At 41.4% G+C, this 144179-nt stretch overlaps 1 protein-coding gene across 4 annotated transcripts; it reads right to left on the bottom strand.

The window, feature by feature from the left end:
- Positions 1–24438: 24438 nt before the first annotated feature.
- On the bottom strand, positions 24439–140315 carry HYCC1 (hyccin PI4KA lipid kinase complex subunit 1). 4 transcript variants are annotated; one of them, XM_075558311.1, is made up of 12 exons: positions 140153–140315; positions 71662–71739; positions 56677–56778; positions 56028–56207; positions 53219–53299; positions 52621–52736; positions 51973–52068; positions 48914–49030; positions 44828–44915; positions 44158–44317; positions 29756–30051; positions 28833–28973 (listed from the first exon to the last, which is right to left on the bottom strand). In XM_075558311.1, the coding sequence occupies exons 2-11, from the start codon at positions 71710–71712 to the stop codon at positions 29783–29785; spliced, it is 1260 nt and encodes a 419-aa protein (XP_075414426.1). In that variant the 5' UTR covers positions 71713–71739; positions 140153–140315; the 3' UTR covers positions 28833–28973; positions 29756–29782. The 4 variants fall into 4 exon arrangements, with proteins under 4 accessions (XP_075414428.1, XP_075414426.1, XP_075414425.1 ...); XM_075558310.1 differs by lacking the exon at positions 140153–140315 and adding an exon at positions 126389–126591; XM_075558312.1 differs by lacking the exon at positions 140153–140315 and adding an exon at positions 125515–125536.
- Between the last annotated feature and the right edge of the window lie 3864 nt (positions 140316–144179).

The following is a 144179-nucleotide window of genomic DNA, read 5'->3' as shown; positions in this document are numbered from 1 at the left end:
GGAGACAAATAGCTCACTGGAAACCAGACCCACACTCTCTGCTTTGTCTTCCTGCTGACAAGACACATGGAGCCATGCTGATGGAACCAGAGCCCTGGAGCTGGAGGAGCCATGTGGAGACCCACACCAGCACCGAGATGCTTCCACCGCCAATGGACCCACAAGACTTTCCACCCGCTGGCCTGTGATTTTCCATTGCATGCATTGCGTGAGTCTAAAGAGGAATTTCTAGACTGGTATCAGACATATGGGCTAATCTAAGACTTATGGACTTGATTTGGACTGGCTGGTTTGTTTTCTTAATATATCATTGCTCTTCTATAGAAAGCTCTCTTACATACATAGGAGGCTCCCATGATTGTTTCTCTAGTCTACCCAGACTAATACACTTGCTTACACTGCCATTTTCCCAAACAAGGCCACAGGAGGGATAATAGTGCAGGGAAAGGAGAGTGCCAAACTCCAACAAGGCAGAGAAGCTGGTTTTATTATTACTATTTCCTTAGGGTGCACACACAGACCGAGATATCCAGCTAGACAAGCCCCGTGGCTAATATTATATCTGAAATGAAAAGTTCCCACGTTCTTCAAAATTTCCATCTTCAAAGGCCATCTTCTTGAATTTCTATATTTTAGAAATGATCTTCGGGCAATTCATATCAAATCGGCTCTGTAAATTCCAGCAAGATATTGAGTCATCACCTGAGGTTCTATTCTGTCGACTTCCCTTGCTTCCCCCTAGCCAAAGAGATAAGCCACATTTTAAAAGCATACAATCAGCCCACCTCACTCCAACTTAAAGCTATCCGGTAGCTAGTGAGGTAGGGCCCTGGGAGTTACGAACAAGAACAGGACAGGCGAAAGGAGAAATGGCCACAAACTTAAAAGAGGAAAGCCCCTACATTGACTATGATTCAAAAGCAGTAGAACAAAGCACAGTGTAATGGGCAGCCCTACAATTCTGGTTCCTCGGGAAGCTTTATTATTTCTGAACTAACCCCGAAGTGACTTGTTCAAAATGACCCAACAGGCCCATCTGCAGAGAACAGCAGCAGCAGAGGGCCGGCCAGCAAACCACAGAGCCCGGGGACAGAACTGCTCTCTGTCTTCCTTCCACGGAAGGAAGGGTGTGCTCTGAAAGGGTGTGCTTTTAGTGCTTTTAGTGTTGTCTTTTATACAATTTCCTTAGGTTCTTGATGGATCTAAAATAAAAGTTAAGTCCACTGGGCACTTCTTGGCAGGAAGGAGAGGACAGACCTTGTTCCTATTCCCTGCCACCACCTTATGCCTCTGCCACCTGGATTTTGAAAAATCATATAGGTCATACACCGCTCAGTTCCAGAGTGGAGGGCCTGAGGGTGCTGGGATCAGGTCCCGGTCTCAACTCCGAAAGGTACACGTTATGTGAGCCTAGACGGCCCCTCTTAGCTTTGGAGTCTCAGCTTCCTTATCCATAAAATGGAGGCATCAGATCGGCCTACCTCCCCAGAAAGTGAAATAAATTTAATAAGATCGTGCCAGCATAAGCATTATTAAATTGTAACTCATTGTAAGGCTTAATGACCTGTTCTCTGCATACACAGCTGCTAATAAGATAGAAGACATAGTTCCAGCCCCAGAGAATTCATGATTCAATCATTGCTAATGAAGAGCTGGAGGCTCCCTTTAGCCAACACATAGAAAACGTGCTTTCATAATCATAGGTTTGATTTTAACAAGCCCAACATTTTAGATTAATCAAACTCTGTGCATATCAATTTGGTTTCCCCCTTGGTGAAACATTTCCCCCCAAGTATACTCATTTTGTAGTAAAATATAGCATGTCAAAGGCATAATACTTCTTAGGCTTTCAAAAATAAAATGACAAGCATCATTGCTTACAACATTCATCTTTTTAAAGAATGGGAAAGAAGACTACTCAGCAGCAGTAAGGACTTGTTTTCAGTTTTACCTTGTTTTGTTTTTCAAACCATTATGAAGATCACTTTTATGGCAATTATTTTAGGGAAAATTCTGATAAAATCGAACCTTTACTAAATTTCATTCTTGCAGTCAGAAAATAACTCTATATACCTGATGAACTGACTCATTTATAGATAACATTTATTATTGAGTAATCTATAGTAGATAGTTTTGTACACATCTTTCTAAAAGAAGCCCAAATAAACAACAAAATGGGAGTAAGAGCAGGAGGAGCAGCAATAACTACTAAAGGCTGCAAGTCCTCAAACGTTTTTGAAAGACCAAGCGGTCCGTGATTAATAAATAAATTGGTAGGTAGCACAGGAAAGAAAGAAAGGAGCAGGAGGGAAGAGAAGGGAGAAGAGAAAGGGGACAAGGAGGGACAGGGGAGAGGAAGGCAGAGGGAAACGGGAAGGAAGGGGAGAGGAAAGGTGGGAGGAGGGAGGATTGAAGGGAAAGAAAGAAAGGGTAAATTTTAAAATTTGGTAAATAAGATTATTACTGCAGCAGGCACTCATTGCTTTCCACCCTATCAAATTTGTTCAGCAGAGGCAACGACTTCTTTATTTCAGCAAAGGAATCCCTACTACAGCTCTATAAGAGCAACGTTCATTTTTCTAACCTATTCATTACCTTTGGACAATGATTAGGCTAGAAGCAATGATGAAACCCAATATGAAATATAAGTAGGCCTTGGCTGACTAGGCGCCTAGGAGAGCTTTGGATGCCCTGTATTACAGAGGGAAGCACTGGTTACAGGTGCCAAGGCAAGTCAACGGGAAAAGGAAACTCTTGCAAACAAATCATGCTGAACAACAATATCTGTATGGTGAAAAAAATGAACACTGACCCTACCAATCTCAAATTATACACAAAAAAATAAGTCCAACTGTATCACAGTTCTAAATGTAAAATTATAAAACTTCTGGAAGAAGATATAAAAGAAAATCTTTGTGGCTTTAGGGTGAACAAAGTTTCTTAGCTAGGAGCACTAAGCATGGGTCATAAAAGTGAAAATGGTAAATTAGACTTCATCAGCCATGGAGTACATACAAACAATCCGCAAATGGAAAGATGCTCAACATTATTAGTCGCTGAATAAAACCTCATAGTGACTCTGGATTGGATTTTGGAGATGACATTTAATGGGACCAGATGGCCACATCCTTCTCCCTTGGAGTTGCTGCTGGGTTTGAACTAACAACTGTGTGGTCAACAGTCCAAGGCTTACCCGACAGTGTCATCAGGGCTAATGGACTAGTCGTTTTTATTAGAAGTCCTTAAGTCAGTTCCGACTTATAGGGGCCTTGTGTACAACACAAAACACTGCCCAGTACAGGACTGGACTCCCAACTGTAATGTTCGAGCCCATTGTTGCAGCTACTGTGTCGATTCATCCTATCGAGGGCCCTCCTCTTATTCCCTGGCCCTCTACCTTACCAAACGTGATGTCCTTCTCCAGGGACTGGTCTCTACGGACATCATGTCCAAGGTATGTAAGACAAGTCTCGCCATCTTACATGTCTCTAAAGAGCATCTGGCGGTATTTCTTCCCAGACAGACTTGTTGATTCTTTGGACAGTTCATGGTACTTTCAACATTCTTCACCAGTCCCATGACTCAAATGTTCACATGCAGGTGAGGTAGTTGAAAATACCATGGTGTGGGTCAGGCTCATCTGAATCCTCAAAATGACATCTTTGCTCGGAGAAGCCAACGACTAGAGAGAGACATGCCTGCGGGATTGCAGACAAAAGAGCTGCATCCTTCCCATTTTGTAACCTGCTAGCTTCCTAAGAAACCTCATCATTGTGAGTATTGCCTGTGGGTTCACTGTGGCCAGTGCAGTGAATTAGCCAACTCAGCAAAGAAGTAGCATGTGTGGGAGCGAGATCGTTGGTCTCAGAGTAAAGAAGGATGGAGAGTGGAGGCGTGTCTGCCCCGTGCCTGGTAGCAGTGAGTCTCAGGCTCATGTGGAATTGAGTAGCCCCTCATTTGTGTAGTTTCAGGTCAAATGGGGTGCCCAGGTTATTTCTTCACTCATGGTTCTTTTTTCCAATATTCCCCCTAACACAATTCTATTTTTACATGGTATTATGTATTATTGCTTTTTCACATAGGATATCAAATGTTTAATTTACACATATGTTGTTTAGTAAAAATTGAATATATTAATTATTTATGATTTTTAACATGATTAGTGATTTTAAAATCTAACAGAAGGGATTTATTTAGAGAGAAGTACAAAACTCTAGTAGAAAGATACATTTATGAAGACATATGTCTCATTCCTATGCGAGAAGACTAAATTAAATATTAACAGATTCATTAATTATAATCTCCATCCCATTTTATTTATTTTTTATTTTTTCCAGCCCATTTTCTTGACAGATTAATAATTAAATTTATATTGAAAAATAAGTTATTAGATTATAATACAGTACTGCTACCATCATCTTTTTCTTCTTAATTTTCCCATCTCCACTGACTTGTTAAACAAGAAGAGAAAATATATGTTTGCTGATGCAAACAAGGCAAAGGTGAGAGAAGGAATAACTTAAGAGGAGGGATGGGAAAATTTTAATACATAAACTCTGAATTTTATAGCCTAGTTCTTCATTTTAAAAAATTATTTGTTAAATTTTTTAAGAACCAAGTACTCTGTTGATAAAACAAAAAGACTAAGAGGACAACCTCTTAGAATATTAGAAGCATTCAAAATAATGATCAAAAGTTGTACATTTAATTTTTTAATAAAGCAAACGGATTCAGTCTGATAGAACTGTGAACTTTCAAATAGGTTCAAACCTTTAAAATTAAGAAGACTGGAGTTAAAATAATAGCAGGCGAGTAAGTCATTATTCAATAAACTTGAATTAACTGGATTCCAATGTGTCCAAAACCTCAAACTCAGTGCCATCGAGGCAATGCCAACTCACAGAGTCTCTACAGGACAGGGTAAACCTGCCCTTGTGGATTTCTGAGACTACCTGTTTGCAGGACTAGAAAGCCCTGCCTTTCTCCTGAGTTGCTCCTGGTGGTTTCAAACTGTCGACCTTTCAGATAGCAATCCAAAACGTAGCCACTTTGCCACATGTAAATAAACCTTAAAAGGTTTTAAAAACTATTTTTAAAGGTAAAAAAAGTGGAATGTTGTGTTCATCCCAAGTTGTGTTGGTCTGGTTGACTGGAGAAACAAATCCGGAGACACTCATATATGTGCAAGAGAGAGCTTTACATCAAAGAGCAATTGCACATTGAGACAACATCCTGGCCCAGTCCAGATCAAGTCCATAAATCCGATACTGGCCCATATGTCCAATACCAGTCTACAAATTCCTCTTCAGACTCAATGCAGCACATGCAATGATGCTGAATGCAGGAAGATCACAGGTCAGTGGGTGGAAAGTCTTGTGGATTCAGTGACAGTAGAAGCATCTTAGCACTGGCGGGTCTCCACGTGGCTCCTCCAGCTCTCTGAATATGGCTCCTCAACAGGAAGGTGAAGAAGAGGGGGAGTGTGGCCTGCCTCCAGGGAGAAAGAGAGGAAGTTCCCAGAATCCTCATGAGTAGGCCATGCCACCCAGGAGGCATCATCAGGCTGTGACCTGATTGACAGGCTACACTCCACCCCTTCACTCTTAATACCTCAAGTTGGCATGAGATGATGTAACTATCATAAAAGCTACAGCCAAGGAAACTCTGCAGCAGGTCTACTCTGTGAAATAAGTTTGGAACTGATTTGACAGCAGTGCATTTAAGTTTGTGTTTAAAGGAGCTTTCATTTTTAAAGAAACTTTAATATTTTTCTTGTCTCCAAATTTCCTAGTCTATCATTTTATTTCAATGAAACTTTGAAATAAGATCCCAAACCATTATACTGACAACTATACTCTGATTCCCAGTCACTCAAATAATGAAAAACAAGGAAATGGATAAGCTAGCTATGGCATATTAATATACAATGGATTGGTGCATATACATACATACTGCTATCTAGTGGAATCAGACTCATATGGATCCTATATAGACTTTCCAAGGCTGCGACTCTTACCCAGATCAGACAGCCTCATCGTACTCCCTGGAAGCAGGTGCTGGGCTTGAGCCTCGGATCTCGAGGTTAGCAGCTCAACAGTGTACCACATGGAGTGGCAGAATGATCCACTTCATGAATTTCTTTTGGAGGCTTTAGTTGTCCACATTTTATTGGAAGACAAGAAGCTCAGAGTCTGCAGTTTGCTTCCTGCTCTGACTTCCAGGGTATGCTCGAGTTAAGTAGCTTTCCTTGGTTAGTCTTTCTGTTTTGAAAGACCCGCTTGACCATTGCAGCACACAGACATGTCTTGGCTCTTCTTTTGCCTAAGCTTTTGGCATGTTACAGCTCTGTCCTGGCCCTCCCGGAGCTATGTGGAGGGCAGTGATGACAATGATCGCTTGCCAAGTCTGCCTGTCCATTCCACGCATGTTTCTGCATGTCGTCTATGATGGCATTCATTCCTCCTTCACATGTTGCTCCACCAATGATCCTCCCTCTGACTGTTTACCACATGTCCAGCCTCTGGTACACTTTGTTCTCCAGACTGGACTCTTAAGTCTTGTGTATGACAGAATTAACCTTGCCCCCCAAAATGGTCAAGACATAGGTTGTCCACCTACCAGGTGAGAGACGTGGGTTCAATTCCTGGCCAATGTCTCCCATGTGCAGTCGCCACCTAGTTCTAGAGGAGGCTCGTGTGTTATGATGCTCAGTAAATCCAGCAAAGCGGGCGGACTAGGAGTAAAGGCCTAAGCCTGAGCTTCTGGAAATCAGCTAATGACACCTGTTCAGTGTTGTAGTCTGCTGCGAATGGTGCTGCCGTAAGTCAGGGCCTGGTAGCTAACAACGACACCAGAGATCTGGCCTTTGCCCTTAATCCTTGGGAAGCAAAGTTCTAAGTCTTTGGAATGTGCTGGCTGATATGAGTAACTTTGTTCACTTGATGGCCTTCGGCTATGCCAGATAGTCTCGTGTGACTTATGGTAAGGGTTTCATCCTTGTGATATCAACTCAACTGCCATAAGCACTAAAGGATAAGGGCAGCTATACGGGCAGGCTGCCACATCCATAGAATCACGACCCAATCAAAAGTCTAGGCCCCCAAGACTTGGGTGACCGTTCCTGGTTGGCCATATTCCATGCATATTCGCACATTGCTCTGTTGCACATGTCTCTTCCATTGGCTGGTTTTAAATCTGTCCTTTTAGTGTAACAGACCCTAACTGTGGTGGTGTCATGGGTTACACCGCTAATACCACAAGATCAGCAGATTGAAACCGTAAGCCTCGCCCAAAGGAGAAAGATCTGGCTTTCTACTCCTGTAAAGAGTGACAGTCTCTGAAACCCGCAGGGTGGGGGTCGGGGGGTGGTCCAATCCTGTCCTATAGGGTCGCTGTGAGAAGGCATCCACTCGACGGCAGGGAGTTTGTTTGGGGTTTGGTGAGTTTTGCAGGTATCAGTGAGTTCTGTGAGTCTATCTAGCAAATTATCAAAACGGAAGCTGGTCTTAGAAATTCTCAAACTTGCAGTTAGTGTCGGAAATGAGGACTCTTAACTTTACAAGGCTGCAATGCTCTGAATATGTCAGGCTAGTTCGCTCTTCCAGGCCTGTCCTCCTGCAGTTCCCTCTGCCTAGTCACCTCTCTCCATAAGCCTGCTCTCACCTGCTCACCTCGCAAACTCCTGCTCTGATTTTCAGGACAATCAGACCCCATCCCATCCTCCTCCAAACAAAAGAGTTATCGTCCTGTTGCACTTTCCTAGCAGACACCTGGTGTGGAAGCTCATGTCCTTCTCCCTTTTCAAGTCTAGTGTCCAGCGGAGTACCTAGTATAGGTCTTTAGGACATGTGCTATGAATGAAATGAACTACATATGGATACAAACATTTGAAATAAAAAAAAGATTTGAAATATATATAATGAATTATATATATACACAAATAAATTATAGCCCAGCAACAAATAAACAAATATGTAAAGCTATTAATAGGTCATCTGCAAGTAATGTGAAGTATTGCCTATTTAAAATGTAATGTTGATTCATCTTCGTTAACCTGAAAGATGGATTTTCTTCCTTTGTATGGATTGATCTTAAGACACAAACAAAAGCATTTTTATTGTGGTTTAGGTATGAGTTTATGAAGCAAACTATTTTTTCATTCAACAATTAATCACACAGATTTTGTGCTAGGTTCTATGTCAACTTCACTGGGCCAGCATTCTCTGTTGATGCTACCTAACACAGTGTGATTCACTCTGTGACGGACTCATCTGTGGAGCAGCAAGCGGTTACGGAAGAAGAGGGCAGACCACCTCCTTAGTTTGGCCACAGCTTCGATACAATGGAGGGAGATTTCCCTCGAGGTGTGGCCTACTCTTCATAGAGAAGGTCAGTGTGTGGAAGCGAGCCCACTGCTTCTGCTGGGTCTGGATCCTGCACCTGGCTCTTTGGCCTCCACTTATATTGTCTGTCCTTCCAGGACCCTTCAGCAGACTACCAATTTTGGAGGCTGCATCCACCAGCCTGTGGTCTTCCTGCTTCAAGATTCAGGGGCCCCTGCAACTGTGTAGGTCAGCAGAGGCCTCTGGTTTACCATCTGACCCACAGATTAAACTGAACTAGATTTACCTGCTTCTCCAACTGTGTGTGGCAGAGTGGTTATGTGTTGGTCTGCTAACCTGAAGGTCAGCAGTTCGAAGCCACTGGCCACTCCACAGGAGAAAGACCTGGTTTTCTAGCTCTTCCTATAGACATAAGGGCCACTGGTTTTGCTCTTCTAAAGAACCCAGCCTAACACTGATTATTTCATGACGGGTTACAACCCCTCCATGCGTGAGCATTCTCCCCACTTCCACTCTGGTTCTTATACCCCAAGGTTTCCTGTCTCTTCCTGCCTTCTAAATTTTGCTTTTAGAAAATGCTGCCTTTGATCTCCCATTGACTGTTCTGAGAAGCAAATGGTCCATGGATATTGTTGTTCAATATATTGACCTTGCTGTTACTTGGCTGTCGGGTGGTCTCGGGGAGTGAGTTCAGTTCTGAGTCGGGAGGCACCTAAGGGCCATCGTTCTAGAATTGCATCAGTCTCTATCACACCAATAGGTCTGGTCTTGGTAGGAATGTGAGTTTTGTTCTTTTTTCCCTCCCACTCTATCCAGGACTTCCCATTATGATCTGGTCAGAGCTGCCAATAGTTACAGTCAGGCACCATCTGGTTCTTGTCCCAAGATAATGGAGGCTGTAGTGCATGTGGCCCAGTCGTTCTTGGGACTACTGGTTTCCTGAGTCTGTGGTTTTCTTCCTTCTTTGCTCCGGATGGCCGTTGGTGTGCTTTGAAGACCTTATAGCTTTCAAGGTCACCAGACTAGAATGTAGAACATTCTCTGTATGGACAAAGTTATGCCAACTGACTACGTGTCCCCTTGAGGTTCCTAGCCCGGTATCTCTGTCCCAGGAAGTGTTTGGTTATGGTTTAAGACATCTTCCTGATTGTATCCTATGTGTGTTGTGTTACATAAGGGTGAGCTGTGCAGCATTGCCACCAGGATTCCAGTTCATGCATGCACTGGTTCATTCCAAACCGACGGTATTTAAACATGGCTGCAGATAAGTGCTCAGTGATACAGTGTCTTCGTCTCCTTAAGGTGTCTTTTTTGAAAACTAAACTAAAAAAAAAAAAAAGCCAAACTCACTGCCATGGAGTCAATGCCGACTCAAAGCAACCCTGTGGGACAAGGCAGACCTGCCCTGTGAGTTTCAGAGGCTGCAGTTCTTTGTGGGAGTAGAAAGTCCCTTTCTCCCTTCAATCAGTGACTCCTGAGAGGGTCAGCTGGCCATGTAAAATTCAGAGTAGAGGGGTCAGCTCAGAACGTTATGGTGTATTTGATGGGAAATTCCAAAGTGTAAAATCATGACAGGTTTTGTTATGGACACAGGATCATCACAAGGGTTACCAGGAAGACTCTTTCAGATACTTGGAAAGTACATTGGTGGGAAAAAGCCCAAGAAGTTGTGCCAAGGAATTTTCTTCCATCCCGACAATGCACTCGCTCATTCTTCCAGAGTCTCAAGGGCTGTTGGTTCCACCAGCATTTCATTGGGAAGGCTGATTCAACTCACCCTCCAGCCATGATCTTGCCCCTTGAGACTTTTCTTTTGTTTCCCAAATGTAAACATTGAGAAGGAACACCATTTGAGTCCCTCAAAGATGCTAACACTGCCTATTGGAGGTGTGTAACTTGAGGAGCACAGATTTCTGCAGGGACGTTAGAGAGACAGACACCGCCTTCTGTATACACTTAAACAAAAGGTATGCTGAGAAACAATACCTTCATATTTTTATATTTTCCTAATAAAGTACTCTCTGGTTTTTTATAGCTATTTTTTTTTTTACTTAACCTTGAACAAGGACATATTTGTAGCATTATGTCTGTAGAAACATCCATTGACCAGTTTTCTTGCAATATGACAAAGGCGGGATTTCTCTAAGCAAAATTACTTACTCAAGCAGCACGTGCATAACTTGACGATTTGGAGCTCTAAAATAGGATTGTAAAATGTTACTAAAATGGGTAAATGTTCATATTTTAAATTCATAAGCAGATTTATTTTAGCAACCAAATACTTTTGGAAATAAAAAATGGTTATACTTTCCAGCTAATTTTCTAGTCAACTAATTTTAGTTAACTTCTAGTGAGGTACTATAAGCACCTATTTTGAGAATCTGCTTATTGTTTCAGAAGTATGTTTCATTAAAAAACTTTTTTCAATGTCCACAAAAATGATATTGACCTCATTATTTCATGTTAATCTTTATGTCTCACCATGCTACTCAATTAAGACTTATCTTGTTGGATTTCTAGATGTTGAGTACTCATAAGTTAGTTCCAAAGAAACCTACAGCTATAAATTTCACAGCAGGGCTGAAGTAAAAACTATACAAATAGCTAATTTCCATAAGCTTTGGCTTGAGGGGCAGGAGAAAGATGACATATTGTACTCGGGTAACGATTTACAGTCTTGGAAACCCACAGCGGCAGCACTACGCTGTCATTTAGGATCATCATAAGATTCAACTTGATGAGTTTTAGCTTGGGACACTGGAAAAGCTTGTTTTATATAATAGCTCTTATGGACAATTAGAATTGGACCATTTCTTAACTGTCATTAATTGGGTGGCTACCGAGGGGCCCTAACCCGAGAAAGCATGAAGAAAACAGCGACTTTGTGAGGGCAGCAGGACCTTTTCTTTCCATCATAACCGATCGCAGCCCGTTGTCCTGGGAACTGTTAGCCACCAGGGCAGGTCTACCCCGTCCTTTAGGGTTGATATGAGTTTAAACTGATGCCAGGGCAGTGTGTTTGGGGCTTTGGGGGAGTTTCTTTAGATACCAGGCACCGTTTGATATCACTTTTGATGTTTTAAAAGGAAACATCAACAGCCTCAGGAGCCCTGGTGGCACAGTGGACTAAGTGCTGGACTCTTTAACTCAAGGTCAGCAGTTCGAAAACACCAGGCTGTCTGCTCCTGAAAAGACTTACAGCCTCAGAAAGTCAAAGGGGGCACTTCCACTCTATCCTATCAGGCTTATCGGAATTGACTCGATAGCCATGAGTTTGAGTTTGGTCTTCTTGTTTTGTTTCAAACACTGTCTTTGGCTGCGATATAGTTTACCTATACATAGGTCCTCATGAGCACTTTTTAAAAATTATTATTCTCATATATAAAACTGAAGACCAACTTCTTTGAAATGTTTCTAATCCCAGTATATTGTTCTATCTTTTAATACTTTAAAAATATATTCTGGTTAAAGGTTTCAGGTCATGTAGCTCAACTTTACAAAGCAAGATCTTCATTTTCCCTTCTTTGCCCGAAAAACCACTGAGACGACCAGTGACAATGTATTTAAAGACAGGCCCACAATTTCATCCTGAAACTGTAGTGGCTGGCCTCACCGGAGGCGACTAGAGGGCGTTTGCAAGGCCCATCCTGGTGGAGGCTCGTTTTCTGAACTTCAAATGCAGTTTCCATTTTTGAGGATGGCAGGATGAGGCTCTCTGCGGATCCACTTCTTCGCACACAAGGACAGATGGCAAACACTATTTTTAAAAAAACAAGCACTTGAAGTTTCTGGAATCTATCCTAAGTTCATGCAGCAAATGAATTAGCTATTCAAGAATAGCTTACTAGAAGTGAAAACGTGATAGTATGTGAGGTTTGAGCCGCACCTTTCCGTTCCCTTCTGTCCCTCAGCTCGGCTTGACACGGACTCCCCTTCAAGTGGGTGTGGACAAGATGGGCGTTTCCTTTCCTCAGCTCTCGGTCAATGATTAGGATCTCTCACCAGCAGGGCGGGCTGCCAGCCTCTCTCATTCCCTCAAACACACAAAAACCAAACCCACTGCCACGGAGTCGATGCTCACTCAGTCTCTGCGGCTGTAAGTCTTTAGCAAAGCGGACAGCCTCGTATCTGCCTCCTGAGTGGCTGGTGGCTTTGACACCATCCTTGAGAAGCAGCCCAACACTGACCCCAGAGCCACGAAAGCGCTCCTGAACTCCAGGTCACGGGTTTCTGGAGGGTGTCATCCAGCAGTCCTCTTTCCTGTGCCCAGCCCCACCCACAGGATGGAGATTCCAGCCCAGGGGGCCAGTCAGGGCCAGACAGCCTGTGTTCCAAGGACAGAGGTTCAATGCAGGAGTGATCCAGAAAGAGGAAAGGCTCCTGCCCCATCGTCGTGGCTGCCAGTCTGCCCCGAGGTGGCGGCGGTCCATAAGAGAGCTGGCAACTCCCCCCAAAGGAACTGGCTTTATCTGAAATAGTTACTGATTGACATTTGAGTTTTTTTCCCACCACGGTGGGCCCACGTGTGCAGAGCGGAACTGTGCCACAGGGTTCTCAAGGCTGTGACCTTCAGCTGTAGGTCATCTAGGTGCGCTCAAACGACCAGGCTTTCCTCTAGTAGTCCAGGGCTTGATGCTTTCTGCTAGCCAGCACTCCTTGCTTTGAAATGGACCGTGGCAAGTTCAAGGCAGGAGTGTGCGCAAAGTAACAATGCCTCTCCAAGTAAAGCTAAGCCATGGTTTTGTCCGGTGTCATCTTGTTGATTTCCAATCCACATGGACCTTATTTACAACAGAGTCTGCAATATTGCCCGGTCCTGCTGCACCTCAGAATTATTGTCATGTTTGAGTCTCTGCTTCAGCTCCTATGTCAGTCTGTGCCCTTGAGGGGCTCTCTTCACGAACCCTCACTTTACCAATCACAGGCATCTGTTCCGGGACTCGTTTCTCCCAATAACATGTCCAAAGAGTCTGATACAACGTCTTGCCATCCTGACATTTAAGGAACATGCTGGCTGTACTTCTTCCAAGAGAGAAGTGTTTGTTCTTCTGGAAGTCCATTGTATTTTCAATATTCTTCACCAACAGTGTAATTTAGAAGCCTACATTCTTCTTCTGTAATTTTTATTCATTGTCCAGCTCTCACATGCATAGGAGGCTGGTGAAAACCCCACGTCTTAAGTCAAATGTACCTGAGTCCTCGAAGTGACATCTTTTCTCCTTAACATTTTAAATAGATCTTGTGCAGCAGAGCAGTCCAATGCAGTATGGCCTTTGATTTCTTGACTGCTGTTTCCATGAGTGCTGGTTGATGCAACAGAACTTCCATGCATCACATAGAACCAGGGAAAGAAACCATGAAAAAGCATTTGTCTTCTTCAAATATCAAAGACTATTCCACCTAAAGTAATGGGCTAACACTTCACCCAAGATCAAGACTATTGCCATTGCTCAATCCAAGTGGAGCCCCTCTACCCCTCATTTGGGCTGACATTCATTCCATCACTGGCCACCACTCAAACCTGAACGCCCTCCTCACCCCATGTGGACACATTGCTCACTCTTCGCTGCCTTGTCCTCACGTGGATGTACTTCAATCAGCTCGAACTAAAATCCTTGTGATTGAATTATTCCTAGGCAAAAGGGAAGCTGTGTTGAACATTTAGGATTTTAAAAAATGTTTTCTTTTTATTTTACCACATATATTGAAAGGATGATAAAAAGCCACACAAAAAAGGCAAAAAACACTGTATATACTTTCAATATTAATATTCATTGGTTACTCTCACTGCCTGGATTTACGGACTTGGAAGGTAGTTTTTCCTGTTTTCTAAAATTACTTCAATTTCCACATTCTCATAGAATCACGAGGTTGTAAGAAACTTGAGATGTCTTCTTTTTTCTTGACCCCAAAGGAGGGACTGACGTGTCATCCCTTAAGGGGTGTTACCTGTTTCCCTCCTTAAGGCAGCATATTAAATGCCAACATACTAGGAGCACACAGCATGTTGCCCGACTCGTGTACGTTGGACACATGGTCACCTGGAGGGTGGCATCGTGCTTGTGCAGCAGAGAGCCCGTGATGGTGGGGGAGGCCCTGGCGCGATGAACTCCACAAGACCACAGTGATGGACTCAAACATGCGGACAATTAATTGTGAGACTGACACAGGGGCTTTGTGTTCTGTTGTTCGTAAGTCACACGAGTTGGAGTCTACTCAATAGCAACGAACATCAGGTTTTTAAAAAATGCTTGTTATAGGTGGAAACTGGCATTTTTCCTATTAGCTAAATATTTCATTATTGATTATGCCACCATGCTGTACTTTTCCTGGGATGTAGGAGATCTAGATTTTCCATCATTGAGGTGTTGTTTTTCTAAACTCCTTTAAGATAACATTTACATGCAATTTACCTGTTTACAGTATATAATGCAATGTCTTCCTGTATGTTGAGTTGTGCGACCATCACCACGATCCCTATGAGGAGCGTTCTCATTAAATATGAACTTGGCCCTTTACCTATGGTATGCCACCTCACCTTAGTCTATCACAGTCTGCCTCTATGGGTTTGCCTGTTCTGGATATTTCCTATAAATAAAATCATCGTATGTGATCCTTTGTCACAGGTTCTTTCATTTAGCATAAGATTTTCAAGGTCCATCCATATTGCAGCCCGTATCCATACTTAATTTCTTTCAATGCAAAAAATTAAATAATCTTTTGTACGAATATATTACATTTACCATTCATCAGCCAATGAACATTTGTACTGCTCCCAAATTTTTAGCTATTATGAATTATTTGGTTGTGAACAACTGTGTGCAAGTTTTTGTATGAGTTTGTTTTTATTTCTCTTGGGAATTGAATGAGATTGTTAGGCCATGGGGTAGCTCTAGATTTAATGATCTGAGAAACTAACAAGCTGTTTTCCAAGGTGGCTGTATAATTTTATATGATCATAAGTATTGCATGAGTCCTTCAACTTTTATTCATCTTCACCTATGCTTATTAGTGTCTGTTTGTCTTAGTCTAGCAATCTTAGTTTTGATCTGGACTGCTTGACGACGAATGATGTTGAGCATCTTCTACACTCTTATTGGTCATTTCTACGTCGTTAGGTAATGACCTACAGAACAGGTAAGACTAAAATCAAAACAGGCGAGGATGCACTAATTGGTGGGGGAGGATGTGGGCAGCTGGCCAAAAACATAGAAGGCACACATTACGTGTAAAAATGTGTGTTCATATCCTTTACAATATTTTAGTTGGGTTTGGGGCTTTCATTATTGAGTTGTAGTACTTCATTTTATATTCTAGATACAAGTCCCTTGTAAAACATGATTTGCAAAATGCTTCAGTTCTATGAGTTTAACTTTCTTAATATCCTTTGGTATGAGATATCATACAGTGAAGTTTGTGCATCAGCCTGACTAGGCCAAGATTCTCAGTGGTTTGAGAGTTAACACTGGACCTAGCACCAGGTAGCCAAAGGTCATCAGTTAAAATGGGATAAGATTAGGGTGGAATGAAACAGCCTTACGGTCACCCCCTGATATGATTAAAAGGAAGTTCCTTCAAGGGGGCGGCCTCTTTCCAATGTGTGTCCTATATCTGGTTCACAAATCTCTGGCTTTTTGAACTTGAGCCAACAAATGGCCATATTGCCTGACAATCCTAGGAATTGCTAGCTCCCTGTCATCTGACTTGCTGACCATGGATTCATCTCCCGCTGCAGCCACCAGCTTGTGGTTTGCCTGTCAGTCACCAGCCCTCAGAGCTACACAAGCCAGGAGAAACCTCCAGCCTAACATCTGACCCACAGACTTGGAACCTGCCTAGATTTGGACTTGCCCACTTTTACAACTCTGAGCCTTTTTCTTTATATAAATTTCTCTTTAGAGAGAGATATATAAAAGAGCCACTGGCTTTGTTTTTCAAGAGAACATAGCCTAAGACAATGGATAACATGTAGAAATGTTGTTGAAGTCAAGTTCATGTATTCTTTTGTTGATTGTGGTGGCATACCTAAAACACCTTTGCTTAATCAAAGGTTGTGAAGGTTTATGGTAACATTTTCCTCTGAGCCATATGATTTTATTTGCTCTTACAGTTATATCTTTAATCTATTTTGAGTTAATTTGGGTATGCGGTGTTGACCTAAAGCTCTACTTCTTTATTTTGCTGGTGGCAATCCAGTTTTCCAGCATCAATTGCTGAAACGGGGATTCTTTCACTACTGAATCATGTTGGCACTTGTGTTGAGAATCACTTGGTCTTGGATGTGTCCGTTTATTTCTGGACCCTCAGTTCTATTCCATTTGTCTTTATGCTTGTCCTAAAGCCAGTGAGTACTAATTGTATCACCACACTCTTCTAATTACTGCAGATTTCCAGTAACTCTTAAATTTGACTTGGTTACCCTTTTCCAAGATTCTTCTGGGTGCTCTGAGTCACTCACAATCTAAATGAATTTCAGAGCTAGTGAATTTCTGCACAGGTCAGATAGTATTTTATTAAGGATTGTTTTGAATCTGTTCATAAAGTTTGAAGGTACTGCCTCTCAATAATAGTCTTCTAATCCATAAAGATGAGATGTTATTCCACATATTCTTAATTTCTTTCAGCAATGCTTTGTAATTTTCATTATATAGATTTTGAATTTATTTTCTTAGAATGATTCCTACATATTCTTTTTAGTGCTATTATAAAATGGGATTGGATTAATTTCATTTTTTGATTCTTTATTGCAAGTATACAGAAATACAGCTTTTTAATATATATTGATTCTTTTATCTAGCAACCTTGTACTCATTTATTCTACTAGGTTGTTGGGTTTTTTGTTTGTATTTTTGATTTACAAGATCATACCATTAACAACTAGAAACGTTTACTTCTCACCAATTTTAATGCCTTTTATTTTTGTACCCAATCATTGTGGGTAGACCCTAGCACGAAGTTTAATTGAAGTGATGGATTGAAAATTCTTGTCTTGTTCCTAAAGTCCAAAATTTGCCTCCTCAGTATGATACAATCTTTAAAAGCTTTGACTCTGACTTTCACCCAGTGTCTGCCTTTGAGCTTTGTGTAGACCAGGAGCTCAGCAAACACTCAACGGGGAACCATCAGGCTTCAGGCCTACTTCCCTAAGTCTCCGAGCTCCTTAGGTCTCTCAAGTGCTGTTTGGCCGGCTAGTGCTCAATTCATCTTTCACCCTGTGTAGTTGCTGCCATTTGTTTGCTTGCTTCTCTGATCCTTCGCATTGGCCCTCTGCCAGGGCTCTCTACCAGATTCGTTTTTTAAAAAAAGGGAGGAAGTGTTAGTCCTAAAAGAAGTGGCTGCAGAAAGTTTGCTCATTCCTCTGATTCTCTTCTGCTTCATGGTTCCGAAGAGCACCACCAATTTTGATGATTCAATAGAACAGTCATATTAATGGCTATGGTTGATTACAGCAAGAGGATACAAAGCAAAATCATCTAAGGAAAAAGGTAGACAGGGGTAAATGTGAAGGTAATCAGGAACAAGTTTCTGAGAGTACTTACTTTCCCCATGGAATCACAAGATGCACTTAATTTTCTTAGCCTGAAACGGTGACACGTGTGTGAAATGTCTGCGAGGGAAGCTCATCAGAGACTCAGCGTCAAAGATTTTTATTGAGTTTTTTATATAGGCAACCTCTGTATAACACATACCAAAGATCTAGACTCCTAAGAAGCCAAGCAGATGTTTGCCCAACAGTTTAGACGCAGTAAACCATCATGAGAAGACTCCTACAATCCACGGTCCCGATGCCAGCCAAGCGTCAACGTCGCAAGCAGGACTCAGGAGAGAATCTCAGATGTGCTGTGCTAACTCTTTTCCAGGCCTTTTCTCTGGGCTTGGTGTGCTTGAAGTCTTGTTTGCCTCACAGTTCTTCTATACCTTGAAACAGAAATGTCAAACAATTGTATCCAGTATTGCTTGTCCTCAGTCTGTTTTCGAAGGGTCTGGCCATTTTTCCCTTCTCTGCTGGACATTACGTTTGAAATAAAGTTGAGGCCTAAATGATGTGCATTTGCTTGCTTTTTCCACTCACCATGGAGCAGCCTTTGTTTGCTTGCTTATTACCATTACCAGCCACCTAAGGGGATGCTTTAATCTGATTTCAGGAATTATGATTATTTGAGACTGCTGAATTCTGCATGTGTTGCAGAGAAAGGGAGAGAGGAAGAGTTTACAATTTACTCTTACTCTTTTGGTTGAACTTTTGAGGGTACTAGCCCAATGCATGAGAGTCTTGTAAGCCCTTTCCCAGGTCTTGGCAAACATTTATATCCAATTTCTTGAACTAGCAGTATCCTTCAGCAGTGAAAAACATTGCTCATTCCATGAAATGCTTCTTCTAGAATCAGCAAATGCCTCCAGGCAAAAAGTAGGCCTAGTGCAGGATTTACCTCTCTAGGTTTTCCTATTATTAAAACAATTATTTTGTCCAGAATATCGGGCTGTCAATGGAAAATTCCAACTTTATCTAGGTTGCCATTAATGGAAATTGAAGTAAATTTCTCAATTCTTACACTAAAAATAGGTTCCTTTGAAGCAAATTGAAGTAAAATCCCCATGTATTTATTAACATTGTATTAATTTTTTATTATTATCTCACGCAGTATTACTGCATGAGCATTAATATTGCATGCAGACCATTGAGAACAGGAAAGGCAACTCTAAACCCGGTTTCAAATTCAGTCTCATCCCTGAGAACAAACAGTTGCTTATCCATGGCAGACGAGAGCTGGCATAACCCATCTGCTGCAAAGTCACTACCTAGTCCCCTCCTAGGGCATGCTATCTTAAGGCCAGCCACTGCTTCTGACACGTTGAGATCCTAGCAATAGCGTTATTAATGTTGCCTTGGTGACAGGAGAGCCATGTTGTTGAAATCCATGCATAATCATGAACCTCCCAGGATATATAGCCACTTTGTTCATGAGTCAAGTGACATAGGATTATGGTATCTAAAGAAACAGATCTACTGAAACAATCACCTTGACTACCTGATTATTTAGAATTCCCTTCCCTTGGGGCATTTGTTAAGCATTATGGGAAACAACCATTCTTATCATTGGAGTCCATTTTAAGAAATCCATTCACATTTTCAGTTCCTAAAACTTACCATTATTCCTCTAGTCTTATTACTGCTGTCCTCGACCTTCTGGCCATCCACACATCATGAGATGATAGATGTGAATCACAAGGGCGTTCCTCTCCCAAGTAAAGCAGACAAGAAATACTGCTGGATGTGCAGACACTCTGAAGATTTCCTCTTGTCACTGTCCTCCGGCGCTGTCCTTGATGGTGGCTGTACTGCCACAGTACAGGCTCGCTGTTGTGGTTGGGTGCCATGGAGTTGGGTGCAATCCACAGTGACCGTCTGCCCAACAGAACGAACACTGGCCGGACCTGCACTATCCTCCTAACTGTTCCTATGCTGGAGCTCAGTCCTTTTTTCACTGCCCCTCCACCAAGTGCGGTGCTCCTCTCCAGGGACTAGTCTCTCCCGACAGCATGGCTGTCTCACTGCCCTTCCCTCTCCAGAGCCCCTGGATGTACTTCCAAGACCAATTTGTTTGACCTTTCAGCAGTCCATGGTGCTTTAACTATTCTTTGCCAGTATCATAATTTAAACACACGAATTCTTTGGTTTTCCCGATTCAATGCCCAACTTTCGCATGCAGATGAGGTCCTTGAAAATCCCACTGTTTGGGGCAGGAGCGCCTTAATGTGCAGTTCCATTTGCATAAGCAAGCTCAACTTTCTCCTTCTCAGGGAACTCAGAGACATAGCATTCTTTCTGGTATCAAGTATGGTTGTGGGTTTGTTTGTTGGCTTGCCTGTTAGCTTCCTCTTTCAAACATATCCTATTCCGTTAAGTGAAACTTAGTAGAAGGAAATGAATGAAGGGACCTAAGAAAGGAATGAGTCTTGAAACAGGAATCGAAACTACACTGGAATTAAAATAGGAAAGACAATGTGGGATGCCATTTCAAAAGATGCCCGTTCAAAAGATATAAATAAAAATATAGTTTAAAAAATTAGATAGCACAGGAGGCAAGACAGAAGTATGGCATATGCTTTGACAAGAAGAAAAAACAGAGTAAAACTCTAAGATAAATGTAAAACAGGCCTTTTTTGAAGGTCGTAGTGAACCTAGAAGACCGTAGTCGCATATGCTCCTAAGTGCTACTGAAGGAAATAGTAAGTGAAGCAAGAAGTTAGAATTTGTCATGTATGAAGTTAGGATATTTCCTACTTTATTTTCTGGTTAGATATTGCTCATATGCACCACAGATGTACTGAAAAGAATAGTTGAGTAAAGACCAAGAACAATGTGTCAAATGCTAGCCTGAAAAATCGTCATAGCATCATCCTAAGAACAAAGAAGTCTGATGTGTAATTTACTTCTCCAACTTTTATGTAAATACACTTCAAAGAATCAAAGTAGTCACATTTTCCAGCGTGGATCTTTGTCTCCCTGCAGACGTACGTCAGAGAATCACAGAAGTCTTCTAGACTTTCCTTGAAGGTCGAGGAGCAGCGCAATGTCTTCTATGCTACCACCAATTCCTTGGCTTGGGCTCAGTCTCGCTAAACAAATATGTCTTCACTATCACGCGTCAGACTCTGTATTCAACTCCCACGAGCCACGATGCAACGAGAGAAGCAAACATATGGGAAGGTATCTCACGGTGTAATGCGGTGATGAGCACATTAGAGTACTGACAAGCGCTGAACAAGGTGCTGTGAAGGTCAGGGACCTTGGGAAGAGGTCTTTCAGACGTTCAGCAGAACCTTAGGAACTCACTGAAGGGTTCTCAATAAGCTGGATTGATAAGATGAGTCATCCTCTTAGCTAGTGCAGATTGAGAACTGAAACCACGAGTCCGTATGGCTTTCATACAACTGAACCCACTATGTCAACAGGACTCCGTTCTTAACCCAAGAAACCTTTGCCTAGGAACAGTATGGCTACAACCAAAACAATGGGGAAAAACCCAAACACTTAAAAATACTGTGTCAGGGAATTCTAAAAGACTGGAGACATTTATTAGCTAAGCTGGGAAAGTAGGCTATTTATCAGACACGATTCTTGCTTGATGTGCCTCCCATTCCTAACCTACGGCATTCATCTTGCCAGTGCCGCTCAGTCCTTTGCTCGGACAGACCTAGACCCATATTAAGCCTGAGCACCGATGCCGAAGCCCTACAAATATACCACGGAGACACATCTAAGACCATCAAGGAGAGCTCCCTCTTAGCCGAGGTACATTCCAATCCTTAGTTTTGCTTTGCTCATGTCTGTCATCTGCTAATATTGTGAGTCCAACCAGAGTGACCATTTTTATTTTTAGGACTGCTTATTTGAATGGCATGTTGTCTTCCTATATAACACAGAGAATCATTTTTCTGTCGCAAGCCAATGCACCTTTCACTAGACTACATAAAGGCCCCATTTAAAATTCAAGAACTCTTTTTTAAAAAAACTTTTTATTAGGGGCTCATACAACTCTTATCACAATCCACTCAAGAAGTCTTCTACAAGTTTGCCTTTTGAACCACAAATCACGAGACACACAAAGATAATCAATTCATTGCTGTCAGCTAGTTGGGCACATTTTTAAGCACATATAAGAATCAACTAAGGAATTTGTCAGCAATGTAGATTGCAGATGACCACATTCCATTTACAGAGATTCTGATTCAGGAGGATTGGCACAAGGCGTTTGAATTTTAAAAAGTAGTACATTTCCCCCCCTAATGTAAACTGTCTTTAGACCATGCTTTGAGAAACAATGTGTACGTGTGTATGTGTATATACATATGTATATTCTGTGTATCGTTATGAAAATGGGATCATCCTATATATATTGTTCTGCATTTATACATACTCTTCTCAAGAAACATCATATAAATCATCACATATAGACCTCTTTTCTTTTTAATGGCTACATCATATTTCACGAAATGATATATTATAATTTATCCAATCCTTTATTAATAAATTGCTGGTTTTTTCTTTTGCTATTATAATGTAATGCTGCAATGAATACCTTGCACATTTCTAATTTACATTTGTGCTAGCATTTCTGTAGAGCACAGACTTAAAATTAAAAAATTTAAAAACCACTGCTGACAAGTGGATTATAACTTCCACCAGCCCAATGGGACAGAGAAGCACCGGTTGGATCTCCGGGGCTGTCCCTCTTTCAGGAAGCAGATGCCACATGTTCTCCTGCCAAGAGGTCTTTGTACCCCAACCACGGGCTTTACTGGTGGGCAGCTGAGTGCTTAAACCAGTGTGCTACTGGAGATCCTTCACACAGAGATAGTGGGATAAGATGGAAACAGTAGGATTTGTTGTAGAGTATATGCACTGATGTAAGTTCCATAGGTTCCATTGGCCTGCCCACCAATCATTTGTATCCATTTCTAGTCTCACTAATGATATAAAGGACTAAAGGTTTGCCCTGCCCACCCCTGTGTTAGTACCGATTGTGGGAATCTTGATCACCCTGACCAACTTTTTTTTAAATCTTAAATTCTTATTTTACCATGCTTTAAATCTCCCAATAGCCAGCCCTCGGTGTTCCACTGAAACACAAACATCTAAAACTCAGAGACAAACAATCTTGCAGAACGTTACTGTCAGTCTCTTTAGATATGCACAAGTTACAAAATAGACAACATATTCATGCTTTCAGTGAGGGCTGCGCCAATATTAAACACACGGGTGCATAATTTTACTAAACAACAGGATTAGTTTTCGTTTTTCATCTACAGATTGGGAAGATCTTATTACAAGTCAATCTCTATGTATAACACTTAATTTAAGTAACCATCAAAAGATTTTTCTCATTAAACACTTTTTTTTGCAGTTACATTATTTAACATGTATTTCCTTTGTATCAAAATTTATTGTTTGAAAACTAGGTTCCTATTTTGCCTTCAAACTCAACTCAATCTCCTAGGAGACAGAGAACAATGAATTTGCACTCTCTGGCCACTGGACAGGACTTCCATTTACCAATATGAAAGCAGCAGTCACAAATCCAGGTTCAGGGCCAGGCTCTGTCACCTAGCAGCTAGTCTCCTACCAGCTTCAGTTTCCTTGACTCTTGCAGGCCTGTGTTGAGGATTACATGTGATTTCATTTTTAATGAGAAATGTTAGCTACTATTACTATCATGGCACGATGCAAGGAAATTACCAAAGGACTAGAACTGTCTGCAAAGATCTGTCTCAGTGTTTATGCTGGCACTTTCCAGAGTCGATTCTACCAGCGTGGTAGTGACAAGAAGGGAGCATATTTCACAGGGGTACGATGCTGCTTACAAAACCCACCGATCTTGCTCTCTACTACTCTGCCAACAGGAATTCGGAAAATAGTCCCTAAAATGCTTGGGTCCTTCAATGAAATGGCATGATACAAAGACAGAATCAACTATGCATTAGGATGACTCCTTCCCCCGCAACCCGCCCCACCCCCACCCTACCCCAGCACATTTCTGAAACACAGGATAATGAATCCATTCAAGTCACCACACTGAGATCTCCTAGAGCCAAGAACTTCTCTCTCTCTCTCTCTCTCTCTCTCTCTCACACACACACACACACACTGGAGGGCTTATCTTTGATTCCTTTCTATAGTTAATATAAACCTGACTCACTCATTCATTAAATGTCTGGATAGCTACCATACACCAAGCCCCATGTGAGGCACTAGGGAGCATATAATTTCTGTATTCAAGAGAGAAAGGCTCCTATTGGGAGTTCACGGGGTGAAGCACGGTTATCTAGATGTGCCTGTGCCTGGAGTGATAGGTAATTGATTAGCCAAGGATGCGTGGCCCAGAGAGCTCGCCTCTTGGATGCACAGCGAGGGCCCAGGTACACTCCTTCCCCCAGGCCATGACAAGCAGGGCCCAGGAACGGATCACCGTCATGGGGTTCACCCTGCACAGTTGTCAGCGGCTCCACTCACCCAAGACTTCCTTCTGTACTTTCTCCCTCCACATCATGACTTTTGGGAACCAGTTTTTAATGAGCAAAATAATCCGGAAGATATTGTTCAACTTTTATTCCAATAAAACAAGAGGTAACACTCAGCTGTATAAAGTCTTACACGTGGAGAACATTTACACAAATGCACAAAATGCCAAAAACAACAACAAAACTCCAGTTTATTTCCAAAACCTTGAAAAGGTAGGGAACACATGAAAATATCCAAAGTCATAGTTTAGGAATGTAAAATCTAAGAATACAATGATAAACAAGTATATTTCCTATGAAGAGATCAGTATCACTATGTGATCAGAAGTAAAGAGGAATGGTATGTAAAAAACCTGCAGGTAAGAGAAAGCAACCACACGTGCACAAGAACATGAGCTAGGCAGTAAAAACTTCCTACACGACACAGGTGCTCTAGAACTCGGAGACAAACACACACAAACTTCTCGCAGAACATTTACTGTGAGTCTCTTTAGATATGCACAAGTTACAAAATAGAGACGACAACGTATTTATGCTCTCAAGGAAGGCTACGCCAATATTGAACACAAAGGTGAATAATTTTACTAAACAACAAATCTCTTGCAAAGGGTTATTTTCGTTTTTCATCGATAGGTTGGGAAGGTCTTATTACAAATTAATTTCTATGTATAAAGCTTAATTTAAGTACCCAACAAATAATTTTTCTCATTAAGTGCTTCTCAGATCCTTTTTTTTGCAGTTCCATTTAACACGTATTTCCTTTGATGTGCTGGCCTCTAATAAAGTTTAGATTTATTGTGGCTAACGACTCGAATGTTCGACTGTTCCATTTAAAATATTTGTTTAACATGATGCCCCAGACCCCATTTCTTCTGTATCATTTAAATGTTACAGTTTTAACACTCTAATTTTCCATTCTTTTGAAACAGGCAGAATCCCTTCCAACTGGGGTCTATTTTGCTTTAATTCAACTATTTAAAAATAAATGAGGAATGTTTGCTGAGTACTTGTTTCATAAATGATAATGGCCAAAAACCACTGCTTCCCTCAAACACACCTCGCCCCGTATTGATGTAAGACCGGAGGCTCCCTCCTCTCGTCCAGCCCACAGAGCTGCCTTAAAACGGTTGAGGGTGGTGAGCAAGGGCCCCAGGTGCTTCCTTGTGCTCTTGGAGCAAAGGGCAGAGAGAGAAGACAGCTGCCTGGCCACAATCCCACGAAATGTCTGATTTGTTTCTCCCTCTACTTAGATTCCGAAAGGCTAGTGTGTGGATCCACACTGGGCAGCCTGATGTTCCGGTGGGAGATGATGGGTCATCTCCAGAAGCCCGTGACGTTTACAGTGTGGAACGGAGCTGCAGTGTCTGCTCAGGTCCTCTAAGCAACGGGGTTTAAGACCACAGTTCAGTGTGGAATCCTCTCCTGACAAGGGAGGATACATATGAGGTCTGTCACCAAATTGTCATGCCAGCATCTTTAAACTTGGGAAGGTGGGTGAGGAAAGGGCAGTACAAATGATAACAGTTTTGTTACCAGAGTTAATATTAGCCAGTATTTGACATTACTATAACATTTTCAAATGTATCATCCTTATTTGAAATAGACTCAAACTTCTATAACATAATTTCAGTGTTGACATAAGATCACACTCCAGAAAATCAACTGATGCATGTTACTTGAGAGGAAATTCAAAACCACACCACGGAATCAGCCTTCAGAGACTGAAAAATAGATACATACATATGCAAACTGGTTGTGCGTTGTATAAGAGGGTGGTAGCCCTTTCACACTTAAAATTGCAGGCATCTACAGATCTGACTCCATTTATGGAGAACAAGAAAAATATAAAATGTTACATTTTTGTTGCAAAAATAAATGAGACTCATTAAAAATTCAGAGTTAGACAACTTAGGAAGTCATCTGCCCATGTTATTAAGTTAGATGTCAAAAACAACAAAGACTGTCCCTAGTCCCTAATTAACATATTCCTATGAGCTAGGGTTGTGTGACCAAGTACTCTCAAGTGATTTGCTTCTCACACCCTAACGTGCATAAAATCACCAAGGAGCTTGTTACAATGTAGATTCTGATTTTTAACAAGCTGCCAAGTGTTGCCCATCCTACTGAGTGGTCAGCAAAGCTCTATGATACCCAAATGACTCCCACTGCAGTGGTTGGACGTGAAAAGCTGAGCTCTCATTTGTGCCATCTGAGAATAAGTTACTCAAACTTATTCTAATTATTTTCTCAGTAATCCAACTGTTTAAAACGACAATCTTGGAAATTAGTTTTTAATAGTATCAATACTGTTAGTAACTCAGCCTAGAGGGGAAAAAAACACCTTCTTGCTAAACCATTACAAAAAGACAACAGGAAATTCACAGTGACATTTTACAAGTGTTTAAAATTGTACACAGGATTCCTATTAAACTCATCCAATATCAATTTTCATTTGCTGGTTGCTATATATATATTTGCTATAAATATATATATATTTAGCTAAAATGTAGGCCATTCTAATACCGGAATTCGGAATATCAACTCTACTTGTGTCAAAAAACATACTGCACTCAGGAAAATGAGTTCGTGCTTTTTTAAAACTTGTGGTCAAAGCGGTCGTGGTCAAAGCCACATCCATAGTGTAAAGGTTTCCAGACTTCCAAATGTTTCCTAACTCTGAGCCCATCATGAGCAGGCAGAAAAGCAAACACAGCTCCAGGCTGTGGAGAAGCACAACACTTTGTTCTCATCAGAAAAGAGCCCAGAAAGAAGTGGACAGCTCCCTGGGCCGTCCTCACCCGGGCTTTCTCCCATGACTCCCAGTCTTTCTTACAAAGCCTTGGTTGACAGGGACCCTCGACACCGCGGAGATGGCCACCACCAGCACACAGCAGACTTTTAATGACATACTCTCCCCAGCTTCATACAACCATGGCTTGGTTCCACTTTGCGGCTGAGGGGAGGTCATTTAAAGGTATCAATCCTTCCACATCACAGTAAGAACATTTGAAAGAGGCCCACCACAGAACCAGAAACAGGAACACAAACCACCCCAAGTGAGTGAAGATCAAAGTGACCTTTGTCCATATTTCACGGTTCTTGATTTCCCTTCATGACATTTCATAGATGGAAAAAATAATCTAACATCTTTCATTTTCAGGCCAACAGTTCCGTCTTCCATAGTTGCTACTGGTGTCTTAAGAGCTGTGTTGTAAGATTGACAATGGTTTCCAAAGAGTCTTCAAGGGTATGTGCTCTGAATTACAGGAATCGAAAGTAGCTAGGATTCCCAAAGTGGAGGAACAGGGCAAGTCAGTTTTATGGACTTCAGGATTGGGATGGATTGTCAGCTGATAAACCCAGGTGGAACACTTCTAAACAACACACGGACCAGCAAGCTGACTTTTGAGCTCAAACGTCTCAACGATCACAGCAGAAATCACGCATCTGTCTTCTGGCATCAGGTACCCATATGTCATCTCCTCAAGTGATCTAGGTGTCTGCTTGTCAGTGCTCCACGGGGACTGCTCTGCGCTGAAAGGTGGTGACGGAACCTGTGTTTCTCGCAGGCCCGGGCTGCGCTCGGCTCGCCCAGCGGCTGCAGAGATGCTGGAGTCTCTCATCTGCCTCGCCTTTCATTAGGGACCCCTTTGACTCAGAAGGCCAAACAGAGCTACCAAAACAGGAGTCATATTTATAATTAATACAAAAACCTCATCGCCTCAGATTCAGTGTAGCCAACCTGGTTGGACAACCTGCCCAATTTTATTCGCCCACTGGCAATCTCAGGGCACCAGTCAAAAAAAGAAGAAAGAAAAATAGACTCAATCAAGGGGGTGGGGTGGGGGTGGCGACATAACCAAGAGTCAACAAAGCCATGTTTCAATGTACCAAAAAGCCTTCGTACATGTAAGGTAGCCTTCAGAACGCAAGACACGGCTCCTCTCGGGAACAGGGTGAAAGACCCGGTGCTTTCCGACAGAAGCCAGTGCTCCGTCCAGATTGACGGCTTAGCGAGAAGAGCGTGCAGTGCTCAATCTGCTGAGAGAGTAACACTAATACTCGGAGGCCTCTGCTGGCTGGATTGAAGCTTCGTGGGAAGGTCAGTTCTCTCGGCAATGTAAATAAGCTTTTCCTCTTGGAGACTACAGGCGGAGAACCTGTTGGCATCCGACCCGGCCCCACAGCCAGCAGCAGGTGAGGGGTGGTGCGGGGCTGTGGCACCACTGACTTGTTCAAAGGACTTGCTAAACACCGTGGCTGCGGTCTTGGCCAGGCCATGGCTGCTAGGCTTCGGCAGGGACTGGCTGGTCGTTAGAGTCAGTCTCTTCAGGGAGAGGAGCTCAAGGTTCTCGCTCTGGGCTCTCTGAGTCTGTTTTCGAGCAAAGTGATCTTTGCAAGATTCCCCTGTCGTTTCTCTTTCTTTTCCTCCAGTTCTGCTTCCTCCCGACCGTCTCTGGCTCTTGCCTACGCTTGTCTTGTGACTAGAATTGTGACTACCGTTGGATAAACCTGACTGGCTGGTACTAGAGGCAGCCCTGGAACAAAAGCCCTCGTCAACTTCAGATATGTCCATCAGTTCTTCTTGACCGGTTAAATCTGTGTTTCCTAAACAAAGAAATAGCGGAGATGAATTAACATGGAGTACTCGCAACGATTTGTTTTTCTTTCAAATAATTAACATCAGATCGATCGTACTTGAAACAAATTAAACTGTAACATAATTTCATCAGGAGATGGGTTATAGCAGAACAAAATCAAAGGAGAAATAAAAACATTGATTCTATAGCATCATAAGACAGTCTATTATAATTCTATGACAGTCACTGAGAATGTATTAAAGAGCATGCCATAAATCACACCACACTGTGCTTTGAGAAAGAATTCTCCTATTATTCATGCAAAAGATCAGAAAACAGATTAGGAAAAAACAAACAAAAAAGTAAGGTAAACTACAGTCCCTCAGTTGCAAAGCAAACCAAAACCCAAGCTCTGACCAAGGGACTCTTTTTAAAAAATGTGGTAAATTTTTTTCTTTTGTATTTTTAAAAAATATGCTCAGAGTCTACACTCTAGATTATTTTATTAAATTAAAAAAAATCTAGGCTATACATCTCTTGCCTCTAACTTGTTAAAATCCTGCATCCCTAGTATTAGCCTTCAAATCAAAGATGAAAAAAATCATTGTAGATTTCAAAACATAAGCAGAAAAAAATTGGGAATTCATTCAGAGACAAGATAGGCATGACCATTCATTCCAAAGAGCACTAAGAATCAGTGAGAAATTGTGGTGTACAACTCATGCATCTTGATTAGGTGACATGCAAAGTTTTTTGGTGACTGTGCGCCCATGGCTTAAACATGCGCAGTGGCCCTTTGCCAGGAGATACCTTGGAGTGCAGCTAGAAAGTGCTCTGCTAAAACTGCACTCTGCCAGGTGAGTTTATTCCGTCCTCCAGGAGTTTCCTTACAGATTTCTGCCTCCTGATCTCTGGCAAGCCTTTGCTCTCAGTTCTAGGGTCTGTGACCGTTTCCTGCACACCCTGCACATGCTGGGCATCAATCTCTCCTAGGGCTCTGCCTTTTTCCCCATTCCCGGTCCTCTCTCCGGTCACACTTGTGACACTAATCTCAGGAATGACAAGGTTGCCCAATTCAGGAGTATCATTATTGTTGTCAGGTTGCTCTAGAATTGAAGATGATAAGACAAAAGGATGACTGAAAACAAAGCAAAATAAAAATGCAAAACAAGAAAAACAAAAGACTCAAAATAAAATTGGACAACCGAATGTTATGAATTAAGCTAAATGGTTGCACTGTAAAACTTCCCATAACTTACAAGATGCTGACAGCACTGGGGAGAATAACAGGGTTATGTTCTTTCATTGTAAATGACAGAGGAAAAACCTCTCAGAGCATCACTTCATGGTCTACATTTGTTCACACACATATTCGGCATGGAGTCTGAAACAAAGATTTTAATACATCGCAATAGGATTTCTCTTGTTTGTCACATATCCTGGTGAGTACTTGAATTACACCAAGTCTCAGGGGAATGCTCAAAGGTGCTCCTCCAGTCATAAAACCGCTAGCTCTTGTCAGTGGTAGGAATCATTCCATTTAGGAATTCCCCTTGGCCTGCATCAAAGGATACTTTTAAAAAAATTAGATGACAATGAGGCTGATGTAATATCACCATGATATTATGATGCCATGGTCAATAATGGCAAGGTATACTTTTGTCTCTCACACACCAATCAATTCATGTATTAGAAAATATTCATGTGGCTATCACATAACTACTATAATCCCATAGCTATAAATTAGCTTGTAACAGTTTGTTATAACACTGGAGGAAAAAATATTAAGGATTTTAAGAAATATTCATACAAAACAAATTTGAAAAAAAATGGCTGTCAGTCTTTTATTCTGTCTGTTGTAACTGAAACAAAGGAATAAAAATCCTTAGGTCGTTAATACTCTTAGACATGATCTTCTAAGAGTTACAGTCAAAGGCATGATTTTAGCTAAGCATCTGTAGGAAATGGGGAAAAACATGAGTATTTCTAAAATGGGCCAGTAATGAGACTTAACGTTCAAAACAACACAAGACTGTAAACAGTAGTATATACTTTTAAAAGAAAAACACACATCTGCTGAAGGGACATTTCCATAAGAATCACTTGGGGAACTTGTTAAAATATAAGTTTTGATTTCGGGAATCTTGGATAGAAATGCAAATTCTCAGCAGGGATCAAGCTAGCATGAACTAGTCCCAAGCTGGAGAGACCCTACTATCTTCAAATGTGTCCACTGAGAGCATTACCAACTCTCACTCAAAGACCAAACTCCCTGTCATGGACTGTAACTGACTCCAGGCAGCCCCACAGGGCTGGGTAGAACAGCCTGAGGGGGTTTCTGAGATTGTAACTCTGAATGAGTAGAAAACCTCATCTTTCTCCCTTGGAGCGACTGGTAGTTTCAAACTGCTAACCTTGTGGTTAGTAGCCGATCGTGTACCCCACTACGCCAACAAAATATGCCAAATGATGCTAAAACCTGTGGTTTGACCAGGTGGTAAAAGGAAGGAGAACTGAGCGGCACAGGCCACATTCCTGTGAGTCCCAAGACTTGCTGCATATCTGCATCATCCGAGGGTCTTTTAAAACCACGGATGCCTTCCTCCCCCAACTGTGATTCTGATTTTATAGCTGTGAGGCATGACCTGGGAATCAGGGTGTTTCCTGATGACTCCAGGTGACGAATGTGCAGGGTAGTTTGGGAACACTATATGCTGATTCTTTAAATGCCCCGGGTACTCCATACCCACCAAAACGATGCGCTTCTGGAGGGTGCTCTCCTCAGAGCTCCACTGTGTCTGGGGCTGGGGGCCACATGCGGGATTTACAATTTCCCCCCAACTTAGGTGCTCAAAAACTTTTGACTGAAAGCTTTCTAAGTGGAATTTCTATTTCCTAGATACACCAAAGCCTGTTGGTGAGGTGGCAGTACCCTCTTACTTCTGGTTGTTCCCTTCAGAAAGGTTTAAGGAGATTTTTTTTAAAGTTGAAACTACGTCTATTCCCAATTGCTAGCAGCTGTCAGTTGAGGGAGAATAAAATCTTTGGGTTCGGTGCCAAAGGACACTGCAAAGTCACCATGGCGCTGTTGGGCCACAGCCAAGACTTGTCCATTTACACTGCGGAAGCAACGTCACAAAAGAGCTATTAAAGGAACCTTCGGTCAGAAAAGTTATAGATTACACAAAAGGTCCAGACAATATAAAGCCAATGAATATTAATAATGAACAAACCAAAAACAGATAAGCATAAGTCGTCTGATAGGATACATGGAATGGCACTAAACAGCGTTTTTGAGGTAATTTATATATATATATATATATATAAATTGATATATATATATATATCAATTGACTGCATTTTCAAAACATTGTGTTGGTGAGCCTTTGAAAGAGGCAATGTGATTTCCATGTGCAGTTCAGAAAGAGCTACCCTACTATTCAGAGGGGAGGGATTGAGCACCACCGTCTTTTGATTTCAACCATTCTGATGTACTAAAAAGTCTAACTCTTCAATTTATTTAAATATCCTCTGAAACCCCCACACCCAATGGCATCCAATCAATGTGCCAGGTGACCAAGCTGACTTGCTGCCAAGGCTGTTAGTCTCTCTCTAGCAGCGGTTCTCAAACTTCCTAGCGCCGAAATCCTTTAACGGTTTCTCATGTTCCTCATGTCAAGGTGACCCCCAACCATAACACTATTTTCGTTGCTACTTCATAACTGTCATTTTGCTGCTGTGATGAGTCGGGCAACTCCGTTGGTCTTTCTGTAAGCAGGCTGTCACATAGGTCTCCTACAGAGTGCCGAGTGGGCTTGAACTGTTGACCTTTCGATTAGCAGTCAAGTTCTTTAACCTCTGTCACATCCAATTAAACTTACATTTTAAAAATTTAGACTCTTGGTCATTTCATAGAAAACAAAGACTTTGCTTTCTCCAAACAGCAACCAAATCAAATCCAATCTCTAAGAGACCAGCCATTCCTCTTCTAGGTTAGATTACTCAAATAGCCTTTACTTTAAAAAATATGCAAATGACAAATTTTCACGTAAGATGGTACTGCAGTGGTGAAAATTAAGAATTTTGCCAAAAGACATTGCTCAAAAAGCTTCAAATTTTGTTCTCCTTCAGAAACTTACCAAGAAAAAGACAAAAGCAAAAAAATATAATGCAGCACTAGGCAGTGAGGTTTATTAAGGTAGAGTTCTAGAGCTGTAGCCCCCAAAGTAGTGATACTAGGTGGGTTTTTTAAGCATGAAATTAAATGACAAGTAGAAAATTCAGATAATCTGTTTTCCCACAGACTTTCACTAATTAATTACGATGTGACCACCAGGTACCCTGGATCCATGCTGGGCTGCTACCAGTACGATTGGCAGTTTGAAACAACCCGCTGCTCTGTGGGAGAAAGATGAGGCTTTCTACCCCTGTAAAGTTACAGCCTTGGAAGCCAGCAGGGGCAATTCCACCCTGCCCCACAGGGTCACTATGAGTCTTGGAAACTCACAGGAGCAATTGTAAACTGTCCCAAAGGGTTTCTGAGTCAGTATCGATTCAATGGCAGGGAGTTTGGGTTGTTTTTCTTGTTTGCTGGTTTTTTTTAATCGCTCAAAAATTGTGAGGGTAGAAGAAGCCTGGACAGCGCGTCCCTCTGTTGTGTCAGAACTGACTCCGGCACCTAACAGCAGCAGCAATCAATCCCAAGTGGGAACGCGGCAGATTTTAAAGATGTCCAGTAAAGTAAATTCATGAAGAGAGAAGCATGTCCTTGTACGCCGAGTTAGAAAAGCATGTACGTGTCAGGCAAAGTTAGGGGCTAGGGAGAGGGCATCTGATGCGCCACGCAGATTTGCTACCTGAGGTAGCTCCACATTATCTCTAGCTGCGTGGCCTCTCTAACTCTGCCTTCCTTCCTCACTGGCCCTCTTTCACTGTGGTCTCCTTCCAGCTTCCCACGCCCGGAATGCCCTTTCCATAGACAGCTGCTGCCTCACTTCCTCCAGGCCTTTTTGCAAAACTCTCCTTCCCAATGAGCCTTTCCTTATTCATCCAAACAAAAACGCTAGCACCCTCATATCCCTCTTCCCTGCTGTTTGCTAGCACCACCACCCTCTAACTTAAAATTATTTCTCTCTCTATCTTATTTACTAAACATGTAAGTTCCGCGAGAGCATGGGGTTTTCGGTGGTTACTGATATATACATCCTTATACACCCAGGCCCTGGAAAAGGTGGCATACAGTAGACACCCAATTACTGTTTATTTGATAAATGGAATGAATTTCCTTTTATCAGATAAGAACACTATTAGAATAAATAAATGTGAAAAATAGGCACAAGACCTGAAATAAGCTGATAAGAGGGTGTTACTTTAACTGATAAATGGAAAAATACAGTGTAACTTATGCTATAAGAGTTCTGGGGTAACAGAAAAACCAATGTTCTTTGTTTGGGAGAAGTGAAGGAGCCACCTATAAATGTCGGTGGCCACCACGTCGATTGTGGCCACCACGTCGATTCTGTCCCCCAGCGTTTGCTCTGGGATAATCTTTGCGAAAGCCGATGGCTATAAGACCTCACTTTTGCGCTCAACTGAGCGCTCAAACCACTGACTCACCCAGGCTCCTCAGCAAAGACTCAGAAACATACATCAGAAATCTACACTTCATTACACTCTAGAAAGGACAACACAGTTAATGGGAGGAAGTTAATAATTTCTCTGGGAAAATCATATCAAAGATACTTTAAGAGAAATGCAATGTTTTAAAATTCAGAAAGTTAAAGCCTTATGGATAAAGTATTATGATTACTCTATATCTGCAATAAAATAATACTTACATTTGTCTTTAAATAATTGAAAAATAATTTAAGATCCAGAAAGAAACTTCTCAGAAAATATTTCACTTGTGCACCTCTAAAGAGGTAACCTTCTCCCACATTCAGGCATGAGAAGAGGTAAACAATACTTTAAAAAAACATTTCCAAATTGGTTCTCAGTGGCACTCAGATGATTTCTGTCTACAAACTCTCTTCTGGTTTTGAGGGTGGGGTGGGGGGGAAGGTACAGCAAAATTGCAACTATACGTAAAAGTGGTCCTAAATGTGATGGGTCCCTTCAAATGTAAGTTGATACTCCCAAATGGTTATGCCACACGTCACACTTAGAACTCCACCCCAGCATTTGCTTTCATTTGTTTCCAACTGCCCCATTTACCAAAGGGGACCATTTCCATAAAGGAACCAAGGACTTGTTCATAGCATCCAGGCATCTCTCTACTTCTGAGTCTACAGGCTATGGCCCAGAGCACCTACAAACATATTTGCAAAAATAACAAAATAAGATGATATTAATTCTGAAAGGCCCCCAAAGAAAGTCATCTACATTTCCTTACAATTTACAAGTTAAGGATTTTTTATTGTTATAAAACACCTAAACAAATGTATGCATGTTGTTCTAGTCATTTAATGGTTATCATTTACTCTATTCAAAAAGGAGAAAAAGACGATATGCCTTAGACTAGTCATTGTAGTGTTACCTATAATAGCAAAAATTAGAGACAAATTACTTAGCATTAGAAAAATGGTTAAATAAATAATGGTGTATCAACTCAATATGATATTATGTAGCCATTAAAATAACTGAATGTACCAAGGACATTTTAGAAAATCTTCGATCATGTTACTAAACAAAAGTAAAAAGAGAAAACCTAAACCAGGTGCGATTATGGAAGGTGCATACACATCGAAGGGCAGCAACTCTATAAAAGGAGATTAAACAGTGGGATTCCAAGTGAACACCCCACCCCAATCCAATGTATGATCAGGTTGTTACTCAGCTTTTCAATAAAAAGAACAATTTGTTTACTCATTGGATAATTTATTTACCATTTGGTTCATTTATTCAGTATCTCCTGAAGGAGCACCTACTATGTGTCGGGCAATGTTGTACATGCCGGGGAAGCCAAAGCAACCAGACAGACACAGACTGCTCCCACAGAGTTTACAATGCAGCCTGGGAATTTAACAAGAAAAAATAAGTGCATTCGTGGCACTTTAATGAAGAGAATAAAGTAATACTGGGAGAGAACAAGCTGCAAAGGTCTCTTTGAGAAAGGGGTATTTAAGGTGAGAGGTGAATGGTGAAAAAGTACCACAACCAGCTGGAGGAAGGCTTAACCTGGTATATTTTTTATCATTTAAATCTCTCTTCAAATATCCCAATCAGCTAACGGAGAACCCCTAAAGCAACGTTAGAATGGATGGGGCCTAGTGAACAAGGGAGAGAGTGCTCTCAAGAGACGTCCAAGGCGTCCACCGAAGGTCAAATCACGAGAGTCACACATGTCAGCCTGCAGTGTTCTGATTGCACGGGGCAGCCGAAGACAGGCACCCAGCTACGCTGTATCCTTACTGGCAATTTTAACCAACGCTAAGACACTCTGTGCAACACAGAATGTTGAGCATGGCATGTGCTCCGGGTTGGACTATAGCAATCCTTGACCGGTAGACAGCCTGGAATCACAGAAGACCGACCCACGGGGGAAGGGTGCACTCTGAGCAAGGGTGCAAACTGAGACTCGGAAATGGGCATCCTGACCATAAGTGGAACGGACTAGGTAAGAAAATGTGCTCAGAAGAACAACGCATGGGGCCTAAAAAGACTTATGTAGTCACACTGGTTAGGTAACTATTGCCATTTTCCAATGAAAATATGATCATCGGTCTAGCCACAGCTTTTGAAGTATACAAGGATAAGGAAAAAAGTATTGCTACTGGGGGTTCAGGTCACACAGGCTTGTTCCAAACACAACGTGTCTCTGTGTTCGAGGACGGCTGCAGACAAGTTTCCTCATTCGTGCGCCTGTCTCAGCCTTGGGACGGCGCAGTCTTTGAATAAAACGTCCTTTCACAATGTTGGCTTCCGAGGGGCTCTGCCAGGCCAGTTGGAGTCGGTACAGAGCGGTCAGCCCAGACGTAAGAGACTGCTTCTGAGCCCATCTTGATAGGTTTTTCTTGAGGGATGGTCACCAGGACGTATCAGAAAGCAGTTTCCAAAAACTGAAAACTGCACTGGTGGGCAAGAGCAGGTGAGCTGTGCTGAGAAATCCTCTTTTTCCATTACGACAGTGCTACTGCTCTCTTTTCAAGGGTAGCCAAGGGCTGTCTCAGGAGAATTTGCCCCTACAGGCAGATCTTGGCCTTTCAGACTTCTTGTGTTTCCAAAACTCAAAGCCATTGAAAAAGAACATGATTTGTGTTCCTGGGGAATGCAAAACTGCCATTTGGATGTAGTGTAAGGGATTGGTGCAGAATTCCTCAGGGAGGGCTGGAAATACCACCACTGGAAATGTATCGACCTCAATGTGGGATATGTTGAAAAAGTGTCACATCTTTATTTTTTTGTTTAATACAGGATTCCATGATTTTGTAGCAATACTTTTTAGCTTATTCTCACATATTTAGCAAATTATGGAATTCTCCTGGTTGAGGTAGATTTCACCACAGTCAATAATACCTTTTGTCATCTTTCTTACGTCCCAAATTACAAGAATATTTTTGAAAAGGGTAACAAATGGATGCTGCTGAGTCAGGTGAATCATTTAGGATTATATTAAAGAGTCTCATGACCAAACACACCAAAACCAGGTAAGCAGTGCATATTACAAAACTATCCATAAACACTTATTTCTTCTTCAGTGTGTAATATGCAACAAATGATTATTAAAAAGGGAGGGGACTCCAGAATAAATAAAAAATATCTTTATAACTACCTCAAGTAGACTCCGTGTAAAGACCTTCATAAAAATATAAAGCACAGTAGTTTACAAATATTTTGCCTCATAAAACCAATAATCCTGAAATACGTTGCATCTCTGGGTAGAAAATGCTTTTCCTTTCCTTTTATCTAAGAGCAGAAGGGGTCTTTTCCTTCCAAACTGACTAAGCCACCAGGACACCTGCAATATGCACATCTTCCACTTCTTGAACCTAATGTTCTCACATGGGAAACAAAGAATCATATTTTATTTCTTTGATTAATACGCCCTTGGAGTCAACTCATATTTTCTACTACTTTATTTTTCTTCCATGAATATAAAGTTTCCACATTAAGAATGCCAGTTAAAATTCTTCCAAAGGTAACTTTGATCAGAAGTAAATACGTATTTTTGGTATAAATTTCTTATCATCTATACTGGGAAAGGAAAATTTATTCTTCAAATAGCATTTAGAATCTGAAAATAGTGCGGCCTCCCAACTTATACTAAAAACATGTAAGCTTAAAAAAACAGCAGAAATTTTTCTTTCTAACTTTCTTTTTTTCTCCCTGAAAAAAAATTCTTTATATTTCAATTCCATTTTTGCATGCACTTTTTTAAAAATTTAAATCATTTTATTGGGGGCTTGTACAACTCCTATCACAATCCATCCATCCATCCATCCATCCATTGTGTCAAGCACATTTGTACATCTGTTGCCATCATCATTTTCAAAACATTTGCTTTCTACTCGAGCCCTTGATATCAGCTCCTCGTTTTTCCCCCTCCCTCCCCTCTCTCCCCCTCCCTCGTATACTCAGTGCCATCAAGTCAATGCTGACTCACAGCAGCAGCCCCATAGGACGGGGCAGAACTGCCCTTGTGAGCTTCTGAGACTGTAACTGTGTAAAAAGTAAAAGACCCCATCTTTCTCCCTTGTGGTTTTGAACTGCTGACCTTGCAGATCACAGCCCCATGTGGAATCACGACACTGTCAGGGCTCCTCTAATAAATGTATATTACTTTTAAATTTTAACAAAACACTACCTACTCCTCACTTACTGCTTCTCTCATTATCTGACATTTCATATTTATGGAAAAGGTAAACTATCTACTATCCAATTATTTTTGTGCATTAAAAAGAATTCCGGTAGTCAGGAAGTCTGGGGCGAAGGCACAAGTAAGAGGCTGTAATGCTTAAGGTGAGGTGTCAGTTTGCCTGAGCCGTGGTTCTCAGCTGTTTGCTGATTTCCACATGTCGACCTGGTCGTTAGAGCCTGACCATGTCAATAAGTGGGGAGTGGGTGTATAAACTTTTGCTTCCAGATAGACTAATGATACAAATAGCTACTTAATTGAAGATTTGCTTTTTGGTTTAAATTACCATTATGCATTTTAAAAGAATTACTGTGGTAATTACCAACTTTTTTCTCAACTAAATACTTCATTAAACTTTGTATTTTAAAAGTAAACCAAAGTTGTAAAATCCAGATTCACGAATAAATGTTCCATTTCAAGACACTTGATAGTTTACCTCTGTAGCACCTGCAAAGATAAGCTTAAGAGTTTATTTATAAACATAATTATGTTAAGTATATTTAACTGTAAATACCTACCAGAAGTATTCAGATTTATTCAACAGCATTAGAAAGTTAGTACTAACCTGTTTCATTTACGTTATCATATAGTAGAAACTTGTTAATATATTTTAAACCAGTAACTAATTTAAAAGAAATTATTTTCAAACATGAACTACATCTTTTATTCTTCTGTTTCTTTTCTCATGTAGCAAGTCAGTACTTAAACACTATTGTTTTTAAGTCATCACAGGTATCCTTGAATTTTGTTGTAATAATTTGAATTTGTACAAACACCTTTATTTATTAAATAGAAATTTAATTACTTTACACACTGAAAATGCAATAAAACTGCGATAACAATAAGAAATAGTACTTTCTTTCTTCTTTTCTCTTTCTTTTAAAAATCATTTTATTGGGGACTTGTACAGCTCTTATCACAGTCTATACACACATCCATCCATTGGGTCAAGCACATTTGTACAGTTGTTGCTGCCATCATAGAAATAGTACTTTCTTTGTATTCAATTTAAAGAGATTAAGTGAGTTTTCACTTAAATTTTCCATATAATTAGACATTGTACAATCTTCAGGGTACTTATTTTGTATCATCAAGTTAAGAGATTTAAAAATATAGAGATCTTATTTTCATTTCTTTTCTACTACTTAAATCGTTATCCTCTTAGATCTCCAAAATTGAAATAAAATTCATTGCTATCAAATTGGACCATTTAGTATATAAGACCAAAAGTAGTGCAAAACTGAAAGTACCTCATTTATAAATATTGCATTTATTATTATTATCTGCCTGTTACAAAGAGCTGTAACTGTTCATATGTGATAAATACAAATACTAATTTTCATTTTCATATTAATAGGATAAAATGAGCTAATAGGTGTGTATGTGTTTTCATTCTGTGATATAAATACCATAAAATTAAGTTACTAAAAAAAGAAAGAAAGAAATCAAAGTTCACCAATGGTTGCCATGGGCAAAGGAGGAAGAGCTCTTGCTGGGGCACGGAGTTTATTTTTGTGATGGTGGAATAATCTGGAAAAGGACATCACCAATAGTACAACATGAAGAGTGTAATCAGTGGCATTGAATTTTACATGTAAAAGTGGTTGAATTAGAGAATGTCTTGTGTATATTTTTGCCACAATTAAAAAATAATTACACTAATCTGAGTACAAGGAAGAGGAAAATGTTCTAAAGTTGATAGTAGTAATAATGATTGTACAACTCTTTTTGATATGATTTAACTAGTGAATTTTATGATATGTCGAAGAAGTGCCAATAGAGCCATTTAAAAAATTTTTAAGAAACTGAAAAAACCAATTATTGTATTTTAGAACTACAGAAATTACACACACAAAATCCTTAAACTGTTATTATTATGTAAAATATGTTTGCTTTTGTGTTTGATACTACACTCAACATGAGAAAACCCAAACTATGAACTTCAAATTCCCAACTATTAATTTCGAAAATTATCATTTTATGACAGATTAATCATAGCACCATTTAAGTAACAAGGTAGCTAATAAAAATTATCCAGAACATGATTATTATATAGCTAAATAAATTAAGCAGTTCTTAATTAAGAATTAATCTTAATCTACATTAGCTAAATGTAATTAATACCAATCAATTAAAATTAATTAATTAGTAATTAGTGTTTTTTTAAGTGTACTAAATGCTCTAAAACTAGATTCCAAGAATACCCTCTTGCGCTGAGCTATTCACCATATTCAGATTAAAAGAAATATACTTAAAAGCATTAGCAATATAATAAAACTTATTTTTTTAATTACATAAACTTTGAAATCAAAAGCAGTAATTTCACTTTTCAATTTTACTCTCAAACATATATATTGACATAAATTATAAAATCATTAAATGTTCACCGAGAATTAAGTACAAAGATTAAAAAGTTAGAAAAACACACTAAATAAAGTCACATCAGTATAAATATTAAAATAAGTGAAGAGGGGAAAAAACAAGCAAATATGCTGTTAGTCAAACTGATTCCTCTTAATGATTACCAAATTTATATAACCTGCTTCCCCCTTTCAGAAAATTATTACTGAGCACTTTATGGCCCACAGTGCACAATAAAGCGTAGGTATTTGCTTTTACAGCACCTCCCACCCCTGCACTGCCCCCCATCTTTCCAGCATCCCCAGGGGGCGGTATTGTCCACTTTGGGAAATACTTCTCTAACACCTGGGCTAAAACAATCTTACTTAACTTTCAAAACCAGCCAATTTAATTAATAAAACGATGCACTGGGGAAAGGAAAAAAAGAGAAGCTGATACCAAGGGCTCAAGTAGAAAATGTTCTGGAAATGATGATGGCAACATATGCACAAATGTGCTTGATGAAATTGATATCTGGATTGTTATAAGAGCTGTAAGAACCCCCAATAAAATGATTTATTCAAATAATAAAAAGATGCACTGTCTGGTCAAAACTAAAATGACAGGGTCAAGGAGATCACAGGACTGGTCAAAATACAATTCTAGAATTTGGGTTGTTAATCAGCAGCAACAATCAATTCGGACTCATAGCGCCACACAGAGTAGAACTGCCCCTGTAGGTTTCTGAGACTGAGACATTTTACAGGAGTAGAAAGCCTCATCTTTCTCTTGAGGAGCATCTGGTGGGTTTGAACTGCTGACCTTCCACTTAGCAGCCCAACTTGTAACCTACTACACTAGAAGGACACCTCATTTATAATATAAGCATGGGGAATTTGAGGTCTCTATATTTAAGAATAATGCCTCTCTTTCAAACAAGGAGCTGATGAGAACAATAAGTTCTCCAAGTAGGGAGCACACCCATGAAATGGAAAGCAGTGTTTAATACATCAGAACATGACATCTTAAAGAACCAAATGCCACCCTAGGAAGGAAAGCCAAGATTACCTGAAAAGGGGAGAATGTATTCTACTTCTGGAGGCCCATAAGAGGGGCCTCGAATGAGGAGTATTTGGGAGTCATCTGGCTAAAAGGAGTTCACAATGTGTAGAAGAATGGCATACAAGACCAAGCTGACTTCTGTATCTGCTCCGTGTGCCTGGCTTGCTTTTTATAGCTTTTTATATCTCCTCATCTGTTACTTTTGTGTTACAATAGCCAGTTGTGTAGGATGGATAAGTGAATAAGATAAGGGAGGTTACTTTAATGTGCTTGCCGCCCTAAGACAAAGTGCCAATATGTCAAGTAGTGGCCAAAATTGAACCAGAAAATCTGTAAGAATCCAAAAGATACAATATTCTCAAGTATTCTTGCTGGGAAATTTCTTTTCCTGCAAATTGTTTCTGGGAAATGGCGGAAGCCATTTTATTGCAGGATATATACTCTCATTCTGTTAAATGCGTGCACGGGTAGATACATACCCTCTCTCCATCACACACCTCCACATGCACAATTCCAAGGAAATTTCAAGATTCATGTTTTTAGCTGTAGGACCTACATTTATTCCCCTTAATTCCCAACATGTCCACCTAAATAACAGGAGGGGAAAATGGAAATTGAATTAAAATTCATTCTGGAATTTTCTGATAAAATTCCTATAAGGTCTATTTTTGGGGAACTGAGTAGGAATAAATATGGATATAATGATCCATATAAACTGTATTGCCTCTGTGGCTATTTTCACCAATTAGTGCTAGGACAGAAAAACCATTCTCTAACTAAATGCTTTTCTATCTGTAAACCAGCCCCACGGAGTAGCATACATTTTCTTTAAAGAAATTGAAGTGTGCTTTAAATAGTACTACAATTCACCTTAGTGGAAAACATGATAACTTTTTTTCAAGAACTGTTGGGCTTAAAAAAAGAAAAATAAAAAATCTAAATTAGGATTTTCATTTGGGGGGGGGGCACATTAACTTTAAAAAAGAAAACCCCCAAAGTGATCACTGATTTTTTTAACATGCTATCATCTTGAGTGGGAACAATGGCGAGTGTCCTAACCCTTACGCTCCGAGTTCACCAAAATGCCTTCATTCTCACTTCCCATTGTCCTGATATTCCAGAAGGAGCTGCCATTTGCACTCTATAGAAAGCGGAAAACAGAAAGATTTTGCTTTGCCCTAGAAAAGGACGTTTGCTCAGGGCAAAGTGGATTAACACATCTGATCTAGTGGTCACCTCCTAAGGCAGGTGATAGGAACCCTCTTCTTGCAGGGTTTATGCCAGGAATTATAAAAACAACAGGAAACTAAATAAATGCTAATAAAAAAGACAAGGGCAGGAAATATGAAAGTATTGAGAAAACTACGGTGAACAAAATTAATTTTAAATAACAAACTGAAGCAATCAAAAGAAGAATATAAAAATAAAAAATAGTTGGGAAGAAAATTAACCTCAAGAAAACAGAAATGATAAATAAATAACAAAATAGAAATGCCTGTAGTTACATCAGTACTATGATATCTTTCACCAGGAAGTCCAGAACAAAATGCTGAAAGTTCCTATTGGTTTGTTATATCTCAATATGTATGTTTACTTAGCTAAAGAAGCAGCTGAAAAACAAGAAATAGTTCAAACATTTCCAAATAGTTATGACCGGCAATTAAAAATGTATGAATAATCTAAAAGTATATTTTTACTACTCACCTACTCTATTGGAGTAAAACTTCAAAGTCAAGATAATTTAAAAATAAATTTACATTTATATGTGCAACATGAGAAACCCATTTTCCCTTACTGTTTCCTTATTACCTGTGGGTAGTAAATTAAGAGTTAAGGGGAGTTAAACATTTCTCTGCTACAGACCAATACTGTTGACTAGAGCTAGAAATGAAGCCCCCAAATCCAGAGAACAAGCTGAAGGGGTCACTGCTCGTTTGAAGAGCTGTGTATCGCTTACCGTGTCTTTTCCACCTGTGGCCTCTTATGGACATACTCGTGACTGCATTTCTCGATATCCTAGAGGAAGTTGGTGTGATTTCAACTTGAATACACCTTGTACCCTCCTTATTAGATTTCATGGCACCACGGGGCAATGAAGCCTTTATTGCATTTGCAACCTAAACCGAAAAATGAATCATATAAGATTAATATTAATGGCATATTTTTATACCCTTAGATAAACCACAGTAATAAAGTTGAAACACATCTACAAAAAGAATACTCTTTCCAAGATGTTTCTTACGATGATGCATAAATCCTCTAGATAGAATGAGGAGTAAAAACCCACTAACAAACTTGTGGCTAAAAATACTAAATTAGACTTTCAGATGCCTAATGCTAATTAATGAAGAGCTAAATTATGTTACGGAGCGCACTCTTAAAAGTTAAAGGCAAAAAAATAAATAAGATAAATAAATAAAGGCCTATCGGATATCTAGAAAGTTAGTTGAATGAAATGAATTTTATTGTATCTATATCTTCTTAAATGTTACATATTTGTAGTAGTGTGGGAACATGACTCACTGATAACTAATGACATGTTAATATGCTGTGACTAGCTACTTCTCGATTCATAGTTCTCCACTGAGAAGTTTTAAGTTATAGGAGGTCTGTGACTAGATATTTACCAGCAGTGGCTCAGGATACAAGTCCAGCTGGGCTCTGTACGTAATATCATCCAATGCTTTTTGAGCTAGATCCCATTCTCCATTATAACTGTAAAATTAAATAAATAAAGCACAGTTATTTTTAATTAGTTCTACACAATGAACAAAATATAATGAGAACATACCTTCACTAGGGAAAATAACAGAGCATATTAACATTTCTTAGTATTTCAGTAGTCTTACAAATGTCTTTTTAGATCTTTGCATTCCTTTCCATTGTACCTGAAAGCCTATTAATAGCAAAGAAAATTTAATAGATGTACATTTCTTCTCTAAAGAACATCTCTATTTATAGAACAGAAATAAAAAAACTAAGACAATTTCAAAGCATTTTATACTTTCAAAGCAAGTCAAAGCACAGCAAACTATGCATCATAAAATACTGTTCACAACACTTTATAGTCAGGTCACTCTGCAACACCCATGTATATTCATGAGCATCTACAACCACATGGCTTGCAGTGTTCTCAGTGGTTACTCTGTGCATTCTGACAGCACATATTGATTTAAGTTGTAAATATCAGAGAGGTGAAAATGTGCGTGCATGTGTACACAAACATACATATATGTGTGTATGTATATATGAATGAAGGGACTTCAGAAAGTTCATAGAAAAGTGAAATTAAAAAAATAACAAACATTTTCCTTTTTTCCACAAACTTTTTAAAGCCCTTTCTAATAGACACATATACAAAATATACATAATTTTCAAAGAAATGACCAAATTCTTTTTAAAACATTGGCTAAAGGGCAAATGAATAGAAATATAGTGGCTTGACCATCTGTGAATACAATTTTTAAAATCCCAATTACATTGAGTGGAAGTGATATCTACAAAGAGGGAAAAAACATTGCTACCATCCCTAAAAACAAAATAAAGGCAGATCATCAACAGAATCAGAACTTCTTCTGATCTCATCAGAGACCAGTCTTCTGAGCAGCCAAGGAGCCTGCTACGCAGTCTAAGGGTAGAAGAGGGCACCTCCAGGGGGACCGAATGCGATGCAAGTGCAGATCAAGAACTCAGTCAACTGTAGGCTAACATAAGAGTACAGAATATCTGGGTGCAGAAAAATGGGCAGCTCGAACCCACATCTTCTCCCACCTAAACACCCTTTAGGTGCTCTCAAGAAAGGCCTGGGGCAGGGTGGGCAAGCACAGAATGCTTCCTGCACTGGGAGGTGCAGGCCTAATGGAGAAGGGTGGTCACTGATCCGGAAAGACAGGGAGACACAGCCAAACCCTCCTTCCATACCGAACAACATTTTTAAGCCTTTGGGGGAAGAGTCACAAATATTTTCACCCCCAGGGCTCTCAGGTAAGGCAAAGAAATTAAATCTCTACCCCTGGGGGAGAACCAGGAAGTGATCCAGTTATGAGACCATGTGATGGCTCCTAATCACTGAGGGAGGTTCAGGATCACTGAGAAATTCCCACTCCTGATACTCAAGAACATAGGAACCCTGGTGGTGGTGTGGTTACCCATCGGGCCGCTAACCACAAGGTCAGCAGTTCAAACCCACCAGCCACTCCAAGTGAGAAAGATGAGATTTTTCTAGTTCCATAAAGAGTTACAGACTCAGAAACCCACAGGAGAGTTCAACTCTATCCTCCTGGGGCACTATGAGTGGGAGTAGGCTCGGGGCAGTGAGGTGGAGTTTGGCATCTGCAGAGAACAGTCCGGCACCCATCCCTCCCAGCAGGACAGTAACGTAGGCACCAGCCACAGCAGTCCAGTGTTGGAGGAGGGGCAAGAGCATGAAGAGAGACTTTTCTAAGATGCAGACAGGGAAGGATGACTGCTGAAGATAGATCAGGTATTCTTTGGAAAAATGATTCAGCAATCCAGTTCTCACCTTAAGAACAAGGCTACACTAGAGGAATTTGAAGTAGGTAGCATCCGGAAGGTAACCATAGCAACAACAAAACCCAACTATGAGCAACCTTGAAGAAAATGGCATGTACGTTTCCAGGCATAAATATTTGCCCTCAATTTCTATAGTCCTGCTTATGAACAAAATCAGGATCAAATAAAAATTACCCTCACCCACTGCCATCAAGTCAATGCTGACTCATAGTGACCCCCTGTGGGTTTCCAAAACGGTAACTTTTTACGGGAGTAGAAAGCCCAGTTTTTCTCCCACAAGAGCTGCTGGTGGTTTTGAACTGCGGACCACTCGGATCAGAGCCCAGCACATAACCCCTACACCACAAGAAACACACACACAAAAATCAACAAAAAATGCTGTTCGGAGACAATACAAACAAATTAAGAGATAACCTAGATGTTCGCGTTATTAGAAAAATGAGGATAACTATGATTAACATAGTAAAGGTTCCAGTAGAAAAGAGGCTCCCTGGTAGCGTCGTAGTTACATGCAGGGCTGCTAACGGCCAAGCCCAGCAGCTGAGGAGAAAGATGAGGATCTCTACTCCCGTAAGAGCTACGGTCTCGGGAACCCACCGGGCAGTCACGCCCTGTGCTATCGGGCCACTCTGAATCAGAGCTGCACGATGGCAGCGAGTGAGTAGAAAAGGCGGGCAGCATGCACGAACAGAGATTTCAGCAGAGAGAAGGCAATGATGAGAGCGAGGAAAATAAAAAGGCTCGAAATAAAACACATCACAGAGATGAAGTACGCTTTCAAAGAGCTCATTAGGAGATTTGACACAGCCAAGATATGAATCAGTAAACCTGGATACAGACCAAAAAGAAACCCCTCGAACCCAAACACAGACAGAAAAAGGGAGACTACAAAACAGGTCAGGATACCCAGAGCTGTGGGAAAACACAATGGTCTAGCACAAGGATCAGTAAGCTGCTTCTAAAAGGGCTAGTTAATGTATACTTTAGGCTTAGTCATGGCACACAAAAATAATCATAAATAATATGTAAACAAATGGGCATGATTGTGTCCTAGTAAAACTTTATTTAAAAATACGCAGCGCAGCAGAGGAATGGGTCTGCAGACCATAAAACTTTACCTTCAATTAAGAAGCTTATAGACAGTCTATTAGTGACAAACTACAAGTGGACATAATGCAAAGTTTGGAAAGTTAAGTGCAACAACAGAATTACAAAGTGAAAGATAAAGTTCAAAGAAAAATACTATTGCATAAGACATCTGGGATAACAACAATTCAGCTAAAACCTTTCATATGAACTGGGCATCCATATTAGAGATTAATAGTAAATTATTTCTGATCAAAGAGGCTCTGAAATACTTATTGTGTAAAAATTAATGGAAACCATTGTTTGGACTATTCAAAAGATAGTTGTTGGGCAAAAAAGGGTATCAGGAAATTCTAAGAAAAGAGAGTACAATGAAGAAATCATGATGATTAGATTTAGATTTTACACATTTTAAAAATCATTTTATTGGCATATAATTCACTTATCATACAGCTTAATAGTCCAACCATATTAAGAATAGTTGTTCAGGTTTTACAAATTTCCATTGTCTTTGAATTAAATAAAGATGAGGAAATGTTTTACTTAGTTACAAATCCTTCAGAACTTTAGTAGATACCTTTTGGATCTGGAAACAGGGAATCTAGGACAGATGAACCCCTCAGGACCAAGGGTGAGAGTGGCGATACCAGGAGAGAAGTGGGGGTAGAAAGGGGGAACAGATCTCAGGGATCTACATATGGCCTCCTCTCTGAGGGATGGTCAACAGGAAACGGGGTGAAGGGAGACGCCGGGCAGTGTAAGATAAAACAATAATTTATAAATTATTAAGGGTTCGTGAAGAAGGGGGGAATGGAAAGGGGGGAGGGAAATGAGCTGATTCCAGGAACCCAAGCAGAAAGTGAATTTTGAGAATGATGAGTGCAACGAATGTATAAGTGTGCTTTACACAACTGATGGATTGTGATAAGAGTTGTATGAGCCCCAATAAAATGATTTAAAATAATAATAATACAATCATTACACAAAAACTTGATTATGCTATATATTCACACTATAAGGTAATAGCAATAAATCTACAGGTTGCAATTGCCCAAAGAGATAAAAGGTTTACTTTGTACATAAGATAAACTTACAAGGCAAAATAAATCCCCGTTAACATTTGCACCATGAATTCTGATGAAACTGGTATCCTGCTGTTTACGCCTTTGTACTTTCTTACATGTTGTCGAGGATATCCACAAACACAGATTCTAGAAAGACCATAATAAAGATATTTGAAATTTTGGTAACAGTATTGGAGAATTTATTTATTTTTAACATATAAAACCAACAATGTAATTGGTATGTTTTCATAACAGATCTGATACCTATGAGACAGAAAGTACTACGGACAGAGTAGAACTGCCCCTGTGTGTACCCTTGGCTGTAAATCTTTATGGGAGCAGAAAGCATGATCGTCTCTCTCCCAAGGGGAAACTGGTGGGTTCAAACTGCTGACCTTGCAGCTAGCAGCCCGATGCATAACCCACTTTACCACAAGGGTCTTTTATGCAAGTAGAGATAACTCTTGCTTTACTCTTCAGAGGCATGAGAGATGTCTAAGGTTATCTTCCTTGTTTCTACAATGCATTACAATCAGAAGATTAAAAAAGAAATAGGACACATTTGCCATGGAATTTAGTTCAGATATTCTATGATGCTTTTTCCTGGTTGCATTTCTATGGTCTTCTTCCCAGATGATGGAGCTTGTCATTTAGACCACAGGTCTCCCCAACTTGTTTAGTCTACTGTCCCCTTTTCAGGGGGAAAAAACCCCACTCAGTGTGCCCGACAATGAGAAACTTTTGTGCTCTAGCCCACAATCCAGGATACAGCGTCAACCTCTGGTTTTGCAGCACCCCTAGATCCTTCTAGTGCTCCCCAGGGGGTGGTAGTGGCCCATCTGCGGAAACACTCATGTGGTAGGCTTCATAATCAACCCTAATCAACATCTATGACCCAACTGAGCCGCAATCTAAAACAACTGTCACTTCACCAAAGGGACTGAAATTAGTAATAACATACTGTGATTATTTCATATCAGTTCTCCAGAAAAGCCCACTAGCACTACGATAATCTAAGATTATGATTTACAAGTCACTTATTATCACAGTTCTGTAACCAATTTCCTTTCCATAAGGTATGAACGAGGCTTAGCAAGGCTAGGCAAAAGTGTTTTCCAATTATTTTCTATTCAATTGAAAATCCTAATTAAAATTTTGACAAATGATTACAGGAGCCAGGTTTAAAAGAAATGAACAATTGAATGTTAAGCCATTGCAAGTACAGTAAAACAAGGAATCTTAAAAAGAAAAAAAAAATTTAACCCAAGCAACCAAAAAACAAAAACCGGAAAGACAAATTTAGTGGATTTTCTCTTTCAATAGCATGTTCTATAGATACAGAGGATAAACTAAATAATATAGGGTTGTTGTTTTTTTAGTTACTTATGCCTCTTTTCCCTCATTGTCCATGTCAGAAGCAAAAAACAGAATCAATCTGCTTCTGCTAAAACCTTCCTTGGTCCAAATCCTATAACTAGTTTCATAATAATCTGTTATTTCGGTCTTTCAAACCAGCTTTTCCTTGGGATCTTTGTTAGAGGATTATCTAGTCTCCCAGTTAACTAAAATTGGTATATTAGACACCTTCCATCCAGGACATATATCATTATAAGTCATTATATCAGAGGGCAGTCCACTGGAATTACACAGGACAGAAAGTAACAGCACATGCTGGTTTCTGAATTTTTCCATCAGTAGTAGTAGCAGGACAATGTCGACAGTGATTCTTATTAGGAAATTGTACTGGAACATCTGTGGAGCTTACGAGCAGTCCTGGTGGCACAGTGGGATAAGCACTGGCATGCTAGCCACAAGGTCAGCTGCTTGCTGCTCTGTAGGTAAATGACAAAGCTATCTCTTCCCATAAAGATCCACAGTTTTAGAAACTCTATTTACGGTTGCTATGAGTCAGAATTGACTTTTGATAGCCAGTGCAGTTTTGTTTGGTTGGTTGGTTGAGGAGACAGGAGTATTATGAAGCTTTAAAAAATGGATTTATTTCTGAGTTCTAAAATGTTTAAGAGTAGAACTTGGGCTTGGTTGTGTGTTATGCTTTATAGGTGAAAACTGCTGCATGAAGTTACTCTATCACTGGTGTTCCTAAAATGCTAGTCCATAGACTTGTTTTAGTCTATAATAAAGTTTTCCTTGTGAAATGAGGAATGCTACACTCCTCCCATTTTGAATTTACAAAGAGTTGTCCTTCCCTCCCTCTTGCCCTTTCCCTTTTGTTGGTGTTTAAATAACGTCCTTTTGGTGAAATGTTGATGGGAGCTATCTATATAGTATAATGGCCCACGTCTGTGGGGTCCATTATGACCTACAGTAACTCACAAGACAAAGAAGAAGTGCCGGAGCTATAACTCCACGGCAGCTTCTCTGCAGCTTTCTCCCATGGAGCTTCTAGGGGTTCAAACAGTCAACACCACAGTGCGCACAGTGCTGCTCACGCAGAGCCCCCAGGGCTCCTTCACCTCCGGAGGCGGCATTTGTTTAAATCACTTCCTCAAATCCAAATCATGCTACAGTTTCTTTATGAATTTTTCTTATATACCAAAACCATTTTTATCTTTTGTTCCCCAATTGAATCATGGATAACATATCCATCATATAATATAGAATCACAGAAAAAAATTTAAATAAAACAATTCCACAAATTATAGCTAATCATTATTAACATTATGGTCATATTTAACCATGCTCTCATTAAACATTTTTTAGAGTTTCAAAAAAACTTTTTAAACATGATATAACCAACACTATCATAATTTAAGTAATTCTTTGGATCAATTTTTTTAAGATAATTTAAAAGTCAGTATCTCTTATTTCTTTGTACCGAATTAAAGCACAGCTAAAACAAAACACAATGAAACCAAAGGCATTCCAAAAGATCGTAACAGTTCCATCCTCTTGTGTAGTATGACCCTTTTTGTTATGGAATTATTCAATTTCAATGCTATTCCTCATTACTTCCTAGTGAGTTGACTGAGCATTCTATGAACTTATTTGATGTTTTAACAAATGATTAAACAAAACAAATTATCAAGCCCAAATTCAGTTATTTCCATATTAAAGACAATTTTGTTTACCTTGAACACATGTGACACAGTGACTGAAGAGCAACACTGGGCATATAGGTCAAAGCGGTGTTGTAACACAGCAAAAGGAACGTCAACACTTCAACCCTGAAGACAAGCCAGACACAAGAGTCACCAATCGTTACAACTGCACGTTGGCGAAAACTCAACAGTCCCTGAGGGGAAACATACTACAGTTCAGACCTCTGCAACATAATCACAGTAATATAAAGTTAAAAGAAGAACTACAATATAACCAAAACCAAACCCAATGCTGCTGAGTCAATTCTGACTCCTAACAACATTTAGGGCAGAGTAAAATTGCCCCCCTCCCCTCCCCACCCCAGCTTCCAAGGCTGTAAATCTTCACAGACGCAGACTGCCATGTCTTTCTCCCACAGGGCACAGTTGGTGGGTTTGAACAGCTGACCTTTTGGTTTGCAGTCCAACGCTTTAACCACTGTGATGTCAGAGTTCCTTTCTCAAGTAAAAAGCATACAAAAACATCGTGTTTCAGATGACGTCTGAAGCCAAATGATGTTTTTCTCTTGTATAAAATGATGCAATAGACAAATAAATTATTAACAGTTCATTAAGTGCTGTTCATAAGTATACTGGAAAAGATTTTTTTTAATCAGTGTGATTGTGTCCAGAATATACCTATTCTGGGCTGTGAGCATCTCCCTCTGAGGATGAGGGCCACTGTACACAACTCTTGACAAGCCGTGCTGGGATAGGGCGCTCTCCGTCAGAGCCATGGAGCCAATGCTGGAAGGCTACAGAGGGAACATGTGAATAAAGGGAAAATTAGACACGTGAAAATCTGACAGTTAGAACACATACACCACTAAAAATAGCTAACACGAACAGCCCATATCAGGCGTCTACCAAATTTTCTGCTCAAAATTTTTCTTAAAGTAAATAGCAAACCAAAAATGAGAAGTAAAATATAGTTTAATTTCAAAAATTGTGCGACAGCAATATACAACTTAGAAAAATAAAAACAGAAAAGGAGACTGGTTTTATCCAATGTGAGCAGAGAGAAACACTTCCAAGACTATTTTAAATCATGACTTGCCATCAGATTTTAATTTAATGATTTTGAATTCTTATTTAACTTTGAGAACAGTAAATAATTTGTGCGGTACTTTATACTTTTTAAATTACTAATAAAATAATGAACTTTTTTGTCTCACTAGTTAGCCCCTAACTCCAAAACTTAGGATCAATATGTTTACTTTGATAAAACGTCACTTACTTCATGATACACGGATGGTTTGGATAAAGATGGAATTGTAAAACTCAATACTTTGCTATGTCCCTCTTTGTCAACTATTTCCTACAAAAGTAAAAAAAAAATTACTATGCACAAGCTTGAATTGCTAATCTAAAGAAATAAGAAAAAAATATCTGAGTATAAATTGATTTTAAAGTTTACTAAGAACATGGTAACACATGAGTAAATATTCAAGGGCACCAATTTTTAAAAGGTGTAAACTTCCATTTATAAAACATCAGTAACATTTTTTTTCTGGATGGCTAAAATACAGATATAATGCCATTATATTTATTGCTTTAAAATAATAATTTATAAATTATCAAGGGTTCATGAGGGAGGTAGGGGGAAAATGAGAAGCTGATACCAAGGACTCGAGTAGAAAGAAAATGTTTTGGAAATGATGATGGCAACAAATGTGAAAATGTGCTTGACACAATGATGGATATATGGACTTGATAAGAGTTGTACAAGCCCCCAATAAAATTATTTTTAAAAATAAATAAAATAAATCCACAATCTTTAAAAAATAATCATTGCAAAAAATTAAAATAATCATTGCTTTTCTTCAGAGTAATATTTTCTAAGTCAATTAGCATCATTATAAAACATGCCAAGGAAAGAACCTTAAGTTCCATCTCCATTAAAAAACATTAGTTACTTAGGATAGCATCCTACTTACTACATAACCACCATTAACAATGCAAAGTATATGTTAAATCAATGGTATAAAATGGGGCGTACATTGTCCCCCAACATTGGATCTTGCCTCTCAAAATTTTTGTGATGATCAGAAACAGTTACCATATATACTGGAATATAAGCTGACCCAAATATCAGCCGAAGCACCTAATTTTACCACAAAAACGGCATTAAAATGTACTGAAAAACTCGGCTAATACACGAGTATATATGGTAATTCCTAGATAATGGGTTTTACATGACAAAGTTTTAAATTTGACTCTGATACTTTCATATATCTCTATTAAAGAGTCAAAGGTCTCGTTCTCAATCTTCAATCAATCTGAAAAAGGTATATTTACACAATTACATTGTGGTAGTTACATAATTTCGTGTTAACTTGAAGACATAAAAGCTTGTCAATCAGGTCACAGCCTGATGGTGCCTGCTTGTAGGCATGACCTTCTTATAAGGAGGGCCATGGGAACCTCCGCCTCTCTCTCTGCCTCCACCTTCCTGTTGATGAATCACACTGAGACCTGTGGGAGCCCTGGAGATGAGGCCACCACCACTGGATCCACAAGAAATTGCACCCACCAGCCTGTGATCTTCCTGCATTTTGCATCATTGTTTGTGGTTTCAGGAGTCTGAAGAGGGATTTATGGACTAGTATCGGACTTAGGACTTATCTGGATTGGCCTGGGATGTTCTCTTGATATATCATGACTTCTTGATATAAAGTTCTTTCGTACATATATGTGTCCTTGAATTTGTTTCTCTAGTCAACCCAGCCTAACACATATTTGCATGCCTTTATGCCCCCAATCTCAATACATTTATTTTTGAGAGAATGTGCTGACTCATTTGATGTATTGATAACAAATAAAAAGTAGTCTAACTATTGGTCTCTCCATCCAGAGCAAAGAAGAGTGAAGAAGATCAAAGACACATGGAAACAATGAGTACAAAGGTCTACTGTGGACCCCATGGATCCCGCTCAGTAACCCTCAGAGCAGAAGACCGAGGTAGTCCCCAGATACCACTGCTGACTGCTCTGAAAAGGATCACACTCGGAAGTCCTAGATCGTGTGGGAGAAAAATGTGGAATAAAACTCAAAATTTAAAAAAAAAAAAAAGAGAGAGAGAGAGAGACCTGGCTTCCTGGTCTAGTAGAAACTAGTGGAGCCTCCAGGAAGAAGGCCCTAAGTCACCCTTTTAAAAAGCTTGTCACCACTTGGTGGCTCAACTTTCAGTCAAGTGGACTCCAAGTCTGTGAGATGAACAATCACACTCCCTACAACAGCCAGTCACATATGCTCAAAAGCACAGCCTTTGCTCAGGGATAAAGCGCAGAAGGCAGGATGGGATACGACACTAGGTCAGATGGAAACAGGCCACAGGGAGGAAGTGAAAGAGTGCAGTTACATTGTGGGGATGGCAATCAGTGTCACAAATCAAAATGCGCATGAAGTATTAAATGGAAACCCAATTTGCTCTGTAAACATTCAAATCACAATAGGAAGTTTTAGAAAATTAAAAGAAAACAGTTGTAAATATTAACGCAGCTCTAAAGAAAAACAGTTGTAAATATTAAAAGCGTTCTGGCAAATAACGATGTATAAGTTACCAAGGGCACATGAGGGAGGGGGGAAAGGGGAGGGAGGGAAAAAAAAAAGAGGACCTGATGCAAGGGGCTTACGTGGAGAGCAAGTGCCTTGAGAATGATTGGGGCAGGGAATGTATGGATGTGCTTTATACAATTGATGTATGTATATGTATGGATGGTGATAGGAGTTGTATGAGTCCCTAATAAAATGTAAAAAAAGAAAAGAGGAGAAAAAAATGATTAGGGCAAAGACTGTACAGATGTGCTTTATACAATTGATGTATGTATATGTATGAATTGTGATAAGAATTGTATGAGCCCCAATAAATTGCTTAAAAAAATTAAAATAAAAGCGTTCTGGTGAAAAAACCCTTGTACACTCTTGATGCAGGGTGGGGCTGCACAGGGTAGGAGGAAGAACAAAATATTTGGAGAGTGTATTTCTTACCCAAGCGAATGCATCTGCTTTTCACTAAACCCCTTGAAACTACATTGAATACAAACCAAGTTGTAAACCCCTAGCAGGAGCGCTTCAATGCATCCACTGCTGTGCACATTTCTGCTGGCCGAGACTGCCAGGTAGCACCAAATCAGTTCTGGGAGGAACTGCAGGGTAAAGCGAAGCAAGGGCTTCTCTCCGCTGCGGTAGAACTCAAAGAGCTGGTGACAGACAGGCTCTAGCAACTGGGAGAAATACAAAATGTTAATCCAAAGTGTGAACTCTACTTGACTGACATGGTTAGAGAAAATGGAAAAGCTCTTACTTGATTGATAATTACTGAAATACATAAATATGTCACGTTTTTTGGAAGCAAAACCACTCACCGCTGAGCTAGTCAGTAAACCTTTTGAACTGCAGTGTAAGGCCAAACAGTAGAATAATGCTATTCAGAGAAGGCTTTTCAAATACAGTACTAATTCTATGTCTTGGCTTGGGGTGGGGGGGTACACTAGAGCTCATGTATCACTCTTCTTCCAGTGGACAGCTGGTTGGTTACTGTCGATGCTGACGACAGCAACCCCAGGGGTGTGCAGCAGAACGGCTCTACAGGGTTTCCAGGATGTGACCTTCCAGAAATCCATCACGAGGCCTGTCTTCCAAGGTAGCCCGGCTGGGTGGACCCCCCCCACTCTCTTGTAGAGATGAACTTACCTCACTTTGTGGCTCCTGGATAACTTTATAGAGAGATGAAACCAAAGCGTTCTTGTCTTTCAAATTTGTGGCATAATTTGGTAAAGATGTTTCTGGTAGTGTCTAAACAAATGCAAAACAAAACATTCGATTTATATGAGCTATAAATCAGAACAGGCTTGTTAGTTGCTGCCAGGGGCTGGGGGAGGAGAGAGTTGGGAGTGACCAGGACTGGATGGTATTGATGGCTGCACAATATTGAGGAGATACCAAAGCCCACCTAATCAGACACGTTCAGTGGGTTTTTGTTGTCATTGTTGTTAGGTGCCATCAAGTCGGCTAGGACCCATCGTGACCCCATGCATAACAGAAGGAAACACCGTACGATCTTTGTTATGTGAATTATATCTCAATAAAAACAGTGGTAAAATAAAACATACGCATTTCATATTCTTATCTAGAGGAACATAAATTTACATCAACACTTCACCTTTATAACAATTTGGGGTTAGAAATGAGAATACAAAATGCCTAATTAAAACTGGAGAAGAATTGTCTTAGTTTTATATAGGTTACAAATCTCATTAGCTGTATTGATCCAGCATCTTAAAAGCATATTATTACATTGCTGGTGGAACTGTGAAATGGTGCGACCACGGTGGAAAATGATATGGTGCTAGATGTGATCCAGCTATCCCACTACCTGGAATATAACCAAGAGAATATGCGCTTTGAGACAAACAGACCACACGTTCATTGCAGCACTATTCACAATACCAAAAAGATGGAAACAACCCACAAACCACGCATCAATGCAAGAATGGATGAGCAAACTAAGGTACATGCACAATGGAATACTACACAATGACAAAGAATAGCAATGGATTTGCAAAACGCCTCATACCAGGGAAGAACCTGGAGGCTATTATGATGAGTGAAATAACATAGTCACAAAAAGACAAATATTGTCTGAGACTCCTACTGTAAAAAGTCAAGAAAAGGTTATCACTCAGAAAGAAACCGTCCTTAAAGATTACCAGGGGTGAGAATGAAAAAGAGCGTAAAACAGTAGCTAGGGGGTAGACAAGTGTTAATGTAGATGAGGGAGAAGGCAACAGAAAATACGAAGAAGCTCAGCAAAAAACAATAGAGACAGGAGAGCAAGAATTTAAAAAACAATGTTTCAAACCTAAAAACCACTATCATCTGGTCAGAATAACTTCTTTTTTTAAAATCATTTTATTAGGGGCTCATATAACTCTTATCACAATCCATACATACATCAATTGTGTAAAGCACATTTGTACATTCAGTGCCCTCACCATTCTCAAAACATTTGCTCTCCACTTAAGCTCCCCACATCAACTCCTTATTTTCCCCCTCCCTCCCCGCTCCCCCCTGCCTCATGAACCCTTGATAATTTATGTTATTATTTTGTCATATCTTGCATTGTCTGACGTCTCCTTTCACCAACTCTTCTGTTGTCTGTCCCCCAGGGAGGAGGTTATATGTAGATCCTTGTAATCTGTTCCCCCTTTCTACCCCACCCTCCCTCCACCCTCCTGGTATCACCACTCTCACCACTAGTCCTGAAGGGATCATCTTCCCTGGATTCCCTGTGTTTCCAGTTTCTATCTGTACCAATGTACATCCTCTGGTCTAGCCAGATTTGTAAGGTAGAATTGGGATCATGATAGTGGGTGGGGAGGAAGTATTTAAGAACTAGAGGAAAGTTGGATGTTTCATCGTTGCTACATCGCACCCTGACTGGTTCATCTGCTCCCTGAGACCCTTCTGCAAGGGGATGTCCAGTGATAGAATAACTTCTTTTTTTAAAAAAATAACTTCTTAATAACCTATTCTGACTACTAACCCCAGTCAGGCTATTCTATTTGTGTGTGTGTGTGGAGGAGGGGGAGCAGGTGGAAAGACTTTTAAGAACTAGAGAAAGAGATATCCACACTACTGACTGATACACTATAAATTCAAGAGGAATGGTTTTGCATTCATTGTCAAGAAGGGCATTTGAAGATCTCCCTTAAAATATAATGCTGCCTATGACAGGATAATATCTATCCACATAAAAGGAAACCCAGTCAATATAACTATTATTCAAATTCTATGCACCAACTACTAAAGCTACTAATGAAGACATTTATCAATGTCTTCGGTCTGAAACTGACCAAACATGCAATAAAGATGCATTGATCACTAATGGCAATTGTAATGCAAAAGTTGAGAACAAAGAGAAAAGAAACTGTAGTTCAAAAATATGGCCTTGGTGATAGAAACAAAGCTGGAGATCACCTGATAGAGTTTTCCAAGACCAGTGAGTCCTTCACTGCAAACACCTTTATTCAACAGCACAGTGACTACACATGTGGACTCTCCAAATGGAATACACAAAATCAAACTGACTATATCAATGGGAAGACAATGGAGAAGCTCAATATTGACAACTAGAACAAAGCCAGGGGCTGACTGTGGAATAGACTATCAACTGCTCATACATAAGTTCAGACTGAAGCTGAAGAAAATGCAAACAAGTCCATGAGCACCAACACATAGCTTTGAGTATATATCCCATCTGAATATTGAGAAATCTCAAGAACAGACTTAACACATTGAGAGAAGACCTGAAGAGCTGCTGGCTGACATCAAGAATATCACACATGAAGAAGGCAAAAGGTCATTAAAAAGATTGTACAGAAAGAAAAGGTCAAAGTGGATGTCAGAAGAGACGCTGAAACTTGCTCTTAATCATAAAGGAACTAAATGCAAACGGGAAAAATGATGAAGTGAACTAGAAGGACAGGAAATGTCAAAGGGCTGCTCAAGAAGACAAAGTAAAGTATTACAATGAAATGTGCAAAGATCTGGAGTTAGTAAATCCACAAGGAAGAACACGTTTAGCATATCTTACGTGGAAAGAACTAAATAGAAAATCTTGAAAGATTCTCTCAGCAAGATATTGAAAAGTGAAGGAACCACCACAAGAAGATGGGAAGAGTACACAGAGACACTGTGGCAAAAAGGTCTAGTCTACCTTCAAGCATTTCAAGAAGGAGCTTATGGGCAGGCACCAATGATACTGAAGGAAGATGTCCAAACTGCACTGAAGCATTCGCCCAAAACATGGCTCTAGGAATTGATGGAATGCCAAATGAAATGTTTCCACCAGCTAAGGAAGCACCGGAAGCGCTTACTTGTCTCTGCTAAGAAATTTGGAAGACAGCTAGCTACCTGGCCAATTGACTAGAAGAGATCCATATTTGTGTCCATTCCAAAGAAAGTGTCCCAGTAGAATCAGCAAATTATAGAATAACATCATTGATACCACACGTAAGTAAAATTTTTCGGTAAATCACTCAACAACAGTTGCAGTAGTATATTGACAGGGAATTGCCAAAGGTTCAGGTCAGATTCAGAGAAGGACATGGAACAAAAGATATCATTATAAGGGACGTCCGCTGGATTTGGGCTCAATGCAGAGAACACCACAAATATGTTTATTTGTGTTTTATCGACTATGCGAACTATTCAACTGTGTGAATCATAACAAACTATAGATAACCTTCGGAGGAAGGGGATTCCAGAACACGTCATTGTGGTCATGCGGGGCTTGTGCATGGATCAAGAGGCGATTGTGTGCAAAGAACAAGACAACACTTCACAGTTTAAAATGAAGAAAGGTGTGCATTAGAGTTGTATCTTCTCACCGTACTTATTGAACGTGTATAGAAGTTGGATTATATGAAGAAGAGTGTGACAGCACAATTGGGGAAAGGCTTACTAAAGCCTGTTATACGCAGATGACACAATCTGACTTGATGAAAGTGAGAAGAACTTGAAGCACTTGCTCACGAAGAGCAAGGATTGCAGCCTTCGGTGTGTAAAGAAAACCCAAATCCTCCAACTGTTCCAAATAAGTCACATCATGACAGATTGCAGCTGTCAAGAACTCTGTCTTGCTTTTATCCACAATCAGTGCTCATGGAAGTAGCAGTCAAGAGATCACACCATGTAGTGCACGGAGTAAATCTGCTGCACAAGCCCTCTTCAAAGTGTTGAAGAGCCAGGATGTCACATTACGGACTAAGGTGTGCCTGACCCAAGTCGTAGTATTTTCTTCTTCTTTTTTGCAAGGATAAGCAGAAGTTTTTAAAGCAGAGATATACTTCAAGAGAGAGAAGTGGTCTCCTGGAGATTTGAGGAAGATGATGGTCTAGAGGTATCACATCAAGTTTTATAAGGATTGGGTGGTGGGACCTTATTGGCTAGTTTAGTCCCAAACTGATTCCTTTCACTGATCTTCTTAACTTTGGTGTTCTGTTTCATGTTTGAAGATTAGTCCTTTGAAAAATTGCCTGGACTCATGACTGATTAACTAAAATTATTTCTTTTTTAAACAATTTTATTGGCATATGATTCATATATCAGACAATTAAATAGTTCAATCATATCAAGAAGAGTTGTACAGTCATCACCATAATCAATTTTAGAATACTTTCTCCTTTTTTATACTAATTGTTATTAGCTCCCCATCTTCCTCCAACCTCTCTTGCCATATCTCCAAGAAACCATTAATCCAGTTACTATCTCTATAGATTTATCTATTTGGGATTTCACATATAGAAAAAAAATTTAAGCCGTGGCATGTAAAAATTGTACATTGAATAGGAAGACTGAAGAAGGACTGATGCATTTTAATTATGTTGTTAGTGAAGAATATTGAAAGTACCATTGCCTGCCAAAAGAAACAACAAATCTGTTTTGGGAGAAGTAAAACCAGAATGCTCCTTAGCAGCAAGGATGAAGAGAATTTGTCTCATGGCGTACTTCGCATGTTGTCTAGAGAGACCATCCCTGGAGAAGTCCATCAATCTGAGTAGAGGGGCAGTGAAGAAGAGGAAGAACTCTCAACTGCAGCAAAATGGGCTCCAACATAACAACTGTGAGGTGGCGCGGCACCAGGCGATGCTTCCTCCTGCTGTGCAGAACTGACTCGATGGCCCTACAACAATGAACTCATATTCCTGTTCTTGTGTGCTGCGAAGTTGATCTCAGTTCACAATGACCCTATAGAGTAGAGTGGAACCTCCCCCTCACAATGACCCCATAGAATAGAGCAGAACTCCCTTCTCACAACGACCCTATAGAATAGAGTAGAACCTCCCCCTCACAATGACCCTATAGAGCAGAACTTCCCCCTCACAATGACCCCATAGAATAGAGTAGAACCTCCCTCTCACAATGACCCCATAGAGCAGAACCTCCCCCTCACAATGACCCCATAGAGCAGAACCTTCCCCTCACAATGACCCCATAGAATAGAGCAGAACCTCCCCCTCACAATGACCCCATAGAATAGAGCAGAACCTCCCCCTCACAATGACCCCATAGAATAGAGCAGAACCTCCCCCTCACAATGACCCCATAGAATAGAGCAGAACCTCCCCCTCACAATGACCCCATAGAATAGAGCAGAACCTCCCCCTCACAATGACCCCATAGAATAGAGTAGAACCTCCCCCTCACAATGACCCCATAGAATAGAGCAGAACCTCCCCCTCACAATGACCCCATAGAATAGAGCAGAACCTCCCCCTCACAATGACCCCATAGAATAGAGCAGAACCTCCCCCTCACAATGACCCCATAGAATAGAGTAGAACTTCCCCCTCACAATGACCCCATAGAATAGAGCAGAACCTCCCCCTCACAATGACCCCATAGAATAGAGTAGAACTTCCCCCTCACAATGACCCCATAGAATAGAGCAGAACCTCCCTCTCACAATGACCCCATAGAATAGAGCAGAACCTCCCCCTCACAATGACCCCATAGAGCAGAACCTTCCCCTCACAATGACCCCATAGAATAGAGCAGAACCTCCCCCTCACAATGACCCCATAGAATAGAGCAGAACCTCCCCCTCACAATGACCCCATAGAATAGAGCAGAACCTCCCCCTCACAATGACCCCATAGAATAGAGCAGAACCTCCCCCTCACAATGACCCCATAGAATAGAGCAGAACCTCCCCCTCACAATGACCCCATAGAATAGAGCAGAACCTCCCCCTCACAATGACCCCATAGAATAGAGCAGAACCTCCCCCTCACAATGACCCCATAGAATAGAGCAGAACCTCCCCCTCACAATGACCCCATAGAATAGAGCAGAACCTCCCCCTCACAATGACCCCATAGAATAGAGTAGAACTTCCCCCTCACAATGACCCCATAGAATAGAGCAGAACCTCCCCCTCACAATGACCCCATAGAATAGAGTAGAACTTCCCCCTCACAATGACCCCATAGAATAGAGCAGAACCTCCCTCTCACAATGACCCCATAGAATAGAGCAGAACCTCCCCCTCACAATGACCCCATAGAATAGAGTAGAACCTCCCCCTCACAATGACCCCATAGAATAGAGCAGAACTTCCCCCTCACAATGACCCCATAGAATAGAGCAGAACTTCCCCCTCACAATGACCCCATAGAATAGAGCAGAACCTCCCTCTCACAATGACCCCATAGAATAGAGCAGAACCTCCCCCTCACAATGACCCCATAGAATAGAGCAGAACTTCCCCCTCACAATGACCCCATAGAATAGAGTAGAACCTCCCTCTCACAATGACCCCATAGAGCAGAACCTTCCCCTCACAATGACCCCATAGAATAGAGCAGAACCTCCCCCTCACAATGACCCCATAGAATAGAGTAGAACCTCCCCCTCACAATGACCCCATAGAATAGAGCAGAACCTCCCCCTCACAATGACCCCATAGAATAGAGCAGAACCTCCCCCTCACAATGACCCCATAGAATAGAGCAGAACCTCCCCCTCACAATGACCCCATAGAATAGAGCAGAACCTCCCCCTCACAATGACCCCATAGAATAGAGCAGAACCTCCCCCTCACAATGACCCCATAGAATAGAGCAGAACCTCCCCCTCACAATGACCCCATAGAATAGAGCAGAACCTCCCCCTCACAATGACCCCATAGAATAGAGCAGAACCTCCCCCTCACAATGACCCCATAGAATAGAGCAGAACTTCCCCCTCACAATGACCCCATAGAATAGAGCAGAACCTCCCCCTCACAATGACCCCATAGAATAGAGCAGAACCTCCCCCTCACAATGACCCCATAGAATAGAGCAGAACCTCCCCCTCACAATGACCCCATAGAATAGAGCAGAACCTCCCCCTCACAATGACCCCATAGAGCAGAACCTCCCCCTCACAATGACCCCATAGAGCAGAACCTCCCCCTCACAATGACCCCATAGAGCAGAACTTCCCCCTCACAATGACCCCATAGAATAGAGCAGAACCTCCCCCTCACAATGACCCCATAGAATAGAGCAGAACCTCCCCCTCACAATGACCCCATAGAATAGAGCAGAACCTCCCCCTCACAATGACCCCATAGAATAGAGCAGAACCTCCCCCTCACAATGACCCCATAGAATAGAGCAGAACCTCCCCCTCACAATGACCCCATAGAATAGAGCAGAACCTCCCCCTCACAATGACCCCATAGAATAGAGCAGAACCTCCCCCTATAGAGCTTCCCAGGCTGTAATCGTTACAGAAGTAGGTCTTTGGGTCATTTCTTCCTTGGAGGTTCTAGTGGGTTTGAACCTCTGACCTGTTAAGAAGGTCATTTAAAGTGTGGTCCCTGGGGAGCTACAAATGGTTTACACTCAAAGTTGGTTACTAAAAGTTGGAAATTCAAACCCACCCTATGGTGTTGCAGAAGACACACCTGGCAATCTGCTTCTTAAAAGATTACAGCCCCAAAAGCCCTATAGGTCCAGTTCCATTCTGTAACAGGCGTGGTTAGCCTGACTAAGAAGCCAAGTGATTGCAGCGGGCCTTGTTTTTTGCTAATCACAGGCTGCTAACACCAGCTATTCAAAGAGAGGCCAGCAACAGGGTGAGGCGTAAAGAGACTCCAGTAGCAAATCAGATGGATTAGGGTACGTAGGAGGGAAATGTGAAACGGATGACCCATTACAATAACTGATAAAAGCTACCAGTCCTTCTGAGCATGCCCCCTCTCTCCTTGACAACATTTCTCTCCCACGCCATTATTCCTTCGAAACACAAATTACTTCCCTTAAAAAAAAATTTTTTTTAAAGAGGGTTCATGAGAGAGGGAGGAATGGAGGGGGGGCATTGGGGGGAATGATGAACTGATATCAAGGGTTCAAGTAGAAAGAAAATGTTTTGAAAATGATGATGGCAACATATGTACAAATGTGCTTGACACAATGGATGTGTGTATGGATTGTGATAAGAGCTGTAAGAGCCCCCAATAAAATGATTTTTTAAAAGAAAAGCTTATAGACATCATACCTGAAATATCCCAGACAGTCATTTCAAAAGATATAGTATGTCTTCCATGTTCCAAATTCTACTATTACATGATTTTATTGGGTTATGGTCAAAAGCCAAACAACAATAACAACCAAACAACAAAAACCCATTGAGTTGATTCCAAACCAAAGCTATCGAATGAGACCCAGCAGAATAACCCATACGTTGGGTTTCCAAGGCTGTATGTTTTCCCCCCAAGGTTAACATTTTTACAGAAGCAGCTGGTGGGTTTGAACCATCGACTTTGGGGTCAGCAGTCAAGCACTTTATCATTGTGCTACCAGGGCTCCTTGGGTTAAAGTTAGTGTGTGTGTTTATTTGTACATATGAAACTGCTTAACTTTTCACAATAATAATTTCATAAGAATCCGTTTTTAAGCTATTGTAAGTTCCATAAGGGCAAGAATGATCTCTCCACCTACAACACTTAGCACAAGGCCTCATACTTGATTTTGTTAAGGGAACTTATTATAACGGACAGAATAAAAAATTGAAACTGTCACTGTTTATACAGTTCAGTAGATTCTTTATAACTGGGTCACATTTTTACCGTGGGACATATGTGCATGGTTGTTTTTTGTTGTTGTTTAATGCTACTTTTGTTTCCCCGTGAACTCTGTGAGAGCCATCCACCGATCTCAAGAGAAGGAGGAGGGGAGGCTTTGCTTCAGCTGCTGACACGAAGAAGAGATTATGGCAGGCTTCGATATTTCAAAAGCACGTAACCGAGGATCTCGAGGCGACATTCCACTTCTGTCATTTAATCAAAAGTAACCTGATACTGGGAAGTTTTATACAAGGAAGTAATAGTTCCATAAACACACAACAGATTTCTAATCCCTGAATGGAAATGAATGCTAACTTGATATACACAGTTTATGTATCTGCATATAGACAACTACACCTCTAAAATTTTTGAATACGTGAAAAGGAATTATTCGTCACTAAAAAGATTATCATCGTATTGTAAAAACACTAACACGAATAAAATTGCAGCATCCAATGAAAGCACGAGTTTAAAATTTCAGCTTATGTCTCAGCTAACCCTCATGAAGGAAAATATTTCCTGGGAAACAACCAAAGGCAAAAGGCCACCTCTCAGCTGAAAAGACTCGCTCGGGGAAACAAACTCTGAACTCAGGCTGCTGCTGCCAAATGAGAGGAAAGACGTCTTCAAAAGTAGTACCGCTAACGAACACCTTTCATTTGCAATTATGTCCTTACGCCATTTTATGAACGTGGGAAACGTGACTTTTCTCTGTAGAAGAGAACACTGAGAAGCCTGTGACGGCTAAGTTTACGTACACTGCGAAGCTTCCATTCTAAAAGGGCTGATGAGTTACCATGGTGTGGGAGCAAACATTTATGTTTTATCTTGCCATTGCACTAGTTCAAAGGTACCAGTAAAACTTGCCTGGGTTTCGGAAGGCAGAAGGAGCTGCAGACAAGAGTGATAATCATGAGAAATTATGTTGGGGAATCAGTCTTGGCAAAATGTGAAGCAAAAGACAGATGCTTTATACTCAAGCATCACTCAGCAGATGGTTTAAAAAAATGCAAGGGGGTAATATGAGTTGGGTGAGAGAGAACTAATGAGGATGGACAGATGGATGGAGAACCAGGAAACAAAACAGCCCTGTCCAACAACATTACACAGAAGTCTGGATTTTGAGTCATGTCTTGAAATCCAGTGACTACCAGAAATTCAAAAAAAATTAGGAGTCTCAAGATCTGCTAGGAAAAAAGCCATACCCAGTATTTTAAAAAAACAAACAAACAAACACACAATGTAGTTTGAAAGATAGTATTTCGCAAATAAATCTTGGAAAAGATAGAGATTGAATTATTCATGAAATCTCAAAACAGAAAGTCCTAGTCTAATCACTTTGTTGGTATATACAGAGAATAAGAATAAGGACCATATCACTAGGGCAGACACTGAACAGTTTGTCCAAAAGTTAAAAAAGTTCACAGTGCAAAATGTGTGGCAGCTGAGCATATGAGAGACTAATCAATGAGGCTGAGACCAGGAGTTCAGACTACAGCCATGGATGGCCATAAAGCTACAAGAGTCGATGAAGATGTAATTAAACTTTTTTGGAAGAGGCTATTAAGATGCAGAAATACTATGTGACTTGATAGGCATATGAGATCAAAGAGGTCCTGGCTTCCAGCCCAGTGTACTTTGCACCACTTACTGCACCTGAGTTTGGCTTTACTAGCCCCAGGGTTATTCAATTAAACAACCAAGCTTCTCTAAAACTATGTCTACAACCAGAACCCCTCCTCTTAAATATTTTGTAGTGCAATTTAACACACAAATCATTTCAAAACACAAATTACTCTAATTTAGAAATTACTTAATAGATTTATTCACAGGAAGCTTTCAACTTCTATGAACTCAAGAGACTGCTAATTTTACCTATTAACTTTAATCTCTTTATCAAATGCAGCTGAAATAAACTCACACTACATGGTTCAAAGTAACATTAGCTATAACTTTCAGGAGAGTCTATCAAGTTAAAGTGTAAAAATAATACCCCCCCTCCTGAAAAAAAAGAAACTTTACCTTTTACTTTCATAACCAGACTTTATAGAGATTATTTTTATATGCTAGTTAATTTGGTGGGCACTCCTGGAATTACATTTAGTGTCACTCTGAATTATGTAATGTTTGTTTAATTCAGGTGTGTTTGATATGTAGGGTCACTATGAGTCAGCATTGACTCAATGACAATGAGTTTGGTTTGGAGTTTTGGCTATATACAGACCTAAATACTTAAATGGATTTATAATTTGGGTGACTTTAATTAGGAGAAGAAGCCAAAATAAATGTCTTTTCTTTTACTGTTGGTGGGGGAACACTCATGATTTCACTCTCCTCTTCCCTCCCTCCTGATTGAAAAAGTTTGCTCACCCTTTGGAAACTTAAAACTATGATACCAAGGGCTCAAGTAGAAAGCAAATGTTTTGAGGATGATGATGGCAACAAATGCACAAATGTACTTGATACAATGGGTGTGTGTATGGATTGTGATAAGACTTGTACAAGCCCCCAATAAAATGATTCTTTTGAAAAAACTTAAAATATATATATTATTACCCAGGTAATATATGTTATAGTGATAAAAAAGTATACTTAACTAATATTTTCCTTTTAATCTTATCCTGATTTTTTTTTTAAATCCTGCTCCAGGTGCTTGGTGTACTCACTGCTACTGTGGTATCACTGAGTCTGGCTAGTGAACAAGGCTAGGGAAGACATGTATGTATGCATGTGTGGACATATACATAAATATGAATACATCATATACATGCTGTATTTTTCCACATTTAACACACCCAAGTTATAAGGGCATGCATATAACACAGCTCATAAAGATTAATGTGTGAACAGAGTAATGTGTGAGTGGTTGCACTGTTTACAGGAAATAGTATAGCATGTGATCATATCTGCATACACATATGATCAAATGTGTATACATATATGTAAAACCCGGGAGTTAATACTGATTCTTCCGATTCTGGTCCAGTTCCTCAGCACTGGTTCTTCCTTGACTTTCCTCACTCTCTATAATTCTTGTCTTTCACTTCATCCAGTTGATTCCAACTTACAGGAGCCCTAGAGGATGGAGTAGAACGACCCTTTGCATTTCCAAGACTTTGTCGGAGGCAATGATCACATCTCTCTCTAGAGCACCTCTTTCTTTCAACCTTCATGTCATGACCCTTTCATAGAGTTCCTCTACTGGAAACACAGGGAATGCAGGGTGGATGATCCCTTCAGGACCAGTGCTGTGAGTGGCGATCCTAGGAGGGTAAAGGGAGGGTGAGTTGGAAAAGGGGGAACCGATTACAAGGATCTACATGTGACCTCCTCCCTGGTGATGGACAACAGAAAAGTGGGTGAAGGGAGATGCTAGAGAGGGAAATATATGACAAAATAAAAATTTATAAATTATCAAGGGTTCCTGAGGGAGGGGGGAGTGGGGAGAGAGGGGGAAAATGAGGAGCTGATGCCAGGGGCTTAAGTGGAGAGCAAATGGTTTGAGAATGATGAGGGCAATGAATGTACAAATGTGCTTTACACATTTGATTATTTATAGATTGTGATAAGAGTTATATGAACTCCTAATAAAACGATTAAAAAATGCAGTTCCTCATGTGATGACCCCCAACCATAAAATTATTTTAGTTGCTACTTCATAACTATATTTTTCTACTGTTATGAATCATAATGTAAATATCTGATATGCAGGATGTATTTACATTGTTACAAACTGAACATAATTAAAGCATAGTGATTAATCACAAAACAATAAGTAATTATATATTGTGAAATATTTATGCATTTTCCAATAGTCTTAGGCAACCCTTATGAAAGGGTCGTTCGACCACCCCAAAGGAGTCACGAGCCACAGGTTGAGAACTGCTCTAGAGGAAACTGACTGGTGGAGTTGAACTACTGACCTGTGGTTAGCAGCTCTGTCTGTAGCCCACTTCACCACCAGGGGTCCTTCTCAGACAGGGAGAAACTTCACTCCCATTATCTTTTATATTTTAGTGTGGTGAAGTGAAATTTCTTAATAAGGTGTGTGGTAGTTAGATAAATTCATGTCAACTTGATGTATGAAAGTGTCAGGGTGGTATCCAACGTGTCAATCAGGCCACACCCTAATGGTGCCTCCTTGTGGGCATGGTCTTCTCATAAAGAGGGCCCTGGAAACCCCTTCTCTCTCGGGCTTTCCCTTCCTGTTCACTCCCCACCCCAAGAGCTGCCACAGCCCAGCCATGTTTCCACCAACCTTGGATCCACATGACTTTGCACCCACCAGCCTGTGATCTTCCTGCATTCTGCATCACTGCATGTAGCTTAGTGAGTCTGAAGAGGGACTTATGGATTAGCATCGGACTTAATGGACTTGAGTTGAACTGGGCTAGAACGTTTTCTTGGTACATCATTACTTCTCGATATAAAACTCTTTCTTATTCATTTTTGAGTGTTGCCAGCCTAACACATGGCTCCCCTCTATCCATGTCCTTAAGGAGCTCTGGCAGAGTAATGGTTACATGTTGGGCATTGGGCTGCTAACGCAAGGCCAGCCGTGTGAAACCACCAGTCACTCCACTGGAAAAAGGCTTTCTACTTCAGCAAAGAGTAACAGTCTCTGAAACTTACCAGGGTACTTCTACCCTGTCCTATCGGGTTGTTATAAGTTGGCAGTCAGTTTTTATCCATGTCTCTAACTCCACGAAATGATTGGGTGGGACCATGCAAACAGAGCACGTGAAACACCAGTAGAAGGGATTGATCAGATTTAGTTGTTATGTGTAAGAGGGCAGCCATCTCAGAAGCAGGAACAGAGAAAATCCTGGGACCATCAAGGAAGAACCAGTAGAGGGGCAGAAGCTGAGCCCAGAGGCACTAGAGGCCACTCCCAGGAGACCATGGCACAAAGCAAAGGAGCCAGGCTAAGAGAGAGTAGAGGGGATGCACCCTGAGACCTGAGAGCATGAAACGGTGAGGTTGAGTGGATGGCTGGTTTCCTGGCATGCAGAGGCAGAAGCCAAGAGACCATGTGGTGAGAGGCTGAGGACCAGAGAGATAGACTCGGCTGCTGGCTGAAGCGGGGTGCTGTGTGAACCAAAGACTGTACCTATACTGATCCTGATCAGTGGTAACCTGTTAACTTCCCCAATAAAACCTCATAATGCGGAAGCATAAGTATGTTCCTTAAATCTTAATAGGATGTCAGTTATACATCATCTCTTCTAGGATACGTATTCTAAGTGGCTTGAAGAGTTTACTTGCTTTCCTCTTCTCCCTTTACTGCAAGACTACAAAAAGCTGTTGAAAATCTCCAGATGATGATACGTCACTCTTCAATTACCATCAAAGATGCAGTGTTGAAACATTTCTTCCAATTTGGGGAGAGGTGAGACTAGACATGATGAACAATGAAGAGACCAGAGGAAAATATTAGCCCAATTTTCTATAATTGGCTGGCTGTTCCAGAGGCTCTATAAGACGTGTATCATCTTTGAAGCTTCCGTTTTCTTCTTTCATGAACCTTCCCTGGGAGTGTTAAAATCTCAGTGCAGTTTCCTCTTGTATCTTGGGCCTTATTTTCACACATAATTGTACAAACTTCATGATCAGGAGTCACAGGAATAAAAAATTTGGGCTAGAACTATCCCTTAATTTTGTCCAGCCCCATCCATTCAGAATCTTCTAACTGAGCCACCTTACTGACCCAAACGAGCCTGTGCAATAGGGCATTAAAATAGTGAAAATATGGTAGTCCTAGGCCACTGTCCACTGTCCACACGCACAGCAAGAGATCCAGACCAAAGTCCAGTGAAGTCAATTCCACACATAACCTGGGGGTCGCAGTCACCTGCTTCTTCTCACACTTCTCACACTAGGGGGCTTCCAAAGGAGTATACGCTTCTTTAAATTTGCTAGGGGTGAGTTTGAGATAATACACTATAACGGGGTGAATTGAACGGTATATGAATTACGGTTCAATAAAACTTGTTTTTAAAGTCAAGCCCAAGCTTCCTTGGACTGTATATACTCTACAGTATTAGAATGGTAAATCTTACCTTAAATTCTGACAACCATTCCTCCACAACTCCTTTTTCTGAAGTGAACATCTTTCCACATCTGTTCTAACTTTCCACCTGAAAATTAACATTAAAAAGTTAAAATTTGGATCATGTTCTTCTTTTTTGAGCATGTTTTCAGTGATTCAGGCCATCATATAAAGCTACTTCCCCATTTATACAATGAAAGCAACTGCAAACACAAATTACACAGGTGGGTTTATTTTAAAGTCATTGTCCATAAACGAGCCTTCAAATGCAAGAATTTTTTAAATGTAAGTATTCTAACAAAAGTATAAATATAAAAACATGATGAAATTGGCTCTATAATTGTCATTCAGCTTTCTGGAATACTAGCTGCAAAATTTTGGGGCATTTCCCCCATAATTTTCAATTAAGTCACTGCAAAAAGATGGTGCCAGTTTAAGAAAATTATAGAAATTATTTCAAAATCATGAATATATAAAAAGACATGCACCCAAAATTGACTTTGTGTGAGGCATTAAGGTAATGTAATTTGCTTATACATTTGTTTGTTTTTTTGTGACAGTAGCAAGCTACTTCATTCTTCGAAAGCTTAATATACATTTTAAAAAAAGAGAGTGCAAGTGACAATATCCAAGACAGTGACCATATTCAACACTAGGTATTCAGAAGACTGCGTTACTTTAGTAAAAATAAGAAGACACGCAGCTAAAGGAAATGCTAAGAATTTTATCTTGTGGGGAATTTTTAGTAAAGTACAAACTTGTTTTCTACATCCAACATTTATCTGTATGGGACTGAATTTAGAAATTGTTTTCTGATTGAAAACTTACCTCTGCCTCAATTTCCTAGCCTCCTAATTCTGGTGCAAATCCTGTATTAGGCTTCTTAGTTATCGTCAGTATTGCAGTGTAATAAGAATGGAGGCAGAATTGCCAAAACCAGAATCCCATTTACATCACCTTGGGCAAGTTCCTTGCCTTGCTTTCTCCTCTGAAATAGGAATAACTGTCGTACCTATCTCCTAGAGGCTTCTGGGAGGGTTGAGTAAAAATTAAAGCACTGATTGCAGGACGTGAGAGTAGAGGAGTATTACTATGCCGTACTACAGTTAAACCCTGTAACACCTCTGTCCAGTTGTATGCCTATCTACGGGACCTATAAAGGCATGCCTTAATGAACGCCAGAGGCTCTTGTCACAGAATGCCTTCTGATGTTTCATGAAAACATAGTCAATAAAAAAAACTAGACGCATATATTTACAGAAATATACTCATTTTATAAGGGGTTCAAAATCCACAGAAATGGAATGAAAAGAAAGTGGAATTTGCCATGAAATTTTTGAGGCCTGTCTATAGATATATATGTTCACTATGATGGGTTACATGAGGTATGCATCTTACACTTCAGAGTAAAAAACATCCCATTCTTTTTTATTCTAAATTTGATTCTTGGATCAAATCAGACTCTCAAAAGATCATGTTTTTACCAGATTGTTGATCTTACAGAACTGTCCATTTGAATGAACTTGTCTTTGACTTTATGTGCAAAATGATCCTGAAAGCTCTGTCAGATCACATGTTAACCCCTCCAAAATTCAACAGAAGGAAGTCCACATGCTTAGTGTTCAGTGCCAGGAAAAACTCTTAGAGCAACTGATGTGCTTTTGTCTTATGGGGCAGTGAACCTCCTCACTGGTCCTCTGCTTTGTTTCTAATGACACCCCGAGTTCCTGCCCAAACTCTGTATACAAGAGAGCAGGTCTAAATTAACTTTATCTCTTATACTTTCTTTCTTTCATCCTGTTATAATGTACATGGTTGTGAAGCAAAGTAAAAATAACATGCACTTTCTTTTTTATTTATCCACTATCTAGGCTGATAAATTAGGGGGGGGGGTGGGATTACACCAAAAAAGAACCATGCTCCATCTAGTGATAAAGAAGTGAGGAGTAAGGCTTTTCTTCACAATTCAAAACAACTCCCGATTTAAAATCAAGATTACTGTTAAAAGATTACAAAGAATCAGGAAAACATTCTATCTATGAAAAATAAAATTCCTGTACCTTGACAAACGGATCTCATTACGAAGACACACAAAGGATCAAGAATAACACAGATAGAAAAACTGGCCAGTAGGGCAGAATTGAGAGGCCAAACAAGCCCACACGGGCACAGTTATCTGATTTCTGACCAAAGTGACACCACCATATGACGGGGAAAGGTTGGTGTTTTTAATAATGGAACTAAGTCAACTGCATAGTTACTTAGAAAAGAAAAACAAGAACCATAGCTCATGTCATATGCAAACGTCTTCTTGATCTAGGTGCTGGCTACAAATGTTTGTGCATTTTGTGAAAATATACTAACGTGGACCCTTATAAAGTGCACTTTTTAAAATATGTGCATTCTACATTAGTAGCACCACACAACCCAGGCCTCTTATTTTACATCCTCAGAGATCAAACAGGAGCCTTCACCTATATAGGTGAGTTCACACGAATACTCACTCACATGCAAGCTCAGAGTAAAACGATCATGCCCCATACTTCTTTGTCTTATTCTGGGGTGGGGGGGGGGTCCAAAAATGAGTCCAGAAATTCCTTTCTACTAGAATCTTCACAGCCTCACTACCACTACCTACCTTACATCCACCATGATTAAATTCATTATGCCCATATTTATCCTTGCTTGTGTCAGCCACTACAAAAACGACAGACTCCCGTTTCCTTCACCTCCTTCGCATTCATCTTCATGACTCTTTGTCCATCCTACATTTTGATTTTGCCCCCACCAGATAGATAGTATTAGCTATCTGGTGCTGTTAAAACAGAAATACTACTAGTGGGTGGCTTTAACTGATGAAATTTATTTACTCACTATTTAGGAGGCTAAAATTCTAATTCAGATGTCCAGCTCAAGGCGCGAGATTTTGCTGTGAGATTTTGCTGTAGGGAAAGTCTTGGTTCCTTTCAACCTCTGTGGGCCTGAGGCTCCTTGGGAGATGTCCATGTGTGTCTTAGCATCAGTCTTCCCTGGGTCTAATAGGTTCTCCGTTTAGGGACCCTGGGTCCAAAGGATGCACTCCACTCCCAGCTCTTCTTTCTTATTGGTACTGAGGTCCCTCCTTCACTGCTTACGCCTTTCTTCTTTCACTTCTTGCAAGATAAAGTGTGATTCAAGCCCCATCTCGGAGAAACTCCCCATACACCATCAGATCAGGGCTGTGACCTGAGCAACGCACTTTAACCCCCTTACAACTGACTGGCTGGTCACATCATGGGGTGATCACATCATTACATAACTGCCAAGCCATTAAGAATCATGGCACAGTCAAGTTGACCCACATATGGGGGGGGGGAGCGGGGCATAATTTAATTCATGGCACCATCCCACCTAACGCTGGAAGAAGGAAACCCTCCCACTCTGCCCACTGACAGTGCATTAACAGCAACATCCTCTCCACAACAGTTTTCTGAACGTGGCTTCCTTCTTGTTCTGACCCAAAATCTGGTTCTTCTCTGCACATATTGCTTCTCCTACAGCCTTCTCAAAGAGTGACTGCTTTCCTCACTAAACCCCAGGAGAATCACTGGGCTTAGAGGTAGCGTGAATGTTCTCTTCCTCCCTATCATCCAGCCCGGTTATTCTCTCTCTCTTCTCTGGCCATCAGCCCAAACTTGCTTTGAGTTTCCTGTCCCTGTTATCACTCACGAGAGCCCTTGTGGTGTGTTGGTTACTTGTGGAACTGGCATCGAAAGATAAGCAGTTGGAAGCCATCAGGCGCTCTGACGAAGAAAGACGGGACTTTCTACTCTCGGAAACAGTGTTACCCTGTCTTATAGGGTCACTATGAGCCAGCATCAACTCGATGACAGTGAAGCTGTCTTTTGTGGGCTTTTTTTGGTGGGGGGGGGGTAGATTTGGTCATCTTTCAATTAAGTCTACCCCCACCCCCATCTCACTGCCATTGAGAAATTTCTGACTCATAGCAACCCTCTAGACTCAGGAGGGACTACCCTTGTGGGCTTCAGACACTGTAACCCTTGAAGGAGCAGGAAGCCCGTCTATTCTCCCATGGGGTGGGCTGGTGGTTTCGAAATGCTGGCAAGGAGGTCAGCATTCCACCATGCTACCATGAACTTTCCTTTCCAGATGAACTCAGTCCTAGCTCACTGTCACTCATTCAAACCACTCCTATTTTATTTCTTAGTAGTGTTTTTTTCCCTCAGACTATGACCTCTTAATTCCTAGAACTCTCCTCCATTGATATTGTCTTCCTCCCTGCTTCAGAAACTCAATCCTATGATCATAACCTTGAACACTGTAACCCACCAACATCAAGCCAATTCCGAATATCACAAGCGGGACCCAGTAAATCTGTTTGAGGCTAAATCTTTATGGTAACAGATAGTCTCATCTTTCCCCTGTGTTATAGTCGGGTTAATATTCATTAATTGCTCATTTTCTTTGAGTATTGGTCTTTTTTCCCTCTTTGCAGTCCTAAAATGTTTTATATGTACCTGACATTGAGGGTCACACATAACAAAAAGACATGCTGCTGCTATTCTCCTCTAAGACTACTGCTTTTGATTCTAACAATCAGCTGAATTTTGAATTAGTGGAGGCCAGGAAAGTTCCCCCAAGTAACTGGCATTTGAGTGGAGATTTAAATGAGTGAGAGTTGAATGGGTCACACGAAGGAGTTGATTAGAAGGTGCAGTGTAGGATGTTCCAGGCAGAGTGTGGCCTATAGGAAAAGGCCCTGGAGAATCAATCATCAGGCTGCTCTAGGAAAAGAAAGAAGTCCCTGCACTTGGAATTCTGAGTAGAGAAGAACCGAAATTTCCAGATCAAGGCTTCTGCTTCTGCCTAGAGAGGCAGCCGTGTGGACAGCCACATCAAATCTATAGTCACCTACAGGCACGCATTGTAAGTGTGAGGTGCGGAGGGGCGAGAGGGGCAAATTATGGCTACAAGCATGCTGGTTTTGGGGGATTGTCTGTAACTGCAACACAGATGAACAATATACCCACTAGGCTGAGTGCGTAAGAGCAGAAGTCCAGTCCAATTTTGCTCGCACCTTAATCTAATGCCTTGCACACAGGAGAGGTTCAAGAAAGGCTTGTTAAATTAATGGATGGCCCCTATTTGCAGAGAATTGTAATCTCTTTTTGTAAAAGAGCAAATCTATCTTCATTTATACACATATATAGCTACTGCTAATGCCATGAAGCTGACACAAATTGGTGAAACAGGTTCAACAAGTTTCCAAAATAGCTCAGAATCCTGAACTTCAACCTGAACCAACAAATGGAAAGCTCAGTTCCAAAGCATATCACCCAAGGTTTTTCTCTAATTCTTTACAGAGAAGTGACAGGTGTCAAGGAGGTGGGAAGGGAATTAAGAAAAAATGAAAGGGAAAGTCAATAATTGCAATGAAAATTAATTGAGCTGGGCTCTAAATGGCTTTGAGTTGTATCTCCTCACATTTGCCATTCTGTTACTGTATAGAATATTCTGATTCTGATACTGATTTTATAAACAAGTTACTCTATTTCAAATATGGAAGATATTTCTAAAACAGCCTTTAAATATCATTTTGCTACCTTATCAAAACCAAAAAACTAAAAAAACCATACTCATCGCCACTGTGTCTATTATAAGTACAGCAATCCTATAAGACAGAGTAGAGCGGCCTCACTATACCGCTCCAATACCCCCCAAAAGATACTCCACTGGATGATACCTGAATTCAGATAAGAAAACTGGCATCTTTATGATTCTCTGAACACCAGGTGTAAGTATGCTAAGAACTAAAACCCAAGAGGGAAAAATAAAGTGAAAATGAAATTCAAGTTATCTTCAAATCAGGATGATTTGATATCTTCAATCAGGATAATTCCTCTGTTGTGTGTGTGCCAGTCCCCAGGCCAAACTATTCAAGGATGAAGAATTCCTATAGTTAATGTCTGCATAGGACAACTATGATAAGTCTTTTTTCATGAATTCACGACAGTTTGTTCTCCTAGAACATCAGGATTTAGATGTGCGATTTTATTTTATTTTTATTATTTTAAAGTAATCATAGATTTAGAGAAAGTTACAAAAATGGTACAGAGGGATTCTGATTGTTGGGTCATAGAATTAAACTCATAGCCAAATCATTCTCTGGTCTATCTTCCAGGCTGTACCATTTTACATTTTCACCAACAATGTATGAGGAGATTCAGAGAGTTCATGGAAATTTTTTTTCTTTTTAATTTTTTACATTTTATTAGGGGCTCATACAACTCTTATCACAATCCATACCTATACATATATCAATTGCATAAAGCACATCAGTACATTCTTTGCCCTAATCATTTTCAAAGCATTTGCTCTCCTCTTAAGTCCTTTGCATCAGGTCCTCTTATTTTTTCCTCTCCCTTCCCACTCCCCCCTCCCTCATGAGCCCTTGATAATTTATAGATTGTTATTTTGTCATATCTTGCCCTACCGGAGTCTCCCTTCCCCCCCTTCTCTGCCATCCATCTCCCAGGGAGGAGGTCACATGTGGATCCTTGTAATCAGTTCCCCCTTTCCAAGCCACTCACCCTCCACTCTCCCAGCATCGCCCCTCACACCCTTGGTCCTGAAGGTATCATCCACCCTGGATTCCCTGTGCCTCCAGCCCCCATATGCACCAGTGTACAACCTCTGTCCTATGCAGCCCTGCAAGGTATAATTCGGATCATGGTAGTTGGGGAGAGGAAACATCCAGGATCTGGGGGAAAGCTGTGTTCTTCATCAGTACTACATCGTACCCTGACTGACTCATCTCCTCTTTGTTTGTTTCATAATCTTTTAGTGCCATTTTTTCACCAAATTTTTGAAAGTCCCTTCTTATTATAAGAGCTTCTGTTGTCCTTCATTTTGGGTAGCATTTTGATATTGTCACTAGTTTTTAGTGCTCTAAAAAATGTGTAGCTGTATCTCACTGTCTTCATTTGCACTCCCCTTAAGAGCTAGTTAAGGGAACCCTGATGGCGTTGTGGGTTGTGAGCTGGGTTGCTACAGTGTATCAGCAGTTCAAAACCACCAGCCACTCCATGGGAGAAAGATGAGGCTTCTGCTGCCGTAAAGATTTACAGTCTTGGAAAGTCACTGACGCGGTTTTGCTCTCTCCGTAAGGTCATTACAAGACAGAATTGACCGATGGCAGTGAACACAAGTTAAGAGTCCTAGTGGCACTGTCGGTTCTACATCGAGCTGCTAATCACAGGTCACCATTCAAACCCACCAGCTGGCTCTGTGGACTTAGGTTTCCATGATACTAAACACACAGATGTTTAAGATCATACACTAGAACTTCATTTACAAATCAATAAAGGATGACAACCATTATAAGAGGGTAGGTCTGAAATAAAAACTTCATTTACATGGACATGGGTAAGTTATCAAATACAGAAAAATGTCATATATCATCCGTCACAGCATAAGCAGGAAGCACTTCCCAACAACGGAACTGAGTCATATGATATTATGTACCACTATTGTTTAAAGAAAATATATAAGCTATTTGAATGGTTTTATAAAATTTCATTAGAGGGTATATTGTTTTCCACTACAGCTTACTCCTTGCCCTAAACTGAGGTGACAAAGAAACGAAATAATAAAAGAGATACACTTCTATAATTCTTTAGTACTGATTCAAAAGTGTCAACGAAAATTCAGAACATATTGTACTCATTGTTTACTTTAAACATATACTCAGATATTTTATTTGTCTTTATAATGAGTCAAAAATCTTCACTAAAATACAGAAATATATTGAATTATGTTTATCATTTTTCATAGAACATTAAACTATGCCATAAAAATATAAGATCTGGACAATTTAGATGGCAGCCATGTCATCGCAATTTACTGAGACAAGGCCAGTTCAAAACACCTGTGCTTGTTAGCTGCTGTGGAATCGGACCCAACTTGTGGTGACGTCATGCACATGTGCACCAGACTGGGTTTTCACTGGCTGTTTGGCAGAAGTAGATCACCCCCCTCTTCTTCCTAGTATGGCTTAGTCTGGAAGTTCCACTGACTCACATTCATCAACAAAGTATCACCCAGACCACCAAGGACAGATGAGTAGTGGCTGCAGGTGAGATGCCTGGAAGAGAACTAAACTAAGAAAACATTCTACCCATGAACTACCACTGTCTCCTCAACATTGTCAAAATTATTTAGGTGAAAATTTTTCAAAAAGTTTTATTGGCATATAATTCACATACAATTTAATATAGTTCAATCTTATCAAGAAAAGTTGTACCATCATCACCACGATTTTAGAACATTTTCTTCTGTCTCATATTCATTGTTATTAATTCTCCATTTTCCCCAACCTCTCCTTCCACACCCCCAAGAAACCATTGATTCAGTTACTGCCCCTAGAGATTTACACACCCTGAATTTCATATACAGAAAAACATGCCCCCCAAACCCTAACAACAATTACAATGTAAAACAAAAATCTCAATCAAAAAGAAAGCAGAAAATATTATGAACTAAAACAAATTTAAAGTGGGTCAAAGGGGAAATCAAATGATAACATTTTAACCTAATTATATCTGCCATAATCAACTTTACAAATGCTCTCTGATTCCAAGGTTATTCACATCCCTCAACCATGGTCAGAGTGGATTCAACAGAGGCCAATACATGTGTAAACCCTGCGAATGGATTTTAGCCTTCCACTGTCATCCATATCTTCTGCAAACAAACAAACAAACAAAAAACCAAACTCACTGCCATCAAGTTGATTCCAACTCTGCAAACCAGAGGTTCACATTGTAAGGTATAATATCATTCCCTCCTTCAGATTTTGATTTTATGATTTACAAACTTTGGATCACACAGGTTGGTGTGCTTCTACTATATGGATTTAATTGATGCCTCACTTAGATGTTAGGTGACTATTTTTATTTACTTTGTTTTTAACTTCATAAAAGCAAAAGTATACTTCTTCCATGTGGGCTTTGTTGTTTCTCAGCTAGATGGCCGCTTGTTTATCTTCAAGCCTTTAAGACCCCAGATGCTATTTCTATTGATAGCTGGGCCCCATCAGCTTTCTTCACCACATTTGCTTATGCACCCATTTGTCTTCAGCGATCATGTCGGGAAGGTGAGCATCACAGAATGCCGGATTGCTCTTTTATTAAAGGAGCACTTAAGTTGAGGCCCAATGTCCATCTGCAACCTTAATTCTTAACATATAGATATGAGTACATAGTTCTATTCCCCACTCATTATAGATACACATACATGTTTGTATTTAGGCTCCTATAAATGTCCTTTGCTTTCTGGTTCTTTCCTCGATTTCCTTTTAACTTCCCTCTTGTCCCACCATCATGTTCAGCCTTCATTTGTGTTTAGTAATTCCTCGCTGCTACCTTGTCCTTGATTGAGCCCCACTAGGCATCCTATGACCTTCCTTCCATTGATTTTAGTTCCCTTGTTGTTCCCTTGTCCTTGGGTTGGTCCCCCCTCCCCTTCCTTTCTCCCACCTTCCCTTCTCCCGTACTTCCCCTGGAACGATTGGTTCCGTTCTTTTTATCTTGAAATTATTTATCCCACCTATCTTTTCTAGATAGACATGCAGATACATTAATAAGTACAAAAACCAAGCAAAGCCAAATAAAACAACAAAAGAAGTAAAAACCAACAGAACAATAACAGCAGCAGCAAAAACAAATACAAAATAACAGTAACAAAAAGAAAGCCACTGACAAAACTGGAAAAGCCTATACATAGTTCAAGGTCTGTTTGTTGGTCTTTATGAGTGTTTTCCTGTTGAGTCTGATGGGATGCCACACTCTGTCTCCCAAGTCTATTTTTGGTATTCCGCAGGGGTTTCATCACTCCACTCGCCCTGCAGCTCTGCTGCACGCCCTCAGTGCCTCACCCCAGCATAATGGGGCCAGACCGTGCACTATTCCCGCACTGTGTCTCCAGTGCTGTCCCCCAGCACCATGGTTCAGCGAGGGACACTGTGTCCCGAGGTGAGGCCAGCCCTATGGTCCTCCCCATGCATTGCCTGCTCTGAGCAGGAACACTGTCCTTGGGGTTTGCTGGGCTAGGATGTCCTCTCCTCCCTCTCCATCCCTTTACGTTTCGCCTGTGTGCTCTAATCCAATGCACCCCTCTCCCCGGGCTGTAGCCCCAGTGCTGTCCTCTGAAGTGCATTTTTCTGAGGGGGTGGGAGGGTGTCCACATAGTTGTGATTGGGGTCGGCCCCGCAGACCTCTCTATTGGTTCCTTGGTACATGCCGGTATATTGTATTCACATCTTGGCACATGGTTGAAGCCTGGTCTCTTTTTCTCCCTCTTCCTCTCCTGTGGAGATACAAAAAAATACCCTCCCCTTGGGTGGATTCGGGCCCTGCTCCCTACCTACCCAGGGCTTTTTTTTTCCCTCTTCCTTTCCCCCACTTATTTAGTTGGCTGCCGCACATGGAAGAAGCACACCAGCCTGTGTGATCATGAGGTGTCAATGGGATCAGGTACCAGGCATCTAAGACCCAGAATAAAACCATCCTCAATGTGAATGAGAGGGGGCATGGAGTGGCAACCCAATGCCCATCTCTAGACAATTGGACATCCCCTCACAGAGGGATCACAGGGAACAGATGAGCCAGTCAGGGTGCAGGATCGCACCCATGAAACACACAACTTTCCTCTAGTTCTTTGGTGCTACCTAACCCCCACTATCATGACCTCAATTCTACCTTACAAATCGGATTAGACCAGAACATGCACACTGCTACAGATAAGAGCCTGCAACACAGGGCATCCAGCATAGATTAAACCCTCAGGGCCAACAAGGAGAGTAGAGATTCCAGGAGGACTAGGGGAGGGTGGGGGGAGAAAGGGGGAACCGATCACAAGAATCAATCTAGAACTCTCTCCCAGGGGGACTATTAATGGAAAAGCAGTTGAGGGGCAATGGAGGATGATGTAAGATATGGAAAAAATCATCTATAATTTATCAAGGGTTTGTGAGGGAGGGTGGTGGGGGAGGGAGGGAGAAGAAATGGGGAGCTGCTATCAGGGGCTCAAGTGGGAAGAGAATGCTCTGAAAATGATGGTGGCGGCATATGTACAAATGCGCCTGACCCACTGGAGCAATGTATGGATTGTGATAAGAGATGTAAGAACCCCTAATAAAAGCATTTCCAAAAAAACCTGTAAAGACAATGAGTGAAGAGAACGAGTTCAGAAAATAAATAAATATAAGAATAAAACACGTAAGCGTTAAAGAGACCTGAGGTCCTGATGAATGAGCCGGGAGAGAAAAGAAATGGGATTCCAAAAAGTGTAGGGTAAATTGTTAAAGAAATAGAAGATGGAAAGTTAGGCTGTGCTTGCCAGCATAAAGGAGCTTTAGTTTGTCCACATTTTATAATATAAAAAATAGTTCCTTCCTTTTAGCCCTGGGTTGCAAGATGAGTAATGGCTATGATGAAAGTATCTCAGGAAAGACTAGTTATGGCAAGCAGCAAATGACCACAAAAGAGAAACAGTGATTTTTAAAGCCACTTCTCTCTGCCAGCTTCCAGCAAGAGGCTCTCTACAGTTGCCAACCCACCCCCACATTTCAAATCTAATCTGTAACCTATTAACATTTCTGGTAAAGTCTTGATTATATAACTCCACCGGCTTTATGAACCTAATTAGATATTTCAACTAATATTCAAAGAATATTCTTACATTAAAAAACAAAACTTAAAAATATTCTTCTCAAAGACCAAGGGAAAAGATAAAGTAGTATTCCTACTAATTTCCTACTTTTCTATTCCAGACTAAGATATTCCCATTATATTTGAAAGCAAGCCAGGATTCCATGTAGGATTTCAAAAGCAGAATCAGTCTATATGCAAAATTAATTTTTAAAAAAAAATCTCAGCATATAATAAAGCTTTTCTAAGCCTCTTATTTTATCTGACAATCCTCACATCAGATTCTAATCTTAACCTTAACAATATTCACAAATTTCATCAAAAAGCTTGCGAGAAAGCATACCATAAAGATGTTGTGATCAGAGACATGTAATTTATTGTGATTATTTTATTGTTATACAGCCAAGGAAACACACAAAGAGAAAAGTTTTATACTTTTCATTTAAAGCTCTAATAGCTTAGTTAATTTTACTAAGATCTCAATGCAGCCCTCTCTCAAGAAGTGTGTATATATATATATATATATATCACTACAGTTTAATGACTATTTGCTATATATGTTATTATAAAAATCAAATTTCCATATATCTATAGCTCAACCAAGTTTCCATAAGTGGATTGCAGTAAGTTAAGAAGTTTAAAACTGTTATCCTATATAATGGTGCCATTGCAGTGGTTAAATTAAGCGCTGCCTGAGGTTTACACCAAGATTCTTAGGTGAATTTCAGTAAAGCAGAACACAAGGATACATTTAAAATAAAATTAATCCTAGGAGTTTTACTGCTTAGAAGGAAACAATCACTAGGAAAGTTCTGGTAAGGATTAGGGGATCAATGCTGATTGCCTCACTATCTGTCCTGAATTGAATAAGGCGCCTTCTCAAGGACAGAGCAAATGTCATTACCAGGGCCAGTAAGAAAGCCTTTGGAAAAGTCTTTCCCAAAACCCGAAACTTAGCCTATTTTCCCCTAAAAGACCAACCAAATAGTCTGGGGTCTTAAAGGCTTGAAGGTGAACAAGCGGCCATCTAGCTCAGAAGCAAATAAGCCCACATGGAAGAAGCACACCGGCCAGTGCGATCACGAGGTGCCCAAGGGACCAGGTATAAGGCATCATGCAAAAAAAAAAAAGATATAAGTGTGTGTATGTATGTGTATATATGTGTATATGTATATATGTATGTGTATATATGTATATATATATCATATTAAATGAAGGGGGAAGTGCAGAGTGGAGACCCAAGGCCCAAGTGTCGGCCAATGGAGATCCCCTCATAGAGGGGTTTAGGAGAGGAGATGGGTTAATTAGGGTGTGAGGTAATATCGATGAAGAACACAGCTTTCTCCCAGATCCTGGATGCTTCCTCCCCCCAACTACCATGATCAGAATTCTACCTTGCAGGGCTGGATAGGACAGAAGCTGTACACTGGTACATATGAGGGCTGGAGGTACAGGGAATCCAGGGTGGATGATACCTTCAGGACCAAGGGTGTGAGGGACGATGCTGGGAGAGTGGAGGGTGAGTGGGTTGGAAAGGGGGAACTGATTACAAGGATCCACATGTGACCTCTTCCCTGGGAGAGGGACAGCAGAGAAGGGGGGAAGGGAGACTCCGGATAGGGCAAGATATGACAAAATAACGATGTATAAATTACCAAGGGCACATGAGGGAGGGGGGAATGGGGAGGGGGGGGGGGAAAGAGGACCTGATGCAAGGGGCTTAAGTGGAGAGCAAATGCCTTGAGAATGATTGGGGCAGGGAATGTATGGATGTGCTTTATACAATTGATGTATGTATATGTATGGATTGTGGTAAGAGTTGTTTGAGTCCCTAATAAAATGTAAAAGAAGAAAAGAGAAAAAAATGATTAGGGCAAAGACTGTACAGATGTGCTTTATACAATTGATGTATGTATATGTATGAACTGTGAAAAGAATTGTATCAGCCCCAATAAATTGTTAAAAAAAAAAGAAAAAAAAAAAGACCAACCAAATATCTGGTGATCAAGGCAGAAATATTCAGGGAAATTCTGGGGAGGAGGGGGGTGGTCTGTTGTACTTTGTTTTTTGTCTAAAGCAACTTTCACTTACCACAAAGGCAAATAAAATCATGTTGAGATATCAATGTGCCGTGGCTACCAGCCTGCGTGTTTCTGTTGGAAAAGCTAGTATAATTAGAAGGATAAATAGAAATCCTCCTCCTTATTTCCCAGTTGCATTTTCTTTCTTTCTTTCCCTCCCCCCCCCTGCCCCCCCAAAGCTTCCATGACTTCAGAAGAATATTTGTCCAGGGAAAGATGTCTGATTTCAACTCTGCTAAAACAAGTTAGAAAGAACTTTTATCAACAGCCATTTTGATATTTGGACTGGCCCATGGCTTCCTTTGGCCCAGCTGATGCAGGGAATGCAACGCTGTGCAGCTTCTGAAGCTGGGCCTGTAGAACCCTGCAGATTCCACATTCATGGTTTGCGATTCTTTTCTTAGAAACCAGCCACCATACTGCAAACCCAAACGACCATGGAAGCTGCTTGGGAGAGAACTGCGCTCCCTGCTGAGCTGCCAGCAGAGAGCCAACACCAATGGCAGCCATGTGGCCAAGACAATGGGGCATTCCAGGCAAGTCAAACCTCCAAATGGATGGCAGAAGATCTACCCAGTTAAATCCAGTCAGCCTCACATTAGTGAAAGTTTATAATAAATAGGTGTTGCTGTTTGAAGCCACCAACTTTGAGGAACGTTTGCTAGGTAGCAACAGAGAGCCACAACACTGTTTTCATCAAACATTTGGGGTACGTTGTTCACAGCACTGTGCTAACTCCTATTAGAAAACAACAACAAAATGGATCAAGTCAAGACACAGTTCCTGCCTTCAAGGAATTATTTTTTTCCTCTGTAAACTTGTCAAACCTATAATAAATTGACATAACCTCTGAATTGTCTAAGACATGTTATTGCATTCTATTGATCCCCTTTGCTAATAATGGCTGACAATCACCCTGTCACATACTTCCTCAATGGAGCCACATACTGCAACAACCACCACTGGATTACATAAAAGTTGCTTTGACACATTAAGTACAAACAATCTTATTCCATATGTATCCTGATGCCTGCTCAAAATTTTCCTGGAATGACATGACTTTATTTAAATTTTCAGTTAGATTCGTTGCCATTGAATCAATACCAACTCATAGCGACCTTATAGGACAAGGTAGGACTGCCCTCCCATGAACTTCTGAGACTTTAATTTTTCATGGGAGAAGAAAGTCTTATCTTTGTCTCACAGAGCACTGGTGATTTCGAACTGCTGACCATGTAGCTAATAGTCCAGCATGTCACCACGGCACCAGCAGGGGTCTTACATTTCCAGTTAAGAAAAATAAAATCTTATTTTGATTTTCTGCTTTACAAAAGTATAAGATTTTTGCAAACATTCAGACAACTTAAACAATATAGACATTTTAAGAAGTCAAATAATGATAAAATAATAACTCTTAGTAGTAGGAACTTCAATAAAAAGTAGGCTACTGAGGTAAAATGTACCTGTGATAGACTTTTTATCTGCTCCAAATTAAGTGATAAACTGGAAGCCCCTGCTCCTCCGATACCCATATATAGAAAATAAATTATTCAAAAAAGTTTTAAACAAATAGTCTTATATTGTTACACATTTTGACAATGCATCACTTTTACTATTACTCCAAGGGATGCATGTAAAGGTCATAAGACTCTTATTCCAAAATCCATACTGTCTCAAAACAAAGAATGAAAATAGAATGCCTTCATAAAGCTGAAAATTTTTCCAATTTTATCAATTTGATGGCATAATTCTATGTAACATGCCTATAAATTAATCTGAATATTGAGGCTTACAAATCCTTCCCTTCTAACAAAAGGTAGAGAGGTAAGGGAGCACAGACAATGAAAATGGTAATTGTATAACAATACCACCATGAGACCAATAGCAGAGTAGACGGCTTAAACTATGTGGAACCACTAAGGCATGTGCTTTGTTCATCTAAACAAGCAGCCCTCATCTCAGGGCATGGTTCTGTCCATGTCCCCACCCTGGCTGCTCTTACCTAAAAGAAATCTAATTTATCAACATCCTGCACAGTATTTTAGTCAGGGCTGTTTGAATGCTGGCCCCCAAACACAGGCATATTTGCAAAGATTCTCTACCCCCGCTCCTTAGCTTCTTTTCCTTAAAAAAAAAAAAAAGCTACATTTTATAGTGGACGTTTACATAGTCCCATGTATAAATTGTTCCATGGCCCTGAGTCAGCACTCTCCCTATTTCCTCCCTGGGCTCGCCATTTCCATTCATCTGGCTTCCCAGCTCCTCCCTGTCTTCTCATCTCTGGCTTGATGTACTGTTGATCTAAGGTGCGCATTCTTCATGGGTGCTATTGTTACAAAGAATCTTGCAAATCACCAAGAAAAGTGGATGAAAACTATAGATGAGAGCTCTCTCCTAAACCCAGTCAGGCTCTTCTTCGCCTTGCTCAGTCCATCTGCATCTGTTCCAGTGTTGCTTTGCTGAGTGGCCTCCTAACTTTCTCATCAAGCCAGTGGCCCTGTGATGGTCATTCTAGTCCTAGATGACCTTGCTGCTCCAGGCACATACTTCTCTCTGCACCAAACGTGTATTTTTCAATTTCCCAACTCTAAATTCTCTAACTACACCTTGGACTGTGCCAGTGCCTGGTTTTAAAACTAGCTACAGCTTGCTGTCCAACCTGAAGGTTGGCAGACCTGGGATAAATGTCTCTCCTTGGCCCAAAGTGGACACCAAGGTTGTACAAACATGCAGACAAGAGCTGATTCAAAAAAGGCTTGACAGAAATTAGCAACATATTTTGTGTCTCATATAAATATGGTATCCCAAGAGAAATCTAGACACAAATTTTTAATTCGTGAAGGAGCTCTGAGTTAGGTACTGGGCTGTTAACTGCAAGGTTGGGTTGCTCTGAGGCAAAAAAAAGAGGCCGTCTGCTCCTATAAAGATCCCATCTTGGAGATATAGGGTTGCTATGAGTTGTAATTGGCACAATGGCCGTGGTAAAAGTTTCATAAGTTTCTCATAAATCATTTCTCCCAGAAAGAGTTCACATTAGGCAAAGAGTCAGCTACACCCCAAGAACCTTTTCATGCAAACTGCTTCCAAATGAGGTCACTCCTATCTTGTACTTACCAGTAATCAATCTTTAAAATCTAAGTTACACTTAGCCTAGTTAAAATGGCTCACACTTTACACAAATATTAGTTCAATGAACGAATATGTAAGCAAGTCTAGGAATCCTTGCTAGTTTGGACTAAGCTGAACTTCATTCTGAGTTTTGTTTTTTTTCATTCTGAGTTTTTAATGTAACAATTATCTTATTCATTCATTCTCCAGGGGTGCTGACATCATGGAACACAACATAATTCCTCCTGAAGATAAGACATGTTGTACTTTTAAAAAGCGGGGGCTATGAGACATGACGTCCCTCATTGACCCATAGCCCTACAGGGGACAACACTGCAGACACAGTGTGAGAACTGCACCCGATCTGATCCCACCACACTGAGGCAAACCACTAAGGGGGTGCAATAGAACAGCAAGGGAATGGAGTAGGAGGTCCCCAGGGAGTGCCAAAGGTGGACTTTGGGGGCAGGGCGTGGTGCCCCAACAGACTGGACTGGAAAACACTCCTAAAGGCCAACAAACAGTCCTCGGACTAACTACAAGCTTTTCTTTCTTGCTGTGTTTTGTTGGTTTTTTTGTCATTGGTTTGTGGTTGTTTTGTTGTATATCGTTGCTTGGTTTTGCTCTGTCTTGTTTTTGTGCATGTTATTATCTCCACAGGTCTATCTAAGTAAGATAGGCTGGATAAGCAATCTGCAGGAGAAAACAACAGGACAGACAGTTCCGGGGGGACATAGTAGAGGGGGAGGTGGGGGAAAAGGTAGTGATGTTAACAAGCTCAGGGACAAGGGAACAACAGTGATCAAAATCGGTGGTGAGGAGGGTGTAGGAGGCCTGGTAGGGAGTGATCAAGGGTAATGTAACCCAGAGGAATTACTGAAACCCAAATGAAGACTGAACATGAAAGTGGGAGAAGAGGAAAGTCAAAGGAAATAGGGGAAAGAGCTAGGAGGCAAAGGGCATTTATAGAGGTCTAAATAAAGGCATATACTATATAAATATATTTAAATATGAGGATGTGGAAATAGATCTATGTGCATATATTTATAAGTTTAGTATTATGGTAGCAGATGGACACTGGGCCTCCATTCAAGTACTCCCTCAAAGCAAGAATACTTTCTTCTATTAAATTGGCATTCTATGATGCTCACCTTCCTGACACAACCACTGGCAACAAAGCGAGTGATTAAGCAAATGTGGTGAAGAAAGCTGATGGTGCCTGGCTATCAAAAGATATAGTGTCTGGAGTCTTAAAGACTTGAAGGTAAACAAGTGGCCATCTAGCTCAGAAGCAACAAAGCCCACATGGAAGAAGCACACCAGCCTGTGTGATCACGAGGTGTCGAAGGGATCAGGTTTCAGGCATCAGAACAAAAAATCCTAACATTGTGAATGAGGGGGAAGTACGGAGTGGAGACCCAAAGTCCATTTGTAGGACACTGGACATGCCCCTACAGAAGGGTCTCGAGGAGGAGACAAGCCAGTCAGGGTGCGATGTAGCAATGTTGAAACATACAACTTTCCTCTAGTTCCTAAATGCTTCCCTCCCCTGCCCCCCCCCACTATCATGATCCCAATTCTACCTTACAAATCTGGCTAGACTAGAGGATGGATGTACACTAGTACAGATAGAAACTGGACACACAAGGAATCCAGGGTGGATGATCCCTTCAAGACCAGTGGTGTGAGTGGTGATCCTGGGAGGGTGGAGGGAGCATGGGTTAGAAAGGGGGCGCCGATTACAAGGATCTACATGTGATCTCCTTCCTGGGGGACAGACAACAGAAACGTGGGTGAAGGGCGATGTTGGACAGGGCAAGACATGACAAAATAATAATTTGTAAATTATCAAGGATTAATGAGGGAAGGGGGAGCAGGGAGGGAGAGGAAAAATGAGGAGCTGATGCCAGGGGCTTGGTTAGAGAGCTAATGTTTTGAGAATGATAAGGGCAATAAATGTACAAATGTGCTTTACACAATTATATATGTATGAATTGTGATGAGTTGTACGAGCCCCTAATAAAATGATTTTTAAAAAATAGAAACATACTTTTTAAAAAAAGGAGGGGGGATCAGGGCTAGAGATACATTATAAAGCCATCCACTCATAAGTAAAGTAATCATGTGGTAAGATTGCTTATAAGTGCAATAAGAATACGTGACTTTTCCCAAAGTGGATGGGTACGGACAGGGGTCTCGGAGCCAGTAAATACTGGTGGTTCAAATCTATTCATAGCAATGCTCCTGTGGGGAAAGGATCACAGGATAGGCTGAGCCAAGTCCCAGACAGGTCCATTAAATGAAATTTTCTAAAATAAATACAACAGAACTATCAAAAAGGGTAAAGAATAAAATGTCTAAAGTAGCAAAACTCCTTAAGAATTAGAACAAAAAGTTGTATAACTATCCAGGAAGATAGTGTAGAAAACATAGGCTCAGTGAAATGAAATCACTGAAAGTCAAGGTTTAAAGGGAATCTAATGGGGAGAAAAAGGAAAGCACAAATAAACTCCAGATTGTACACACAGTCTTTTATAAGCTAATGTGAAAATTCCGTTATCCTTCAATTCCACAAGCTTTTTGAGGCCCCCTCATATATTTACCCGCATGAAGTTAAGAAGTAAACCATATTTTTATTGTTCTCAATGACAATGATACCCTCACTGATGAAATTTCCAGGCTTGCCTTTCCCTTCACCGAATTAAAATATAGGCTGTGTTGGATGTTCCTCCATTGTCTCACACTGTGTGCTTATATTATATTGCAACATGCAAACTATGTGTTATCAGCATTGCTTAAGGAAAATGTTCTTTTATCCTTTAAGAACTTATTCATAGCCCCTAATAAAATGTTAAAAAAAATCATAGCAGAGCTGGGTGACGTGATAATAAAAATCCCAACTTTTTGAAAAAGAACTTATTCATGTGGCTCTTTGAAGGAATTAATACATATTTTATGTCTTTGGGTTTTTAAAAATCATTTTATTGGGGTCTCATACAATTCTTATCACAATCCATACATCCATCCATTGTGTCAAGCACATATGTACATTTGCTGCCATCATCATTCTCAAAACATTTGCCTTCTATTTGAGTCCTTATGTCGTTGGTTTTAGCCAGAAAAAAATGTACTTGAACTTAATGTGCTTATAAGTTTCTTCTAAAGGGCCTGATAACCTAGTTTAAGCATTGGTTGATGTAGAAGTCATATTTACAAAGTGCTACAAGTATGGTACCAAGTAATAGTTGGTTTTATAAGACTGTGAAGAAATGATTCTTTTATGCACTCAAATTAAACTCACTGCAATAAAGCTCATTTTGACTCACAGTGACCCTACGAAGGGTTTCTGGGACTGTAAATCTTGACAGGAATTGACAGCCTCAGCCTTGCCCAGAGTGGCTGGTGGGTGTGATTGTGGTATCAGCTGAATGCCTAAACCCCAGTGCCCCCACAATTCCTTATGCATCAGAACATTCAAGAAAATGATGCTCTCTGGTCAAGAAACTTGAATTTGCTTGTCAGAGACTCCTCATATATGAAAGTTCAAAATTGGAATTGAAAATAGTAAAATTTGTCCATTAACTTTTCAGGGTACTCCCATATGTAATTAACTTCCAGCTATTCAATTTGTTAATCAAATACTAAAAGATTAATTTTTTTAAAAAGTTTGTTCCTCATTTTAGAAAAGTCCACAACATTAACTATTTTAAAAAGCACAAAGAACAACCAAGAATATTAAGTATACATAATTATCAGATTTGAAATTGTATCAGTAATTTCAGGCAAAGTTCTATCAGTTTTCCCCACTATCCAAAATTACAATGCAGCGATGAACCAATGAAATTATAAACCAAAATGGTGTAAAACTTAAGAATCCGTTACCAGTCACTTCTGTGGAGAAATTTTTTGAGCATTCTCAGACCCCCCAAATAATTTACCAGGTCAGACCAAGTAACACAAAATCTAAACATACAGTAAAAGATGGCTAGGTGAAAGCAAGGAGGATTGAAGCACTTGCTGAGGAAAATCAAAGATTGCAGCCTTCAAAATGGATTATAATTCAATGTAAAGGCCCAAATCCACACAACTGAACCAAGAGGTTGCATCATAATAAACAGAAAAGATTGAAGTTGCCAGGGATTTTGCCTTGCTTGGATCCGCATCAGTGGTCATGGAAGTAGCAGCCAAGAGATCACTTGGGGAAGAGGAACACTAGAACCGATTGTAAGGATGTACATCCCATTATGTTTTTGCTTGTTTAAATCATTTTATTGGGGGCTCGTACAGCTCTTGTCACAATCCGTATATTCATCCACTGTGTCAAGCACTTTTGTACATGTGTTGCCGACATCATGCTCAAAACATTGTCTTTCTACTTGAGGCCTTGGTATTGGTTCCTCAATTATCCCCTCCCTTCCTCATGAATCCTTGATAATTTATAAATCATTATTATCTCTTCATTCTTACACTGACCAATGTCTCCCTTCTCCCACTTTTCTGTTGTCCGTCCCCCCTGGAAGGGGATTATATGCAGATCATTGTGATCAGTTCCCCCTTTCTCCCCTAAACTTACCCTTCCTTCCCTGGTATTGCTACTCTCATTATTGGTCCTGAGGGGTTTATCTGTCCTGGATTCCCTGTGTTTCCAGCTCTTATCTGTACCAGTGTACATGCTTTGGTCTAGCCAGATTTGTAAAGTAGAATTGGGACCATGATAGTGGGGGAGGAAGCATTAAAGAACTAGAGGAAAGATGTGTTTCATCACTGCTACACTGCACCCTAATTGGCTCGTCTCCTCCCTGTGACTCTTCTCTAAGGGGATGCCCAGTTGCCTACAGATGGGCTTTGGGTCTCCACTCCACACTCCCCACCTCATTCACTATGGTAAGATTTTTTGTTCTTTGATGCCTGATACCTGATCCCTTTGGCACCTCATGACCACATAGTCTGGTGTGCTTCTTCCATATGGACATTGTTTCTGAGCTACATGGCTGCTTGTTTATCTTCAAGCCTTTAAGACCTCAGACATTTTATCTTTTGATAGCCAAATACCATCAGCTTTATTCACCACATTTGCTGTGCACCCATTTTGTCTCCAGCCATTATGTTGGGAAGGTGAACACCATGGAATGCCAGGTTATTAGAACAAAGTATTCTTGCATTGAGGGAGTACTTGAGTAGAGACCCAATATCGTCTACTACCTTAATACTTACCATAGATAAATATATGTACATAGATCTATTTCCCTAGCGTTATATATACTTACGTGTGTATGCACATGCCTATATTTAGATCTCTATAAATGTCCTTTGCCTCCTACTTCTTTCCTCTATTTTCTTTTACTTTCCTCTTGTCCCACTATCATATTCGGCCTTCATTCGGGTTTTGGTAATTCCTCTTGGTTACACTGCCCTTGATCAAGCCCCACCAGGCATCCTATGCCCTCCTCACCATTAATTTTACATCACCTGTTGTTCCCTTGTCCCTAGGTTTGTTAACACCCACTTCCTTTCCCCTACCTCCCCCTCTCCAGTGTCCTGTCCGCCCCCACAACAGTCGGTCCATTGCTTTTGTCTCCAAATTGTTTTTCCTGCCTATCTTATCTAGATAGGCATGCAGAGACAATAATAAGCACAAAAACATGACAGAGCAAAACCAAACAACAACAAAAAAATCAACCACACAGAAAAATAAAAGCCTATAAATAGTTCCAAGTCTGTTTGTTGACCTTTAGGAGCGTTTTCGGGTCAGGTCTAATGGGGTGCCACTCCCTGGCCCTGAAGTCTATTTTTGGTATTCCCCAGGGACTTCATTGCTTTGCTCCCCTTGCGGCTCTGTTGCATGCAATTGACGTTCACCCCAGTGTGGTGGGGTCAAATGAAGCACAATTCCCACACTGTGCCTCAAGTGTTGTCCCTCATAGCACTATTGGTCAGTGAGGGACATCATATCTTGGGGAGGGGCCAGACCTATGGTCTTCTCTGTGCTCTGAGCAGGAATATCTTCCTGGGGGCTTGGTGGGCCAGGATGTGTTCCACTCTCTCTCCTTCCCTCTTCATTTGCTTCTGTGTGCGCTGATCAGACATGTACCACTGTTTTTGAAAGCAATTTAACTATGAAAGTATATGATATGTGACTATTACATCAAGAAAACTACTTAACGAAGAAAAGAAAAGAAGCCAAACTCAACCTTTAGTTACCATGGGTGAAGGAAGAAAGGTTGTTGCTTAGGGGACACTGAGTGTATCTTAACGGTGGTGGAATAATGTGGAAAAGGATATCAATAATGGTGTACAACATGAAAGTATAATCAATGGCACTGAATTATATGTGTAGAAGTTGTTGAATTAGAGAATGTTTTGTTGTGTACATTTTTTCCACAATTAAAAATTAATAATTACATGACTTAAAAAAAGGAAGCGATCAAATGGCACACAGCATGGAATAAACCTGCTGCACACAACCTCGTTAAAGAGCTCAAAAGCAAAGAGGTCCCTTTGAGGACTGAGGTGGTCTGACCCAAGCCATGTGTCCTACGCATGTGGAAGTTAGACACGGGAGAAGGAAGACTGAAGAAGAACCAGAGTATTTGGATGATGGTGCTGACAGAGAACACTGAAAGCACCAAAAGAATAAACAAATCTGTCTTAAAAGAAGTACAGCCAGAATGCTCCTTAGCGGCAAGGATGGAAAGACTGTCTCACGTACTTTGGACATGTTATTAGGAGAAAGACCAGTCCTTGGGAAAAGACATCATGCTTGGTAAGTGAAAGGTGAGCAAAAAAGAGCAAGGCTCTGGATGAGCTGGACTGACACAGTGGCTGCAACATGAGGACAATTGTGAAGCTGGCACAGGGCCGGGTGGTGACTGTTCTGTTGTACATACAGTCACTGTGAGTCAGAACTGAGTTGATGGCACCTAACAACAATAAAACCTACTACCTTCAAGTGGATTCTGACTTTTAGGGACCCTGTAAGGACACAGGCTTTCCAAGTCTGTAGATCTTTAGGGAAACAGACCGCCTCCTCTTCCCACCGAGGGGCAGGTGGCAAGTTCAAACTGCTGACCTTTGGGTTGGCAGCCCAGTGCTTAGCCCACTGCACCACCAGGGCCATTTATGTGATGGAGGCAGTTTATGGAAAGTAAAAATAATGTAGGTCAATGGTATCACTGAGGCTGACGTCACCTGTTAACCACCCTTTCACCTGCCAGTCAGGCTGCAGGTTAGCAAGGTGGCAAGGAGGGTCTCTGCCTTGGCCAACATTAGTAGGTGGGAGCTGTAGGGAGACACCAGGAGCTCTTCCTTTCAGAAAGGTCTGCCCCGGTGCACTAGGCCCTGCCTCTGGGGATGGGCGGGGGCAGGGGGAGGGGAAGATAAGATCAGCTGTACCATCCACAGAGGTGGGGTGTGGGCGGGTGGCACCTTGACGCACCTCACTGCACGGTGACACCGACCCTAGTGACACCAGTGAGTTCTGCACCTGCTGACTGATGGATATTGATAAACTTGACTTAGAAAACTTCTAATAGAATCTCTGAAGAATTCTAAAGAGGCCACTAATATAAGTTAAGCATTCTATTAGATCTGCAAACTACACTGAATCATTAAACATTTAATAGTTGGCTAGAATTGACTGAAATATGATTTTCTAAAATAATTTGTACCCATCTGTTACAAAATAACATTATTACTATAGTTATGTGTCATGGAGTCAATTTTAAAATCATATTGATGCTGTGTGACAGCGTAAAACTGCCCCCAAAGAATTTTCTAGGCTCTCATCTTTCTGGGAATGCATCAGCACGTCTTTTTCCAGGGGAGTTGCTGATTTAGGTTAGAACTGCCAACCTTTTAGTTAGCAACATAATGCTTAACTGTTGCACTACCAGGGTTCAAGAAGTAACTCAGGAAACCCTACGTCTACTAGCCCTGATCACTAAAATACAAATGGTAAACTTTATGTTGGCATATGTTAAGAAGTTATTTTTAAAAATCTTCAAACTACAAAAATTACCTCACTGGCCTTTACAAACATAATAACTACTGTATAACTAACTGCAGTCTGAGTAGCAGAGTGATTTACACATGCTTCTCCCTATCACTAAACCAGGGCCTCTAGTTGACAAACTTGCTATTCATTCCTGGCCCCGTTCAATCAGCTCATCCAGACTGTAAGCCAGGGCAGGGTCAGAATAGAAACAGAGATCAGGAACCAGTAAAAACAAACATGATATGTGAGACCAATATTTTTATATATGCAAAAATAGTCAAAATTTACTTAATGTGCAAATTATAACTTCAATAATTCAATAAACACGTGGGTGCCTACTGAATATAATGTATTTATAGTCTGGAACACTATTAGCAAAAGAACAGCAAAATAGGATCCACATTCTTAAGAAGCCTACAAGCTAGATGGCAAAGGAAGGGAGGGGATAAATGCAAGAGGCAATGAATCCAAGTAGCACCTGACATTTTTTAGAAAAATAATTGGCTACCTTGTAGACCAGTGGTTGGCACACTTTTGAGATGGAAAAGCCCATCCTGTCCCTCACAACAGTGTAGAAATTATTCAAGAGCCATAAATACATTTTTACAAAGAAGGACAGTTTAAAGTAATATTATGAATGAAACTATGACAGCTTTATTCTCATTTTCAGTTTGACTTCAGAGTTGCCTGTACATACTGAGAGAGCAGCACATGGCTCTCAGGCCACAGTTCACCAGCCCCTGTCCTAGACCACAGGCTCACAAATTTATTTGGCCTACTACCCCTTTTTAGAAAAGAAAAAAAAAATCACTCAGCATCCCCCTGGCAATTAAAAACTTTGGTACTGCTGCCCATAATCCAGGATAAAGTGTAGGCATCTGCTCTGCATTCCTCCTGGATCATTCCAGTGTCCTCCAGGGGGCGATATTGCCCACTTTGGGAAACACTGTTCTAGACTAGGAAGAAAATCTAGCCAATGGAGGAAGCCTTATGGATCACAACAGAATAGTGTGCTGCCCCAACTGGCTTGCTTTTGGCTACATCATCAGGCAGGATTCAAGAGCTACAAGAAGACACCCCGTTTGGTCATGAAGTAAGGTCAATGTGAGATAAGCTGGCACAATAGCTCAAGGATGGATAGATATGAACATGCTGGAAATAGGGAGGATTACGAAGGATCAGACAATATTTAGTTATTTTGTACAAATGGTCTCAAAAGCTGGAGTCAATTCTACAGTGGCTAACACATCCCTGACCAATGGCTTCCATCCTCAAGCCTACTTCACAGCTTAAGATGGCTACTGTCACCATGCTGTCCACATTCCAGGAAGGAGGATCGGGAGAAAAAAGAAGGCTTCTGGCTGAGAAGCAACAAAGTCCACATGGAAGAAGCACACCACAAGGTGTCCAAGGGATCAGGCATCAAAGAACAAAAAAATCATATCATTGTGAAAGAGGGTGGGTGTGGAGTAGAGACCCAAAACCCATCTGTAAGCAACTGGACACCCCCTTACAGAAAGGTTGTGGGGAGGAGATGAGTCAGTCAGGGTTCAGGGTATCAACGATGAAACATACAACTTTCCTCTGGTTCTTTAAAGCTTCCTCCCACCACTATCATGACCCCAATTCTATCTTACAAATCTGGCTAGACCAGAGCATGTACACTGGTACAGATAGGAACACAGGGAATCCAGGACAGATGAACCCCTCAGGACCAGTGGTGAGAGTGGTGATACCAGGAAGGTGGAGGTAAGGTGGGGTAGAACTGATAACAAGGATCTACATATAACCCCCTCTCTGGGGGACGGACAACAGAAACGTGAGTGAAGGGAGACATTGAACAGTGTAAGACATGACAAAATAATAATAATTTATAAATTATCAAGGGTTCATAAGGGGAGGAAGGGGAAAAACTGATGATCTGTTATCAAGGGCTCAAGCAGAAAGCAAATGTTTTGAGAATGATGATGGCAACAAATGTACAAATGTGGATGGATGTGTGGATTGTGATGAGTTGTACGAGCCCCCAGTAAGATGATTTAAAACAAAAGAAAAGAAAGCAAGCTGCTATTCCTTTCCAGGAGACTTTCTGTAAAGCTTCTCATCAACTCAGCCAGAATTTGGTATAAACGGCCACATTTAGCATTGTGGGAAGCCAAGCAAAGCCATGTTCAGCAGCGCAACAACATAGCTAAAAATGTTGGTTCTACTCCCAAGAAAGAAGTGAAAAATCTGTATTTTTAAATAGTCACTAGTCTATTACAAATGTACGCTGTTATCTGGGAGAGCTCTATTATAAATGTGATTTTTAAAATATTTATCTTATATTTTATCACTTGTAATTGACATACTGTTATCTCATGCATAGAGAAGTTATCATTTCCCTACATATTCAGTTTGTTTCTAACCATCTTACTGACTTATCAAGAACTATAATAACTTTGCAGCTTATTGCCTTGAATTTTCTAAGTAGGCAGTTATATCTGTTATAATGGTCCTATGTAATAGTTAAATATTTTACTCCAGGTCAACATTTATCTCGCCTATAAGAATTTTGCCCTTCAATCGCTATGTCATATTTCACATTTCCAACTTAATATTATAGGTCCTGAAGTTTACTCCTATGGATAACGATGTGAAGAAATGTTGGCACAATTTCATAAAATGCTACTTTACAAAAAGATTCCTGAATTATTCAAAATTAAATAATACAGTTAGGAGGGAAAATGTTACCCTAAAAAGTTAGTAAAACTGTTTGCTTGGTTGGTTTCATTTACAACTAATAAAAACTATTTCTGTTACTACCACTACCACAGGCAAGTAAGCCAACGAAACAAACAAACCACTGTGATCGTGTCCTTTTGGAGTAGAAGTCCTCCCTAAAGTTCCCGAGGCTGTGAGTCACTAGAGCAGCAGACAACCTCATCTTTCTCCCTCAGAGGGGCTACCGGGCCCAAACTGCTGACTTTCCAGTTAGCAGATCAACACACAAGCCATAATCTGTACCAAATCATCCCTACCCCCCAAGATACTCATACATACTCAAAATCAGGCACAAAATTTTGGGTCATGGAAGACACACTTGTGACAGCTTGGCGCCATGCACTTACTGTATATACTCAAGTGTAAGCCAACCCGAATATCCACCAAGGCACCTAACTTTACCACAAAAACGACATTAAAAATGTGCTGAAAAACTCGACCTATACTAGAGCATATATGGTAATTTTAAAAGAAGGCAGCTGAGAATTAAATAAAGATCATATCGTTTAGTCTAAAAGGTGAACTGCATAGGAATAGGAGTAGTGATACCTGAAAGGTAGGGGGAAGGTGGGCATCCGATCCTGAGGATCTACACACAGCCATACACACCCCTCCAGGGGGACGGACATCAGAAACAGTGGGGGAAGGGAGACAGCAGTCAGTGCCAGATATGAAAATAATAATCATTTATAATTTATCAAGGTGTCACGAGGGAGAGAGGGAGGGGAAAGGGAAGCTGATGCCAAGGGCTCAATAGAAAGTAAGTATCTAGAACATAATGGTGGCAACATATGAACAAATATGTTTGATAAAATGGATGCATGGGTTGTTATAAGAGCTGTAAGAGCCCCCAATAAAATGATCTTTGAATGAAAAAAATAAGAACTGAACAAAGAAGTATGAGGAGATATGGCTGTGTTCAGAAAAACAGATGTGGGTGCTTATAGAAACCAGAGGTAGAAGCTAATTGTAGTAGCAATTGTACAATTCTGCTTGGCGTGATTGAACGACGGGATGATATGCTATATGTGTTAACTCTTAATTACTAATACTTTGAGAGAGAGAGAGAGAGAGAGACAGAGAGAGAGAGAGAGAGAAAATGTAACACAACCACCAAAATAGTTAACACCGCACTGGGCTGCATTAGCAGAAGTCCTTAAGAGCAGGAAGTTGAAGGGGTGGCAGCCACAAGAGAAGATGAGATTCCGAGTGTACTGAAGAACTGGGTGCTAGAAACACAGCTGGGGCCAGAGCCCTTTCCACCAATGATACCAATGTGACCCAGCAAATGAGGAACCTGGCTCAGAGAGCTAAAGGGACTGGCTTACCTGTTCAGTAGTACTGAAGTGTAGAAAATAATAGTCACCACGTAATAGTTATGAGGGAAAAATGAAATATAAAAACACTCTATAGAATGATGAAGATATCATTACTGGTACAGATTTGGGGGATCTTTTTTCTTTGCAAAATGCTATTTAACAAATAATTTCTACTTGAAGATCCAAACCACTAGCCTTGAGTTGAGTCCGACTCTAAGGCAAAGTAGATGTGTCCCTGGGGTTTCTGAGACTGTAAACCTCAGGCTGTGTAGGAGCAGGCAGCCTCATCGTTCTCCTGTGTAGCACTGGTTGGGTTTGAACTGCCAATCTTGAGATTAGCACCTCAACGCATGACCCATTATGCCACCAAGGCTCCCTTTATTTAAAGACGGATCTTATGATCTTCCAGCCTTGGCGGTGTAGTGGTTAGGCATTGTTGGGCTGCAATCCTCAGGGTCAGTGGTGCAAAATGACCAGCAGCTCCACGGAAGAAAGACTGGGCTTTCTATTCCTATAAACAGTCACCATCTCGGAAACCCACGGGGGGAGGGGGGGTTGCTGAGTAAGCAGTGAGCCAATGGCAACAACTTTGGTTTGGTTTGGTTCATAATCATATTAAATAACAACAAAGCAATCTAAATGAAGTTGGAGTCGGATAGAAACTGCTTCCCATGTTCAGAATTGAAATGTCTCAAGGAAAAACGTAACTAGATTTCCCAAAGGTACTGCAGTGTTGGTGACCATCCCTGTATAGGCCTAACATCAGGGACTTGGCAGGAACATCACTCGTGTTCCTAGAACACTATTCGCATGGCTAGTTGGATGACAGTGGTCCTGTTTCCAGACAACCTATCTTTAGTGCAGAATTCTCACTCACGATTTATGCTGTCACAAGCCCCGGCACACAGAACAGTTCAAAGAGCATGCCCCATGTCACAAACAATGTACTCTTTCTCTTCTTTCAAGTATTTTAATTTTAAAGGAAAACTATTAATAATTTCATTTGAAGATAAACAGAAAGGTGGATGTAAACCACTGTAAGAGTGATTCTGACTGGCAGCCACACTGAGAACGAACGACAGTATCCCAGAGAACGTGGTACAGTTCTGAAGTGAAACCTTACATTCACGGTTGGACCCCATCCTGCCACTTGCCAGTATGTGCCTTCAAGGGCAGTCTTGATGCCGGTCTTGGGCCCAACAAATGGGAGAAGGTTTTTTGAAAAGGAAAGGTGTGAGAACAGTCTAAGTCAGATTAAAATTCTTACTTGTTCATAAATGATTGTATTTATTTCTTAGTTTTCATTTCTGCTTTGTTTTGCTTTAGGGCAAGTGAAAAAACATTTTCAATTTCTGGGACTGAGACTTGGTTCACTAGCTAATATTGCTTAGTCTAGATTCAGAAGAACTCTAGTAAATTGTCTATAAATGATGAACACAAGTGTTCTACTGTTGAATGTTTCATGTTTTCTTATTTTAGCAAAGTATCGCAAAAACTATAGGTGTGTTGACTTACAGTCTATTTGATAAGTGCTATTTGAGAGAGCAGCCAATTAAAGATGGCAAGAAACAAGTGTCTGAAGAAATGCGTAAGAGGAACAATAGCAGGCGGGGAAGGGGTTAGGCGGGAGGAGAAAGGAGGAACGGAGCACAATGATCTACATATAACCTCCTCCCAGGGGGACAGACAGCAGAAAAGTGGGTGAAGGGAGACATCAGTCAGTATAAGACATGAAAAAAGAATCATAATTGATAAATCGTCAAGGGTTCATGAGGGAGGGTGTAAGAGGGAAGGAAAAAAGGAGGAGCTGATACCAAGGACTCAAGTAGAAAGAAACTTTTGAAAATGATGATGACAACATATGTACAAATGTGCTTGACACAATATATATATCTATTGTATAGGTACATGTATGGAGCGTGGTAAGTGATGTATAAGCCCCCAATAAAATGATAATAAGTAAATAAATGCATGTTGTATTTAACTTATGACTAAATCAGGTCGTGAAAAATGCTGAGGACTGCCATGGCGACTCAGGGATGGCTGCTTGGTGCTCAGGGGCTGGCAAGTACCAAAGCAATGAGTGATCCAAAAGACACCACTACGACTATACACAAGCAAGTAGCTCAAATGAACACCACGTAAGAAAGGATCTTGTGCGGTCTACCTCTTCTATAACTGGCAGAGGCTCTTGAACGCTGAAGAACACAAATACCATATATACTCATATAGAAGCCGAGTTTTTCAGCACATTTTTATGCAGTTTTTGTGGTAAAATTAGGTGCCTCACTGCTATCCGGATCAGCTTATACTCGAGCATATACAGTACACCTCATAAACACATTCTCCTTGCCAAACCAAACACGCATCCTGGAACGCATTAAGTGGCCAGCTGCTGGCAATTGACTGCACAAGGGAGGAGGGGAGAGTTATTATTTTCTCCATTAAGCCATCCAAATTTTTCAATCCCATGTCTTGCCTAAGAGAAGTATAAACTATTTAGAGCAGGGATTTACAAACTTATTTGACTGACCGCCCCCTTTGCAGAAAAAAAAAAGATTTGCTCCGTGCCCCCTTTTGAATTATACAACCCATAATGAAAGTGTAGGTATCTGCTTTTGCACCTCCATGGATCACTGCAGCACCCTCCGGGTGGAGGGGGGGTAGGTAATCCCTGACTTTGGGAAATGTTGAGTTACAGGTTTGGCATTGAGCTTGGCAAACTATTTCTAGGGAGTAGGCAAAGTCATGAGCACTTCAGGTTTTTATACTTTCATGTGTACAAGTCACCAAAAACTACAATAAGAAGACTGCAGGAGCTCCAGGAGAGAACATGTCTGTCAGAGCACACGGGAGCAGATGAAGGGGCAGGAGGAGAGAGTGGAGCACAGCCTGGCCCACCAGGCCGTGAGGATGATGTTCCTGACTAGAGCAGCCAGTCCACAGAGAGAACAACATGCCTGGCTCCACTATGAGAAATGATGCCAATCAGTGACTAAGGGCGCTACAGGGGACTGCACCGGAGACATAGTGTGGGAATTGCACCTGACCTGATCCCACCACACCGAGGCAAAGCACTGGGGGAGTGCAGCGGAACAGCAAGGGAATGGAGTGGCAAGGTCCCCAGGGAATGCTGAAAGCGGACTTTGGGGCCAGGGCGTGGTGCCCCAACAGATTGGACTGGAAAACGCTCCTAAGGGCCAGCAAACAATCCTTGAACTAACTACAAGCTTTTCTTTCTTGATGTGCTTTGTTTTGTTCTTTGTCAGTGGTTTGTTGTTGTTTTGTTGTCTGGTTGTATACTGTTGCTTTGTTTTCCTCTGTCTTCTTTTCGTGCATGTTAGTATCTCCACAGGTCTGTCTAAATAAGACAGGCTAGATGAACTATCTGGAGGAAAAACAACAGGACCGACAATTCCAGGGGGACTTGGGATAGGGGGAGGTGGGGGGGGGTAAGGAAGTGGTGTTAACAAACACAGGGACAAGGGAACAACATGGGACCCAAAATGGTGGTGAGGGGGGAGTGGCAGGCCTGGAAAGGAATGATCAAGGGTAAGGTTACGTAAAGAAGAGGTATAGCTGTAGTCCAGGTGGGGACAGAGCATGGTAGTAGGGCAGGAGGAAAGTCAAGGGAGATGGAGGAAAGAGCTAGGAGTCAAAGGGCATTTATACAGGCCTAGACAAAGACATGTACATGCAAATATATATATGAGGATGGGGAAATAGATCTATGTGTCTATATTTATAGATTTAGTATTAAGGTGGCGGAAGGACCTTGGGCCTCTACTCAAGCATTCCCTCAATGCATGAATATTTTCTTTTATTAAATTGGCACTCTATGATGCTCACCCTCCCGACACAACTGCTGAAGCCAAAGCGGGTGAACAAGTAAATGTGGTGAAGAAAGCTGATGGTGCCTGGCTATCAAAAGAGATAGTGTCTGGGGTCTTAAAGTCTTGAAGATAAACAAGCGGCCATCTAGCTCAGAAGCAACAAAGCCCACATGGAAGAACACACCAGCCTGTGTGATCACGTAGTCCCGAAGGGATCAGTTATCAGGAATCAAAAAACAAAAAATCATATCATTGGCTGCACACCTCCATGATACGATCGCCGAAGACAAACGGGTGCATAAGCAAATGTGGCGAAGAAAGCTGATGGTGCCCGGCTATCAAAAGAGATAGTGTCTGGGGTCTTAAAGGCTTGAAGGTGAACAAGCAGCCATCTAGCTCAGAAGCAATAAAGCCCACATGGAAGAAGCACACCAGCCTGTACGATCACGAGGTGCCCAAGGGACCAGGTATAAGGCATCATGCAAATATATATATATATATATATATATATATACCACAGTGAATGAAGGGGGAAGTGCAGAGTGGAGTCTCAAAGCCCATTTGTCGGCCACTGGAGATCCCCTCACAGAGGGGTTTAGGGGAGGAGATGGGTCAGTCAGGGTGCGAGGTAGTAACAATGAAGAACACAGCTTTCCCCCAGATCCTGGATGCTTCCTCCCCCCAACTACCATGATCCGAATTCTACCTTGCAGGACTGGATAGGGCAGAGGTTGTACACTGGTGCATATGGGAACTGGAGGCACAGGGAATCTAGGGTGCATGATACCTTCAGGACCCCCAGGGATGTGAGGGGCGATACTGGGAGAGTAGAGGGTGAGTGGATTGAAAGGGGGAACCGATTACAAGGATTCACATATGACCTCCTCCCTGGGAGACGGACGGCAGAGAAGGGGGGGGGGGAGACTCCGGATAGGGCAAGATATGACAAAATAACAATCTATAAATTATCAAGGGCTCATGAGGGAGGGGGAGCAGGGAGGGAGGGGAAAAAAGAGGACCTGATGCAAAGGGCTTAAGTGGAGAGCAAATGCTTTGAAAATGATTAGGGAAAAGAATGTACGGAGGTGCTTTATACAATTGATGTATGTACATGTATGGATTGTGATAAGAGTTGTATGAGCCCCCTAATAAAATGTAAAATAATTAAAAAAAAAGAACACTGCAGCAGCTTAAAATAGGAAAATAACTAACTGCCCACTAAGGAGATGGGCAAAGGGCCTGAACAAAAGTTTCGCAGGGGCAGAAATCCAAATGGCCAATAAACATATGAGAAAATGCTCCCAATGATTAGCCGTAAGAGAAATGCAAATTAAAACAACTATGAGATGCCACCTAACACCCTCAAAGACAGCCCAATTTAAAAAATCATAAAGTAACAAATGTTGGAGGGACTATGGGGAGATAGGAACTCTCATCCACTGCTGGTGGACCTGGCAAGTATGTACAGCCATTATGGAAATCGATTTGGCGATATCTAAAACAGATGGAAATTGAGCTACCATACAACCCAGCAATCCCCCTACTGGGCATATACCCAGAAGAGGCAAGAAACAAACACAGCCAGTCATCTGTGCTCCAATGTTCATCGCAGCACAGTTCCCAATCACAAGGAGCTGGAAACACCCCAAATTTCCATCAACAGGTGAATGGATCAAAAAACTGTGGTACACACATACATGTAGTACTACGTGTCCCTAAAATGCAGTGATGAATGCATGGAGCACACTGCCACATGGGAAGTACTGGAGGAAATCATGCTAAGTGAAGTAAGCAAAACACAAAAGGACAAAAACAACATGAGTCCACTGAGGTAAGCTTAAAAAAAAAAATCAGGGCACAGTGGAAAAGCTACTATATATATACATCCCTGGGGTGATGTCCAGCAACTATGGCAGGGGCCAAACCCAATCCAGGGATAATATACGGCAGCCAACTAATAAGAGGGGGAAAGAAAAGGGGGGAAAAAGCCATGGGTAGGAGGGGAGCAGGATACTAACCCAGCTAAGGGAAGGGTATTGTTTATATCTTCACAGGAGAGGAAGAGAGAGACCAGGCTTCAACCCGATGCACCAAGACATGAATACAACATACCAGTATGTACCAGGGAACCAATAGGGAGGTTTGTGGGGCCGGCCCCAATCCCAACTTTGTGGACACCCACCCCCCATGCCTCAGAAGAATGCACTTCAGAGGACAGCACTGGGGCTACAGCTTGGAGGAGGGGCACACCAGGTTAGTGCACACGGGAAAAGTGAAAAAGGATGGAGAGGGAGGGGAGGACATACTGGCCCACCAAGCCCTGAGGACGCTATTCCTGCTCGGAGCAGACAACGCACAGAGAAGGCCATAGGGTCAGCCCCACCACGAGACACGACAGATCTCTCACTAAACTATAGCACTATGGGGGACAATATGGGAGACACAATTAGGGAATTGTGCACAATCTGATCCCATCATGCTGGGGCAAAACATTAAGGGTGTGCAACAGCGCAGCAAGGGAGCAAAGAGATGAAATCCCCGGGGAATACCAAAAATAGACTTTGGAGACAGAGCGTGGCACCCATCAGACTTGACTGGAAAACACTCGTAAAGCCCAGCCATCAGACCTTTAACTATTTATAGGCCTTTCCATTGTTGTCAGTGGCTTCCTTTTTGTTATTGTTGTTATTGTTTTGTTGGTCTTGACTTCCTTTGTTGTTTTATTTGGCTTTGCCTGGTTTTTGTGCTTATTAAAGTATCTTCATGCCTCTCTAGATAAGATAGGTGGGATAGATAATTCAGAGATGAAAAGAATGGGACCACTGGTTCTGGGGTGGGGGACATGGGAGAAGGAGAGGTGGGAGAAAGGACGGGGGCTGGGGAATCAACCCAAGGACAAGGGAACAACAAGTGAACTAAAATCAATGGAGCAAAGGGCATAGGATGCCTAGTGGGGCTTAATCAAGGGCTATGTAGCAGCGAGGAATTACTAACGCCGAATGAAGGCCGAACATGATGGTGGGAGGAGGAAAGCAAAAGGAAATAGAGGAAGAAACCAGGAGGCAAAAGACATTTATGGAGGTCTAAATACAGGCATGTACATATGTAAATATATGTACATAACAAGAGAATAAGACTATGTACTCATATCTGTAAGAATTAAAGTTGCAGATGGACATTGGATCTCCACTCAAGTATTCCCTCCGCATAAGAACAATGTGTTCTAACAATCTGGGATTCTGTGATGCTCACCTTCCCTACACGATTGCTGAAGACAAAGCAGGTACATCAGCAAATGTGGTGAAGAAAGCTGATGGTGCCGGGCTATTAAAAGACAGAGTGTCTGGGGTTTAAAGGCTTGAAGATAATCAAGTGTCTATCTACCTCAGACACAACAAAGCCCACAAGGAAGAAGCACACCTGTGTGATCATGAGGTGTTGATGGAATTAGGTACCAGGCATCTAGGACCCAGAACAAAATCATAACCAATGTGAATGGGTTGGGGTGGGAGGCATGGAGTGGAGACCCAATGCCCATCTGTAGACAAGTGGACATCCCCTTACAGAGGAGTCACAGGGAAGAAATGATCCAGTTACGGTACAGTATGTCACTGATGAAACACACAACTTTCCTCTAGTTCTTTGATACTTCCTTCCCCCCACTATCAGGACCTTAGTTCTACCTTACAAATCAAATTAGACCAGAACATGCACAATGCTACAGATAAGAGCCTGCAACACAGGAAATCCCGGATAGATAAGACCCCCCAGGGCCAAAAATGAGAGTAGAGATACCAGGAGGATTAGGGGAGGGTGGGGGAACTAAAGGGTGAATCGATCACAAGGATCAACCTATAACCCCCTCTTGGGGACAAACAACAGAAAAGTGGGTGAGGAGTGACAGATGCTGATGTAAGATATGAAAATAATAATCTATAACTTATCAAGGGGTCGTGAGGGAAGGCGGACAAGGAGGGAGGGGAAAGAAATGGGGAGGTGATATCAGGGGCTCAGTGGGAAGAGAATGCTTTGAAAATGATGATGGCAACATATGTGTAAATGTTCTTGACACACTGGATGAATGTATGGATTGTGATAAGAGCCCCCAATAAAAGTATTTAATAAAATAAAATAAGAAGATTGCAGCAATTAATCTTGCTCTTCTCTTGTATTAATTTTTTTTCTTTTCATCAAATTGATTACAAGTTAAAGTAGGAACCCTCTAGAGCATTTTGTGCAACTTTATAGAGCATTTTGTGTGACTCTGTAAATATTTACAGGAACTGTCAGCCTCATCTTTCTCTTGGGCAGCTGCTCGTGGGGTTGAGTCACTAACCTGATAGCAAGCCAGTGTGTATCCCACTGTACTCAAAACCTAACTCACACTAAGCCAGTGTGTATCCTTGTACTCAAAACCTAACTCACTGCCATCGAGCCGATTCTTACCCAGAGTAACCCTACTAATAAGGTACAACTGCCCTGGTGGCTTCCCAAGACTATAAATCTTTACAGGCATACAAGTCTCATCTTTCTCTCTTTGAGAGGCTGGTGGTTTCAAACTGCTGACCTTTCAGTTAGCAGCCCAACTCATAACTCGCTTGCTACCAGCACTCCTTCTCTGTGTGCTAGTTTTCCTTAAATATCACTCATCCATCCGTAAACAATCAAATGTCACCATGTCCTAGGCACTAGGTTTACAAAAATGACTATGACGTAGTACCTGCCTTGAGGGAGGGATTGACAGCACATTCGAGGAGACAGTTAGGTTAACCTGAAACACAGCAGAAGTCAGTGTCTACTAATCTCTCCTAAAGCAAATCACGGTACAAGCCAAAAAGAAAAAATTCATAAAAATAAAACACCTTGAGGGAAGTGTTGAGTGATGTAAAAGACAGCCCAATGTAAACATCATCCCTCAGTCATTTTGCTATAGCACTCACTCACCCCTCTTTCCTTGTTCCTCCCCAAACATAACTGCATACAGAAATATAGGTCCCATGAGCACAAGCCAACAACAACAAACTCACTTCTCAAGTTGATTCACAAACATAGCTCTACTGCAATGCTGTAAAGGTTTTGCATTCTCAACAGGGGAGGATTAACCAATAAGGGAAACACAGTTTACTTGTGCTTACTTACTCTTCTGTGATTGGCATTTCTCACATGGACTTCACCACATGAAATGGTGAAAAATGTGAAACTGTTCACTGCGGATTAATAAGTAAGTACAAGTACTGCCGTGTCTGCCTTGCTTACTGGGCCCTCCCCACCCTTGGCAGGGACTGTAAATCTGAAGAGTCTAGAAAAGTGCTAAAGGGTTGGGAGAGAGGCAGATGCCAGCCATAGTAGCTAGGAAAAGAATCTTGGTTGTGATGAAAACCTATGAAATTGTTCACTACGGATGAGTCATATAGCATAGGTTAGCTCATCCTTCCCTTTTTTACTGGGTAATCCAACACTTTAGTCCAGAGTGGCAGTTTTCCCTGTTGCAGCAGTTTTGAGAATGAAGAATGAGAAATGCTAAAAGAACACGATTCCAATTAACTTGTGGGTTGATGTCTTTGGGTGAATCACTGCCCTTTAGTAAACTGGAATTAAACCTTCAACCATTAGTGAAAGCTGCCAGTAGAGGCTCAGATGGCAGTTTAGAAAATAGTAGACAAAGGAAAGAGCATAAACAATGAGAAAATGTGCTCATGAGGTAGGGGGAGTAGGGAGGGAGGGGGAAAATGAGGAGCTGATATCAAGGGCTCAAGTAGAAAGCAAATATTTTGAGAATGATGGTGGCAACAAAGGTACAAATGTGCTTGACACAAGATGTATGTATGGATTGTGATAAGAATTATACGAGCCCCAATAAAATGAGTTTTTAAAAAATGAGAAAATGTACACAGTTATGACAATAACATATACTGATAGTGCCATACAGATCTCAGTACTACCAAACTCTCCTTGACTCTTCTCCATTAAGAACCCAGCGCATCTTAATAATTGTGTCACTTATAAAATCTCCTGTCAACTTGCAAAGGGGTCAATAATGCTTCTGTGTGGGCATGGCCTTCTCCTGAGGATTCTGGGAACTCCTATCTTCTTCCCTGGAGGCGGGAGACACACTCTGTTGACAAGTCACATAGAGACACCCTAATGGAGCCAGAGCCCTGGAGCTGGAGGAGCCACATAGAGACCCCTGCCAGAGCTGAGATGCTTCCACTGGCACTGGGTCTACAAGACTTTCCACCCACTGGTCTGTGATCTTCCTGCACTCGGCATCATTGCATGTGTTGCATGAGTCTGAAGTGGAATGTATAGATTGGTATCGGACATAAGGGCTAATATCAGACTTATGGACTTGATCGGGGCTGGGATGTTTCTTAATATACAATTACTCTTTAATAAAAAGCTCTTTCTTAGACACATATGAGTTTCTCTAGATTTTCTTCTCTAGTCTAACCAGACTAGCACAATCATATAGATGTTTTTCTTGGTTTAAAGTATTATAGTAGTTAAGGCAGAAATAAATAATTCAGTATGACTGTGATAGGTAGGTTTATTGTGTCAACCTGGCCAATAAACACATGTGGGATGAATAAGGTCGCAGTTTAATTGAAGGTCAAAGAGATAAATGGCTCAGCGAGCCTCACCTTTCTGTCTCTTGCTCTCTGATGATCAGACCAGTGTATGGCTGCCTTAATTAGTTCTCTGCCTCAACTTGCAAGCTACACTACCGTGTGATGCCCAACCCATGGACCATGTCACTATAGTTTGAGGTTCCTTCAAGACCTGCTTCGCTACACTGCTGGTGTATATATCACTTGATCTGGGGACTGTCAGACCCTGTCATCTGGCTGACTGTTGGTGACCTGCCCTGCTGTTTGCTGCCTGTGACCGGACTGCCTGGATTGCTCTAAAGAAAACTCAGCTGTCTGCTTCCTTGACTTGTTCCCAGCAGCCCTCGTGAGATGAAAGACTGCCAGAATATTAACTGTCTCACAGAACTGAGTTGAACTGAGTCCTCTGTACTGCTCTGTGGACTAATTAGCTGTTTATTTCTTCATTTTGTATATGTCGATCCATATATATAAAATCGTAAGTGTCCTGGTTTTATGTCTCTGTAGCAGCAGTTCTCAACCTTTGGGTCTCGACCCCTTTGGGAGTCAAATGACCCTTTCACAAGGTTCGCCTAAGACCATATTTCTGATGCTTTTAAGAACCGAGACACCGCTCCACTTTCTGTCTCCAGGCGGGTCTGCCCACATGCAGCTACTCCAGATACGGGGCCACCACGACATGAGGAACTGTATTAAAGGGTCGTGGCATTAGGAAGGTTGAGAACCACTGTTCTAAAGAACCCTGTCGAACACAATAACCATGCTGACTCATACTAACTTAGGTAAGAGTTACCTTGACTTAGCGGAGGCTGAATTATAAAAGCACTTTTTAAAACGTTTTCAATAATATTGTCTAATAGTCAGTATAACAAATATAACCTAGGCATTGCTTTTTAACAGAATAGGAGACTGAAATTATCACAGCAAAAATTTTTGTTTTCGTTCCTCCCAAAATACTTGAAAATCCTGTAAGAATGTTCAATCCTTCAAGTATTTTAAGCATTTCTTCAATTATGCACTGTTTCAAGAGAAAGAATTTATTACAAAAAAACAACCATCTGTTGGGATTCTTCAACCAATAACCAATTCCTGACTGATACCCAATCTGTTGGACCCACATTCAACAGATGACAGTATGAAGCTCTTAGGAGCGTTGCAATGACATGAAGAGTGTCCGCGGTGGCTGCCAATGCGTAGGATTCCCATGAAGAGACCAGCCTTTCTTTCTAAAAGTCTTGAAGTTTCACCATGAAAAGGGCAAGTTCTGTTCTTATTTTTATTGACATTCACTTTCTTGGCCTTCCTTACTCCTAAAATTATCGTTTCCACAGGTAAAATGAATAGATCATCTCCAAGTGATTTTTTTTAATTAGATAAAGTAGAGTCAAGAGCAAGCCCTGGTAAAGTAGTGGCTACATGTTGGGCTGCAGCCCACATGGTCAGCAGGTCAAAACGGCCAGCAGCTCTGAGGGAGAAACACTGGGCTTTCTACTCCCGTAGGCAGTTACTCTTGGAAACCCGCAGGGGATCGCTATGGGTCAGTGGCAGTGAGTGAGAGTGAACCAGTAGAAAAACTTTACCAAAAGCAATCCTTTTGAATCCTGGACAGATGATCCCTTCAGGACCAGTGGTGAGAGTGGCGATACCAGGAGGGTAGAAGGAAGGTGGGGTAGAAAGTGGGAACAGATTACAAGGATCGACATATAACCTCCTCCTGGACAACAGAAAGGCGGGTGAGGTGAGATGTCAGACAGTGTAAGATATGACAAAATAATAATTTATGGATTATCAAGGGTTCATGAAGGAGGGGGTGTGGGGAGGGAGAGGAAAACAAGGAGTTGATATCAAGGGCTCAAACAGAAAGCAAATGTTTTGAGAATGATGATGGCAGCAAATGTACAAATGTGCTTGACACAATGGATATATGTGTGGATTGTGATAAGAATTGTACAAGCCCCCAATAAAATAATTTTTAAAAGAGGAATTCCTTTTACAAGACTTGACTTTAGATGACTGTTCAATTAATTTTGTTACATCCAATATATCGAAGGAATAGTATACAACCTCTAAGGAATAGTATACAATCACAAAAAAGATAAGGATGATCTAAACTTACTGTCATAGAAAGATGTCCACCTACATTATTAACTGCAAAAAAGCAGGTTTCAGAGCTTTAGGTATAGTATAATTCTATTTTAAAATACATTCTTAAGGATGAAATCTTTAACAATTGTATGCTAACTGTTCATAATGATTATCTTGGACTCGCAGACTTTTGGGTGTTTTTTAATAAAACATTTTGAATAGAAATATAGTTCAGATAGATTATAGCAGGCATGATCAAAGTTTTTCTTCCATTCCTTCCTGTGAATTACATCTTATATATTGCTCTTAGAGCCCTCCCCTACGGCCACCCGGAGAAACACAGTATTTACCATAGTTTAATAGACAGAGGAATAAACATGGTGTAATGAAAAAGTGTGACCTCTGTAGTCCAAAACACTCTTGTCGGTCACTTTCCAGCAAGTTAGTTCGATTTCTGAGTTCCAGTTTCCTTAACCCTGAAAGGTGGATGATAACACCAACCTTACAAGGATGTTTTCAGGATTAAAATAAAGCACTGATACAGAATAGATGTGCAATAAACGTTAGCTCTCATTATCAATAACAAAGTATTTATCAATTGCACAGAATGTGCAAGTATATCAGGATCTTACAGTTTCTGCAAAAGGGAGGGGCACACACACACACACACACACACACACACACACACACACACACACACGGCTTCACTATACTCTGATTCTCTCCCCTTATTGCCATCCTTATCTATTCTTTAATGATTACTTCCTGATTCAGGAGCCAACACCTGCCACCACCTCCAGTTGCTCATCACCAATTTATTCCTCAACTCTCTTTGATGAAATAAAATTTCTTAATGATTCTTCTATCCATGTCTATGTAATTTACACCAACTGATTGGGTGGGACTATGCAAATAAGGCATGGGTAAGCTAACAAAAGGGATTGGTCAGTTTTATTTGCCAAGCCTCTAGCTATAAAAGAACTATCTCAGGAGTAGGAACAAAAAGGATCATCAACACAGGACCATCAACAAGAAAGAAGAGCCACTAGCGTAATACCTCCAAGATCCCTCCCTGCTTGAAGTAGCAGAGGCAGCAGGCACAATGCCACATGGATTCCAGAGGTCAAAGCCAAGACTATGGGACTGTGAGGCAGAGCATCGAGCTGACTTCCTGTCCCACAGAGATAGAGGTAAGGGACCACTTGGCTGAGAGGCTGAGGACCAGAAAGAGACTTGGCTGCTGGCTGAGGAGAGGCACTGATGTGGACCAATGACTGTGTCCTTAGTGTTTTCTAATCCTGGCTTGTGTAACCTGTTCACTTACCTAAGAAGCCCCTTTAACAGTATTGTCTTAGCGTTCTACCTGGCCATTGCAATGGATTACAAACCCAACGCAACAGTGGAGTATGGGAGGAGAGGTTGGCTATCAGAATAGGGTAAGAAAGGCATCAGGGGTGGAGGCATGTCTCTGACCTCTGCCTTCTGGCAATAGGTCTTGGGCTGATCAGATTCTCCTTCACCCTTGTGTAGGCAGAGGAGGTCAGATATGGCCCCCTCGTGGTTCATTCACCTCCTTTACAGTACGAATTAGGTTCTCATCATACATTCTCCACGACTGCATAAATGTTCAATGTCTTGGCTCATTCTCCATGTTCATCCTTCTCTTTAACCTAGCCACAAGTATCTTCCTTGCTCGTGTAACCATTCTTCCCATTTCCTAGCCTTCTTTGACACAGTTCAGTTTACGTATATTACTGTCCCCACTTGGTTGACACTTCTCTCCCCATTCATGTCTAAAATAACGTCACGGCCCTCTCTATGCTCTTCCTTATCAGGACCCACGTGACCCACGTGACGGTTCATGACTTCTCAGACGCCTCCCCTCTTCCAAACATCTAACACACTCACTGCCTTTGGGTCTATGTTGTTCCTCTGTCCAGCACAATAACACCTATTGATTAGCCCCGGCAAAAGGCCTGCACTTTACGTCCAAAGTGGTTGGCAAGTTTAAAGAGGTCATGATGGCAACTTGTAACTCCCCCAAGAGGAAATGTAGGGAGTATGTGTGTGTGATAGACTCAATGTCCTAATATCCTAGTAGTGTCCATAAATGTCAGTCTACATTTATAGGGGAAGAAGAGGGTAAGCAAGAACTCAAAAAGTTAAAAATAGAAACTCATGATTGCTTTCCCTATTTAAGCACTTCTAAGGCTTGTCTTTTAAATTTCTAAGCCTATGTTGGTCTATTACAAAATAAGTGCATACAGATGTGCTTTATACAATTGATGTATGGATGGATTGTGACAAGAGTTGTATGAGTCCTTAATAAAATGTTAAAAAATTAAAAGTAAGTGCAAATCTTCTTGGCTTAAATCTAAAATAATCTTCATAGTATAGTTTAAGAACTCACATGCAATGTTTTCAGCAAGTCAAGGGCAAATGACTCAATGAATCCTATGCATTTATATGAGAAAACAATGAGTATTTGTCAGCTAATCAAAAGACTCTTTGTTCAAGAAAACACACACCAAACAAATATCATGTAACATTTACTACTAAAAGGCTACCCTGATGCAAGGCTCAACAATGACAAATATTTAAAGTAGACTGGAAAAGTACTATTTCCAAAACTTTATCTCTTACACATACTGCACTTAACATTCTTTGCAGGGTACAAACAGGATTCAAGAGGGAACAACAAGTGATCCAAATCAGTGGTGAGGAGGGTGTGGGAAGCCTGGTAGGGTGTGACCAAGGGTAATGTAACCAAGAGGAATTACTGAAACCCAAAATGAAGGCTGAACATGATAGTGAGACAAGAGGAAAGTAAAAGGAAATAGAGGAAAGAGGTAGGAGGTAAAGTAAATAGCATTTATAGAGGTCTAAATATAGGCATGTACATATGTAAATATATTTATGTATGAGGATATGGAAATAGATCTATGTGCATATATGTGTAAGTGTAGTATTAAGGTAGCAGATGGACATTGGGCCTCCACTCAAGTACTCCCTCAATGCAAGAATACTTTGTTCTATTAACTGGCATTACATGATGCTCACCTTCCTGACACAATCGTTGAAGACAAAGCAGGTGAATAAGCAAATGTGGTAAAGAAAGCTGATGGTGTCCGGCTATCAAAAGATAAAGCATCTGGGGTCTTAAAGGCTTGAAGGTAAACTAATGGCCATCTAGCTCAGAAGCAACAAAGCCCCATGGAAGAAGCACACCAGTCTGCGTGATCACGAGGTGTCGAAGGGATCAGGTATCAGACATCATCAGAACAAAAAATGATATCATTGTGAATGAGGGGGAGTGTGAGGTGAGGATCCAAAGCCCATCTGTAGGCAACTTGACATCCCCTTACAGAAGGGTCTCTGGGAGGAGATGAGTCTGTCAGGGTGCAGTGTAGCAACGATGAATCATACTACTTTCCTTTAGTTCCTAAATGCTTCCTCTCCCACCCCACCCACCCCCACTATCATGATCACAATTCTACCTTACAAATCTGACTATACCAGAGGATGTACACTGGTACAGATAAGAACTGGAAACACAGGGAATCCAGGGAGGATGATCCCTTCAGGACCAGTGGTGAGAGCAGCGATACCAGGAGGGTGGAAGGAGGCTGGGGTGGAAAGGGAGAATCAATTATAAGGATCTACATATAACCTCCTCCCTGGGGGACGGACAACAGAAAAATGGGTGAAGCGAGACGTCAGATAGTGTAAGATATGACAAAATAATAAATTATAGATTATAAAGGGGTCATGAAGGAGGGGGAGGGGAGGGAGAAAATGAAGAGCTGATGCCAGGGACTTAAGTGGAGAGCAAATGTTTTGTGAATGATGAGGGTACAATGAATGTACAAATATGCTTTACACAATTGATATATATATGGATTGTGATGAGTTGTATGAGCCCCTAATAAAATGATTTTTTAAAGAGAAAAAAATCATACTAAGCCAAAAAAAATCAGTATTCAAGAATGCAAACTGATCATAAACACTCAAAATATTGAATGTACATTATATTGAGTATTGTGTTAAGTCTGAGTAGACTAGAGAAACAAATCCATGGACACACATATGTGTATAAGAAAGAGATTTATATACAAGAGGTATTGAACATTGAGAAAACATCCCAACTCAGTCCAGTCCAAGGCCATAAGTCCAATATTAGCCCGTATTTCCGATATCAATCCATAAAGTCCTCTTCAGACTCATGAAACACATGCAATGATGCCAAATGCAGATCACATGCCAGTGAGTAGAAAGTCTTTGGATCCAGTGCCATTGGAAACATCTCAGCACTGGCAGGGGTCTCTCTATGTTGTTTCTCCGGCTTCAGAGGTCTTTTCAGCTGCCATGTCTCCCAGGGAGTAGGAGAGGGAGAGAGAGAGAGAGAGAGAGAGAGAGAGGGAGGGAGGGAGGGAGGGAGGGAGGGAGGGAGGGAGGGAGGGAGAGAGAGAGAGAGAGAGAGAGAGAGAGAGAGAGAGAGAGAGAGAGAGAGAGAGAGTCTCATTGGCTATCTCCAGGTTGACAGCCTAGACTCCACCCCTACACTCTTAATCCTTAAATTGACACCAGATTAGGCGACTTCCACAAGTATATTACATAAATATCAATCTACCACTATCCTACCTCATCATAATCTGGATCTTCTCTCATAACCTTTCATTTCCTATCTGGCATCAGACAGGAGTCAAACTTAATCTCTACCACTAACTAACTGGCTTTTGACCCTGTGGAACTACCTTAACTTTCTTTGCATTTCAGTTGACTTATCTGTATACAGGGAAAATAACACTTTTATAGTTTTATAAATAAAATTATGCACTCCACTTAGATAATAGTACAGATTAAGATCTTAATAGATTGTATCCAATCGAAAAAACCTCAGTCATGTTACAGCTCAAGGAAGGCTATCAGGGCACAGGAAAAGATGGAAGCATTTCACAAATTTAGCATACTCAGAAACCAAAGCTCAAAAAGTTCAAATGAAAGGGACACTAGAGATCAGTCTCATGTAGTAAATCAAACTCAGCACTACTTTACAGAGACATGCTGTTATCAAGTTGCCTGTATACCTACAACAATGGCTTGTGGAAATCTACTCACACACTTACTGCCTTCTAGTCGATTCCGACTCGTAGCAACCCTACCAGGACAGGGCAGAAGTGCCCTGTGGATTTCTGAAACTCTTTATGGAAGTAGAAAGCTTTCCTTTCTCCCAAGGAGCAGCTGGTGGCTTTGATTGCTGACCTTACAGTTAGCAGCCCAATGCATAACCACTATGCCACTATGGCTCCATCAAAGTCTATTAGAAAATCTAATATAATTTGCAAATCAGTAGGTTAAAAATCATGTGATGAACCTCAGAGCACATTAGGAGGATTCGTGATTAAATGAATATTTTATTTAATCTCATCTGGGGGGGAAATAAGCAATTTCCTTAATATGAAATAAAAACAAACAGAGTAAAACAGAAACCCCAACCCACAAATGTACATTTCTAAAGGCATGCTTATTAAAATGTGGAAAGAGCCAAGGATGCTCATTATTCACACTGCCATTGTTCCAGCGATTATGATCACGGTAAAAAGGAAAATAAGTAAGGATAAAATAGTGGCAAGATAAAATTAGCATCAGTTGCAAATGTTATAACTGAAATTATTAGAAATTATTAGAATTAAGAGTTCTAGAAGGTGACCAATTCGATAAAAAGCACACAAAAAGTCATCAACTTTTCTGTTTCCAAAGATGTAAACCTCTTTACAATATTACTTAAAGAATCAATTCACAATAACAGAACTTTTAAAATGTTAAAGATTAACTTTTTAAAAAACTCATTGATATACTATTCACTCAGACTTATTGTAAGACCCTAAACTATTAATAACTAAAAAGAACAGATTAAAAAACAATAGTAAATTCATATGCTTAAATACTAGGCAGACATTTAAAATGATGTAATATGTTGTAAAAGAGCTTACTGGCTCAAGTAAGCATTCATCAACTATTAAGGGGAAAGGGTGATAAAAATTAAGAAAATATAGTATAGGCTCCCTTTGCTAAAATAAAGGACATAACATTCATTAAAAAGGAACTCTAATGATCTCCAATGAAATGTCAAAAACATCTTCACCAAGAGCCATTATAAGTGTTATTGTGTTTTCCTGAATTTTCCAAATTTCCTCCAATGATTATACTTTACCCTAGGACTAAAGAAAATACAGAATGTTTATAATATTGGTCTAACTACAGTAACAATAATATCCAGAGTCATTCTAAAGTCACTGATAATCCTGCTCTTTTAAGCGATCCCAAAATTAAGGCTGGCTTCCCTCGCTGGGGCCCATCACACTCCAATTCATTAACTGCAGTGAAAGAAATCTTCAAAGCAACTCTAGGAGACAATCAGACCAAAGACCACCTTGCTCTATGATCTAGTGTAGCGCAAAATAATATTCAGGTATTAGCTATTTTGCTCTCAGCCCCCTGGCAAGTGTGTGTCAAGAGGGAGAAACCAGTAAGAGTCAGGTTTGGGCTGCATTCAGACCCTGAGTCAGAAACTGGAAACAAACAAACAAAACAAAAAGAGGAAGTGGAAAGAACACAGTCATTACTCTTCCCAGGATAGAAAGTGCGGGTCTTAGGCAACATCTAATCACTTAGAGAAGCTATTTTCTCCTCCATTGTATTTGTAAGATAACTATCCAACGGGCAAGGTAGCGGGATTCCTTCTGAGCAGAGATGCTTTAAACCAGGGTCTTCTTCATCAGCGCAGACTCCCAGCAGACTGGCAGTACTCTGCTCTCGAAAATTAGCAATAATCAAACGGTTGATCTCATCTGCTCTCCTCCAAAAATGACAAGGCAATACAAGTAGTGCAAGAGTCTCCAGTTCCACATATAGAAGTTTCCAGATATGGAATTTTCCATTTCCATAATACAGGGAAGTGGTGGTTCAGTGGTAGAATTGTTGTCTTCTATGTGGGAGACCTGAGCCAATCCACCTCTAACACATCCACCATGCATCTGTCAATGGATGTTTTCAGGTTGCAAAGTTTCAGTAAGGGAGAGAGAGAATGCAGATGAAGGCAGACTAGAAAGATCTGGTAACCTACTTTAGAAAAATCACCAATTAAAACAACCTCTTTTGACCCTACTACGGTGAGTGTAGTATCTGGTGTTCTTAAAAACAGACATCTAAGACAACTAGCAGTGCCATCTGGAGCAAAAGAAAGTAAAAGAAAGAAACCAGACTCCAGGAAGCAATCAGTCCACAGGACTAATGGCCCACACAAATCCCACCCTCTTCTAGCCCGAGATCCCAAGAACTAGATGGTGCCCAGCTACCACTATTAACTACCCTGACCAGGGACACAAACGAAGATGCCAGAGAGAATGGGAGAAAAATGTAGAACAAAACTCCAATTCATGAAAATAAAAATTAAAAAATACAAGAACAGACTTACTGGCCAGAGACTAGCCAGTAGGAATCCCTGAGACAATTACCCTAAGTCATCCTTTTAACCAGGATCGGAAGCCACTCTTGGAGGTCACCCTTCAGCCATATAGTAAACTGGCCTATAAAATAAACAATAATACCCATGTGCTCCTTAGAACAATCGAATGGATGAGACCAAATGGGCAACACTTCCCCAAAGCAAAGGCGAAAAGGGAAGGCGGGGTGGGAAAATGGGAGGGTGGACACGGAGAACGCATGGTGAAAACGAGAGGGATGCGGACACACTCCCCAATTTGTGTACAAATTGTTGATGGGAAATTAATTTGCTGAAAAAATTTCCCCTGAAACACAATAAAATGACCAAAAAGAAGTGCTCCGATCCCTAGGTCCAGGCAACTTGTTGGCAGCCAACACTTCCGTTACAGATGTTGCTTATAGAGTGGTCTTCCTTCCTTCCTCTGAATTTCTATCACTTCAGAGATTTCTTTCCAATTGCCCCGTCCTTCCTGACTCTCGCACCTCCTCTCTATCTCATTTTCAAACAATATTCCTTCAGCATATATTCCTCTGTAGCTATTTTGTAAATCATACCTGCACATTAGAATTACCTGAAGAAAACAAAAATCCTCCCAACTGGACCAACCAGTGACATCATGATAAATAAACCGAGAAAAGACTGAAGTTGTCAAGGATTTCATCTTGCTTCGCTCCACAGTCAGTGTTCATGGAAGCAGCAATCCAGTAATCGAATGATGCATTGCATTGGGCAAATCTGCTGCACGAGACCTCTTTAAAGTGTTGAAAAGCAAAGATGTTACTCTGTGGAATAAGACATGCGTGACCCAAGCCATGACAGTTTCCATTGACTCATATGCACGTGCAATTTGGCCACTGAGGAAGGAAGACCTAAGAAATATTGATGCCTTTGAATTATGGTGTTAGCAAAAAAAAACATCGAAGCGCCATGGACTGCCAAATAACATATCAGTCTTGGAAGTACAGCCAGAATGCTCCTTAGAGGCAAGGATGGCAAAATTGCATCTCATGTACTTTGCCGTGTTAAAGGTGAGGCCAATCCCTGGAGAAGGACATCATGCTGGATAAGGGAGAGGGGCAGCAAAAAAGAGTACGACCCTCGACAAAATGGACTGATAGGGAGGCTGCAGGAACAGGCTAAATATACGAGTAACTGTGAGGCTGGTGCAGCCCCAGGAGGTGTATCGACTATTGGACAGAGTCCCTATGAGTCAGACCATATGAAGAAGGCACCTAGCAACAACAACAACAACAAAGAACTTTACTATGTGCCAAAGCAACCTAGGTGGAGCAGTGGGTTAAGCATTGGGCTGCTAACTGCAAAGTCAGTGGTTCAAACCCACTGACCATTTTAAGAGAGAAAGATAAGATTGTCACCATAAAGATTTGCAGTCTAAGAAATCCTGAGGTGCAGTTCCACTCTGGCTCATGGAGTCAGAATGGACTTGATGGCAGTGGATTTAGTTCGATTTATTTTTTATTGTTTTGTGTGTATATAAGAAAGAGTAATTGAATATTGAGAAAATATCCAGCCCAGTCCAGATCAAGTCCATAAGTCCAATATTAGTCCATATGTCTGATACCAATCTATAAATTCCTCTTCAGAATCAGCAACACATGCAGTTACACTGAATGTAGGAAGATCACAGGCCAGTGGGTGGGAAGTCTTGTGGATCCAGTGGAGGTAGAAGCATCTCAAGGCTGGTGTGGGGCTCCACGTGGCTCCTCTAGCTCTAGGGCTCTGGCTCCATCAGTGTAGCTCCATCAGACTTGTCGTCAGGAATGTCTTGAAGGGAGTGAGTGTGTGTCCCGCTTCCAGCGGGCTTAGTTCAATTTATTACATGCCAATTATTCATCAATAAAGCTGTGGAAATAAAGACTGATGACTGGCTCCCACTTCCCAAATCATTTACAGGAGTTCCTCCTGGGATTCTTAAAAGCCCTCCAGATAACTGTAAATACGCAGCCAAGTTTGAGAACACTGCTCTAGGTCTTCTTCACTTTCACTTTTTAGAAAAGCCCACTCAAACACCTCTACTTGGTCGCCAGCAGTTTTTTTCCTCAGGCAGATTTGTTTCAGTATTCAGCTAACACTAAATGGGTAAGCGCTGTTCAGCATTCAAATCCACAAGCTGTTCAGCATTCAAATCCATGCAGATTTACAGCCTGGGAAACACTATATAGGCTGTCTATGAGTCAGAACTGAATTGACGGCAGTGGGTTTTGATAGAATCCTGTCTAACCCATGGTTCACTGCAGTCCTCTCGTCTGCGACACCTGTGTACTGCACTGCAAACTGTTAACCCTTCCCCTCCCTCTCAAAAATCTCCCTACAGTGAGTGAGTCTCTCTTCTGATGGTGCTCCTGCCCTTCTAACTCCTACTCTTCTATTTGAGGCTATTCGTCTACCAATTTCTGTTCACTGCCAGAGTGGCTTCTCTGGCGGCTGCTTTTATCATGCCAACAAATTTCCCTAAGTCATTTCACCCATAACCAAATCACTAGAGCTGAAGTTCAACTACTACCAGTCTTCTCTCTGACGCTGTGACCTTCAGAACGTCCACATCTAGAGTTGCAAACACCCATTGGATTCCAACTCATTGAGACCCATGTATAGCAGAAGGGAACACTGCTAAGTCCTTCCCCAACCTCCTCACAGTCCTTGTACTTCACTGCTAAGCTTCAGCACATTGTTGCAGCCACTGTGTCAGTCCATCTCAATGTGGGTCTTCCTCCTTTTCCTGATAGCATGTCAAAAGTATGAGATGAAGTCTCTTCACACTCAAAAACTCTCACTGCCACTGGGTCCATGCTGACTCATAGCTCCCCTAAAGGACGGGGTAGAAATGCCCCTATGAGTTGCCAAGGCTGTAACTCTTTACAGGAGTAGAAAGTTCCATCTTTCCCCAGAGACGCACCTAGTGGTTTCAAACTGGTGACCTTGCAGTTAGCAGCTCCATGCATGACCACTATGACACCAGGGCTTCTAGGTCTCTTCATACTAACTTCTAAAGAGCATTCTGGCTTCTTATTTAAATAAGTAAAAACTCAAAACCTCTCCCCTTTACTTAGGTTTTCTGAAGTTTCAATCAGTGGAACCTCGTCAAATCCCCAGCATCCTGATTCCTCCTTTTTTCTTTCCGTGGGCAACCAAACCAAAACCAAGGCTGTGGAGTTCATTCTAACTGAGACTGTAAATCTTTTTCCTGAGGAGCAGCTGGTGGCAAGGGGGAGTTCCAACCTCAGCCTTTCTGTTAGCAGTCTAAAGGGTTCACCCACTAACCACCAAAACCAAATCCACCACCATCAACTCAATTCTGATTCTTGGTGATCCCGACAGAGGTGGGAGTGGAACTGCTCCCTAGGAGTTCTGGCATTGTAAATCTTCCCAGGAACACCTTCTCTCAAGGAGTGACTTTGAGCTGCTGACCTTGCAGTTAGCAGTCGGCAACACCGCCAAAGAGGCCCAGGACCAATCAAATTCTACTTCGTTATGCCAGAGTGATGATAGAAAATATAAATCTGATCCCTTTGGCTAAGGAAACAACAGGCTGGTCTGGCCCTCTATCACCCTCACTGTCATCTCCCTGTCTGAACCAAGCACTTGGTTCATGTCACTCACAGCTCTCTTCTAAACTTCCCCAAGCCCCGGGGCTCCTGCCGGGAAGCTCTTCACTCTCTGCTTGCACTTGGCAAAACTGCATCATTCTTCAAAATTCTGCAGTCAACTCCGGACTCCACCCACTTCCAAGCTGGGTTAGACATCTTCTCCTCTGAGCTCCCTGACAACTACCCAAGGCTTCTCTCTCTTGTCACGCCGAGTGCACTGTATTATAGCTCTTCCTTTACTTGGAGGTCTTGAATATTAGGATTTCTTAAGACTCATAATAAAATAACTGTGAGTCCACAAAAAACAGTTGACTTTAAGATGCACTTAAACGGACTGCCAAAACGACACGACTCTGGGGTAAAACATGCCACCCAAAGCAGATCTCATAAAAAGAGAAATACAGCAAAGAACGGGAGCAAGGCCTAGCCAACGCCTGGGAATCCCGATGCAAGTCCAGCTCATGCTGACGTCCTAGTGTTCACAGCAACTGCGGTAATAATCTTAGTAACGCAAACCAGGGTGAAATGCACCAAACCAGGACTGGTTTCTGAGCTGGTTGTTTCCTTTGCCACTTGGTTCAAATGAATATGTGAGTACTTGATTTTTAAAGTGCCTCCATCTACTGCCACTTAGCCCATTCTGACTCATAGCAACCCCTACAGGCTAGAGTAGAACACCCCCCCCTCCCATAGGGTTTCCAAGGCTAGAAACCTTTATAGGTGCAGACAGCCCTATCAGTCTCCCTCTTGGTGGCTGGTGGAATTGAACCACGGACCTTGTGGTTAGCAGTCTAATGCTTAACTCATTGTGCCACCAGTGCTCCTGACTACATGATGAGCAAATCTTAAAAGAGAATTTTTTTCTTTCATTTTTTGCCTTGCCCCGCTCTTCAAAACCATGATTCTTTGGACTGACTATTCATCTTGTAAACCTTACAATGCGTTCGGTTAAAGGATCTGAAAAAACGGTTACGAATCGGCTACAGAATGTTCTGGTGGAAAGCGAACCTCCTAGGACTACACCCTGACTCAAAGTTACCACTAATCCTTATGACTTTATTCAGACAAGATGTTAACAGCTGAAACCTAGAAATTATTCTGAAATTCTGTAAGAACCAAAGAGGCGGCATACCTGCTCCAGAAACCACTGTCTGACTGACCCAAAGGACAAACAAATCGCACAAGGACAGCTCGGCCCTCCGCTCTCTGAGCTAGCAAGTAGTGGCTGCCACGGGCACCAAGTCCCCCACCTGACGAGCGGCGCGGCTGCCAGGCGTGTGAGCGCGTGTGTATCAGGGAGCCGATCCTATGCGGTCGGAATCCGCTAGGGCAAAATTAAAATCATTCGGGAACGTCTCAACTCCGCGGATACAAAGCGGCCGTGTGCCGGCCCAGGGCGGGCTCAACTCTCAACTCGAGGTCTTGAAACGTAATCATTGTTCGGCTGCAACCCGTAGGGTCCTCGCGAAAGCGTACGTCCAGCCCCAGGGAGAAGAATAACTCATTGGAAGAGGCGGTCACAGCGGCGGGGGGAGGGGGCTCCCCGGTGTAAGGATCACCCCGAAGCAATCCTGGCTGCGGTCCGGGGCTCCTCCACGCCGGCGCGGGACCGCAGACAGAGGCGACCGCCGCTTCCAAAAAGGGGACGGGTAGCAGTGACCATTTTGGCCCCGGGACTGGACGGAAAGCGGGAGCCTCCCGGGGGAGGGGGCAGAGCGCCCACCCCGCGGACTCGAGCAGCCCAGGGGCGGCGGGGCGGGTGGGGCCGAGGCGGCGGCAACCGGGGTCACGCCCGGCCGCTGGACCGCTTCTCCCCGGGCAGGAGAGGGAGCCGCGGCGGCGACCGCGGACGCACAAAGCTGCCGCCGCCGGCAGCGCGCAGGCTGCGCCCAACTTCGCGGCGAGGACCAGCCCCCCGCTCGCCGGGCCCGGCCGCCCCGGGCGCCGCCCCGCGCCGCCCTGCGCGGGAGCCGTTACCCCCAACGACGCCTTCGCCCGGGGGACAAAGTCCCCGTCCCCTCCCCGCCGCCGCCGCCGCGCCCGGCTCCTCCCTGACAAAAAGTTATCGGTGGCGGCCACCGGGGGGGGGGGGGGGACCCGCGTGGGTCGCCCTGCCGGACTCACCAGAGCGGCTCCCCAAGTTCCACCTGCGGAGCCTCGGCGTGTCCGGCTCTCGGCGGCAGCGACAGCAGCTGCTCTGCTTTCTCCCGAGCAGCAGCAGCACCTGCCCACCTTCTTCCTAGCAGACCGGGTCCCGGCGAGCCATCTTCCCCCTCCGCTCGCTGACTGACAACCCAGCCCAGAGAGCCGCCACTGCCGCCAGCCACTCTAACAGGCACAAGCAGGAACCCATCCCCAGGCAGCCAACCGCCACCGCCCCGCGACAGCCCAGCCAATCGCCGTCCTCCGGGGCGGGCCCCGAGCAACTTCTCCACCAATGGGAACCGCTAGCTGCTAGATCTAGGGCGGAGTCATGAGCTGGCGGTGGGGGGCTGATTTGGGGAGTGGTATAAGCAGTGGGTGTGGTCAGGGAGCGCCCAGAGGGAGATGATTGACAGTCGTGTTGTCGAGAAAGGAAGACCCGAAGAATAATTGATGCCTTTGAATTATGGCGTTGGCGAAGAGTATTGACTACACCGTGGACTGCCAGAAGAACGAACAAATGCGTCTTAGAAGAAGCACATTAAGAATACTCCTTAGATGATGATGGCCACATATGTGCAAATGAGTTTGACACATTTGATGTATGGATTGTTCTAAGAGCTCCAAGGGCCCCCAATAAAATGATTTATTAATAATTAAAAAGAATAGTCCTTAGAAGTGAGGATGGCAAGACTTCTCCTCTACTTGGACATGTTGTCAGAAGGGATCGGTTTCTGAAGAAGGACATCCTATTTGGCCGAGGGCCAGTGAGAAAGAGGACTACTCTCAAGGAGATGGATTTGACACAAGGGGTGGCTGCAACAATGGGCAGTGATTGTGAGGACGCTGCAGGACCAGGAAGTGTTTCCTTCTGCTGAACATGGGGATCACACTGTGTTGGAGCTGACTCCACCATATCTAACAACAGAATTGTGGAAGCCACTAAGCCTTAGTGGTTCGGTAAAGGTCTTTTATCTGAGCTGATAGTGCTTTGGGCTGTCAAAGAAGAGAATTACCCCCATGCAATACTGTTACTATAGCCACAAGAAAAACAAATTATTGTTTTAATTTCTTTGGTGGGAGAATGTTGTTGTCAGATGCCATCAAGTCCTTCTGAATCTAGTGACTTTACGTACAAGAGAAAGAAATGCCGCCGGGTCCTGCGCCATGCTCACAAGCTAGCAGCCACTGTGTCAATCCATCTTGTCCAGGGTCTTACTCTTTTTATTGCTCCTTCCACTTTATCAATCATGACTGGTCTCTGCTGATAATATGTCCCAAGAACATGAGATGAAGTCTCATCCCAGTAATTCCTTTCCAAAGAATTTATCAGATCTTAGGAAGAAACCTATTACATGTTTTTGCCAGTGATGATCAAAACTCACCCAATCTTTCTAGACAGTTTGCTTCTGACCTTAGTCTGGAAACAGCCAAACACAATTCCCTGATGTCTTTCCATGGGCCCACTTGCCTTTCACCTTTTGTTTTCTTTTCTTCCAAACACACTCTAAATATTTTCTGTTAAGGACTAAGAACCTCAACACATCTAAGTCGGCCTTGGCAAATACACGCTCTGTTTTTGACCTTGTAAACATGCTGAACAAATAAATTATAAGGAGAAGATATGTTACTTGCTAGCAAAAGGGTATCAAGCAAAGTCAGATAATCACTAGGGCAGATTGATAAAACAAATATTACCATTGCCCTCCAAGGACGTAGCCAGGTGTGTACGTCATATGAAGTACAGCAGAGCAAGGTATAATGAACAAATATTGGAGAGAGGACTGTTTAGCAAAGGCAGGAAACTGCCCAAGGAAGATGGTTGAGTTGGATCTTTAAAAGTAGACAGGAAAGGAGTCCTGGTGGTGTAGTGGTTACTAGTTGGGCTGAGATGCACAAGGTCCAAAGTTTGAGACCACTAGGCGCTCCCCAAGAGGAAGATGGGAAATTCTGCTCCTGTAAAGAGTTACAGTCTCAAAAAACCATGGGAGCAGTTCTAACCTGTGACATAGGATCACCCCGAGTCAGTATTTGCTTAAAAAAAAAAAGTAGACAGGAAAGGGGGAACTGATTACAAGGATCTACATATTCTACATATAACCTCCTCCCTGGTGGATGGACAACAGTAAAGTGGGACAGTGTAAGATATGACAAAATAGTAATTTATAAATTATCAAGGGTTTGTGAGGGAGGGGGAGCAGGAAGGGAGGGGAAAACTGAGGAGCTGATATCAAGGGCTCAAGTAGAAAGCAAATGTTTTGAGAATGATGATGGCAACAAATGTACAAATGTGCTTGACACAATGGATGGATGTATGGATTGTGATAAGAGTTGTACGAGCCCACAGTAAAATGATTTTTTAAAAGTAGACAGGAGTTAGCCAGAGACAGTCCAAAGGCATTTCAGGAAGAAGAAACACGTTCAGAGGCATGAGGGTGTAAAAGGTACATCGAGACTGGGAAGCACTAAGAACATTGGGGGGTTGGAACGTGAGGCGCAGCCCAAACTTGGCTAGAGCAAGAGGTGAAGCTAAGCACATAAATGCCCTGACAGCAGGTGTTGAGACCGGTACCATCCAACCGCGCTGTCCCAAAAGAGCTGCAGTGATGGTCGTTCATGTATGCAAGGCTGTACTAAGAGGGAGGCAGAAGCACAAGCTTCTCTACTGCAAATGACTAAAGTCTCTGAAACCCACAGAGGCAGTTCTGCTCTGTCCTATAGGGTCGCTGTCAGTCAGAAACGACTCTATGGCAGTGAGTTTAGTTTTGGGAAACATTGATCATCAGTGGTGCTCCTCCTCTGCTTACTCATGCATTCAAACAGGATGTGTGCGTTTTATACATGGCGCAGTGGCTAAAGCATCCAGCTGGTAACCAAAAAAGATCAGGGGCTCCAAGGGAGAGGGATGTGGCAATCTGCTTCTCTATGGCAGCGAGAGTATATAATATAAATGGGTGAGTGTGCTCAAACTCTACGTGATAACTTCTTTTAAAATGCAATTATTAGTGATCCAACACAAAAGTGGTCTATACCACTTTAGCGGTTGAGATTAGCTGGATGATAACATTTTTAGTGGGTGCAGAAAATTAAGATTTTTACTACATACCACATTTTCTACCAAAAGGATATTCCATGACAAAGAAGATGAGTTTAGTTGTTTCAATAATCAATATAAAATTCTGTTGATGTACCACAATGAAAAATTACATTTCACCAAATTTCCATCAAATGGCTCATACTTCAATTGCTACATTTCTTTCATAATGAATTCTGTCATTATAAATGAGTAAATGAAAAGGTTTCCAAAGAAAATTTAGAAACATTACAATAAATTACTATTTATTATTTTAGATAGATCCTGTGTCTCTTCACATGCTGTAATTGAAAACACTCCTTTTTGATCTTACAAATTTTTCAATGACTTTATCATAATTAAGCTACCAAACAGCATCTACTTCCATACAGATCAATGAGAATGAAGGGAATTTTTCTTTTTTTCAAAAGACGTTTATTAACTAGCTCGAGCTAGGGCTTCCTCCGCTGCCCAGCGGAACGGGGATGCAGCGTCCAAAGGGAATCAGTCGAATGGAATTTTTCATGGATCATCTTACACTAGGGATTTTGAGTCTCTTTTAAGGCAAAAAAAATTAGAATTTTATTGTACACTTTGTGACCATTAGAGTTAGGAATATGTGTAAATCAATGTCAACATTGGGAAATATGTATGGTATTTCACCTTCTATTTGGAATCATACATGCCTACGTGAGTCAATGTTGTCGATCCTAAATCTGTAAGCTTAATTCCCATGTGAGAATGAAATCGCCCCACTTCTCGAAAAAAGTGTTTATCTGGAATGCACTTCTTATTTGACTTCATGCAGTCCATGCACTTGTCACCATGTTTAAGAAGGAAAATCCATTTGAAAAAACTCCATACACTTTCACCCTCGTTTTCATGTAGCATTGAAAAGTGTCAATGATGGTGTGGTATGTACTCCTCTCTGGCACACAGTGGTACTTCAGGGGCACCTTCATCACTTGGGTTATTTTCTAATATTTCTGCAGCGGTGAATTGCTTGGAAATTAGTAGTCAGCGATATTTGCTTTGCTGCATTTCAATTTTTTCAAAAATTTGCTTTAAATTATGTAAATGTCCCATTAATATCTGGTAGAGAGTTATGTGGGTCTTTAAATGTACTTCTGCATCTTGGAGCGCTTACCTGGTCCAATGAAAATGTTGCAATACATTAGTCTACAAAGCCAACATAACTACCTGCTCTAGGGCTTGCATTTGGTCGGCAATGTTTTCAGCTTCTCTTTCGGTATCTCTTTTTTGTGCCTGGTCTTCAGCAATATTTTGTAAGGTGTCTAGAAGCGGAGTGTATGATTCCAAGAGTTCACTCTTCGTTGCAGGATGAGCTTCCCAGCATGTATTATGAAGGCATTTTAATATTTTATTATTGTCTAAATATGTCTTAAGAACTGCACACTAGTGAGCAGAGATTACTAAAAATATGTAAACTTCTCACCTTTCCTGATGTTCTTCTTGCTTCTATGGGTCTTTGCTTTGACTAACTGGTGTCCCTGGTTCATTGATGCCCTAACTATATGTTTAACTTGCTTGTTGGGTAATGCACCCCCTATCTATGTTACCAATATGATATCCTTTAACTACATGTGACTGTGGAACACTTCAAAGATGGCAAAAGTGCCTGAGGGACTGTATTTTTCATTTGTATTTTAGTAATGACACTATTGGACAGCTCAGATTAATGCTTTCTTCCATAGGCAGTAGGAAATTAATACCAAACTCACTGTCATCTAGTTGATGCCAACTCATAGCCACCTTCTAGGACAGGGAAGAATTGCCCCGTGAGTTGGAGACTACAACTCTTCACGAGAATAGAAAGTCCTGTCTTTCTTCTGTGGAGCAGCTCGTGGTTTCAAACTGCTGATCTTGCAGATTGCAACACAAATGCCACCAGGCCTCCTTACAAGGACAATAGAAACTTTTAATCATGGGACCAACATTATGAGGTTTCTTTTGAAGAGTCTTCATTCTGAAAACTTAGTGTGTTAATCTAAATACATTAGAGAAACAAATCCACAGAAACTCACGTAAAAGAGAGAGTTTCATATAAAGGATAAGTGCACAACAAGAAAACATCCCAACCCAGTGCTCCCCAAACCCACAAGTCCAACATTAACCCATATGTCCAACACCAATCCACCAAGTCCTCCTCCATCTCACAAAACACACACTATGATGCCAACTGCAAGAGGAAAGCTGAATCAGTGAGCATGTAAGCATCTCAGTGCTGGCAGGGGTCTCCACATGGCTGCTCCAGCACCCAGGGCTGCATCAGGGTAGGTCCATGTGGCTTCTCCTTGGGGATGTCTTGCAGGAAGTGAGCCTTGCCAGCTGAAGCAGGGAACTGGCTAAGGCAGCTGCACCCTGGTCTGATCATCACAAAGCAAGACACCCGAGAACTAAAAAGGCAAGGCTCACCAAGCCATTTATCCTTCTGCCCTTCAATTAACCCCACGTGTTTATCGGCCAGGTTGGCACAATAAACTAACTACCTCACTTAGAAAATGGTTTCCTCTTTCAAAGGAACCTTGACAGGGCTGAAGAACTGGCAGGATATTTAGAGTTTATCCAGGAGGGATGTTGGTCCAAAGGAAAAGGGACAACTCATCTAAGAAAAAAAAAAACAAAAAACAGGCCAAACTCAGAAAGCTAAGTTAAGTATTTGTGGGGAGAAGGTCATAAAATGAAAACGAGAAGCAAGAGTGAGCAAAGGTGTACACACGATGTTTCACTACCCTTTGGCTCTATGGATCATCAATATGTTGACCTGATTAAAGAGGCAGGGAGTCTGTGGCAAGAAGCCCAATAGAGACCAGGACAATATTTCAGGAGAGCTGAAAGCTTGAACCACGTCTATGGAAGTGAGAATGGAAAGGATGCTCAAGTACTTCCCAACTCCCTACACTGTGCAAGACATTCAACTTGTAAAGGACAAACAAGTGCACCAAACAGGTGAAAGGCGAGGCAACGGTCAGAGGACTCATTCAAGGCACAGTAGCAGAGATGACACAGGCGGTGCATGATTACCTCGTTACCCCAATGCTTCTCTAGGCAATAGCTGCTGTGTAGATTCCAAGGAGGAACTCAGCTGTCCCGCCCAGGGAGGCAAGGAAAGCTTCTGGGAGGAGGTGAAAATGAATTGTGTCTTATACAGTTGGAAGGGATTTGAATCAGAGAAAGTGTGTGAGAAGGAAGCTCCAGGAATGCCCGGGAAGAGAAGAGAAGAAAAACATTTGGAGAAGAGGCCATCTGGTCAAGGCAAAAGCCTCGTATAATGGGAAGATGAGCCTGGCAAGCTAGATGGGGGATAAATGTTTAACGGAGGGCTGAAATGTTCAAATTATCTCCTTTGTCTATTGGCTGTCAGCCCTGTGTGCTCATTAGAATCGGTTAGGATGCCTCTCACAGATATCAGTGCCTAAACCACAAGTCACATCAATTGAATCAGAAAACTTAGGTGTAGAGCTTTGACACAGGATTTATGTTAAGTTCCCCCAAGTAAATTTGATATGGACTCAAGGTGGAAAACCAGGGAGAGAGGTTATGACATTTTCTAATGATAAATCAAAACTGGCCATCGGCTAGGTTAGGTGGAGACTAAAGCCTGACTGTATAGATTTATGTATAAGTTGTTTTCTTACAGAAGAAGACAGGAAGTACCTTCTTCCTGAGTTCACTTCCTGTTTTACAGTTGAGTAGTAAGATGATCTAGAAGCCTATCTGAGTTGTCTTCCTTTGAAAACAGAGTAAAACCAAAATATAAATTGATGCTGGTAATCCACTCTCCTTTCCATCACATTTTGAGCAGCTAAAAATAATTTCCGGCAATACCAGTCTGAAGTTAACAATTATACAGAAGCATTTATATTTCAGTGGCAGAGCCCTAGGAAAATGTCTAAGAGAACATTCTGTTTCAAAAGGGAAATGCTTTTAACCTACTCTGCAAAAGTGAGCACATTCAAAACTTCTGTTAGTCTGTAATATCTGTAGGCACAATTCTACACTGACTATGGAAACTCATTTCTCTTTTTGTAAAGAAGTTTATAAAAAGATCAGGTGAACATTGTAAAACAAGCACTTTTCCTATGATATTAAATTTCAGGAGCTTAAAAAATACTCTGCTTATATATCATACAACTCAATAGTCCAATCATACTAAGATGTGCTGTGCGATCCTTACCACAATGCATTTAAAACATTTTCTTCTTTCTTTTGCCCATTGTTATTAGCTCCCCACTTTCTCCCAACCGCCCTTGCCACACCCCCCAAGAAACCACTGAGCCAGCTACTGGCTCTATAGATTTACCGACTGGTAACGTGAATTTTTAAATGAGTCAAGAGATCTTTGTCTTGAACAAAACATGAGAAATACCTCAGAACATTAATTTGAATGGTAAATATGTCTAAATATATTAAATCAAAACAAAAGCACTGCCACCCACCCGAGAGGTCATTCAAAGGCCCTGCCATACCGAGTCCCCTTTTATGGAAAGTTCCCCAGTCAGCATCTCTAGTTGTGGTGCAGCCAGAGCCAGGATGGGTGACATAACCCCATTCACAGAATGATGTAGCCCAAGGTCAGCCAAGTCCGAAGGAGGCCCTGATGTGAATGAACACTCTACCCAAAGATAACTGTGACCACATCCATATGCCCCGTGAATAGGAAGTTGAAATTCACCCCATGAGTCACTGGGTGGTAGGAGCAGAAAGCAATAAAAAGAAACCCTGGGAGTCATCTGAAAAGGCAAGATGTGAGTTAACGGAAGCCATTGGGTAAGAAAAAGACCTAGAAAGTGGACGGAGAAGTAATGATTGACAACGGAGCAGTAAAAGTAGAGAGAGAGTGCAAAAGTAAAACGGGGATCAATGGAGTCTTTTGTTGAGGGGCCACTGAGCTAACCCATTTCCTAGAACAACCCAGAATCACTCCAGTTCTCACTGATCGCCCAAATTGCAGCTGTTTCATCAGGTCCTTTGTCATAATGGGAAGATGAGCCATCCCATTCCTAAGGGTTTCTAAGTAAGTTTTGTACCAAACACCTGTATATCAACCAGCAAGTAGATCTCCAGAGGCATGTAGTTAGAAGCTGACCCAATTGCATCTGAGGAAGAGAATGTTATCCTTCAAGCTTACTTGCAGCAGAATAACCTTCATGACCCTGAACTTCTCCTAAGAGTGATGGAAAATTGGGGGGAAATATTTTGGGGATGGTTGAACAGCATGATAAACATCATCAATATAGCTGAATTGTATGTGTGAAGAATGCTGAATGCTTTGTTAGCTGGTTCATTTAGATTAGGTTAGGCTAAATATAGTTGAGTCCATCCTGACTCAGAACAACTTCATGTGGCTTAAGCAGAGCTGCCCCATAAGGTTTTCTTGGCTGTGATCTTCATGGGAGCAGATTGCCGGGAATTTCCTCCCAGAATGCTGCTAGCAGGGTGGGTTTGAACCTCAGTCCTTCAAATTAGCAGCCGGACACCTAACTGTTATGCCATATTGCAGAGACAAAGCAACCCAAAACAACAAGATTTCTAGAAAAAAGAACATACAAAGGTAAAGCGAAATAGAAGTCTCCACATCTTAAACACATTGTGTGGTAGTGACATAATCTGGTGTCAATTTGACAAATGAAGGGGTAGAGTCTGGTCTGTCAATCAAGATATAACCAATGAAGCCTCTGTGTGGGCATGGCCTTCTCCTGAGAATTCTGAGAACTCCAGTATTTCCTCCTTGGAGGCAGAAGACACATTTGCTCTCTGCTCACTCCCTGAGACGACGCTACTACTGACTAGACCTGACAAGACACATGGCACTACGCTGATAGACCCTGTGCCCTGGGAACTGGAGAAACCCCTTGGGGGCCCCTGCCAGCACTGAGAAGCTTACAACGCCACTGGGTCCAAAGACTTTCTACCCACTGGCCTGTGATCATCCTGCATTTAGCGTCATTGCATGTGTTTCGTGAATCTGAAGAGGACTTTATAGATTGGTATCGGACATTTGGGCTAAGATCCGACTTATGGGCTTGAACTGGACTGGACTAGATTGGACTAGACTGGGTTGGGATGCTTCCCTAATGTACAATTACCATTTATATAAAACTCTGTCTTATACACATATGTGTCTCTATGAATTTGTTTTTCTAGTCTACCCAGACTAACACACAATGCATAAATTAAAACTTTATAACAGAAAGTGGAGGGAAGGTGGGGTAGAAAGGGGGACCCTATCACAAGGATCTACATATAACCCCCTCCCTGGGGGAGGGACAACAGAAAGGTGGGTGAAGGGAGACGTCGGACAGTGTAAGACATGACAAAATAATAATAATTTATAAATTATCAAGGTCTCAAGAGGGAGGGGGAGTGGGAAGGGAGGGGAAAATGAGGCGCTGTTACCAAGGGCTTATGTAGAAAGCAAATGTTTTGAGAATGATGATGGCAACAAATGTACAAATGTGCTTGACACAATGGAGGTATGTATGTATTGTGATAAGAGTTGTATGAGCCCCCAGTAAAATGATTTTAAGAAAAACTTTATAACAGATATTTACTGGGAAGAAAGAATCTCTTTCACTTGTCTTCTAATCATTAGACTAGTGTAGCTCAAACAAATATTTATGAGAAAGCTATATAGATAAGGGTTGAAAACCTAATGACTAATTGCAATCCTCAAGCAACTAAAAATGAAAAGTATCCACATATATCTTCTGAGGCATTTTATTAACCAAGGTCTTCCAAAGGAAATGCTGCTGGGAGAGTTTTATTATCCAGCTTGTATAAATCATATTTTGAAAAATATTTTATGGCCTGGGGGAAAGACAGTCCTTTGATCACATCAGATGAAAGAGCTGAATACAAAACTGCCCTAAGTAACATAACCACAATTGTGCAAATGTTTGCTTCAGGGGGTATATCAGAACATTTACGCATTAAGAAATCATGGGTGATACAACAATACCAACAATCACCAAAATCTATGTGTGTGGTTACATATGCACATAGGCATAGATATGAATATGTGGGTACATATGTGTACACAAATAGATGTATCGGTAGGCATATATACATACATACAGGTATATGTGTGCATCCATGTATAACCATATAGATAACAAAACCACAAAGTTGGTTTTGTGGACACAGTTATGGCACATACTTCTTAGACATACTTAAATCTTCATAAGATTTGTGGTTGGGCATTAACTACTTCGACTACCAGACCACATCCTACCGGCACGTGGTCCGCCACTGGCCGCTGAGGGCCAGTCAGAGCCCAGGCATTGTGCTGAGGAAGGATCGCACTTACAACCAGTTCAAGGGCTCCCGGTCCAATATGGAAGTGTAACCTCCCACACCGCCTTAGACCCCCCGGCTCTTTAGCCTCCCCTCCTTCCGCGCCCCCTGGGGCAGCCTGCCCTTCAATAAAGCTGTCTTCCTGGTTCCAAAAAAAAAAAGATTTGTGGTTGGGGTTTGAAGTTTAGGCTTATATTCTCATGGGACAATTTAGTTGCTTGGAATAATAAAGGTCGTAAAATTATGCTCTACAGCTCAATGTGGTGAGTACTGTTTGGGGTCTTAAAGCTCGTTGACCACCTCAGATACACCTATTGGTCTCCACTTGACTGGAACGAAAGAGAAAGAAGGAAATCAAAGACTCAGGTAGAAAGTAATCTGCAGGACTCAGAGCCTACCTGGCCTGAAGCCAGGAGAACTATGTGGAACTTGGCCACCATCAACAACGGCTTTGATCAAGGCTACAGTAGACGCATCCTGATAAAACAGGAGGAAATTATGGAACAGGACTCAAAATCCTCAAGAGTCTGGACTTACCATCCGACTTACTGATTCTAGAGGACTTCTGAGATACTCTTTAAATCTGAAACCAAAGTTATCCCATGAGGTCACCTTTTAGCTAAATCAGTTTGGCCCATGAAATAATGAAACTCACAACTCCACAATGAGCTCCTTTTAAAAAGCAACTAGATGAGACCCAATGGCCAAAACTTACTGTAAAGGAAGGAAGGGAAAGAAAGGAGGCAAGGAAACTGGAGCACTGGAAATGGTACAACCAGAATGAAATGAATATGAATGATGACAGCATGGGTGGGGGGTAACCAATATCACTGAAGACGTTGTATAGGTATTAACTAGGAGCCTACTTTCCTGTGTTACTTTCCACCTTAAACATAATAAAATATTATTTTAAAAAGAAACAGTAAAGAAAGATCCCTGGTAACGAAGTTTGTTCTGCTAGCCTAAAGGTTGCTGACTGGAGCAGGACAACAGAGGGGAGAGGGAGACCTGGCAATCTAGTTCTGAGAAGATGACAGCTAAGAAAACCCGGCAGTGGCCTGTGTGATCATGAGGTGTCGATGGGATCAGGGATCAGGCATGAGGCATCAAAGAACAAAAAAATCATATCATTGTGAATGATGGGGAGTGAGGAGTGGGGACCCAAAGCCCATCTGTAGGCAACTGGATACCCACTTATAGAAGGGTCTCGGGGAGGAGATGAGTCAGTCGGTGTGCAGGTTAGTAACAATGAAACTTGTAACATTCCTCTAGTTCTTAAATGCTTCCTCCCCCAACTATCATGATCCCAATTCTACCTTACAAATCCGGCTAGACCAGAGGATGTTCACTAGTACAGATAGAAACTGGAAACACAAGGAATCCAGGACAGATATCCCCTCAGGACCAGTGGTGATAGTAGCGATACCAGGAAGGTAAGAGGAAGGCGGAGTAGAAAGTGGGAACCGATCACAATGTTCTACATATAACCCCTTCCCTGGGGGAAGGACAACAGAAAAGTGGGTGAATGGAGACATTGGAAAGTATAAGACATGACAAAATACTAATAATTTATAAATTATCAAGGACTCATGAGGGAGGGAGTCAGGGAGAAAGGGAGAAGAAATGAGGAGCTGATACCAAGGGCTCATGTAGAAAGCAAATGTTTTGAGAATGATGATGGCAACAAGTGTACAAATGTGTTTGACACTATGGATGGATGTATGGATTGTGATAAGAGTTGTATGAATCCCCAGTAAAATGATTTAAAAAAAAAAAAAAAGAAAAGAAAACTGCAGCACGAGTCTGCCCTGTAGCATGTGGCCTCACCAGAACTTGGAACTGGCTTGGCCGTGTCAGGTTTGATTTGGGTTTTGTTCCGTGCTAGTAGAAGTTGGAATCATGGTTACTCTCAGGCTAACCAGTCAAGCCGTGGTGGTCCTGTTGATGCCAGTCGAGGGCGACCCCCTGTGTGTGAGAGTAGAATGGTGTTCCTTAAGGGTCTCAATGCTTACCTTGTTAGAGGTAGATTCCCAAGTGTCACTTCTAGGTGCCTCTGGACAGATTCAAGCAATAAACCTTTCACTCACAGCCAGGCATGTTAACCATTTGGACCCACTCAAAGACTAATGGGTGCTGGTCGTGTTCTGTTTCTTGAGTTGGGTGCCTGCCAGTTACATTAAGTTGTTGAGTTTGTTAAAAAAAAATTAAGCTGTACATGTATATTTCCTTGGGTATCATAGAATTTAATAAAATACATTTTAAACTTTTGAAAGACTTTTTTAAAACCTGGCGTGAGGATGAAATATGCAAGTATAAAAACACAAAAATTATTAGTGGCTCTCCAGGGTAGTAAGGAGTCTTTATCTGCGATGGACTGAAGATGCCTTCCTGGTGGTGGAATCCTTTGGGGAAAGGATGGGGAGATTGGGTGCCCAGTTTGAAGAAGGCCATCCAAGTCAACGAGCTGTGCACCTAGGCAATGTTGACTGCCCTGTCGTGCCGTTTTCAGCCCCCAAAACTCGGCAACAACAAAAGCACGGGTAGACCTTATGTTCTTCGTGCATGTTTTTAATGTACCCCATTTGAATTGTAGTGCTGACGAAGAAGACAGGAAAACGGACAGCACCATGGGCGCTAAAAGGAGGCCCCGATCTGTCTCAGGAGGAGGAGAAAGGCAGCCAGAGTGCTCCTTGGAGGCAAGGGGCACATTCTTGCCAAAAAAAAAAAAAAACACAAAAACTCATCTTACCTACTCAGGACATATGGTCAGGAGAAACTAGTCCCTGAACAGCATGCCTGGTACAGCGGAGGGGCGACACTAAAAAAGAGGAGCTGGCTCGACACCGGGGCTCCTGCAGCGCGCTGAGGTGTGAGAACAGCCATAAGGACGGTGCGGACCGGGTGTAGATAAGATCACAACCAGATGACACCTACCAACAGTGTTCTGTGATAACCAAGTGGTGGTCGTCTGACTCAAAACAAAGACATGTTCGCTATTTTAAAAGGCCGAGAGACAGCATTGTGTTCATTGCTCATTGCTAATTCTGCCCAAAGGAACCTCCGTTAAACACGCTGCCTTTCACTTTTAGTTAATGCATTATTCAAAAGGCTTTAAAGTGCTTCCATAAACGCCACAGAGAAGTGCTTGTTATTGCTAACAAGCCAAAGGCCTCATTAAGCACAAACTTCTGCATAGATTTTTCTTTCCAGAGAGGAGCCCAGTGAACAACATGAGAAAGTATACAGACAAATATGCCAAAAGGACTCCACCCCACCCCACCCTCCCTGCCCTGAATGTGGAGCTGTTATGATTGGCAGATAGAGGAATTTCAGATACTTCAGTCGAATGAACTCACGTGGTTCTCCTCCTCTGTTTGGTCTTAGCATTAGGAAGCACGACCTCTCTCCCCTTCTGATCACTCGTGGTGCTGCGATGTGTTCAACACTTCATTGTGTATCCTCTTGGCTATTTCCAAAATCATCCCACATGTGCTAATCCTGCACCCAGAGGCCAAGAGGCAGCAGCTTCTTTCTTGCTGATTGATACCCACGAATGTTTCATCAAGCACAGTGGTGGAAGGCTAGGTGAACGTGGAATCGCAAGGCCCTGCTCTAAGGAGAGGGGTGAAAGGAACAGCTGACTGGGAGAGGCACATCCTTCCGTCCAAAAGCACTTGCTGGCTGCTCACTCTGGCTTGTACTCTTAGGCTGAGTCTCATGTATGAGTAATATTTCCATTTTTTAATTTCATTCTCGTTCACTTAGTCATCATCACCACACCCTGATATTTCTGCCAGAAATGTTTCAGGGAGAGTGTATAACACTGTCAACGTTCAGAAAGGACAAGCCTGGCACCCAATTCCCCCGTCATTTAGCAGTGACCCAACCCCTCATCAAGCTGGTATCTTGTGATATCCATTTCACTCCGAGAGCCAATCTACACAGTCCCTTGATTTCTTTGATTACCCGAGACAAGCCCTCAGCACAAGCAGGGGACTCCCGTCTAGGGCCACCTACCTTGTGCCAGGGGAAAGGCTCCTAAAATTCATCCCCTAAAAAACCTCAATCCTTTGGGTCTGCACTCTGGTAGTGACTGCTAACGTCATTATGCCAGATTCGTACAAATGTTAAAGTACACCACCAGTCAGGAGAGAAGCCCATCAGCCATCAGAAACTAGCAAAGAAATTGGTCAAATTTCTAAGAAAAAGAAGGGCTTTGGGGAAGAAAAAAGCATGTAGACCCCCCCGGGGGTAGTGTTGGGGGAGGGGTCTAGGAGCCCCGTACCCTGGAGATCATGGGTATCGAGACATTACCAGGTACTAAGGAGAATCAGAGGAGCCATCACGGAAGTCAGTGCCAAAGTACCGGAAGGGAGGGACAGGCTTTGTTGCCTCATGTCAGTCCTGAAGTGTCTCTAACGGAAGTATTTGTCCAGTCATCCAGAGAAGCTAGCTCTGTGATTTAAATAATTTTTAATTGAAAAGAAACATATAGAAAATCAGAGAAAACAAAAATATGATAAGCCCAGTGGAGTATCACAAAATGAACAGTACAATCACTTACTCAGGGGAAGAAAAGGAACATTCCAGAATCCTGCTAAAGCCTGCTCCCAGTTGCCCACCTTCTCTCCTTTCCAGAAATAACCTCTATTTTGACTTCTAATGCTATGATGTATCTATGCCTGCTAAATTTTAATTAATAGAATTGTACTAAATGTATATAGTTTCGTGACTGATTTTTCCCTTTCATTATTATGGCTGTGAAATGTAGCCGTGTCTCTTATTGTTTTGTAGTTTATTCATTTCCACTGCTATGTGGTGTTTTACTGCATGAATATGTCACCATTTATTTGACAATGCTACAGCTGATGGTTAGTGAAATAGGGGAGACCTAGAAGAATTCATGCATTTGAATTATGTTGTTCGTGAAGAATATTGAAAGTCCCACAGGCTGTAAGTAAAGCAGGCTAACCTGCTTGGGAAGAAGTACAGTCAGAGCGTTCCTAGAAAGTGGGGATCGTAAGACTGCATCGTATTATCAGCAGAGACCAGTCCCTGGAAAAGAACATCATGATGGATAAAGTAGGTCATCAAAAAAGAGGAAGACACTTGTCAAGATGAACTGACATGACCACAGCAATGGGCTCAGACATAAAAACCATTGTGAGGATGACACAGGACCAGCAACATTTCATTCTGTTGTGCATAGGGTCACTATGGGTCGGAAAAGATGCATCACTACCTAACAACAATAACAACACAACTTTTGGACCTGTGGGTTGTTCCTAGTGCCAAGCTATTACAAATAATGCTGTTGTGGACATTCTTGTATGTGACTCAATTTATTTGTGCCTGTAATTCCGTGGTATAGATCTAGGAATGGAATGAATGGGTATAGAATTGGCATATCCTCTCCTGTAGACGGTGCCATATAATTTTCCAAGTAGTTGGCTCATTTACATACCACCAGTGGGATATGAGTTTCAGTTGCTCCATATCCAAGAACTCCCAGTTTGCTGAAGGCTGTGACTGACAATGGAAGCCCCCAATCCATTTGCAAGGTCCCCGCATAGATTAAGTCTCTGGTGAATCCCCTCTGACCATAATAGAGGGATGTGAATGGCCTATGATCAGACAGAGAACGTTGAAGAGATGATTATAGTAGCTATAGTTAGGTTAAATTGTGATATCTTATTTGATCTCCCTTTGGACCCATTTAACAGTTGTTTGTTTTTTAAGTGAAGGAGAAGGAAAGGTGGATTAAGCCTTTAGGGAATCCACTCTGAACATAGACCAGGGATGTAGATAGACGTGCTATCATGCAGGGTGCAGAGGAAAGTAGATAGATTATGGCAGAGGTAGTTATGCTAAAAATTGATACTTTATCACTTTATCTCCTTTTTGACCCATTTTAAAGTTGTTCTAGCTTTTAATATTTTCTGCTTTCTTTTTGATTGAGGTTTTTGTTTTTTGTTTTGTTTTGTTTCGAGATATTTCCAAATTGCTTCCTTCTTTCTTTACTACAGCTTTATTGGCATTTTTCGCATACCATACAATTTAATAGTTCAATCATATCAAGAAGAGTTGTAAGAAAGAAGAAAATGTTCTAAAATTGACCGTGGTAATGATTGCACAATTATTTTTCATATGATTAAATCATTTAGTTGTATGATATGTGAATTATATGCCCATGAAACTGTTTTTTTAAAAAAAGAAGAGTTGCACTAACATGATCATAATCAATTTTAGCACATTTTATCCTTTGTTGTACTCATTTTTGGTGCAATTTTTAAAACTGTTGCAAAAATAGACACACAAAACCTTCTCCAACTCAGCATCTTCAGTATGTATCTCTCCGTGCCATCGACTATACTCCGTTATACCTGCTGTTATCACGCTCCTTTCCCAAATTGTTGGCATAGCTGCAATGCCCCCACGCAGAGACCCTCCTGACTGAGGCTTCTCTATTTTATATTGTTATTGTTGATAGTATTCTTGCTGTAGTATTTTGTTTTTGTGTGTTGTTTCATGTAGAAATCCAGAATGGGTGTATCTATAGAGACAGCAGTTGGATTAATGGTTTCCTGGGGGCCCGACCAGGGTGGGTGAGGGGAAATGGGGAGCTAGTAACATGAAGTATAAGAAAGAAGAAAATTTTCTAAAATTGATTGAACAAGGAATACAGTCTTTGGTATGGATTACAACTCAGTGTAACTCAAACTCACTGCTGTCCCACCAATTCAGACTTACAATGATCCTATTGCGACAACATCATGATAAACAGAAAAAAGATCAAAGTTACCAAGGATGACACTTTACCTGGGTCCACAGTCAATGCTCATGGATACAGCAGTCAAGAAATTGGCTAATGAATTACAACGGGCGTATCTGCTGCCAAAGGTTTCTCTAATGGGTCAGAGATCACAGACATCACTTTGAGGACCAAGAGTCCCCTGACCCAAGTCATGACATTTTCAGCTGCTTCGAATGCCTGTGAAAGCTTCATAGCAAACTAGAAAGACCGGGCGAGAATTGATGCATTTGAATGGTGATGCTGGTGAGGAATATTGAATACAGTTTGGACTGCCAGAAGAGGGAATGCTTCTGTTTGGGAAGAAGTAGCAGCTTGATTGCTCCTTGAGAGAGGATGGAGAGGTATCGTCTCATGCACTTTGGTCATGCTGTCTACAGAGACCAGTCCCTCGAGAAGGCCGTAATGCTTGGTAAAGCAGAGGGTCCGCCAGAGAGAGGAAGACTTAAGAGGCGGGCTTGGCTCAGTCCCTGCAACATGGGCTCAAGCAGCAATAACCGCAGTGAGAATAGCTCAGGACTGGACCGATTTCATTCCATTGTACAGCGGAGCCTGAGCCGACACGATGGCAC

Source organism: Tenrec ecaudatus, chromosome 9, assembly GCF_050624435.1.
Source record: "Tenrec ecaudatus isolate mTenEca1 chromosome 9, mTenEca1.hap1, whole genome shotgun sequence".
NCBI classification, from domain to species: domain Eukaryota; kingdom Metazoa; phylum Chordata; class Mammalia; order Afrosoricida; family Tenrecidae; genus Tenrec; species Tenrec ecaudatus.
This window is presented reverse-complemented; position numbering and strand designations above follow the sequence as displayed.

What these genes read in the sequence shown, in the direction of transcription:
- HYCC1 (XM_075558313.1), bottom strand. Translation starts at nt 71,712, where the DNA reads ATGTTCACTTCAGAAAAAGGAGTTGTGGAGGAATGGTTGTCAGAATTT. An exon ending in AATGGTTGTCAGAATTTAAG is followed by an intron (nt 56,779 to 71,661) that starts GTAAGATTTACC and finishes GCATTTGTTTAG; the next exon opens with ACACTACCAGAAACATCTTT. An exon ending in ATGCTCACAGCCCAGAATAG is followed by an intron (nt 52,069 to 52,620) that starts GTATATTCTGGA and finishes GCTTGTCTTCAG; the next exon opens with GGTTGAAGTGTTGACGTTCC.